General features: G+C 39.8%; 2 protein-coding genes across 5 annotated transcripts; both read right to left on the reverse strand.

Annotated features, from left to right (window-relative positions):
- Window positions 1-1,935: 1,935 nt before the first annotated feature.
- nog3 (noggin 3) lies at window positions 1,936-3,678 on the reverse strand. Its single transcript, XM_077200507.1, has one exon. It carries the CDS (start codon window positions 3,205-3,207, stop codon window positions 2,533-2,535), a length of 675 nt encoding a protein of 224 aa, XP_077056622.1. The 5' UTR covers window positions 3,208-3,678; the 3' UTR covers window positions 1,936-2,532.
- A 7,197-nt stretch (window positions 3,679-10,875) lies between these two features.
- Window positions 10,876-110,746, reverse strand: ankfn1a (ankyrin repeat and fibronectin type III domain containing 1a). Of its 4 annotated transcripts, XM_077200512.1 has the most exons (25): window positions 110,595-110,746; window positions 110,406-110,487; window positions 108,981-109,105; window positions 108,646-108,798; window positions 106,101-106,333; window positions 91,951-92,174; window positions 65,556-65,593; window positions 50,668-50,796; window positions 48,626-48,818; window positions 47,332-47,542; window positions 40,855-41,049; window positions 39,352-39,465; window positions 38,719-38,816; window positions 37,368-37,458; window positions 36,699-36,806; window positions 27,656-27,755; window positions 26,848-26,980; window positions 25,889-26,005; window positions 25,153-25,368; window positions 24,870-25,036; window positions 20,760-20,901; window positions 19,977-20,145; window positions 19,110-19,276; window positions 14,806-15,055; window positions 10,876-11,788 (listed from the first exon to the last, which is right to left on the reverse strand). In XM_077200512.1, the coding sequence occupies exons 1-25, from the start codon at window positions 110,639-110,641 to the stop codon at window positions 11,025-11,027; spliced, it is 4,266 nt and encodes a 1,421-aa protein (XP_077056627.1). In that variant the 5' UTR covers window positions 110,642-110,746; the 3' UTR covers window positions 10,876-11,024. The 4 variants fall into 4 exon arrangements, with proteins under 4 accessions (XP_077056627.1, XP_077056628.1, XP_077056626.1 ...); XM_077200513.1 differs by having other exon boundaries at window positions 14,842-15,055; window positions 110,406-110,668; XM_077200511.1 differs by having other exon boundaries at window positions 110,406-110,667.
- Window positions 110,747-112,979: the final 2,233 nt, after the last annotated feature.

Raw genomic sequence — 112,979 nt, forward strand, 5'->3', positions numbered from 1 at the left:
ACACACACACACACACACACACACACACACACACACACACACACACACACACACACACACACACACACACACACACACACACACATTATATATAAATATATATTTAAATTATATATTTAATAATTATATGAGATTATCTTTCTGTTATTCAAGTCTTTGTATGTATGTATGTATGTAGGAATATCAAACATGTTTCCTGCTATTCTCTCAATCTCTCAAAAAACATTGTATATATATATATATATGTATATATATATATATATATATATATATATATATATATATATATATATATATACACACATAATCATGGCCTTGTGACATATTCTACATTTTCACATTTATCCAAAACACTGCTGTTAAAGAATAGGGATTGTTTGAACTTTAAACTTTGAATCATTATGTAAATATCTGTCAGTCATATATTTGTGAGTGCTATTGGAGCTCTTTCAGTAAGGAGTTTCCAGCCCATTGGTAAAGCCCACAAACCTACTCACGTCCCCATGTTCCTTTGGTTTGGGCTCCATCCATCCTCTGCTCGCCAGTCGCCAGGAAACACGCACAAGCTTTAGACCAATGAGAGGCTTCCCTTTAAGGGAGTGTCTTTGCAAAAAAAACTATCTGAACATTTAATGACTGGTGGTTCTTCCCGCTCTGTCATGGTTAGAGAGAGCGCCTGGGTGGCCAGACTGGCTTTCATCACGGGAAGGGTGCAGCGTGTAAGGGGGCAACTGTTCCTCACACCTGATTGTTAGTGATACTGGATGGACTCCAGAACTTGGGTGGCATGTAACTGTGCGAGATGAAGTTTCCAGGCATATCTCCCGGGGATGTGATGCCTTGAGAGCGATGAAATGGGATAATTCAGAGCATCCATGAGTGTTTAGGTTGAAGGTTGCAGATTGAGGTACAGTGTTGAAAATAAGAGAAGGAAAGAAAGAAACAAAGTCAGAAAGAAAGAAAGAAAGAAAGAAAGAAAGAAAGAAAGAAAGAAAGAAAGAAAGAAAGAAAGAAAGATATCAGCACAGCATTTCTTTTTAAGTAGAGTGGAGTGACGGGTCTATAATCTTACTGAGCTTTTTGGAAAGCTGGAGGAACAGGCACTGTTTTTATTATTGTGTATTAAGCTGAGAGAGACGTCATGTTCCTTCACTGCAAAACCAAGTGATGCTGGACAATGTACTGGTGGATTAAGTCAAAATCTATGTAACAAAAGCAGGATTCACTCTTTTGGCACGAGAGCAACTTTCATTTTGGTTTTAAAGCTGTGTATTTACTGTTACGTGGTAGCTTATCCATGCATTACTTTGATCCCTGCTGTGTTTGCTATTAACTCTTCTAAAATTATGAGTGAAATGTCACTCTTTTATGAAATGCTGCAGTGTAATGTTTAAATGCCATTATATAGTAAAACAGTCAGTGAATATTATCAATGGCATCTATGTGTCACACTTAATCGATACAGAGTGGAACTTCAGTATCTTCATTCCTTTGCGAGGTCAAGTTGTTCTTTTCATGCCAATAGACTTTAGGCAGCAGACAGAGCAGAGAATGTTTTTACATGTGATCATCCATCCAGCATGTGTTTCAGGCGCCACACAGATTAAATGAAAGAATCTGAAAATGAAGGTCTTTAACTTTTAATCCTTTTACAAAGACCCTTCAGACTGTCTGAGGACGGAATGGCGTCTCGGAGAAAGAAAAAAAACAAAGTAACTGATCCACTCCCTCCGAGGAATACGAATCACCAATTGTCCATTACGATCCAGCCTTGACTTTATAAGTCAAATTAAAATAATATCAGTTCAATTAGTGTCACATCAGCGTGGAGGGCTTTATAAATAGCAACTGGTGAGTTTTACTGCGTGCCGTGCATGTTAAGCAGACCATATGTGTACAGTAAGTGAAATAAGCAAAAAAAAAAAACAGTTCATCAACATTTTTAGTGGTTTTATTTTAAATGCATTTTGACTACATGGACATAAAGAATAAATAGTTTCTTTTATTTACACGAGCAGTTATTTTCCATCCCCCTTATATTTACAGCACACCGAGACTGTAATCTATATTCTCCTGTTTGAGGTGTTTAAAGTTTTTTTTTTTTCCGAATAATGGAAAAAGCTTGGAATTCCTTCAATAAACGCACTTTGAATGCGAAATGTTCTTTGACATAAATATGTATAAAGTTACATTACAACCAAAGTTACAGTAGACACTGGATATTATAGGCAAATACTGACCCTTTTTTGTTTTTTGTTTTTTTGTTTGTACAAATGAATCAGGCACCACTTTACATTACAGTGTCCATGTTAGACATATTACTATAATTATTAACTATAATGACTATAATACCAAGCAGCTCCACAAATGAATCACATGTTAAATTTTCATCAGCATCACTCAGTACTTCTGTATGAAATTACACAGTAACATGAACACCAATGTAAAGTGTAACCTAAATGGCACCACATATACATCAAATATACATTCCTACACTGGACAGTGCATGTGAGAAGGAGCACGGAGCTTATTTCAGTTCGGGCAGGAGCATTTGCACTCTGATATAATGGGGTACTGAACTGGTATCCAGGCACATTTGAGCCCACCCTTCCTCTGCAGGCACCTCCATCGCAAAACCGTAAAATGGCTGGATTTGGCAGGCTTGCAAACCATCCCTTCTGGAACCGAACAAGACCTTTTATTGTAGCAGCTGCCCACCTTCACATAGCGGGGCCAGAATCGGTTCCCCAGGTCCTGCCATGTGTGCACAACCGGACAGAAGGCATAAGTCCACAGCCACAGCTGAAGCCTTCTTCTGAGTTTCTTACTGGGCTTGTGTTTTTTCCCATGCTGGATCTCAAACTCCATGGCTTTGATATCTTTAGGCATGGTGCCGGTGGGACGCTGCTTCATGAGCTCCGACTCGTTCAGGTCGTCCTGTCCTGCGTATTTGTCCTCTGGCTGGCTGATGGACATGAAGTTCTGATCGAATTTACTGCCTAGTAAGGCTTTGAGTTCGGTCTCATTCAGATCCTGCTCCTTGGGGTCCAGTATGGGATCCGGGTCCTCCTTGAGTTCCACTATAGGTAGACTGTCACTGGGAATGGGACGGAGGAGGTAGTAATGTTGGCACATCCCTTCTTCTATCCTGAATCCGAGGGAGAACATGAGAAAGTATGTAGCCAGAAAATACGACACGTTATCCATTTTCGGCTGTGGGTGTCGGATGCTCGATTAATCCGCGCGTTTGAGTGTTAGCTTGAGTTTTTGGCGAGCTGTGAGCGCGCAGTCTCCAGCGCGCGCGGTGGCTATCCACGAGCGATCTCCCTAGTAAGTGTTCATTCAGTTCAAACGGCACTATCCTCGATGCCACTTCGTGCGTAAATGTGATCGGAGATCCAAGAGCGCTGTGTCAGTATCTACTTTGAGGTCATGCCGCGCGTCTCGTTTCGCTTTTACGCACAGGTTCACATCAGCAGAAGGGCTCATGACAGCATCAGGCGTTTTCACCGGGAGCCGGTCTCCTCTTTGAGCTCGCGGACTCCTTGCGTCTGAATCCGGAGTCCTGGTGTCTGAGGAGGATCCGCATGGTTTCTTGTGATGTGCGCAGAACTGAAAATCACCTGGCTCGTCTGATTTATTCTCGCGGGTCGCGATAGAACCCAAAGACCCATTCTCAATTGTGGGTCTGTTGCCAGAGCTCCACGACACCTCCTTCTATTTCGGGAGGGGAGGGGGTGGGATGGACCGGGAGTGGGGTATGGGGGTGGGTGGGGTAAAGGGGGTCCGGAGGGCTGTCTATCGTTGGTCGCCCTCTGCCGGTCCGCGCGCACATGCGTGACATGTCAAATGATGAATGACAGCGGCGAGGACTTAGGAAGGAGTCTTTAGGATCTGTGTGGAATTCATTAATAATCATATAGCCTACTTATAAACTGTATAAATCAATAACAAAGTAAAAAAGAGAGACATTTTCACTCTTAACCCTTTGAGGTACGCACCATGAAAAAAGCAAAGGAAAAATTATTTCTTTGCATTTTTTATTCAATTATGATAACAAAAACAACAATCAAAAAAAATTTAATTAGACCCTACAGTATTTTAGATACAATCCTCTACCGAACGGTTGAGACGTCTGTTCATAATAAAAGAACAACATTCAGAACAAGTCATATTAAGTGCATTTTCTTGACCAATAAAAAAATCTGATGGCTGCTTTTGATGGCTCTTACAATGCTAGTCATATAGTAATACACAAACATAGTCAATTTTAAATTATGAAATTAATAGTAACACCAGAATTGGTATTAATTCTTCAAATGTATTCTTGATATTTACCATAATACAGTACAGAAATTGTGAAAAAATGATATTGATCAAATATTTTTCATCAAATATGTAATTGAATAATATTAAAATTAATCATTTTAACAATACTAACCCTTTTGTTCATGGTAAATAGCTAATTTTTACCAACATTAGCTAATTTTATTAGCTAATTTTTACTACCTTAAAAGGACAACTCAACCGTTTGGTAGAGCATGTTTTTTTAAAAAATTGACCCTTATAAGACTTATTTTTGTTTAATTAAGTTACATAATTCTGTTTAACAACTCCTCTGAAACGATAATATGTCAACCAAATAGTCTTACCTTTAAAAGTCCCGCCGATATGCGTCTACAAAGGAGGAGCAAATTTTCGCTGTGTCGTGTGTCATGTGAAGGAACACTGAAATGGCATGCTGCTCACAGACACAGTGCAATCTAGTGGATTTTTTTTAGCATTGCACAACTACACCAAACGGAAGAGATGGCTCATTCAGGTTGAGTTAAGCTTGATGCATTTTTCAATAAAATATAGTGACTTAAAGTGTGGTCTACCAAATGGTTGAGTAGTACCTTAAAGGTTTAATCTAATTTAAAACACAAGCCCTTCTAAATGTTATCTTTGTAGTCATTGTATGCCTACATTTTGGAAAAACTTTTATTCAGCTTTCTACAAATATTTCGATTTTAAATTGTCAAGTAAAACTGTCTTTTCTTGCACCTTGGAGAAGTTGCATTATATATATATATATATATATATATATATATATATATATATATATATATATATATATATATATATATATATATATAAATATAAATATTTTTGAGTCACAAATATTGGGAAGATTATTCCATTTGACTGGAACAAAATGTGCCTTTTCCTAAAGTCTGTCAGTGTGTTTGTATAATTTAAAACAAACTGCTTCAGTGCTTTTTTTAAAAGATTAAAAAGATATTTCTGTCATGACAACTCTCTAATGGATATGACAATGTTGATATTTTTGGTCTTGGCAGAATAGATCTGCTACTCTGCTGCTGTTATTGCTGCTGCTGCAGAGTGAGTATGGCTTGCTACTGATAATACGCACACGACATGCTGCTGTGAGCAAGTAAGACATGCTGCTGCTGTTCAATATAGCGTACATGAATTACCTGTAACAGATACAGGTGGAGCTGGGGAAGTTGGAGCACGAAAACTGCTGACCAGTATTTGAAGGATGAGCAGCGAGCTCATTGGCTACTGATACAGCAGGAACCAATCAGCTTTGCCCTTTAGAGATGATGTGATTGCACACAGATTGAGTTAAGGACCAGCTTTTGCCATCTAGAGTTAAATGGCATAACTTTGTATTTCTCTCGGGTGGAAGAATTTCAGCTTTCAGCTTTTTCAACAACTTCCACACAGTTACAACACCTTGACATTTTTTACTTAAGGTCCAACAAAAATGTCAAAATCACTTTTAACTTAACAATGAAAAATGTCATGACATGCATTCACGTCATTTTTGTAACTAATGCAGACAAAAGGTTATTGAAAGAAGATTTATTGAATGGTTCATCGTGTGTTTTATAAAAAGTGAACGTATATGCATAGCTCTTCTGCTCTCCTTGTCAGTTTATAGACTATCAGCTACTCTGAAATGCTTTCTAAAATGAAATCAATGGGTGCCACTGTCGGCTAGCTCTTTTGGCTTCTCTTCGAATGACAAGGTTGCATTCAGATATCCCAGAAGAGTTCCCCATCTCCTATGATATTCCTGTGCTCCTCTTTAACGTTTAAATTGACCTTAGAGCAATTTTCTGGATTGCTCCTGTGTCAGCGAGTGTCCGGCGCCAGTAGAATGCGAGTTCTTATTTAAAAGAAAGGAAGTAGGCTGAAATTATGTTTTTGAGATAAGCTTGCCAACCAACTGTAGTGACGAAGGAATCCGTGGCCCTTGAAAATGGCCTATCCTCCGGCTAGAATTACAAAACGCAGGACCAGCACAGTCTCTCGCTGAACAAAGACATTTCTCAGAGCCAAATAAAGAGCTATGCTGTTTTCCAGAGTTCTCTATATGAACATAAAACTGATTAATGCATTTGTGACGAACAGACACCATACTGTTTAGTATTAAATGTCACTCATAATAAGTGTCTTAACCTGTGAACTGCAGCTCAGTTGATGTATGCTGTTATACTTTCGTGGATTCCTTCATTCTGTCTTGTAATTTGTACCAATGACTGTTGAACTGTGTTCCAGTGGTTACCATGGAAGTGTGTGTTGGGACAAATAGCACAGTGGATTAGAGGCCATATTCAAACAGACTGTCAATTTTAGCTGTGAATTGAGAACATTGCGTCATTCTAGACTTAATCATCAGATCATCTCCTTGATAGCACTATTAGCACCGATTCAAGCTCGTTTCCAACATACACACACATTCTTCTTTCATTACGTTAACTGACTGCGAGATCCACGTGTTTCGAATCATCTGGAGGCATATTTGTCCTTTGATTTTCGTGTAATATCTGGGCAAAGGCCAGTCGCGCCTCCATGACCATCAATGTCTGGTCCGACTCTGAAGTTCACTTAATCTTAATGACGGATCAGAAGGCCTCCCAGCTCGAGGTCAAAATATTCCTGATTCTTTCATGACCCAGCTAGATAAAAATGTCATTTGTTTTTGTTTAGTTCCCTGTGAAGACCTTTGATGATCTAACAAGAGAGCAATTTGAACGGTCGATTTGAAAGTTACGGTTTCACTGTAGCTAACATGCGGTCAGTTCAGTTTTAAATACAAACATACACACTCTGTCTGTCTCTGTTGGCCTGGTTGTTGAAATTAACATTGTAAACAAAGTGTTATATCAATTTATATAAAATGTTTTGAACATATATAACAAAAAATAATGGAAATATGAATGTTATAAAATTATACGAAATAAAAGTTTTAAAAATATGTATAAAGTATATATATTTTTTGTATTTTTAAATCTGTATTCAACCTCTGTAAGACAATTCCTAATTATATATTGACACAAAACAAAAACGAATGGTCTGCAAATCTGAAATCAACCACAATTTCATTCAAAAATTAATTAAAAAATAATAATAAAGTTACTTGAATTAGCCTAAAATTAAAGGGTAACATATATAATAACTACATAATTACATGCAACTAACCCTAAACCAAACCTTAATCCTAACTCTACAGTAAGTACATGTTGTTAATAAAAATGACTCGGTACTTAAATGTATAATTACACTGTAACACAGACACCTTAAAATAAAGTTTATTAATTTATTAATTAGTTAACTACATTATTTATCATTAAATAGCTATAAAAATTCTTCTAAAGCATTTATCAATCTTAGTTCTGTCATGACAACTCTCGGAGTGTTTGGCATGGTAATGGGTGTGAAAATGTTGATATTTGGTCTTGGCGGATTAGATCTGCTACGCTGCTATTGGTTATTGTACGGGAATTGCTACTGATAATACACACACGACACGCTGCTGTGAGCAAGTAAGACATGCTGCTGCTGTTCAATATAGCGTACATGAATTACCCGTAGCAGATACAGGTGGAGTTGGGGAAGGTGGAGGGTTTCTGAAAGCGTGATGCAACTGCTAGTATTTTAAGGATGAGCAGTGAGCTCACTGGCTACAGATACAGCCAATCGGCTGTGATCTATAAAGATGATGTGATTGCAAGCAGATTGAGTTAAGGACCTATCAGCCTGCACCATTTAGTTTCATGACAGAACTTTGTATTTGACGTTACTTTCAACATTTACTAATACAAAAATCAAAAGTTGTATATTATTTAATAAACCTGAGCTAACAATTAACAGTTGTATGTTTATTAATGTTAGTACATTTTTAAAATTAATTTTATGTTAGTTAACACATTAACTAACTTTATACAAGGGACCTTATTGTAGAGTGTTACCAATTAAAGAAACGGCTTTAAAAAAAAACATCATAAAATATTTACATTGGAATGTTTATTTTTTATGACTTAAATACATCTGTCACAGCGTCATATTCAAGATGCATCACAAAAAGCAAACAAGTTACAACAGAAACTTCTATGACATGGGACCAACCATCAAAAATACAATACTGAAATATATTATTTGGATCAATAAATGCATAATGCAAAAATATACAGATATGATGCTTCTTAATTGTTTTGGCTTGCATTGTGCACAGTATAAAGGTATCAAGACAAATATACTATATAATTTAACAATAATACCCCAACTGGAATGCCAGTTGCAAACAGTTTCAATGATTTAACTGGAATACGTAAGGTGGCATGTGGTATATAATGCCTCGACGCTGCAGGGTTGTGTTGAATGCATACTGAAAGAGCAGGGCTCGAACACACCGGTGTGTCAGAGCAGTGCATTTTACCCACAGGATCTTGAGCACCAGCTGACATCACTGTACATTAACCAGGAAGATAAAACATTTTTACAATCCTTCAGGAGAAAGTCCAGTTTCAACATATTTTTTGGAAATATTTAAAACTTTTTTGTGCAAATACTATTTTTTCTTTCTTTTTGTTTTGTAGAAAAAACAAACACTACAAACATTAACAAATTTTTAGAACATTGCAACAGACACATTCACGATGTTGCTTGCAAAAAGCTGCCCTTTTCATCTGGGAAATTGTTTCACTTCATTTTTAGGGCATACATATGGATATAGTATATTCACAATGGTAAAGTTTTACAGAATTAATGATGCTTTACTAAACAAACTACCTTTTTGGTTATGTCCTTGGACCATAACTTGCATTTCAAATACCTATGGCTTTATTGACAAAATGAATGCAGTGATATTAGTAATTAAGCACTTACAAATCATCCAAATATTCATGATTGTGTATTTATATAAAGTGGCACAAATTTGCAGTTAAAGCAAAGAAGGTTGCAGCTTCCTCCGCAAAAGGTCAAAAGTGGTCCGATTCAAAACAGTCCAGATATTAAAACTCTTATTACAGTAAAAGTGGTGGGATGCAAATATACTGTATATATTAAAAGTGCAGTTTTTCTCATTCCTTCAACCTGTAAAACATAAGTGGTTTTCATTTCCTTTCATAAGAGTGGGTTACCCAGCATAAATAGGAACAAAAACAAACAATTTACATTGAATCTTCAAATGTGAACAATCACACGCCACAAACCACCATTGTATGGTAAACATCGCACAACTCAAGGTATTTTTCAATGAAACACATTCTGTGGAACAAATGTCACGCACTCTTTCCCTGGAACTACATAATAGCTTTTTAATTTGAAAAGGGCTCTCATGTTTAGTAACAGAGTCTGTAGTAAGGGGGTCATTTTTCATTCATCCAGTGTTTCTCAACACCGAAACACAATCGATTTGAAACAGATGTAATGTGAAGGGGATTATGCCACTTCATACATCAATAGTAGGAGCAAATAATTCTAAATGGGCTGTGAATTAGCGGATACATCGATCTTTCATTGCAAGTAAACACATAAACTGAATTTTAACTGACCGTCAAATCACCTAACTCCACTCTTCACCGAAAAACACCACAAAAGAGCAAATGTTTTCAGAAGTGAAAATCCCATTCATTTTCTCCATAGAGAACTTGATTTATATGATATTTAAACCTTTCAAGACAATAACAATAATAATATAGTGGTGTTGGTAAGATTTTTAAATGTTTTTGAAAGAAAGTCTTATAAAATAATTAAATAAAACTCTTATAAAACTAATTTTGAAAGAAAGTTTTAGTAAAATAATTATCGTGTAAAATATTATTTCAATTTAAAATAATTTTTCAATTTTACTATGTAATTTTTCCTGTGAAGGCAACACTGAATTTTTAGCATCATTACTCCAGGCTTCAGTGTCACATGATCCTTCAGAAATAATTTTAATATGCAGATGGATTTGGTGCTCAAGAAACATTTCTTACTGTACATATGTTGAAAACTGTGATACTTTTCCCCCCCAGGATTCTTTAATGAATAAGCATTTAAAGAACAGCATTTATTTGGAATAAAACATCTTTTGTAAAATTAGATACATATTTACTGTCACTTTTGATCAATTTAATGCATCCTTGCTGAATAATTTTTTTTTTACGTAAAGTTTGGAAGTTAATAATCATAATAATATTCATTATATATATATATATATATATATATATATATATATATATATATATTGTACTTTAATTATAAAACTTCTTAAATACACACTTCTTGTAGCTTCTAATAAAAAAAGCGGTAATATTAAAAATATTTAGAGTTGTTTGGTTTTGTTCATAACTTCCAAGTGTTTCAGTCTGAAAGCGTTTTTGAAACCCCTATGGTGAAAATGAATGGGAAAAATACACTCAGAACGAACAAAGGCTGCTGAAACAGTGGCCGCTAACTGTTGGACTCTATTGGCGGAGGCAATTTCAAGTTCTGAGGAAAAGGAGTGCTTTGTTTCACGTTGCATTGATAATCAACATTGTAACAGTCAGAGCCATGATTTATGAGATCCCGCAGAGTTGACCAGCAACTTCATCCTCTACAGAGAGGATGCAAGAATTGATTAGGCTAATTGTTCACTCATTACAATTGAGAGCTGTTGTAAAGTGTGCGGTTGGAGAGGAAAGGGGGAGTTTTGGAGCTTTTTGAGGCGATTGAAGTGTCGAGAAGACCATGCGTATATCGTCCTAAAGAGTGCTGCTGAGGACCTCCGACACTTGTTCATTCGTTAGCTCATCTGAATCCATGTCCTGAGCTTCTGCTGTAGTGCGGTATCCCGACCCGGTCTTTCCGATGGTCACTCCACTCGATCCCTTCTCCTCCTCCTCCCAATGTGGGGCATCTCTGCAGGGTGACGTCTTGCTGCAAGACTCCACAAAGATCCTGTGAACGTTGGGCTTAGACTCCCTGTAGGTCGCCCTGTACTCGTCCAAACTGTAGGAGGTAGTGGGAGAGTGCGGTAGAGAGAGCGGCGTCTCCAGCGGCAGGTCAGTTTCGCTCTGTTTGGTGTAGATCCCTTCGGATAGCGAGGGAGTGTGACTCTCGCTCTGTACGCGCAGCCAACGGTGCGGCCCGCCAAAATAACTCCTCTGAGGATGGCTTTTGGACAGCATCTTACGTTTCGTCGGTGGGTCGGCCAGGAACTTGCAGCGGGATGGCTTGTCTGTGTCTTTCATGGAATAAGAGGACAGCGACAGGTCCTCCATATCCTTGGTGCAGGATTCGGTCTCCAGGATGGACTTTGAGCAAGCGCTGTACTTGAGATCGTGCATCTGAAGCACATCGGGTGCGCTTCCGCTGAGGATGTGAGCGGCCTGATGGGAGAGATCTTGGGCCGAGTAGTAAACTAAGTCCAGGTCACGAGGGCTAAGGGCGTCACTTGAGTCATAGTCACTGTCTGTGGGGAGAAAGACCTCCGAGCAGCCCTCTTCATCTGAACCCGGTTGGGACTCTGCAACAAATGTGGGTTGATAATCAGGGGTGTGAAGTAACGAATTACAAATACTCACGTTACTGTAATTAAGTAGTTTTTTTCAGAAATTGTACTTTTTTGAGTAGTTTAAATTTTTTGTAATTTTACTTTTACTTGAGTACATTTTAAGTGATGTATCGGTACTTTTTCTTCGCTATTTTCCTTCTGTTTGTGGTCGTTACTCGTTACATGCTTGTTTTAAATGTATTTTATTTTTATCCATCAACGTGATTGGATTGAGTAAGCGGTCTCGTGACTGTCATCAAATCAAATTAAGCATAGACAACTTTAACAGCCTATTCCTGCTGTTATTCGTGACTGCTGTGGAAGTGCATTCTTCACGCATCAATCCAGATATCAGCGTCTTCCTCTAATATGCTAAGGTACATTTCACATTTCTGCTTAATATGATATTTATATAGGCTGGCCTGTCTACAGGGCCTAACATTTGGTCTGAGGTTGGGGGTATTGCGTGACGAGTTCATAATGCGGTGATTTCCGCTCCCATTTACTTCAAAATCACATTATAGAGAGATGCGCGTCACGATCTGTGCACTGCCGCGTCTCGCGCTCGCCATGCCGCCAGATTCAGAATCAGTGCGCTCTATGAACCATGGCGTTAACTTGAACTGCATTTCTGTCAGTGCGTGACTACAGCTAGTTAATAAACAACTGTTTTTGATTGATCCATTACAATCCGTCTTCATTTGGCAAGTGCACTTGCGCAAAAACATTTTTCATGTTGAACTTTTTTGTGTGTGTGTGTGTGTGTGGATTGCTGCTGATAAAACACCTTCACCGAGACTACAAAGAGACATGCATTTGTGTGTCTGTGTGTGTGTGTGTGTGTGTGTGTGTGTTTGTTTGTTTCTTTTGTAAAAGTTTCCTGGATATAACTTCCCTATTTAATGCACAATTTTCCTTACAAATTATATTATCAGCATTACAATGTGAGTAAATGTCGCCGTGTAAAATGTAAGGGATGAAGCCACCCTTCTAGAACAATGTGCATTTACTTTTAAATTGTAACATATTTAATAGCATGGAATTAAAGTGTGTAATTAGTGTTAGCTCACTATCTTAGCCTTTTTCAGTGCATTAGGTGAAGTAATCTGATAATATTAGTGATTCTCATGTATCAAAACACTAACATTGATACCGTTTTGGAGAGAAATTGGGTATTTTTTAATCTCTCTATTTGATACATTTTAAAAAGATGGATGATAGATATTCTTCAATATTTCTAACAAAGAACAAAATATAATGTGAATTACAGTATGTACAATTTTTTTAAATTTATAAATTGTAGTGCACAGTGTTTATTGTAAGGGGTAGAATCCGCAGCTCAGTACTCACTACTCATGAGTACTTTTAAATTAGCTACTTTTTACTCTTACTCAAGTAGTTTTTTGGACAAGTACTTTTTACTCTACTCACACTAAATTTTTTGGAATGTAATGCTACTTTTACTTGAGTATGTTTTTTCAGTACTCTTTCCACCACTGTTGATAATAATTATGGAAAGTGTATGGGGAAATCAGACATGCAAAAATAAATTTTAATAATAAATTAAACATTTTAAAAGGATACTTCTGCTGAAAATCTGTCTAAAATTCTGTCTGATTGGATGAACCACTTTCAAAACCATTTTTGAAATAGTTGATGTAGACTACCATTCAAAATTTTAAAGTGGGTGAGATTTTTTAATGTTTTTGAAAGAAGTCTCTTCAAAATATTATATATATATATATATATATATATATATATATATATATATATATACACACACACACACATACATTATTATTATACATATACATTATTTCAATTTAAAATAACTGTTTTCAAATTTAATATATTTTAAAATGTAATTTATTCCTGTGGTTGTAAAGCTCATGAAACTTTTATTATCATCAGTCCTAAAAATAGTTTTGCTCATTAATATTTTTTTGTGGAAACTTTTTTCAGGATTTTTCAAAAGAACAGAATTTATTTTTAAGTTTTTAAAAGCCTTTACTGCCACATTTGATCAATTTAATGAATACTTGCTGAAAACAATTATTAATTAATTTATATTAATTAATAAATTAAATTTCTTTTCAAAAAACTTCTTACTGACTCCAAAAGTTTGAAAGCTACTGTATATGTATTATGTAGATAAAATGTAATGTAATAATGTTTGTTAAATTTCATAAGTTACTATAAAGTGATATATATGGTTTAAAGTAAAGAAATATACATAGGTTATTTCTGAAAAATCAACAAAAACAGTTTTAATTTTATGTAGCAGGTTGTTGAGTTCACATCCCATACACATAATGCAATAATTAAAAATCCTGAGAAATGTGGCATATAAAAGTAAGAAAATAAAAGTAAAAACACCCAGCAGACATGCAATGTGCATATTTATTGCACAAATTTGACCACATACGTAATAATATTTGAATTTACATATTAACATCTGTTTTTAATTGTACAAGTTTAATTGTAAAGCATATTTTATCAGTATTGCATGGTTTCTTTAGTCACACGCTGAGACACCGGAAAGCTGGAATCATTAAATCATCTATATTTGGCCTTAAATTATGTCTGTGAATAATCGTAATTCGCCAATACTTACTTTGTTCTTACACAGACTGAAATCTACATCTAAAGAAATCTAAAGACCCTAAATTTCCAACAATGACATGGTGCCAGTCACTCAAGTGCCTCCGATGATTGCTTGTAAATGCAATTTTATAAATTTGTTTGTCAAATCTTCCTTTTGTGCCAACCTGTAATGTCCTACAAAATAAATGGCATCTCAAAGCTTTCAATATTGAAGAGTTGCGTTAGATTCACCAATTAATTTCCAGGAAAAACGTTCTTTTGTATTCAAAAGACTGTCAACAAATGCCACAATCTCACTACTTACATGTGCAAAATCATTGCAAATGCAATACATACTTGAATGTGACACAAACATGCAGTCAAGCACAACATATTTTTTTTTATACCTGGATGAATGGCAGCTATTGAAAAATAGCATTTACCAATTGTGGGCTTTCGTCTCCTCATTTCTGGAGAGGGTGAGGGAGTGGGCACGTATTCTGTGTTAGAGGACGTGGAGTCATTCTTCTGGACTGGAGGCTCCACGCTGACATCTACAAGCCAGGTGATAGGCACCCAACCGAGAGGCTGTTTATAGCGGGCGTACTGCAGGGCATTGGTGATCCAGCGAACGTCTCGCCACATCTCGTCCAATTGCTTCAAACACACAAAGAAAAAAACAAAGAGAGGTTGAGTGCGCTCTTATTTCATTGACAATGCTGCCTGCAAATAAGGCTAGCTTGAAAACTAAAGGGTGCTTTCAAAAGTTGATTCGATAAAAATCGCAGCTTTCTGTGTGAGAAATGCGGTATTTTCCCCACACAAACGTCGCAAAAGAACTTTCCCCACAAACATCACAAAGCTTTTCAAAGCATTAAAGCGCATCACACAAAAGCTTCAAAAAGAGGCCACAGAAAACTCGCTGTGAAGTCTTGAAGGGGCATGACCGTGACTAATGTCATAATTTATTTTGTGTCATCTTCCTCTGTTCACCAATCACAGCATGTCAGAGCCGAATTGTACATATTGCTCCTATTTAGTGTGCAGAAGCGAAATGAGAGGTAAAATGTGTTTTCAATCAGAGCTGTTAACCTCCATGCAGTGAATCTTCACAACTACCACTTTCATATTTTCCATCCTTGAGACGTACTATAGCAATTGTATTTACAAGGAGCTTATTTCAAATTGGAAGGAAAAAGGCTGAGCAAAAATGCAGCAGAGTAGACGAAAAAAAAAAAAAAAAATGCAATCTGAGCTCTTTCTAGCAAATGCCATGAGAGATCCAGCTTATGGGAATGAGCCTTGACACCACAGGATGACTCCTTTGGAAAATATGCCGGGCTTCTAACGACAAAGAGGGGACTCCAGTATGACAAGGGCAATAATATGAGTTTCTTTAGGTTTCGAAATAGACTACTTCAACTAATAAATGTTTGGCTGATGCTGTTGGCTGGGAAACATTGAAACAAATTAGGGGAAAAATAAGAATAAATAAGCAGTGTGGCTTATATCACACCCATTGCTCTATTATACCGGCTCTCAATCCAAAAATGAATCACTGGTCTGTTCTGATAGGGTCGTCGGCAGCAGGGAAAAATAATGTTACATGGAAATAATAAAAGGCAACTGACCATATAATCATGCATATTTAGGATAGCAAAATGAACAGGCCTGGCCATTAAAAGGAATGAGAAAACGATTCTCGTTTTTATATGAGTCAAAGGCTGTGCAATCAAACCCAACAGTATTTTGATGCAAAATATTTGGCGAAAAATATTACAATATTAGATAGATCCAACACAGACAGGCTGCTTGAAAAGCCCTTCATCCTGGTAAAGTTTAAACAAAACAAAAAAAGTAGAAGAAAACACGACTCAAACCACATAAAATACAGATTTAGTTTCAAGGAGAGATTTCAAGGGCATTTTTTGTTCACTTGATACACAACTTTGGTAGCCTTTTGGTTTAACACTTAGGGCTGGTTTCATAGACAGGGCTTAAATTAAGCCAGGATTAAACCTTAGTTTAACTGGGAAATGTATGTAGCTTTCATAAAGTGCCTTAAAAACCATTACTGGTGTGCATCTTAAGACAAAACAATGGCACTAACATATTTTAAGATCTCACACAGCTCAAACATGCATTTTAATCTGGGACTTGTCTGTGAAACCAGGGGTTTCTGTCCACTGCAAAAGCTGGGTCTTGAACTAAAACCAGTAGAGAACTTCAACAGACAAAAGGTTGCAATCTCTGTGAGTATTAACAGATGAACTAGAGCTTATTTACTTGCATCAAAGCAGCAAATTTGTAAATCTGCCGAGTTAAAGCCAAACACTTGAGCTTACGGAGTAAATTTGAGCGTCATGCAAGCTCCATCTCAATGCCACATCTCGCCGCATGCATCTGAAACGCGTGTTTCGCGGTCTGTCTGTTAGCTCTTTGACAGGACCTCACATCGATATAAACCTGCTCTCTCACACGAAAGCACTTTCCAGAGCCGTGCCACTTTGACAGACGTGGCCCTTTCTCGTTTGCCGCCTTCTGGAACATTAAGGTTTTCACACTAATTGATGCCACATTGCTCAGCCACACACACACAGTCATGCAGTCACACTCATTGATCGGTATTATTTTTTCCCCTCGTCGCTCTTAGGCCCTGTGTAATCTGTGGTCAGTGTGCCGCTTTTTTCCAGTGCCTCTTGGACCTGACATCACACAAACACTTGTGGTTTTGTGGTCAATCTCAATTAATAGTCCAGACCGGGGTGGCGGAGAGGGATTATTTCAGACCGGCACACTTAACACACGCCTCCCTTTCAAGTCGGATTGTGAGAGAGTCTGCTGAGCTGTTATTGAAATTTCGACACAAGAAAAACAACTTGTTTTACAGTTTATACGTCTAGTAGTTATGCTTTATGACATCAATAAACTATCCTAATTGGATTATTAGTTTAAATTGTTTTTGTAGTTTGATGTTTCCAACACTCCCAAGCGGCTGGGAATAAACATGATTCTCAGGACTGAAACATGCATGACGTAATGCTGAAAGTTGTAATTGTACAACACAAATGTGGCTAATAAAAAGGAATGAAGCGTACAGGTTGCGTACAAACACTAAATAGCAAAAAACACCATAGCACTATCTTAAACACCTGTTTGTTACTATATGCTGTAAAATTGTTCTGGCCCGTTAAGTCATTGCGTGCACTGACAAAAGGCGGAATCTGTATCCCTGAAATGACCACATACAACACCATTCAAAAGTTTGTGTTCAGTAAAATCCTTTAAAAAATTAAGCTGTAACTTGGTAGTAATAAGAAATGTTACTTTTGCACCAAATCATCATATTAGAATGATTTCTAAAGGATCGTGTGGCACTAAAGACTGGAGTAGCCTAATGATGCTGAGAATTTTGCTTTGATGCAGGAATAAATTACATTTTAAAATATATTAAAACAGAACACAGTTAAGTTTAAATTAGAACTTAAAACCTAACCGAACAGTTAAGTTTAAATTTTAATCATTTTCCAATTTGACTGTTTTTCTGCATTTCCACAGTTGTACTGTTTTTACTGTAGTGCATTTCATGTTTCTTTCTTCGAGGTGATTAATCAGTTGTTTTTTCCAGTGACTGGTGACAAATGGAGATTCACTTGCAAATTAGTCCTGTACTAACATTATAGCTCCAAGATGTACATCAAACTGTACTAAAGACAAAATAACACAGATCATTTAAAATAGCTTTTATAAAAAGCTTAAAGTGAAGAAGTAAGCAGAAAATGCTACATGGTAGTAGCTTGGATAAGTATATGCTTAAACATCAACCCCAAAAGATTGCTATATCAAAAGAATTTGCATAAGGTGACAAATATCTTTTTAGTTATATTTATGAGCACATGTCTTTATATACTACTACAAAAGCTACTACTATACAGCTACTATAAAAAACGTATATTTTTGTAATAAAAAAAAACCAATACAGTACGTTTGTTTGAAAATTGTGTTGCTCCATCAATATTTAATATGACACTGAATAATGTTATGTAAAAATATATTATAATATATAAAGATGACTCTTTTTTTCATATATACTTTGGGACAAGCAAGAAAAATGAAATGAGCAAGTATATTCTTCAATGTCATCCAAAAAGTTACTGCTATATCAAACAAATTTACTGATGGTGACAATTTAAAAAAAAAATATATTTTTATTTATTATTATGTATTTTATTATGTTATTATATATTATATTATTTATTTTATATCTCATTACTTTATAATTTCTATAAAAAAAACTGTTGTTTCAAAACTGTGCTGTTCCATTAATATTAAATTCAATGCTGAATAATATTGTTTAAAAATATATTTTATACAAATATTCTATAAAACAAAAAAGTACCAGAACAAGTATTTCCTTAAACGTCAATCAAACTATTCTGCTATATCAAAAACATTTGACCAAGGTTTTTTAAAATATATTGTGTGTGCGTCTAGGCCTTTAAACTGGACTTAATAATTTTTGTACAAAAATAAAAATTAAATAAAAGGAAACTTGTTTAAAAAGAATTGCTCCAATATTCAATATAATTCTAAATTATATTATCTAAAAAATATATTATAACTTACAAAGATAAATCTTCATCATATAATTTGGAAGGATTTTTAACAAAATCACATTATCCTTCACAGAGGGGCACCCTCTGCCCCATACCTGAATGTAGTCCAATATGTGCTGTTGTCTCTGTTTGGCTGTGGACACCTCTGAGTCAGTGATGGCCTCTCTAAAAGCCTGCTGGGTAATTAGAGCGTCCAGGTCCAGCACAGAGGACAGCCGGCAATAAAGACTGATAAATTTCTCCTTATATGAGTAGAAGTGAACTGCACAGGGAGACAGAATAAAAACAAGTATACTGTAGTTAGTAATTGACACTGTCTTATAAGGGCAACACTAGTGAGATGTTATTGCATTTCTGAAATTGACTTCCCAGGGTGGTGTGCTGTATGAAATTGAGACCCTAGGAAGGTTATCATTAATGTCCCAAAAACACTGACGAATCTTTTTAAAGACGCTTTTGTAATTGAAATCTGTGGGAGGTTTACAAGTGTATGGTGTTTGGGCTGAAACTACCTCACAGTATAACGTTTAAAAAGTTGTTTGAAACTCTCCCCACAACAGCAGCTGAATAAGCTACTAAGTGTTCTAACTGGCACCACTGCTAAGAATACAAGCACACGATTTGCCTTCTCGTCTGAAAACAAACCCTGCTATTTCAATGAAAATGATCTTCCATTCTTTAAAACACTTTATTGGATTATAATATTGATTACTTGTTTAACCTTTCCTTATTTTACACAGTCTGGGCTCAGCGAGGGGGGTGGGTGGCTGTTTGGCTAGCCGTGGTGCGCACCGCCACCCCGCTGGTGTCTGCGTGCGTGTGTGTGTGTGTGTGTGTGTGTCTGCTTGATTTACTAGAGGTCCTAAGGGAGTGTGACTGGGGGCAGAGGGTGGAGAAATCTGTGGATTTTTATAAGGCCAACTGAGCTAATATTGTAGAGGTTGAAACAGAAGCCAGTGTACCGAGCTCAAACATTTGAAGAGGGAGGTTGAGGAACCCCGAGTGTGGTGTGTAGGGGTTGGTCTGTCCCGGGGCAGAGCAAACGTCGTCTGAGGCGGGCAGCAGCAGAAGAAAGGACACATTGTGACCCAGCTCCAGCACCTCGTGTGTGTAGAGACGGAAGTGCTTGGCCTGTGTGGGACACACAGACACACACACAGACTTTAACCCACGGCAAAGTAACATTGTTGTTGCAATGTAACAAAGGGTAACAATGTAACTAAGTAGAAAAAATCCCCAAACTATATGTATAACTGGTAAATAATACAGACAAAAAATAAAGTTATTCTGACTAATATTGGGAGAGAGTATCTATAGTATGTCTATTAGTCTATCTATCCATCTATCCACACATCCATCCATCCATCTATTTATATTTGATCTATCTATCTATCTATCCATCTATCTATAAATTTATCTAGATTTCTATCAATCAAATTTAACACATTTCTATATAAATTTTTTATAAATCTATATTTGATCCATCCATCCATCCATCCATCCATCCATCAGTCCATAAATGCTGCTACAGATCTCAAAGTATTCAAACTACCAAAGGTTTATATAAGCTTCAAATGTAATGCTCTCTTTTCAAACACCCCATGTTTTCAAATTAAATGCCCCAAAAAATATTTAAGCTATTTTAATCGTTTTAATATGAAAGTATATTAACAAACTTTACTTTTTTTAATTATTGTGGAGCTTAACACCAAGTTACCACAGAGTTGTCCAGTAGACTGCAGTACCTGGTGGAGAGGTAGATTGATATGGTGCAGCAGACTCTTAATGGCCGTCTGGAGCTCAGAGAAGAGGAGGCAGTCTGTAGCCTGATCTGCTCTTTCCACCTCCACAGGGCCAGACAGAGACTGCAGCCATTCCCACTCATCCCTGGGTGGGAAGAGACAGCGTTCAGTCAACATACACAGCTCTATATTACGGTTTCCAGAAGTGCCATCGACAGAGTGGTTTCCCAAGGATAGGGGGATGGCATCTTAGGTCTAATATTGAGAGTAAGTTTTGGAGAGATGTTTTTGACCAACCACTAAAAACCCTTTCTTTTAATCTGAACATTCTACACTAAAAAGAGCTAAGTTGTTAAATGTTAAATAATAATAGGAAAGTGCCAACTCTTATGCATTTTAAGATTACTGTAGAGAGAATTTAAAAATAAATAGAAATATTTTGGCAAATAGATTTTTACAATGAGGTTAAATTCATTTAACTTTCTCTAAATTTCACAAAAACTGTAAGAAGATGAACAGCATCAGCTTATGGTACGTGGGTAAGATGACGGGGCAAAATAGAGCATTTTGGTTTTAATCTCAAGGACACCCTCAAGGCCTAGTGTCTAGGGGGTAGTGGGATGGTGGAAAAAAGGAGAGTTTCTTTGCTCCAGAGGTTTTCCTCGAGCCGTGAGTAGGCATCATCCTGTGTGAACCTCCCACTGACTTCCACAGTCCGGCCCCGTAGTAAATTTAGTTTTACTACCACACAGAGCTGCAGGATAATACTCTCCCTGTCTCTAGCTACCTACCAAGGTCAACACCATGACCCGAGATGAAAATAAATAAATAGCTCCTTTACCGAACAAAAACAAATAGCAGTTTTGTTTTGACTGTAAAAAATGGTGGTGTCAAGAAACTATGTAAGCCTGTGGTGAGGGGGAGCCTGACACGGAGTTCAGGCATATTTCAATCTTCTCAGGTACACTCACTCTGGAGAGCTCGTATTTGCTTCACAAGTGCGAAATATTAGCTTGATTCGGTGATATAAAAGGTTTAAAAAGGCATGTCTATATCAATGAAATTCATTAGATTGCATGAGAGGCTTTCATAATGAGTCAAGATGTACATATATTTACTGGTATTTTAGGTAAAATCGATAGATTTAGGGATGGCCCGATACCATTTTTTTTCAAACCGATACGAGTACGAGTATTTACATTTGTGTACTTGCCGATATCGAGTACCGATACCGATATTTCTACCGCAAAAGTAACTATAGGCTCCCAGAAAAGAAGACAGAAGACTATTTAGGAACACAGGTTAGAAGACTGTTTTTATTTTCTTCTCTGCTTGTTTTAACAAGTCTAAAAATAAATAATAATGAGTAAAATAATAAATGTATTAACACACAAACCACTGTTAATTTAACATAAAAGCAAGCAGTTACTGCGTGCATGGTCTGACATGACTGAATGCGCCCAAAGTGCGCTCCCTTAATAGTCTAATTCCTAAAAAGCTGACAGTTCATCGCGATCTCACACATCTGTTATTATCAATGAAGCCGACTGCACAATGAATCTTTCATAATATCCACACTTTGTTTGTTATAATTAGAGGATTTGCCAGCATACAGAATTCAGCCCTGAACAAAAAAGTTTTGAGCAGTGAGGGGAGTCTATCTTAAATGCTTCTGATTAGCCATTGCGTTCAAGAAATCAACACACATGTCTGTGATTGGCTACATCGCTCAACGCTGCAAACATGTTATGAATAGAAACTCTGGCCTGTAAATCGTTTCTATTTTGTTTTAGTTGTTCTTCTTGCTTTTCTGCAACAGATGAATGAAAATCTATTAGTTTTAATATGTTGTATTCATAGATATTTCTAGTTTGCGGGAGTCCCGCGAATCGTTTTATTCTCCCGGAACCCGCACACACAGAGTGAGTGCATTACCGCCCGCGCCCGCGCTCGGCCATCAGATCTAGTGCCGCGCCGCACTCTTTTGCGTTGGGAGTGCACGTCCCTATGCCTCAGTTCACCTCGACAAAGCACTCGCGGCGGCCAGTTTCGTTTCGCAAAATGTACGTGGTATCGGGGCGTGGTATCGGCGAATTTGTATGAGTACGAGTACGAGTATATGATGACAGTATCGACCCGATCCCCGATGCCAGTATCGGTATCGGGCCATCCCTAGATAGATTAATAAAAAAGAAGAAAATCATTATGCGCTTTTATTACAGGCTTTGAATACATGCTTAAATAATGCCGTCTCTCCTCAATGCTTTCAAGACCTAGGGTCTTTTTTCTTCAATATTTTTGAGATGAAAAATCATAAACATTCATATACATTCACTATATTAGTAGGCTATAATATTCAGAATATAAAATTCTCCCTAAAGCATGACCAATGAACTCCCTCATTTGTTGTGTTGCATATCATGCAGAGTCTTTCTTATCTTTTAAATTGCACAAATTTGCATTTTCAACTAAACAACCCAAATCATTTCCCCAAAACTTCGTGGGAGTAGCTCATGACAATATGCTTTATGTTGAAGGTCACATTAACAAACAAGAAACAGGTCTTGTTAGGGGGGGTTAGGGGCTCACGCCCCTGCCCCTTTTGTCTCAAAATGTTTTGTGCACTTTTCTGATAATTGTAAATAATAATAATTATTATAATATTATAATAAATGAAACACACACACACCCTTGCCACTAACAATAATAAAACAAACAAATATTATATCTAAAAAAAAATTGGCGGAGAAGGGGTAGGCGGAGTTTCCTTTGCAGCGCCTCATACGCATTTAACGGTTCTGGTACGCACTACGCAGCAGCAGCTCGCGCGAGTCTCTTCAAACGAGCAGCAGGTAACGTTTAAGCTAATACGGAAAATTACATTTATCCTACCATCACCATGCTACTCTAAAAGTTGCTGCAGGATGCGAGTTATTCTTCACTACAATAAAAGTATAAATCGATTTCAGACGCATTCTGAGTGACATTGTCATTCGTTATTATCCAAGGAATAAAAGTGCAAGGGGAAATACATCTAACAGTTAGTTTAATGAAATCTTAAGTCCATGTCCAACTCTAAATTGTGAGGAACTTATATCTTTGATTTCATAGTAACGCTTTACAATAAGGTTCATTTGTTCATTACTCATGTATGAACTAACATGAACTAACCATGAGCAACACATTTGTTACTGTAGGCTATATCTTTTATTAATACTGTTAATTGTTTATTCATGTTATGTCACAGTCAGTGCATTAACTAATGATAACAAATACAACTTTTGATTTTAATGTTTTAGTAAATCCTGAAATTAACTAAGATTAATAAATGCTGTAGAAGTGCAGTTCATTAGCTAATGTTAACTAATGAAACCTTATTGTAAAGTGTTACTGATTCATGATAGCTAACACTGTCTTTCATACATATAATACATACATTAAATTTACAACATCAACAAAACTAAAAATTAATTTTCCATAATTACCTTCTTGATTCTCACTGTTTTGTTTGGTAAAGTAAATAATATTTAGTAATATTATCATAATTTCCCTATTTTCATTTGATGTGTTATGTATTCTAATAATTGTATCCACATATTTTCTTAGAATGCCAAGGAAAGAAAGAATAAAAACCAAAAAAAAATCAAGAAGTAATCATTTTTTTTTATTTAGTGCCCTTTTTGGTCCCTCCGCCCCTGCCCCTGAGGAGGTCTGTGCACGCCACTGGTATGAACTGATGGCGACATCTATGGACTTTTAAGGTAATCAGCTAACCTAGCAAGTTATTTTTATTGTTACTCAATTTTAATATCCAATTGTAAGTGTGAACAATTTTTTTTTAAAATAAACAGCTCTTTATTTAACAAAACATATACAAAAGACCTGAACCCGGAAGCGATGGAACCTGTTTTACGGAATAGTTTGTTGTGCATAACACCTATAACAACAACATGAGCAATGTGCATGCACTCTGAATGGGTACACTGAAGTTTAACAAACCAAAAAAGCGACATTGCATTCCGTTTAATCTGGTCCATGACCAAAAATGAGTTTGAAACCTCTGATTTACAGAGAAAAAAGCAAATAATAGGAAATAGTAGGCCAATAACTAACCTTGACACATTCCAGTTGTCTCGTATCTTGGTGTGACAGAGCATGTTGGGCATACGTTGGGGAACCAGAACTTTGATCTGATCCACAGAGCTGCTGAGCTTTAGGTAACCCAGATAAAGTCCAGAGGACAGCCGGTGCTGACTCCGTCTCTGATAGGCCAGAATGTCCTATAGTCAAAATAACAGTTTAAATTAGATTCTTTTTCTGAAGAAAAAAATCAATGGTGCTTGATTTGAGATAGGCTATAATTAATGTCTGTAGGACAAGACAGAGCTGTGTTCACCTGTATGGTTATGAGAAGGATGTCCAGGGCATATGGTTCCTCAGGGGTAGACAGAGACTTCCTCTGACTCTGAAGTTTGGATACCTGCATCCATTTCCCATTGAAAAAGGAATAGAAGCTTTCCATCTCTCTTACGGTCACAAGCAGCACATTCCCATGACGATCTTTAATGGGCTCATAGTGGACTCGGCCCAAGTTGTGAGTGCCCAGAAGATTCTGTTTGTAGAAGAATAGAGGCATGATGTGAAAAGGACCTTTGTTCTCCAGAATTCTTATTTAACCCTCTGATGCTGTACATGGTGTCCACTACAAAACAAATGTTAAAAAATATTTTTCATAATTTAGGGTGTGATGTTACATCAAAACTACCATGTAGAGTTTACTCATAATGATATATGTCTGCCCTCTGTATATGTCATTATGCTTTTGATTTATGTCAATAGAAATTTAAAATGCCTGACAAAAAGGACAAATCACCAAGTGCTTATGAATGTATCACTGGACCAATGTGTAATTCTCTCAAAATTGTGAAGAAAAAAAAAATCACAATTTTGTAATAAATACATCGGTTATGTAGAGCACGTTGGCCAAAATAATTGTTATGCAATATAAAATATGCTTAAACAGAAACACAGACTCTGCTCAGAATCCTTCATAAGGGATTATCCCACTCATTTCAATTTCAAACCCATTACAGTAATAAATTGTTAGCAAGGCTCATCACGGGCTGGCAAACCTGCAGTTGGCCCGCGGCCGTCAGCATCTTCTGTCTGGACTGCAGAGTGGAAGAGGAAGAGGTGGAGACTGCCAGGCTCTGTCTCAGCCACCGGACGTCCTCCCACATACAGGACAGCTGCAAAATAAACACAAGCACACTTGTGAAGTTGGAGGAAGCAATTTACTTAATTCCTCGACATCATTCAAAGTCTGTGCATCAATGCCAGAGTGCTTTGTTTTCAGTGATTAAACAATCCCTACTGGGCTAGTTATAGGTGTCTCAGTTGACTACTTATTTGACCATGTGGAACAGAAAGCGCAACAGACAATATGCACTCCATAATAGGGTGTTTAAACAGAAAAGTCTCTCATAGAAGGAACCATGAGACTCCCTCTATGTGCCTGCCTGTTAATGTGACTGTTTAACCTTCAAACTATTTTAAACTTTGAGACAAGGTTTATCAAGCCAACATCAAAATATTCCTTGACAAACCTTCATTTTCTACTTGCATATTAGGAGACAAGTTGTAAAATAAACATTTGAATGTGGACATGAGCGCTTAAAAAGCTGCGAGGCTCGTTTCATGAGTATAACTTTACCTCCTATCTCACCATAAGATCTAGAAGTATTTGGCCATCAAACAAAGAGCTATATTCTGTTAAGACTGTCTCTGCTTTCTTGCATCACACCAGCTTTAGCCTTGTAATGATGGGCTAATTACAAACGCGCGGTCTAACGTCAAAAATGTGGTGACTGTTCACTTTGACAGAATATATTTAGGACGCTAAGCTGACCGCAGGCTGCATTTGGAAGAAACCAACAAAAATATTGACGCTTGTCAATGAGATGTGTTACGAAAACATTGAAAATGTATGTTTCAGTTCAGCAGTAATAAAACGCACGTTACTTTAGTGCAGTATCTCCGTGCTGACCTCTCCACTGCTTAATGTCGCGGTTGACTGTATGTTTTTGCATACCTTGGTGAACCACAGAAAGTCCTGCATGAGGGAGCTGCTGTATGAGTCGTCCACCTCCACTATGGGGATCTGATCCTCATTAGTCACTAGCAGACTGTCCTTATGGTAAAATACTGATGCTATATAAACTCCCCTGAAAAAGAAAAAAAAGCCAAGAGAGCCTATTCAGAACAAGACGAATTCAGCATATTCAGCTATACTGTGAGTTCTATGATTCCTGGCACTTTCCAAGAATAGAGAACAAAAAATACTTTTTAAAATTTATTTAAGTAAATAATCAGTGACTTTTCATCAGTGAGTTTCTTAACGTTTATGTAATATTGATCGTCCACCTCGTCGGGGACAAACAAAACATTACACTTATATTTTACATTTATTAATTTAGCAGACACTTTTATCCAAAGTCTCATACAAATGAACACTACAATAAAGCAAAAGTAAGTTTGCTTAAGTTACCAATTAAAATGTTTTTTTTTTCCAGTTAAATATCTCAGTTAATTATAAAGAAATTATAATTATAAGTGCATTATAAACAGTTAATTAAACATTCAAAATATCATTTAAAAATTATTCAGTTGAGATGGTCAAGACCTCTGAGGTGGAACAGACCAAATCACAACATTTTAAGGGTGAGGATACAGACATTTGATATGCGCAAAACTCCTTTCATGCACATATCTACAGTAACAACACAATGATACAACAGTAACCATTTATGTCTCTAATGCTGTAATAAAACTAATGAGATATCAATGTGTAACCTATTTGTGGAAAGTGCCACCTATTTTCTGCAATATGCTCATACCACCTTTTGAGAGTCTTGACAAATTTATTAGAGGAGTGAAAAAGGTGTTTCAGGCTCCGGGACACTGACTGCTTTCGACTTGGATTCGGCAACTTTGATGTGTCTGGGGGGGTAAAAAAAAACAAAACAAAAAAAAAACAGTAAACAAATGGAGTCGAGATAAACATACAGGTGAAAACAACAAAATACCCAGACTTGGTAGATTAACATAGGTATCTGAAGATAGTTTTGATAGACAAACAATGGAAAAACTGTGTGAATAATCATCCTGTTTATGTGCAAGTTACCCTATTGAAAGACTGTGGGTTCTTGGATTCATTCTGGCTTCCTTAAGATCAGCTAGTCGTTTAGAAAATCCAATGATTAATCGAGTATGAACTATGTAGTTTTGGTCATCCTTTTGGAGATTTACATTTCAGATTTGCTGGAAAACACTCCAAGCCTCAGGGTTTTCAACAAGACACAAAAATATCAAACATTGAAAAGAGCAAAATGAAAACCATGATGGAATAAACTCAGGGAACTTCGAACACAGACAGCGTGAAAGAGCCTCAGGGATGTAAGATAGGGATTGGGGGAGTCAGGCCACCGACAAACCGGTTATCTGGAACATTTCAGCTGCGTATCTCCCGCTTCAAGCGCAGCCATATCAGCCCACATTTCAGCGATGCCAATCTTCAGACGTCCCTGTTTTCATGAAATTAAGCGTCACGTAATTGGCCCCCGTGTAAACAGCAGGGCAGACGGAACAATCCATTTGGCTGAGAAGCTGTTTACAACGTGAAAGTGGCCGTCAAAGCGAGCGAGTCACCGTGAGAGCAATCACGCTAGCCCTAGTCTCTGTGTCTCCATTGGAGGGGCATGAAAGGGAGGTAGGAAGGCAGATTTTCCGTTTGAAAATCACTATCAAACCCCTAAAGGAACAATGTGTCTTACAAGTCCCATAAGGAGATTAACCCTTGGCCCCTTTGACCCTAGAGTGGCGACTGTTAACAGTACGTGATTAAATGCGCACACTGATTGTTTCCTGCTTGGCAAGATATCTACATAACGTAACCTCACAACCGCAATGCGTCTTACTGGAATCACAGGACAATTACGTTTCAACTGAAAAAGAGTCAAATTTGATTACATTCACTGGAATATCTCCACCAGACTCCAATGTTTGGATGTCAACCACAATTTTTGAATCACAAGAAGTTGGAGTGAGAACAAAATTATCCACTTTTGGAAACACATTCAATCCATTTTTTTTTTAAATTATGAGAAGTTCAGCGGCAGTTTCCAGTCTCCGCAAATAGAGCCAGCCCTGCCATCGCACGTGTTGATAAGCTGAGCGCAGAATTCGTATTTATTTCTCCATCAGAAGGTTAACTGCCTTTGACAAGCAGATTATAAGACATGAGTGGATTGGCCTCCTGTGCCGAAAAACTGTCACACTAAATAAATAAAGAAATGCCTTTACATATATGAAAGCAAAAAAACCACACAAAAAACACGGATCACCTTTGATTAATGACTTGGCAATAAATCTGACTACCGCACAGTGTGTGCAACCATGAAATGAGGTGAGTGAGAGTTGGAGAGACGCGAGCGCTGGTAGCATTCTTCATTTTCTAACTAATTTAGCGGGGGTCAACGGACCCTTTTCAACATGCAAGAGCGAGCGGGATCATCCATAACGTCTGTGGACAGACTTTCCAGGCCCTCGCTGACAGAAAGAGCTTACATAGCCGCGACGGAGTGCGGAGGTTTGCGTGTGAGCGATCGCGTTGTGCGTGTGGGTGTTGCTGTGTCTCATGCAGGAACACTGGGAGCTGTGTGCACGACGCACACACACACACACACACACACCCCTCGGCTTGAGAGCAACCTCTCAGCTCCACATATACACATCATAAATTAAGATAACCTCTGCTTAAACGAGCTGCATTTTTTTTTTGGAGTGGTTTTTATAGTAGTGTCATTGTACCGGTGCTGATTAATTTCACAGATTTATTTTCGAACACCATCGCTCCAAAAATAACCTGGGTAAATACATTGCCCCTACCAGCATGTGTGCTTATCGGGACATATAATTTACACACATACTGCTAAAAAAAAAAAAAATTTAAAAAATGATTTGTCTTGTTTTCCAGTAATTATCTATAAATGTCCTTAAGTGATTCATTCTCTAATTTCTTTGCATTTAATTTCTGCCCCAGCTTGTGCATTCACGTTATCAACTTGGCATTGTGTACTGCAAATATTGTTGGCTCTTAAGATAAATTGTTACATTCCTCATTTAAAGGTAGGGTAGGCAATGTGTTTCATAAACACTTTTTGTTATACTGGTTGAAACTCTCTTCACATCCTGATAGCAATCAATAATAGAAGTGGTCTAAATATTAAAACATGTACATATATCTTCTGTGGAAGTCTCAGGACCAAAAATATTTCATCCAATTATTGCATTCGGTCCGTTCGCGCCATATTGTAATTACCGTCGACAGGGCAATCTGTGACATTCTACGGAGCTGTTCACATCCTCGGAATTATGCGTTTCTATGTCAACACTGCCAATGCCGAAATTAATCTGTGGCAGTCAGGTGGTACAAGTCAGCACACTTTAAGTTGTTTACGTTAATTACTAGCCTCTCCGAAACTGCCAACCCTACCTTTAAATGAGTGGCTTTAAATAAAAGAATTCTTTTAAAAAAGTATAAAAGTAAAAGTATAAAAAAAAGTATAAAAGTATAAAAGTATCTTTCTTATATATTAAAAATATAAAGACATTTATGCTTAAAATGACTTGCCAATTGGAATATTTTAACTGGAGTTTGCAAATACATTCTCTAAAAAAGTCTAATTATCTAATCCCACGTAGAAAACTCATGGGATCAAAATCCCACTCTGCAGGTATTTACATATTAAGCATGGATAATCTAAGAAGGGATTATTTGTAACCCTGGATAACAAAACCAGTCTTATGGGTCATTTTTTTGAAATTGAGATTTATACATCACATGAAAGCTGAATAAATAAGCTTTTCATTGATGTATGGTTTGTTAGGATAGGACAATATTTGGCCGAGATACAACTATTTGAAAATATGGAATCTGAGGGTGCAGAAAAATCGAAACATTGAGAAAATCGCCTTTAAAGTTGTCCATTTATGTTCACGATTGTGCTGAATTCACTCACAAAAATAAATGTTGTATACATTTACGGTGGGAAATTTACAAAATATATTCATGGAACATGATCTTTACTTAATATCTTAATGATTTTTGGCATAAAAGAAAAATTGATAATTTTGACCCATACAATGTATTGTTGGCTATTTCCACAAATATACCCGTGCTACTTAAGACTGTTTTTTTGATCCAGGGTCACATTTGTGGAATTTGTGAAACGTTGGACATTGTATGAACAATCCCAAAATACACTAATAAATAAATAAATATAAAGATATAAATTTGCTTTCATTTAAAATATTTAGGACATTTAAAAAATATTGTGGAATATTTTTAATGGAATGTTCAACATTCAAGATATTTTTTTCTTATTATCTTAAACAATTAAAAAAAGTAAATGTATGTGATTTCTAGGATGTTTGGAGATTTTTACTGAAAAAAGCAAGGCAAACATTACGATTAAGAAAATGTTTTTTTGCAATGCACACACCCACATTCTCTCTCTGAATTAAAACAGACAGAGACCGATGGGTTATTTTTGCACAGTTTGAGAGCAGAAGTTCTTCTTTTTCTCCTGTTTTCCTGCTTTCCACATCAATAAAAACTCTCATACAGTGTTTTTCTAATAGAATCAATTCCCCTGTATAAATTCATTTGCAACGCTGGCAGCCATCGCTCTGACATCATTAGTGTTGACTTCTAAACAGATGAGGGATGCTGTTTTTTTTGCTCACCCCCCTCTTGCTTGTGGCCGACTGCATAGCTGCCTAATGAAGTTGCTGTTTGTGAGCAGCGCAATACTGTCAGCACCAGGAACAGCGTTCTTCTATACCTCAGTAGCCGGCCTCTGGGATAGAGAGTGGGCCTGAGGCCAAAGCAGACTCTCTACTCTTTGCGCTACGTCCAGCCTGCCTCGTTTTAAAGGTGTCTGGGCTCGAGCCCTGTGATTTACAGTGCTGCACTATACGGACGACATGTTTGACACATAGATGTTAAAATCCAAAATGGATAAATGTATTAAAACATTATTTATTTATTTACACATACTCCACGCCTGCCTTGCTTCTCGTGTGAAGAGCGTAGGAGGGCAGGCAGCAGGAATGCTGAGAGAGAGCGTATTCATACTGCTCTGGATGGCCATACTTGAGTCAAAACACTTTGACCATGCTTCATTTCATCACTTTAATACGGAGTTAATCTACTGGAAGAAGTGCGGACTTGGAAGATGATGGGAAGGAGGGATTTCTGGTGAGTGGGCAGATGGGTGGAAGGGAGAGAGAAAATACGATGAGAATAATTGAGAGCGTTATGAGAGACTGACATCGGAAAGACAAAACGCAATAAAGACAGCAAATAAAAGAGCACCGGCAGAGCAAAAAACAGAGATGATGAGAATGAAGTCGTCTGGTTCCATTGGAACATCCTGTTCTGATTCAGGGGACATTCAGGACCCACTTTTAGCTAGGTATATGGATATTTTCAAAATCAAGTAGTCAGTGCAAACTGTCTAAAAGCAAACTAATGAAACCACTTCTGCAAAAAAATAAAACAAAGTTACATAAAAAAGTAAAACATTTAGAAAATACGTACAAAATATAAAACTACATAAAAATTGTATATATTTAATATGTACACAAGCACTTCACAAGCATTCATACACACACGCAGATCCATATATATATATATATAAATATATATATATTAAAGCAGCAGTAGGGAGTTTTGAGACAATGTTGACTTAGCCTGAAAATTTGAACAAGCACAACTTAGGGTCCAACCCCCTTGCTCTCTGCTGCGCTACAGCCCTCCCTCCACAGCTCCTCCCCCACAGCGGAGCCTGCCGTGAACGCGCAGGCTAGTAAGCAGGACCACCGATGACGGCGGATTATAAACAGTTATGGAACATTCACTAATAGGGACGAAACATCATCAATATGCTTTACATTGACTATGGTCTGCCCATACTTTGACTACAAACCTGGTCCTCAAATCATTATGTATTTTGCAATACATGTAGCAGCTAACTTTCTAACATTGCACTCTTTCTATAAGTTATAAATAGCTAGTAAGATTAAAGATTAACGTTAAAGGATTAGTTCACTTTTAAAAAAACTTTTGCTGATAATTTACTCACCCCCATGTCACCCAAGATGTCCATGTCTTTCTTTAGTCGAAAAGAAATTAAGGTTTTTGATAAAAACATTCCTGTTTTTTTCTCCATATAATGGACTTCAATAGGACACAAACGTTTCAAGGACCAAATGACAGTTTCAGTGCAGCTTCAAAGGGCTTTAAACGATACCAGACGATGAATAAGGGTCTTATCTAGCGAAACGATCGGTCATTTCAAAAATAAATAAAAAACTTTAAGTTTTATAAGCACAAATGCTCCCTTGCTCTGTTCTGTGATGCACGTTCGTGATCCTGTTCGAACTCGTTCATCAAAATGAACGAATCTTTTTTCGAGTCATTTCGTTCGTTGAATGAACGAAATGACTCCGAAAAAGACTCGTTCAAAATAAAAAAATCTTTTTTCGAGTCATTTCGTTCGTTGAATTAACGAAATGACTCGAAAAAAGATTCATTCATTTGGATGAACGAGTTCGAACAGAAGAGTCACGAACGACGGTACGCGCTCGCGCTGTGCAAGAGAGGGGTGATCAGCGCGTACAGGAGCGTGATTGACACTGCTAAGACATTCCTCCTGGCTCTGATTCGTTGTTTCTGACCGGGAGCGGTGTATTTCTGCAAATGGCAATAGGACCATAGGGAGGAGCCAGAGGAGCTTGATTTTTTCACAAATTATCTGTCTTATATTCTACTGTCAGGACATAATGACAGTTTTAACAAATATTTGTTTACAAAAGCTACCTACTGGAGCTTTAAGGGTAAGACGAGACACTTAGCTCACGAGACAATTAGAGACATGAGATTGGGTTCACGAGAACGAGACGACTTTTGACAAGTATTTTAAAGAAATTCTCAATGACAAAATTTATGGCTGGAAAAATAGTCTGCAGGTGCATTTTGAAATGTTTTAACTAATCTTGTAATGAATGTCATTGCAGTTCTACTTTTGAGTATGAATTGTTGTGCATTGAAAGACAACAATATACAAGCACTGTAAAAGGTTTTGCCACAAACTCAACTGATTGTCGTGAGTCTCTTCAGACCTTACTGTGCAAGAATTATGAGCTTCCAGAACTTCTGATTGAGGCTGTATGTGGCCTCCTAATTGAACTCCATTCCAGAAATTGAACGTAGAAATAAAAACAGTTTAAATAACAAAAATAAACAGTTTTAAGTGCAAACAATAAGTGCAACCATAATCAAAGTACTCTCTCAATATTCAAAGTGCAAACAGAGACCAGAACAGAGAGCAAAGCTAAGAGGTGGTTACAACTACACAGCCCAAGACAGGTTTGATATTGGGAGACAGGCTACTGTATGCAGCCTAATTTGACCGCATTTTTCCAGCCTTCAGTTTCAGATGCTCCTCTGCTATGGTGTTGATTTGGTGCTCAAGTAAGTCATCAGGGAGCTCGCGTTTTACTTTCGCTTTTGAAATCGATAAGGCGCATACTTTGTGTATAGTAGTGCTGTAGCGGCGAGTCGATGACGTCGACGCTTCGACGTCAAAATACGTCAAACGCACCCAACGCGTCATTTTTGCCGCGCGCACCTTCGCGCTCGTGCGGACGCGTCGAGTTTAAACAAGGCTTTACTCCGTGTCAGCGCGCACTCTGATCGGTAAAGGGACACAGACCTCTCCCGAATCATCTCCAGCAGTAGCAGCCTCCGAAGCACCACTAACTCCGCCTACGATTCCCTAGTAAGCTGATATTAGTATTTAAACATTCTCTATGATAAAAAATGTTTGTAAAAAATATTTTAATAACACGTTTTTGGCGGTTATAAAGTTCTAATGACGGTGTTCAAATACATAACATTAGACTAACGTTAGCCAGCTTATAGTATCATGATTCAGTACACTAGTTAGTATTTATTTACATTATGTTAGATACATTGTTTTTTTATTAATCGAGCAGCAGAAAAATTAGTCGTTAGATTAGTCGACTAATCGATTAAAATAATCGCCCAACTAATCGTTTAGTTAATAATCGTTTACCCCAGCCCTAGTGTATAGGAAGCAATGGTGCTGAGCACGCATTCTACAAGTTAAGACCTTTATCAAACGCTTACAATCTGTTGCGCAACGATCATGGTCCTGTCAGTCAGACGCACTGAGTGCGACTCTGCAGCTCGTGTTGGATGAGCAGAGCAGACTATTACAATAGCTTACAATTGAAGCGACCGCTATCCAACTGAATTCATTTTGGAGATGTTAATTATTAATTAATATTAAATTTGGGGTTGTATGCAAGGACATAAGTCATGTAATCAGGATGTTAATTTATAAAAAGTACCAAGACAAAGGCGACTCACTACAGCATTTATATTGTTCTGAAAGCAGGTAGGCGGACCAGTTTGATATCAGGGATCATAATTATGTCTTATGACTTTAAAACAATGTTGACCATTCTGAGTGTAATTTTTTTAATCAATAATGTAATGCTTTTAAGTTTTAGGATTTTTTTTGTAATACAACTACGTCATAGTTATTCAACCCCTATTCAACGCTGCTTTTTTAAATAACTTAGTTTGTATGGTTTGGTACAAAATTGTGTTAAAACACAATTAAGCCTTTGGAAGCTCTATAACAAAACTGAATTAGCTTGTGCTGTTACACAGTCTGAGCTCTCACCAAAGCTATAGAGAACAAATTGTTTTATGACATTAGGAAGTCTATGGCTACAAGAAAATTTCCAAAACACTAAAAGTTCCCAGAGACACAGCTGGCAGCCTTATTCATAAGTTAAAAATTTGTTGTACCAGAAAACCTTTGAGGGTGTTGAAGAAAAAGCACAAAAGCATTAAGGGGAATAAAATGTTTGATCAGAGCAACTGAGAAAAACCTTCAATTTACTGCCAAGGACTTGCAAGATGACGTGATGAAAAGAGGAAAAAACATTTCAATGCAAAGCATAAGAAGAACACTAGACAAGCATGGCCTTCATGTTGGGACATCTTGCCGAATGCCACTCTTGACCAAGAAGAACAAAAAAGCAAACTTGAATATCCTAAAATTCATTTGGATAGACCTCTGGAGTCCTAGAAGAATGGTGTGATGTGACCAAACTTTTTGTACCCATGGATCAGTGGTATGTCTGGTGCAAAAAAAGGTAAAGCTTATGAGCAGAACACCTTCTTCATGGTCAAACATGGAGGTGATCCATTCTTGTTATGGGGGTGGTTTCATTTGAATAGACCTGTGGAGTTCTGGAAGAATGTTTTATGGAGTGATGTGACCAAACTGGAACTTTTTGGACCCATCGATCAGCGGTACTATGTCTGGAAGCTTTTTCAAGAGAAGAAGGGGCCAATATTGCAGTAGAGAGGTGACAGAAGCTTCTAAGCACTTACAGGCAGCATTTATTGAAAGTTATATAGAATATATAACTGCACAAAATCTGTACAAAATTTGACTTTTGGGGGTTGAATAATTTTGTATCCTTTTTTTTTTGGTCCCCATGAGGAAAACAGCTTATAAATCATTCTAAGCGTTTTTTATTTTTTTTTTGAAAATCTAAAAATGTAGAATTTTTTCTGTGGGTAGGGGTAGTGGATAGGATATACAGTTTGTACAGTATTAAAATCATTATGTCTATGGAATGTCCCCATAAAAACCCAACATGTTGTGTGTGTGTGTGTGTGTGTGTGTGTGTGTGTGTGTGTGTGTGTGTGTGTGTGTGTGTGTGTGTGTGTGTGTGTGTGTGTGTGTGTGTGTGTGTGTGTGTGTGTGTGTGTACCTCCACAGCAGTAGTGCTGGTGTGTGGCTCGAACCTGCTGTAACAGTCTCTCCATAGATTCGATGTGACCTCTCCTCCTGCTCTCTCTCCCATCGCAGTCCTTCCAGTCTACCATTGAGAGATATCACACAAAACTCAGTTTTGGCATTGTGACATGTTCTAGATATTAAACAATGTCATTTAATTTGATTCAGTCAGATTTGCATAAAAAAGAGCAAAAGCTTATCTGATAATGCTAGTCTACAGAAGTCCTGTGTATTTATAACTAAATTTGACTAAAATAATCCACAACTACGGTGAAATGTTGTTGTCAGGGCACTTGTAGAATAGCGACACATTACCGAGGGAGGGTGCATTGTATTAAAGAGGTTATTAAAAAAAGAACCTGTTCTTCCAAGGAATTCAGAGAGCATCAAAGGCGATAGGGTAAGTTGAAATCGTGATGGTTAAATAATAGCGCAGTCCTACCTTCAAGGATGTTGGCTATATGCACTTAATACAATTTTCTCTCCTTTTAATGACATGATATGTGAATTAAAAGCAGTGCTAAAGGGTTCAATGTTGTTTGGTTCTGTGTTATTTTTTGTTTGTTTGTTTGTTTGTTTGCTTTTTGGAAATTATCATTTTGTTTGTGCTAATTGGCAACTGTGGCTGCTTTGCATAACTTACTGGAAGGAACAGCAGAGGGAGGTTGAGAGAGTTGTGCCGGACTCCAGCCCTTCATATTGCAGGCGGACACTTGAACATAGTACTGTCTACCCTGTAACGAACAAGAAAAACATCTTAAAAATCAAGTGTTCCCCAGGACAAGTTTTACTACACATTATCAACAACCTGTACTACCAGTGGAGTACCACTATCTGTGGACATAACTCATAATTCATAGCAGACATGTTCACAAGTCTCGGATGCATAGTCCAATTCAAGTATAAAGTTTAAAGTTGTGTCACAAATGACCTACTATACACCATGCACTATGTACTCTACTGCATAGCGTATGAATTTAAGAAGCAGTTTGCCATCCAGCATCAAAGTCTTATAGCCCCTCGCCTTCCATTACATAAGGAAAGCTCATCGACTGTTTAAAGTGTCCCACATTCTACGTGAAATTTCATTATGAAAACACTATTTACTATTTATACAAAAACACTATTTATACTATAAAATGGCACAGAATAGTACAAATTAAGACACAAAAAGTGATGTCTGGAGCGGATATTTGTTTTTAATGACACTACGTTCGATTAAACCATCAAAATATCAGAATTTGTGAACAAAACGTTAAACTTGGTATTTATCTGACAAAATGACTTGGCAAAAAGGCTAACTAAAGCTAAAGCTTTTATATTAGCATTCAAAAAAAAGTGCAGAGAAATACAAAAAGCTCACAGGAAAAAGCATACGCTGTCTACAACATAAGTTATTTATAGTTCTCTCTTGTTTTTGCTTGTGCATAATTTCTTTGTATGACAGCCTAGTCAAAAATTATGTCCGCACAATTTAGCATCTTAAATTGCTTTAATAAAACTCCAAGCACAACTACGCAATATGCTTACAAAATCTCAAACACATTTTTAATAATAATTGAATAAAGGGTGAAGATGTTAATTTTCCTTGGCTGGATATCTCTTTTGGCCACTACTGTATTTACAATGTATATACTTTATTGTTTTTTTATAATAATTTTTAAATGTATCTAAAAGAAAGTGTAGTGCTTAAATAAAAATATATAAAGAATATTAAAAGATCATTTCAAATGTATCCTTAATACTTTTAAAACATGTATATAGTATATTTATAGTGTATTCATTATTTCTTAAAACAACAAGGTGCTTTTCGATCTAAAAAAAATATTTAGGCAAGTTATTATTCTGTACAGTAAATGAACAGAAAACATTCGTCAAGTGCATGATAGAATGGACAATCTGATTTTCTGAGAAAACATTTTCTCCTTGTAGACTTGAACGTGAATCAAAGTTTCTATATCTGGTTCACAGGCTGCACACTGATTTCAGCTTACCGTGGTGAGACCGGTAATTGTGAATTTTAGGGACTGCAGATTCTCAAGGATCAGCTCTCCAGCTAATAAAGAGAAGTCCTTCAGACAGCTCCATTCAACTGCAATGCACGTCATCACACATTATATAGAATTAAAAAGCAGAGAACATCAATAAATGAGTGGAATCTAAAGAAACCAAACAGGACAGACTGAAATAGGACACGGTGATGTTACAGAAATAGGACATGGTGATGTTACAGAAAAACTAAATACGACTTGACTGTTTTATCATCTGTTGAAAATTACTATGTGTTATTGCTTATAAAAATAAAAACATCCCTACTCAGCCCATTTTATACAGTTTATTAACATAGATACTCATACTGTAATGTTAGATGTTAAATGATGACTGTGAACAAACCCTGATGTGTTTTTAAAACACTGTACTAATTACTGTAACTAATTAATTTAATTTAATTTAACTAATTATTTGGTCTGGGAAAATTGTAATTGTGGTGTATTTGTTTTGTTCCTTTGGATAAATAACAAAATGTAATTAATTAATAAAAAAAACAAAAATCTATGAAATAAAACACCTTTCTCAAGGTGTGTGTGTATGTAATACAGACAAATGCACATTAAGTCTGCACTGACCTTTGTATTTGGTCACCACAGCTGAGTTCATGCTGGCAGGTTCCTGAAAGCTAACAGTGAGAGATGTGCTGCCGGTCACACTCAGACGCACCGTCAACGGAGCCTCCGGTGGCCCTGAAAGAGCCAAGTCAAAGGTCACATAGCATCTCGCTAGCAAATAATAGACCAGTGGTCTCAGACTCAGCTCCTGGAGGGCTACTGTCCAGCTCTCCAGGAGTTTACCTCCAACCAGTTCCAACTCCAGCTTTTAGTAATCCTGAAGACCTTTATTAGCTGGATGGGGTGTGTTTAATTAGGGTTGGAGCAAAACTCTGCAGGGCAGTGGCCCTCTAGGGGCTGAGTTTGAAACCATTGTAATAGACCCTTTGTACTGTACATTTGGGGGGGGGGGGGGGTTGGGTATTCTCTGAAACTATCTGAAAGTGACTTCTGTGTGAGCTGTGCTTCATAAATCGCTGCACTATTGATAATAGACAACAGACCTATTTTTGCATGAAAATTGATATCGAAATGTAATGTGACCTCACATTCACTCAGTATTTTTGTCTTGTTTTCCAGTACAGATATCTAAACATTCATAAATCAAGATGTATTTACTTAAGAAGCAAAATGGCATTAGATACTAAGATTTCTGTAAAATTTGTCATTTAAAAAAAGTCATTTTATGCTTATCTCAAGAAGAATTATCTGCTAATGGGATAAGAAAAACTTGTTTTCAAGAAAATTCATTTTGACGTAATATCGTCATTTTGTTTCTCAATTAAATTAATCTTAATCTTTATTAGAATATCTAGATGTTTGTACTGGATAACAAGACAATCAAGGTCTTGGGTTGTATATATGTTGTATATATTGTATATATTCAAGGTTAACACAAATTTAATAAACCTAAAGACATGAATCTATAGCTGTCACTTGGCAGACCACTGTCCTTTTTACTTCCATTTATATGTACTTGCAGCTTTTATGTGCCTCAATCTCCTTGTTAACACCTTCATTTTGTACTTGTAACTCAAAGCACACATCACAGATAATGTGCCCTTGTGTTTCCTGAAATCCTTTTCATAGATACCTGTGAGAGTTTCTCTGCAATCTTTAAGAGCGTCTACGGCAAAACATATCTGATTCATCACGGCTGCCTTCACTTGAGGTTGTTTACAAAGAGAAGCCAACAAAACTCGCCTGATATAACAAGTAATCAATATGACAGGAGGGTGAGAGGGACACTATTGTATGTGTTTGCAGCTCAAGAGTCATTTCAGGACAATCAACCTGAGATTAATAACTGTGGACCAAATAATCATAGTGCCTTGCTTGCAGAGTCTTATCATTCTAATAAAGTGAACAGGTTGGGCCGATATGGGAATCGATGACCTTTCAGTTGAAATGCTGATAGATTAGACAGGACCGTTTGAAAATAAAGGCCAGTTCAATGAGTATTTCATTGTAGCATAGCATATGAATGACCTTTTTTTGAAATGTTAAGCACTGGAAGAAACTTACGTGCATGCTCAAATCCTGTGCGCATGCGCTTGTAGAGTTTGCATCTCCACTCCCAAGCTTTGAGCTGTTTTTCTTTGTCAGACGTTTCTAGGCTGAGACTCTCTCTCATCACCTGGGTAGACAGTTCGCTGGCTCTCCTTTGGGCTTCCTGCACCAGTGCTGAGAGATGGGCATCTCTGCTTTCCAAACTGACAACTGAAACACAACACAGAGAGGTCTGTTAATGAGACTTTTCATTTAGGCTGTTCCGATCAGTGTGATTTTTTTTTTAGCTAGTGGATAACCTTGCATTTCAGTTTAAAGGTGAGGTGTAAAGTAACAATGTCTTATTTCAAACAGGTTTCATGTATAAAATAAAAAGGCTCTTATGAAATGAAAATGAATGACACATTCAAGATCCACGTTCACATCCAACACTGGTCGCCCCACTTTTACAGCATCCTTAGTTCTGGAAGAAATTTTTCTGTTCATTTCCACTATCATAAGTAAAAATTATTCTTCAAAAAAGAGTCGCCTTTAACCAAAACCCAACAGTTCAGAGATGAATCACAACATTACAAACTACGATTGGAAGCAACATTTTTAAAAATAAGGTACTAGATTATGTACTTTAATTCATTTATAAAGCCTTCATTCAATGAACATGTATTGCTTTTATCAATGCTGAAAGCAGTTGTGCTCCTTAACATTTTTTGTGGAAACTGTGATACATTTTTATCAGGATTCTTAGATGAAAAGAAAGTTCAAAAGAACAGCATTTCTTTGAAAGAGAAATATTTTGTTATATTTTTGAAGGGTAGTGTATCATCATTCAACAACCTCTGAATTTATGGTAGCTTTGTCTTGAAGAGTTTATATTTTATTGCTAAGAATCAATTTAAGACTAAATCTATGGATACATTGAATGGTATTTTTAATTCTGGAAATGTAATACTGCTCTCTATAACTGAAAAAAACCAAGATCAAGCACATATGACTACATCAGTTAATACCATATGAAAAATATCTGTTACAAGTAGTACAACTGCCTAGTTTTGCTGGCCTCAAGCACATTCATCTACAAAACTGTTTACGATCTAAACTGCACTGTGAAAAAAGACAGCAGTAACAGACTGATCAAATGTATCTCAAACTTACATAAACCAAAAATAAAAGTCATGATTGAAATGACAGGAAGCCCATTACACTACCATTAAATCTCCAGGCTCACACTGCTTGTGTCAGCATAGCGGCAGATGAAGTCAGCCGTGTGGGGTGGAGGGGAGAGGTGTGGATGTATGTACTCGACGGTCGTCTGGAACACACAGGACTGTGTTTGGCCGTATAGATTTGTCATGGTAAAATGAATACTGCCTAACCAGTCCTACTCGTAGGCCGTGAATACAGCTGCATTTTCTTTCAGAGCCTTAGTCATAGACCATGACAGCAAAATAAACAAATAAATACATGGCTGAAGAAACCCTCTTTCACTGGCCCAGCCCGAGCCTCTGGAGACGGGAGCTCTCCGGGGGAGATGATAAAGTGTGTGTTGTCAACTCGGAAAAAAGGGGGCCTAACTTAGCCGCTCTTACACGGGGGTCCACGGCGCAGTGGAAAAGGTAGCCATATTAGCAGTCTTGAGGTGCAATTTCCTGCGCTCTGAAGATTGACATCTGGCTACTATGTGTGGTTAATTGAACAGACTATAAATTAATGGGCGACTCGGGCGATATTGCGCTGTCACACACAGTTGGCATTGTCGGGGCTCTGGGACGGCCCTAAATTTAGGCATTACGGGCCACAGCCCTGCCCATAAACATGCTTTAACTTAAGCCTTCGTTCGGACCTCCAAACTGTCAGGCTTCTGGCTGATTGATTTATTTGGCACTTCTGGCCTGACATAAATATAATGCCTAAAGCCCAGGAGGGGAAAATACGGCAATGTTTATTTTCTGTTTGTTTACAAGGATTGGATTGTGCCACGATGAAATGTTTTGAAATTTAACTGCAGCCTGGGTACAATAAATCACTTAGTATAATTGCCCTCCGTTACATGCATCATTGGAAAAGTTAAACTATTAAATGACAAACCTTGTTAAGATTTTTCTGAGGGGATGCCGTGTGCTGTCTACCCCACCCCGGCCCTGCTCCGACTGCAGTATAGTGCTCCCTGTTTGGTCTCAGTGCAATCATGAAAAAGCCGAATGTTGTCTGTGTGCTCTGGACTGGAGGGACTTTTTTTCTCCATGGTGTTCAAGGTAAGAAACACCTGTTCTACTATTGCCAAAGACTCAGGGACTGAATATGCTATTGATTAATCCAAGGGCAATGGGTGCAGATATTGCATTAAAACCTGATAACCAGACTCAGCTTGTCCTCAAAAATAGTTTGGTATGCTTAAAAAAATGAAAATTGCATGAATGACGTCAATGATCATTTCATTTTACATAATGTGACACTCCACAATGTTATTTTCAAAATATTACACAATAAACGTAATATTTTATCTAATTAGTGGTTACGACAGATGTCATTAGATGTTTAAAGCAGAATTATGAGTGCTTATGGCAGCTTTCATGGAAAAGTTTATTCTAGTATTTGTACCTAAAGACGATTATTACTTGAGCCCCTAAAGCAGTGTCAAACACTCACACTGGCTCCATCTGTTTATCGTCAGCTTCATTCTAAACAGCTTGTGCAATTACAGAGCATCTGCTTTTGGTTGCCACAGCTAAACAGAAGTGACGCAAGAAAAACCCTTTGATGGTAAGTAACCACGTAGAATGCACTTTTATTCCTTAGCGATGAAGATGCGATGTTAAAAAAAAAGCACATATAAGTAACCCATGTCAAAATAAGTAGCAAAATGTCAATAGCAAACATAATTTCAGCCAAAATACCACAATTACAGTTACTGCTACAACTGTAAAATCAATATGTGAAATAAATGTTTGTGTAAAATGGTGTTTAAATTTTTTTTAAGTCAATTATTCCGCTTATACTACGGTTATCACAACTCAAGACATTGTTCAGATGTTGTATTTCAAGAAATTTATCTGGCTTTTGTCCTTAAAATGCTTTTGTGTGTGGGACTAATTTCTTACGCATCTTTACCCACACCTCCATTGCTAATTCCAAAACAACATTTTAGAGCTAGTAACAGAGGTGTGAGCCATTGATAGCAGACTAATGCAGACAGAGAGAGAGAGAGAGAGAGAGAGAGAGAGAGAGAGAGAGAGAGAGAGAGAGAGAGAGGAAAAGAGGGATTAAGCATGTGTGAATTACCTGAGTTAGAATGCGTCTCTCAACAGCGTTAGACAGTAGCGTCTCTACTAATAGCGAAACTAAGTTTATCGGCTTCAAGAACAGTGCCATTATTACCAGTGAGAAATATCATGTAGCTATTAAGTTGCTAAACTATTTTACTGATTAAATGGTCAGAGCAGCACTGACAACACATTTATGTGCTTACTGTATGTGTATGCATTTGAGTGAGAGAGAGAGAGCGCGAGAAAGAGTATATGATTTCCGCACATAACAAATTTTTAATTTTGTGGCAAAAAACATGGAAATAGTTTATGGTTTTCATCCAATTGTTGACTATATTTATTTGTTTGGTCAGTGTCTTAGTGGGTTTTGATTATTTTGCAGTTGTAGGCTTTAAGGACCTTTGAAATAACTGAAATCATTTGGCGAAGTGAAATGGACATGTAATGCGGTCAAGACCTGCCTGGAAGTACTTTAGCAGTCCGTTTCCCTGAAAATAATTGTACACCTTAGAAAGTTTGTCAACCAATCGATTCAAACAGCCCCGTAGTATAAAATTATATTAACTGAATTGTACATTATTAATGTTACGTAACGTGGTATATGGAAACCCTCACGATGAGGAATAGTTCCAGTAGACAGACTTTAATCAAAAATTCCCAGGAAACAGGATAAACGCAGGAGAAAACCCACACTACTACAAACGAGAAAGGACAGAGACTAAGGGCTTATGAGCTTAGACCAAAAGAAGTGAACTAATGAGTTTTAACTGGACAACAGGTGAATTGAATAAGGCTAACAAGGAAACAAACTAGAAACTAGGTCAGAGGACAAGACGAAAACAAAGCAAACTCGTTACAGTACGCCCCCTCTTGAAAAGGCGCGTCCTCACAACATGCAACACTGTCCAACTGAGGAGGGAGGGCGGGGGCTCTGGAGGAGGGCGAAGAACTGAAGAAAAACAAAAAGAGTCCAGAATAAAGATGTCCAAGGAGGAGTGGATGGTGTGAGGAGCCATGGGGAAGCCAGGAGCAGGATGAGCCAGATGTTTAGCCAGGGACCAGCCAAGACTAGTCGAAGGCAGGAAGAGCCATGGTGGAGATGACTTGATGGAATGCATCCTGGGTACGACCGACGGAGATGCAGCCACTAATGGAGACCCAGGTGAATACGATAAGCCGAAGAGCCCACACAAAACCGGTTGCACTGGAGGTGGAAACGCGGGGACGAGCGCCTGAGGTAGAACCGGTGAACCAGAGGACAGAGGCAGAGCCAGGGGGAAGGCGCAGCCAGACAGAGCAGAAGGTGCAGACAGGGCAATGTCTGACCAAGTAGTAGCCGGAGGGATGAGGGAGCCCGGTAGAGCCGTATGGCTGATGGTTTCTGGTGGAGCCGAGAGAGGGAGTGGCTTAGGTGGAGCCGATGTGTCGACAGGCCGCGGTGGAGCGATGGACACAGAGGCTGGAGGCGGAGTCTGGGAATCCTCTGGGCCGGGTGGAACTAGCAGCCTGAAGCACTAAAGCAGAACAACACAAGATGTTGTAGGAGATGCAGAGGGCCTGAAGGATACCAGCAGAGGTGGGACAGAGGAACTGGCTGTTTAAGGAGGTTGGAGAGGGAGGTTTGGCAGGCATTCAGAATAAACTGGGGGCACTGGAGATATAGGGCACGTTGCAGATACAGGGGGCGCTGGAGATACAGGGACATTAGGTTTACATAACACTCACATTAAATCCTCCACGAGATTGTCCATTAATTCCTTCAAATAACCACCAGAGATTCTAACCATAGCATCCACTGCAGTGGGGTTGTGGGCAGGGCTTCCCTCCAAGCCATCAATCTCCACTAATACTCCCTCTGCTATGCACGATGTTGCCGGTTCACGCACCTGGTCAGACACTGTTTGTGAGGGGCGATGACCCCTCCCTTCTGACCGCTTCTATGGTTCGGGCTCGTAGATCGCTGCAGGCCAGTCCCCACAGTCTGTGGGGGCACTAACGTCTCCGTGCAGTCGCTCGCTGGTGGTGGATGGCTGGTCTCTGGCCGTGTGTTCGGAAAGGGGCTGGTAACGTTGTCATCCTCAGCGGGGCCAATGGTGTGGGCTTAACCGCAGTTCACCAACACCCACTCGACCAACTTGGCAAAGGATCCTCGAGGACCCACACCGGGCAGGCAAGCCTTTTTGCGCTAGTTCAAACTGGTCAAATAAAAAGCGCACAGGAAGCAGTCTGGATAGTGTGTGAGGCTCGCCAGATAGAGGAATCCAAATGTGTGGGCCTCGAGGCTCCAAGCAAAGCAGCAGCACAGCAGGTGAATCCATGCTGATCAGGTTCAGTCCATTCTTTTGTTACGTAACGTGGTATATAAAACGTCTCATGATGACGAATAATTCCAGGAGACAGATTTTAATCACAAATACTCAGGAAACAGTATAAACGCAGGAGAAAACCACACTACAACAAATGAGAACTAAAGACACTAAAGGAGAATTGAGGTCTTATAAGCATGAACCAAACAAAGGGAACTAATGAGTTAGTTAATTGGACAACAGGTAAACTGAATAAGGCTAACAAGGGATCAAACTAGAAACTAGGTCAGAGGACAAGACAGACAGGCAAAACAAAGCATAATCGTTACTAATATAGCATATATACAGTATACATACACATTATATATACTGTATATATATATATATATATATATGTGTGTGTGTGTGTGTGTGTGTGTGTGTGTGTGTGTGTGTGTGTGTGTGTGTGTGTGTGTGTTCAAAGTTCAAAAAGAGGAGGAGCTTGCACACATAATAGTAAATAGAAGAAGATTTCTTACAAAAAAATACAGTGATTTAGAGACCAAAATGCAAATACAAAACATTTTCGTCATCAGTGTCGTTTTATATTTACATATATAAACATATAATTTTGGGACAGAACCTCAAGAATAATAAGAATAATACATTCTGTATAAATATTACATTAGTGAAATGCTAGCATTTTCAGATGTTTTGTCAAAATGTGTGGTGAGGACAATACCTGTACTAACTTTGGTATTTACCATGTAACATTTTTGTGAAGGACTAGATTAATTAACAGATTTACTCCAATCCAACTTGAAACTTAAATAATCGTTTGAATGCCTCCTTATTAAGGATACACTTCAAACACAAGAAGCTATTTGGACACACCGAGGGAATTGACTGTTTAAAGCTTTTCATTGGTGAATATGCATACTCACAGTGAGGGCTCTCCTTCCCTCCAGCTTTGAGCAACAGCTTGGCTATGGGTACGTTGTTGGTCATGATGGAGATGTCCAGAGGTGTCAGGCCTTCACTGTTAGGGGTGTTGAGGTCCAGTTCATCAGCTGTGTACTGAAACAGCAGGATCTGCACAGCATCCAGGTCCTGCTGTTCAACAGCCTCAAACAGAGCCTCACTGCTCTGAATGTTCTGTGAGGAGAAATTAATCATGTAATTCCACAAGGTCAAGTGACAGCAAATACTATTACATCGTTACAAAAAAATTCCATTTCAAATAAATGCTGTTCTTTTTAACTTTCTATTCATCAAAGAATCCTGAAAAAAATGTATCATGGTTTTGACAAAAGATTAAGCAGCACAGCTGTTTTCAACATCATTAATAATAATATGAAATGTTTCTTGAGCACCAAATCAGCATATTGCTGGTGATCGATAATTTGACACTGAATTTGCTTTTACAAATAGATTTCGAATTCTACCCTGTCTGCCTAAGTCAATTAAACAGACTGAATTAGGATGCTTGAACAAACAATTTTTTGCAATGCACTACATATGCGTGTTTATGGTTTTCAGGAAAATCAAGGTATGTTTCTGCATACTACTGTTAACTGAGATTGGAGAAAACACACAAAAAACAAACAAAAACAGATTTTCGCCTACAATCAGCACAGACAACACAAAACGAGGGCACAGATTGTCTGTGTTTAACTGCTCATGGGTTTGACCTACAACCTTTCCATTACCAGCACAGAACTGTTACCAGGCATCCACCAGAGGGTAGACACAGAAATTTCTAGTTCCTTAAAGAATGCAGTAGAGGTCCAAAATTAAATGGGGATTGTTTAAGCAAGTATTAGGCTAAAACAAAACATTATAATTATAAGAGCTTCTCCTCTTCAGTTGTGAGTTTGATCCATGTGTGAAAACATACAGAGGCAGCAAGGGTGAGGGATGTAATCAGGCACTTGAGTCAGATCTAGCTGTATATAATCAGTGACATTTGTGGAAGTTCTGAGAGCACGGCACGGCGCTGACGGTCTCATGAGCACCCGAAATGTCATTCCAGCTCAAAACATGTCATGTGTAAGGTCAAGTGAATGTTAACATCAATTGATTCTACATTATATAAATGTAAATGCCAGCTTTTTACTAAAAGACAAATTGTAATTATTGACAATACACATTAGGGTTCTTTAAGCTGAATGTTATTTGCAAAAAAATAGCCAGAGATGGTGGTCTCAAATATATATATTTTTTGTCCAAAATACTCACAGATACTTTGCGGATACGGTCAGATCGGCCAAAAAAGTAGGCATCTTCGAAGGAGGAGTGGCTCCCTTTGAACTTCTCCGAGAGGTTGCGGTAGAGACGCTTGGCAGCGCTGGGGGAGGCGGGACCCGCCCCCTTCTTATTCTGCGTCAGCTGCAGGTTCTGCATCTGTTGTGTCATAGTAATGGAGAAGTTCCTGTGGAGTCGAGAAGGGAAAGAGAACAGACAAAACACATTTAGGTGTGATGCCTGTTGCATCAGTGTTGTTAAGAGTCTGCACTCGAAATAAATTCTTAGCATGTGTTTCGGTATGTAATTTATGACTAATATCTGAGTCAGTAGTGCCTCAGGGACAAATGGCCACTGGATAGTCATTAATGCTGAAGCTCAAGCAAAAGCTACCTGCAAAATAACTGCATACTGATGCACAGGTATTTTATTTTTAAAAGAAAAAGGCACATCTAAATACGTAACATCTAAATGAACGTTTTTGATATCTGCACTCGTTCAAAAGTTTGGGGTCAGACTCAGTACGTGTTTTAAAAAATATAAATATTATTTTTCATTCAGAAAGGATCCATTAAATTGATTAAAAGTGGCAGACATTTATAATGTTACAAAATAATTTCAAATGCCGTTCTTTTCCACTTTCTATTAATCAAAGATTTCCAAAAATTGTATCACAGATTCTACAAAAATATTAATCAGCAAGACAATCAATGTTTTTTGAGCAGCAAATCAGCATATTAGAATGATTTCTGAAGGATCGTGTGAAACTTAATTCAGGCTGTTATATTAAAACAGATTATTTAAAATTTTAATAATATTTCACAATATGACCATTTTTACAGTAGTTTTGATTAAATAAATGCAGTTGTTGTGAGCATAAGAGACTTCACAGGCACAAATTGCATTCCTTCAAAAGAATTTATAAAAATTAAAAACAATCTGACACATTAATTTCAAGCCATTAATAGTCAACGTCAAAACTGATATCGCTTAAACCGTAGCAGACAATTTTATTAAAAATGATAGCCAGACTGTCTCTCACTCCACATCAACATAGTCTAGTTGTCAAGGATATCCTCAACGATCTTACAGTACAATGAAATCCTGCAGGAAATCAATTAATTCTGAGCCAAGAATAACAGTAAACCCAGACAATGAATTTATAGTAGCTGTTCAGAGTTTCTTAATTTTTAAAAAACACACCTTAAAATAGCACAGCATAGGTAATAGTTGTTTTGATGCATCAAAAAAGGACACAAATATTTATGAAAGAATATACTTTAGACTGTTCTGAAGAATGTGTGAAAGAATATTCTTTAGATTGTTCTGAAGAAATTTGATCTGAGTTAACTGCAGGTTATGTAATGACAGACGAGTAGCACCTTTATCACTCCTCAATCTCTCCATGACGAGCAAAAACAATTCATATAAATGCCTGAAAAAATATCTGTTCCATTTGTCAAAGCATCTGGCACGAGTACACACTGTCTGAACATGCTAAGGGCATGAGTGCACAAAAATTTTGTTGATTTGTGAAAACAAATATGAGAACTCCCTTTCAACACCTTCATTCTTCCAAAAAAAGCAAACATCAAAATTGTCCCTAATTGACATTCTCCTTAAAAGCTGTGGAACTGTAGGGGATCTATGTGGTATTTCTCATCCCAGTGGTCTATAATCCTGTCAGACATGACATTAAGGCAGTGTCCTGTTTTTTTGAGCGTGCAAACACCCACTCATAGCACTAATAATAATGCACTCTGCAGTGCTAGATTGAAGCCTCTGACACCAGTGAGTAATTGAGCGAGCAAAGTGAGAGGTCGAATCGGAGCGGTGCTCTAAGGTTATGCCTTAAATCCAATTAAGCCATTAAAAAAAGGGAAAGGCAGCTGCCACTATGACTGAGGAACACCTGTGGGAAACAGCAGGTGGGTGATGGACAATTTAAGCAACATTGGAGAGGGGAATCGTCTTGCGAGTACACTTGGAGTGAGTGACTGCAGACGGACGAGAGTACAGAGAGATGCTGAACTCACCTGTCCAGACTCTGGGAGCTCCCCGGAGAGCCTGAGAGGAAAAAGAGGGGTCTGAAATCCTTAATCAACGCAGCATCGCTCTGCCTCTGGTTGAGTCTCTGAGCCAGTCGGGAGATCCTACTCTCAGATCTGATGAGAGAAAGTCCAGTAAGATGAGGGAAAGAGTCGGTTTCAGGGCACGGGAAGAGAGAAGAGATCAAAACAGACACCCCTGCTCTGGAGTTGCCCGGAGTACCAGGTGTTCACCGGAGCTCTCCTCTTCACGCGCATCTCGCCGCGGTGTTGGCAGGCTAATGTGCGGTGAGAGGAAAGAGGAGAGGAGATGGAGGGGGGGAGGGAGAAAGAGAGAAAGGGAGGTGGAGAGAGGGGCATTCTGCAGGCGCTAGGATGAGCGACACAGACAACAAAAGCACACAGGCGTTTAAAGCAAGATTCCACTGAGCATGCTCAATGCACGCTGTGCAAGCGATGGGGATGGGGGGGAGGGTAGAAAGACCTGTCGTTCTTTTCTCATAATCACTCCAGTTGTTTTATTATCCCTCTTATCAGCAGAAACAGGCATCTAATCCCCCAACACAACAATATTCTGCCGTTCTGACTGTCAGGAGTGGACATGAGCTGGATCCACAGGTGATTTGACGCCCATTTGTTATTTCAAGCCCCAGTGAGTTGTCTACCTACACAGTATTTTTTAAAACAGCACAGGAGGGCTGTTCCAAAAGGTAGGTAGCATAATTATTAAGATTATGTTTCTGCCCCTCTGGGTGCATTTGTTATTGAGCTCAACTAGCCATCACTGAGTTTTTCATCATATTCTTGGAAAAAAAGATGGATCCACAGGTCATAGACCCCCACATCCAAACCAAGCCGACTAGCTAGACTGCATATAAATGTATTATAAAATCGTAGAAATAATCCTAGAAATATTAAAAAAACATAAATGAGATACAAATATAAATTATTAATATTATATTTAATATAATTAATTATAATTAAACTATAATTCAGGTCTTTACATTGGCTTTCAGTTACATTTAGGATTGCATTTAAAGTAGTATTACTGGTATATAAATCACTCAATGGCCTAGGACCTTAATACATTGCAGATATGCTCACTAAATATAAACCTAACAGATCACTCATATCATTCAGGATCACATCAGCCAGAAATACAAAGGGTTCACTCTAAGCATGGTGAGTCCGCTTTTAGCTACTATGCCAGCCGCAGCTGGAACCAGCTTCCAGAAGAGATCAGATGTGCTCCTACAGTAGTCACATTCAAATCAAACTCAAAACACATCTGTTTAGCTGTGTATTTACTGAATGAGTACTGTGCCACTGTACATCCGACTGATTACACTGTATTTTATTTTGCATCCTCCTTTAGTTTATTCTAAACTGAACTCAAATGGCACTGAGAATTGGGTAAGAGAGATGAAACCATGCTGATGACCAGGGTCTGTGGTGGAGTAGTGAGTTTGACGTGATTAAACTCGAGGTTCTGCGGGGTGCGGACCGGACTGATTCCATTCCTAGAGCTTCCGAACAAATGTAACCCGAGGTTACCCCTTGAGTCAGTCCTAGAGCTCCTCCTGTCTGATTTTACGGGAAAATCGGATCCATCGGAGATGTCCAATAGATTTCTTAGGCGCGCCGAAAGAACTCCACAGACACAGTGTAATCACCATGGGAAAATCTCAGAGTAAAACTGGGAGTTGTTTAAAATATGATACACCGATGTTTTGCTAAATGAGAAGTTTATCTATGTATCATCTTTTTACTCTTTTAATTCATTTTATAACTGTACCATATATCTATATTAATTTCTTTTATAACTGTTTGAATTTTCCTTGCTTTTCTTTTGTGATTATTTTAATTCCTTTCCGTAAAGCACTTTGAATTATCATAGTGTATGTAATGTGCTCTATTTGCCTTGCCTTGCCTTAATATTACAGTTATTAACAATATAATTATAACAGCCAGTTATATATTACTATTAACAGTTATAAATACACTTTTACTATTCATTTCGGAAAAAGCATGAATAAAAAGGTGATGGAAAAAGGTGAATTGAAAATGGCTGAAACATGACGGTAACGGTATTTAGCTTGGAGATTTAGGGTTGTGTTCTTTCATATTGTTTAATATCAAAATTATACAAATATTAATTTTATTATTAACACTTTACAATAAGGTCTCATTTGTTAACATTAGTTAATGTATTAAGTAACATGAAGTAACAATGAGCAATACATTTGTTACAGTATTTATTAATCTTTGTTAATGTTATAATCCAGCTGTTAATTGTTTGTTCATGTCAGTTGATAGTGCATTACAAAATAGAACATTTGATTTTAATAATGAAATGAACATTAAATATGATTAATAAATGCTGTAGAAGTATTGTTCATTCTTAGGTTATGTTAAGTTAACTAATGAAACCTTATTGTAAAGTGTTGCCATTTTAATTATCTCTTATATAATTATAGCATATATTTACTAAAAATACCAACAGGTAGAATGTTCCAAATCAGCCACTTATGAGGTTCCTTAAGTTCCTATGTAGGCAGCAATGAGGCAGTTCAATGGGTTTTGGAACAGAGCCAATAAACATGAATCACAAATCTGATGAAAACTTAGTTGTGGCTAGTCGAAGTCTTCAATATGAGATGCGCCCAGAGGGAAAAATGCATAATGCTCAACTTAACTGGAGCATTCAAACTAGAAGATGTAATTTCCCCTTGTTGTCGATGATGTTGTTATAATTATGGTCAGAACGGGGAAAAAATTTGTTTGTCTATGTATTTGTGAAGACCCTTAGGTTTTAAAGCAATATTGAGAATGAGTGCTCAATCACTGCATGTAATGCTTTTAATCCATTAATACTGACTTAATAGCTGGAATGCTTGACTGTGTGTTTAGTGCCCTAGTGCACAAAAGCATGTCCTGATTTTTATTGTCCCTATGGCCAATGGAAAATTACAGTTCCATTAACTGGCGGAGGTTTTTTCGAAGTGTTTTAGAAGTAATATTAGCTTTTAAAGATGACCATTTGAAAAAACAAGTTTTACTGTGAGAGGATGTGTAGATTCATTGTAATTCTACTCTACGTCTACAGTCGTGACATGGTGTGAAATAGGCCCCATGGGAAAAAGGAATATTATACTAATATGACTAATTATCTCTCCACCTACTTGCATATTAGTGAATGCTTAAATTTTTCAGAGAATAGCTCAGACCATTTGTTTCTCATGCAAAATAGTCACTGAATACATAAGTGCTAATGGCCATAGTTGTAGAAGTACGCTGGTGACGAATCCCCTTGCTGCGGGGATGTTGTTACCTAACCATTCCAGCTGGAGATAAAGTTAAGTTTGAGGAAAGAAGAGGGGATGATTCATGACCACATGGACCGAAAGCTAAGTGACAGACAAAACAGTGTAACCACATAGATGAAGTCGTGTGTTAATTCTAAGAAGAGAAAGAGAACTCAAAGAGATATTTAGTACAGACAAAGAATAAATAAATAGGTGATAGAAAAAAGGTGAATGGCTGCAACTTGACTTAGATTTAGGGCTGTGTTCTCTAAAGTGATTCTACAACTGGAGATACATTTTCATAAAGTTAAAGAAAACAGAACTAACAGAAATTCTTCACAGTATCTTATTAAAAACATTAAATTTGAATAATTCAGTTGGCAAACTCAAACTTTTAACGAAGAAAAATATATATCCTTATAGTATTGTTCGTCAGCTCTGTTACTGTCCATTCTATTACATACTGTCAAAATTATTATTCTACCTTGGTAACAGAATTGACAATTTTAAACTTTTTAGCCAAAAACTTGCTAGCATAAATGCTAAGAACACAAATGAAATCATGAATAAAACACTGTTAAACAACCCACTGTGTGATCAGTGATACCTTATGTTTTTCTTTTGATATTGTGGTAACAATTTAGACGATTTACAAAATAAATATTTTAATATAAAATATTTTCTCAGAGAGACCACACAAACCTTTCAGTGCTTCGGATCTTATCAGTGAGGGAAAGTGGCATCATTTCCTGCATCTTACATAGTTGTGGGAGATTATTCCACCAATTTAAAGGCAAAGTATAGTATGGTAACAGAATTGACACAAAATTTATGGACACAAATTAGTATAACTATTTAGTGCTTTTAGAAATAAAATAAATGAAATATTACCAAAAGAAAAGTTAAATAAAATATTTTGATTACACAATGATACATGATAAAATAATACACTGACTAATGATTGTCAGACCATGATCCGTGATAATGAGTAACAAATTATTAAAATAATAAAAAAATATATAACCATTTGAAAAAAGCAGAAAAAAATAATGACTAGCCTACATCAAATGTACCGGCAATCATAGAATCAGCCGTATGCCAACATGAAAGTCAGCTTCAATTGATCATTGTCTAACATAAAAAGTGTGACGTGCGGCCACAGATGCTACAATTTACTGGGCTCCTCAACCTGTCTCTCAAAAACAACTGATTCTTTTATTAGGTTGTGCTAATCGGAAACCAAACAAAAAGTTCCCAAGTGCCTAATGAACAATGTTAATATTTCATGCTCATTTTCAGATAATAAATAAATTGAAATATAAATTAAATGCTGTGTCTAAAATTTCTCAATCATTCACTATTACCGATACATCAAATGCCACATGTGTAGTATATGAAGAAATTAACAAATTAATAACCAAATTTTAACACTGACATAAATATATGTACTCTTTTTGTAAATATATGATCTCTCTTTTTTTATGTCAATTTTTCTTTGAAACTATAAATATTTTTGTTTACTTTTTTATTTTATGAATGACTCAATTATACAACAAATCATTTTGGGTATAAAACAGTATTATATACTGCAACTAATTTCCGGAAGCTGTAAATAAAACAAAGATTATTGGAGTATGTTTTACAAGAAAACACTATTTCAGTCTTTCTACTTCAAAATTTCACGTTTAATTCAATGTTTTACTTGCCGTTTTTTGTAAACATTTGACATTTACTAGCAATTTTAGAGTGAAAATTGTTTTGAAGCGAATCCTACACTTCTTTTTTCAGTGTATAATAATATAATATAATATAACATAATCTGCTTTACACACACACACACACACACACACACACACACACACACACACACACACACACATACCACCGCAAATACCTGTAAAGCAAATAGCAATTTCAGACACATGCAGCTAAACTATACCAACCCTCAACACAGGCTTTTAAAAAATAAAACTGTTTCACATGCAATACTCAAGTATACATGCTGAAATTACACCTGATATAGAGCACCATGGATAAGGAGTCAGCCTCTTTAAGAGGGAACTGCGTCAAAACAGTTCAAATATAATGGCAAAAATTTTACAGAACATTTTCCATGAAGGAAGAACAAAGCTACATGTTTCCATAGCTGCAGCCTAAAAGCAAAGCTCTCATCGTTTTGCATGCGGGCAATCAGGGGGCGCAAGCTTAATAAGAACTGACATTAATGGTACAGCGAGACGTCCATGTCAACGGTTCCTATCAGTAAAAATCCTTGAAAGGGTATTAGGAAAAAACAATACAGCATCATTGTTGACCAACTCAGCCCATGGCGATCTCTGATAAGAAATAAATAAATGAATTAATTAGTATTTCTTCAATGTTTACTGCTACAGTACTTTTGTGCAGTGCTATTGCATCCTGTGGCTTCCAGGAATTCCTCCTTGCAACATTATGCTTTATAAACTCAATTTCTCATGTTTGGCAGCATTGGGAAAAAGAAACAAATTTACAAAAGCAAGACAAATAACTCTGTCAACATGTAGTGGCTGCATTAAAAAAAGGCTTAGTTTATTTCTAAAGTCAAGAGGAAGTTAAAAGTAATACAAGAAAGAAACAATGAGGAAACCAGGACAGCTAGTAATAGTATATAAGCACAGGTGTAGGATGACTAAAAATACAAAAGGAGGGTGTGAAAACAGGTAGAACCATTGATATAGATGGAGGATATCAAATGGAGATAAAAAGACACCTTTTTTTCTCTGTTTCTATTGCTTGAAGCAGAAACATCTTGATGAGCAATTATGGTATTTCACGTGAAGTTGTAGTTATCACAAAACCACTTCTAAACTCATGTCATCTCCAACCTGATCTAGTCATCTCGCATTACAGCTGCTTCCAGGTATTTCTTGACTCATGGAAAGACAAGAAGAAACCTACTGAAGGGGGGGCTGTGAGATGGGCGAGCACACAGCCAATCAGAAGACAGTAAACCAAGTCACGACGGCGTGAAAGAGCAAGCATTCTCTTCTCAGCAGGCTTTTGTGTGCAGCTCCTATCCGCAGCTCAAGGCTAAGTGTTCCATTTGCATGGCAGGCAAAACAAAGGCCACGACAACAGCTCTGTGAGACACATCTCACCGGGGGCATGGGCTTGGAGGCTTGGTTTCTATTAGCATTTTGTTCAAAAACTAAAAATAATACTCAGTTTACTGCCAGTCAAATCCATGATAACATTCGCCGATTCCTTAGGCCAAGAGCATACCATATGTAGGATGGTGATTAGTTTTGAAACAGCTACTGCAATGAACAGAAAAGGTGGGAAGTGGATACTAGACAGAGCCAAAATCATGCTCCAGGAACTCCAGGAGTGAAGAATCAGAAATGGTTGTGAGATTTTATAAACAAATGACGCTCAATTGCAATGAATGTAATATGAATCAAATGTTTAGCTTGAATGCTTGAGTACTTTAAACTATCCCTTTAAGTAACTTCAAATCAAAGCCACTCACTAATTAGGCACTAGTTGACAAGCAACACAATTTGCTAAAACTTTATTTTATCAAACTGCAACTGTGATTTTTGTTAAGTGATTTTTTTTTCTTTTTTTTGCAACTGAATTTGTTAAACTAAACTATTGGCACACGATTAAGGACTCAATCCTTTAGCAGAATAAAGTCAAGTGTCATATAAAGCTTATATAAACATTATAGAGATCTTTACATAACCCTCCTTAAACTCGAGTGTTACCTCTGTGTGGGCAACATGGATTTCTGTGTCCCAGACTAGTGTGAGTCAACCTCATTCTGCATATATACCGAAACTATAATCCAGAGCATTTTGTGTTAGTTGAAAGTACAACTTATCCTGAGAAAAATCTGGACTCCTTTTTTTTGTGGCACAAAATTTCAGACATCAAAAGCAATACAGTGTCACTTTAAAGTCTCCTTTGTCACGAGCGGGGTCCATCAATCAGTGAGAACTGAGCCAGAGAGTGTCTCGACTGACCGAGCATAAATCAAGCAGCTGACAACTGGTCCTGATGTTATCATTGTTCATAGGAAACCAATAGACGATAGTGACGTTCAAACTATTTTTGTCTGTGAAGCCATCTGCTGTTCTTTTTTTAAGTTATACCTTTGGCCTTTTATGCCTTTCTTCGATTGGACAGTTCAGATAGGAAAGCAAGGGCAGAGAGAGGGGAAACGGGACCAGCAAAGGACTTCGAGACAGAAATCGAACTCGGCTCATCAGATGCACAGTTGCGCTATATGTTGGAGCGCTGCCCATGACGCTAAGCATTCTAAACATCGAGTTGATTTTTTTCTCATGTTTGGTCAAAATAAAGTTCTAAATAATGACAGACTTTAAGCTCAGTTCGAGATTGGTATTAAAGTTGACATAACGCAGAAGTTGCCATAGTATTTTCTTCCCTGTTGATTTTGTAAGTCGAGAAATTATTTATTCAGTGCGTTGCCATTTGCTATTTGTGCGATCTTGTGAGTGACAGGGTTTCCCACCCTCACGCCGAAGAGAAGAGAAGAGAAGAAAAGATATGTTGTTGCAAGTTGGTTGGAGAATTTTAAGAGTGAATTTTTGAAGAAAAATAATGATGTGCACGGTTAATCATTTATGATAAATGCTGCAATATTCATGGAGACTTTAAATTCTGTCAGTATTTACTCGCTCTGATGTCTTTTTGGAAAAACCAGTATGACTTTCTTTTCTCCATGGAACACAAGGAGAGTTCAAGCTGCTCTTCCTCTTCTCCATGCAATGTAGGTGAATGGTGACCACAGCTGTCAAGCAAGATTTCCAGTGAATAATGACTTTTCAGTCTGTGGCTTCAGAAGTCTAAATATATTGCATAAGTTGCATGGACTACTTTATGAGGCTTTTATGGAGCATTTTGGAGCTTGGCAGGCTGTAGTCCCTATTCACATTCATTTTATGGAAGATAGCAGCTCCAACATTCTGCTAAACTACCACTTTTTACACTACTACAACAGCTGCCATGCACATGATGGAATATTGCAACATCAGATAACAAACTATCTTTATAATAAAGTTTAAATCATTTAAATTATTAAATTTTTGACAAAAAAAACATATCACCACCACCACCACCACCACACTGTTGCAGTGCGTATCTCTGGAATGAAAGCCAAAGCACTCGATTATGTCTTCCTGAGGCTTAAACGCAGCTTCAATTGAGTTGATCTCCATGGCAACACTACTAGTGCCATATTTCTTAATGGATAGCATGGGCTCCACTGATTCAGACTGCAGGCAGCACGGTTTCTCACCAAGAGGGAAGCATTCAGAACAGTTTCCCACTGCACCTATTAGACGTGTGCATGAAAACACACTTTTACCCAAACAAACTGACAGGTTAGTGGCTTAAAAACCTCATAAGAGGCTCTTCTGGTTGTAGAAATTTATTGTTGTGTTGAGCTGAATACAATGCTTGACTGTTAAAAAATAGAACTGCATCAAAGGAATGACAAACACCTTCCAAAGCTATTACACACTGTCCATTAACACAGAGTGCAGTACAATTCAGGGCAATTTCTGGCTATTATATACAGAATTCACTGCAAAAAATGTATTGAAGGTCGAGACCTTGGTATCATAATATGGTACCATTCATTTTGTTAACCTATGAACACTTGTGCGCTGTTTTTGCTCATAAATGAACTGCAACAGATAACTGAATGAATAAATACATTATCAAACATTAAATGTTGCAGATAGTTAAGTCAAGTTGAGATGTCACAAAGCAAACCTTTATAAAAGTCCATCTAAGCATATGACCAAAACAGCAAATTATGTATGTTATCTATTAATAGCGCATATAATCTCAGATATTGGCTGCTTCTGAGTGATGGTGTCGATCTCTTAACAAACCCCCCATGGATTCATATAATGATTGGACAACCTATAGCTTAGGAAACTAGCTGCTCTGTGCATTTTTATTGGATGGAAAATTGCAGTTTGAATCACCAAGGATATCAGATTGATAAGAAGCACAAAGCATAACAGTTATAAACTTTTCCAAGCTGGAGAGATGACAAGACCTTCTGATATCTTAGTTCCCTTTCAGTCGATAACGTCGGACGTAGTCGACGTCGACTGAATGGGGATCGCGTCAGAGAGCCTATCATCTTCGAGTACTATTGAACGAGCCAATGTAATTGGCGTGCGTGATTCGCATCACACACTCCACCCCCCGCGGCACGGGTATAAATATGGAAGTGGATGCACGCACTAGTTGCCTTTCGCTTCAGAGCCGATCGTTTGATGTCTCTGAGAGTGCTGTTGTTTACAACGAGCGAGTGTGTCGGTGTTCTTCAGGAAGACTCTCCCACTGCTGGTGTTCTACAAGCGCGAGTGCAGCGGTGATCGCGAGCTTTGAGCTCTCAACTGCTGTTTTAACAGCAACAAATTTCTAAATGTTTGTGTGTGTTAACGGCTGGTTAGAGGGCGGAAAAGTGCTTCACTGTTTCAGTTCTCTGTTCAGTGTTGCCACGGTCATTCCCCTGTGTGCTCCGGCACTGGTGACGATCCTATTTTCTGAAAGAGCATGCGTTTGCGTCTTTTTAAAGATGTCATTTCACCTGTGCGTTTCTGGATGCGATCGTTCCCTTTTCCTCTCTGACGGTCACAATTGTTGCATCACGTGTTTGGGCTATATGTTTATATGTATATAAATATGTATGCATATGTGCTTATATGTTCAGCATGCTGAGGCAGCTTTTGTGGATGGTTCATGTTCTCATTGCGGGAATATGACTGTCGCGGTGTTGAGATCAAGACTCGCCTTCGTCCGCGAAGTGCGAGTCCCCATTGCCATGCCCCACCCCAAGGTGCCGTGTGGGATGGGTGATCGGAGGATAGTGATGGATGTCTCGCCTGGTACAGTTCCCTGTGGGCTCCTCACTCCTCCATCACACCGAAGCCAATGGAATTCATGGTTGAGCATACTGGTCCCTCTGTAATGGACTGATCAGCTGTTTCAATGGGGGTTCCCCCTGAGGATAAGATGTTGATAGCAGCATCGGAGGGTGAGTTGGACTCTGGAAATGACGACTTGGCTGTGTTATCTCCCTCTGGGAGTGTAACGTTGCCCAAGCCAGATCCAGAAATGTCAGCTATGCTGAAACGGGCCGCCGGGGCTGCCGGGCTCGAGTGGAACCTCCACCGTGTCCCGTTCAGTCTCGGTTGGAATCTGGAGTTTGGTATCTTGGGGCGGGCCGCGCTGGTTCTCAGCTCGCCGCCCCAGTGCCTTTCTTTCCCGAAATGCATGGAGAGCTTATCAGGTGGTGAAGAGCATCTTTCTCTGCCAGAACCTGCCTGAATAGTTTTTCCCCCTCACTACCCTTGATGGAGGAACGGTGAAGGGTTGCGAGGTGTCCCTCCATTGGAGCGGTCTGTCGACACAGGTGCACCTGTGTCCGGCGGCCGCTGCCTTTTGGGGGGATCCTCGTCTCCCCCCTAAGGCCTGTGAGTTTTCGTCCGTTCCAACGGGCAGAGCTTACAAAGCCTGTGGGCAAGCCGCTTCCTCTTGCATGCCATGGCGTTGCTTCAGGTCTGACAGGCTAGGGCACCCATGGCATGCACGAGGGTAATCCAGACCATGCGCTCACAGGTGAGCACCGCACTGCATTCGACCTCGCCCTCCAGGGCACGAGTGTCGTAGCGTGCGTGATTGGTCTGGCGATGTCCAACTTAGTGGTCCAGGAGCGCCATCGTTGGCTCAGTCTGGTTGATATGGCGGATGCGGACAAGGTTCGGTTCCTGGTCTCCCCAATTTCCCAGGTTGGGCTGGTCGGCGACGCGGTGGAGAACTGCATCCAACAGTTCTCTGCCGCTCAAGCGCAGACGGAGGTCATCCGGCACATCCTGCCCCGGAGGCCAGCTGCTGCCTCCACCCGCCGCCGGTGGCAGCTCCTCCGCCTGCTCATCGCCGAGGGCGTTCTCCGGCCACCGCTCCTGCTGGGCCTCCGCAACAGGCTCCACCCAGGCCTCATCATGGAGCCGGCCGCAGTAGAGACACCCAGCCCGCTCGAGGCGCTGCCAAACCAGGTGGCAAGCGACAGCGAAAGCATTCCGGAGCGGGCCGCCCAGGGATGGATGAGATGCTCTTGGAGCTGGCACGATCATTCCCTACCCCCGGGTGAGGGCCGGGTGGAGTCTTTGTTTGTGTGTGTGTGTCTGTTCCGTCGCTGGCTCCCCCCCCCCCCCAAAAAAAAGCGGAGCAAGCGGTACCCACACTTCAAAGACAGAGCAATTTCATCTGTTCCTGGGTCCCAAGAGGGCCAGTCCGGCGGGTGTGACCCGGTATAGCCTTACACCCCTCAACAAACCCTCTTCAACTGAGGGGCCATGTATAAAGGGCGTGTTTTAAAGGGGGCCTGGGCGACCCTCGACTACACAGGCATATGTGCCTTGAGTTGTTGGACATTGCGACCGTTGCTTAAGCTTCCCTCGCATGTCACGACTCACCCCTCACCTCCTCCTTGGAGTTTGAAGCTTCTGAGGACGCTTTGTTCCACTATTTCCGCTCTACTCAGTCGTGCCGCTGACGAGCCTCATGACAGTTAGAGCCAGGGTGAGTGGAGACTCCATCCCCTGGGGTCCAGCTAGGTCATGACCACTCCCGGAGCCGCCCAGTTGCCTCTCCGGTTTCGTCTCTTTGCCAGTGTTGTCCGAGCGGTCTACCCTTGAACAGACACAGGCTCTCAGCTGCCCCAGGGGCCTGCAGAAATGCGTTTACCCAGTGAGCCTCCTAAAAGCGATAGCGACTCAGGTCATCTGGCGCCTGCTCAAGTCAGTGAATTCTTCACACGTCATGTTGAGCAGAAGCGCTCCTGAAACTCAGTGAAGTTTATCGCACTCAGGTGTTGAGCAGCAATGCTCCTTTAGCTCAGTGAATTCATTACACTCAGGTGTTGAGCAGAAATGCTCCTGAAGCTCAGTGAATCCTTTCACACTCAGTGTTCAGCAGAAATGCTCCTGTTGCTCAGTGAAGTTCTTCGCACTCAAGTGTTGAGCAGAGATGCTCCTGTAGCTCAGTGAGTTTATCACACTCAGGTGTTGAGCAGAAATGCTCCTGAAGCTCAGTGAACTTATCACACTCAAGTGCTGAGCAGAAAATGCTCCTGAAGCTCAGTGATCTTCACATGTTATGTTGAGCAATGCTCCTGTCTTTTTGTACCCGTCGTTTGTATTGGCCCAACTAGACCTGGATCCCATCGACAGCCTTCCTGACTTCCCCTGAACACTTTTTCAGGGATGGGGCACGATGGCACCCGCATTCTACCCCTGGAGATTCCGGGCGGTCTTACATCTGAACGCGGAGGTTCAGGTGGCTATCACAGGGACATGTGATAGTTACTATCACTTCTGCGAGCACCCCCTAGAAATGGGTAGCGTGCTTACGCCTTTAGAAGTGGAACCTAGTCGTTGAGTGCGTCTTCTCTCCAGAGGAGATCCTGAAAGCTTTCGATCACTTCAGTGCTCTCTTTCCTGCAAGATGGGTTGGAGTAGGCTGTTTTCCTTCCCTCAAAATGATGTTGCCTCGGTGTTTAAATGACGTGATGCAGAAGTATAGAGAAGCACATCCTGATCGCCAGGTTGCTGAGGAGCAAGGTAATGTAAATCCTTGCGTCCCTCTTTATCCTCTTGGGCCTTATCTCTGGTGCAGAGACCACCCCTGAGCCATTGCAGGCAGTGAGTTAAAAATTCTGTTGTATCAGTTCTCCTGCTCGCGTGGTCTCTACTAGAGGGTAGGGACTTGCTCGCTTTCGGTCAACGTATTATGCCTGGAGTTTGGGCCGGCTAACTCTCACAAGCTGAGACCCCGGCTCGGATTGTGCCCAAGGTTCCGACCTCTCCCGTAATAGGAGCAGGTGGTGAGCCTTGCAAGCGCTGCCCCGGAGGAGGCAGAACCAGCCCTGGCTTTCTCTGTCCGTTCACTTATAGCGGTTAGACGTGTACAGAACGCAAGCCATAGACCTCAGGCCAGCTCTACAAATATCTGTTAGGAATTCAGCAGAGAGGGAAGGCTGTTTCCAAGCAAAGTTGGCCACTAAGTGCTTGCTTTCATTTCGATAAAAATTCCGAGATGCAACATGTCCACTTAGGTGTTGAGCTCCTCTATGATGAGTGTAAAGAGCTCCGCCTGGGCGTTGACGATATGCTTTGCTAAACAGATTCTAGAGTTGGGGGCTGGACGACACCTAGTTGAACCGCTGCTTCCCGTGGGCTCCCTTCTCATGAAGCCAGTTTCACCGTGAGCCCGGTTCAAGTGTCGGCTTGCTGCGCCATTCCCCTCCTATGGACTGGATACGTGCGCCTTTCTACTCCAGTTGAGTGCCCTTAAAATTGAACCCTGTTGAGTTCCTCCACACCCCTCCGACGTCGGACGTGCGGAAAGTCTGGTGTTAGGCCTACCACTTGTAAGCAGTGTGGAACCTGTGTTAGGCTGGGTCCATATGTTGCAGTCCCTACGGCGACCCCATATGTGTATTCTTCTACGATATGGCTCCCTACGGCGAGCCCGTGTCTTCCCTCGGCAGAGTCTCTTTGCCGTCACTGTCCGGTGAGTCTCCCCCCGTCTTAGGCTGGAGCCACCCCAGTGTTATTCCATATGTTATACTGCCCGGTCATCCGCCCAGTTCATATGTGTATTTTCCACATTTACCTCCCTTTGGGTAGAATGTGCTTCTGCAGCGTCCCTTCCTTCCAATGTACGGTAACGCTTTCCCAGTGGTCCTGTAGGAACAGCAGTGACTTCCCTGGCCTAAGCCCTGTCCTTCCCCGCCTTAATTGCGGGGGCATCAGGAGGCTTTTGTCTAGGCACTGGAAGGTGGCAGCTTTAGTGGCGTTTTCAAAGGTTATCCCCATTCAGTCGACATCAACTACGTCCGACGTTATCGACTGAAAGGGAACGTCCTGGTTGCATATGCAACCCACCGTTCGTTGAAGGAGGGAACGGAGGACGTAGTCCCCTTGCCACTACCGCTGGACCACCGCTGACTCCGGGTTACGCTCGGCTCCACAGCGGAAAAGCAACTAGTGCGTGCATCCACTTCCGTATTTATACCCGCGCCGCGGGGGCGGAGTGTGTGATGCGAATCACGCAGGCCAATTACATTGGCTCGTTCAATAGAACTCGAAGATGATAGGCTTTCTGACGCGATCCCCATTCAGTCGACGTCGACTATGTCCTCCGTTCCCTCCTTCAGGGAACGGTGGGTTGCATACGCAACCAGGACGTTCTGAAGTGGGTACCCGCACAAACCAGAAATACAGAGTTTTTATTGCCTTGCAAAAAATAATAATAATAATAATACTATTTAATAATAATAAAGAGTTAATACCAAGCTCATTAGGCATATGTAGTTACACTATACACTGAAAAATCATCATATATCTGGGTTTGTTAACAATATAACATTTGATAGCACCATAATTAGTTCAACATCTGTTCATTGTCTTCATCTTTTTCCTTTTCATTTCTGGCAATTGCATGGAGTTTTAGAAGGTAAAGTATTTAAAATAAACCACTTACTTTTTATGGGTTTCGTATCTGCCAGTGGCTCCAAGACTCTGCAAAATGAAATAAACAAAAAAGTAGAATTTTGAACATTATTTATATTAACATTAATCTGGATAATAAGATTAATTATACACTATTAAGCATACTATTTGAAAAGTCAAACATTTCAAACCTTTTCAAAAAATTGGGAATGTCTTTTTTAGGCTTTTCCTTAGAAAATAAATCAGATGTAACGCAATTACAAACTTTTAGATTGTATAAGTATTGTATTACCCGTAAGTCAAATAAATGCAACACGACAAAAATGCATGAAAATAAAGTGCCTGAGTTACTGCTCTAGAATTCCACAGAAGACAAACCAATGCGTAAAACAGATGTATAAATGTGGCCCTTCGTTGCTTACGTAAGGTGAGTTAATGATATTAACACTCTATACTAACGCAATGCCAAATAGAAATATTAAATTTTCTAATTACAGTGTAATCAATGCAGACACCAAAGCATTTCTGTTACCAGAAACTGTCCTCACGGTTGGGAATGGCAACCTCACTGTTGTCATAGCAACTTTCGAGAATTTGTTTTGAAAATTACCTATTCTGTAAATATGCATATTCTTTCATCTGACATCAAATGCCATGCACTGGCCACATCAGCTACCAATACATGAAACTCAGCCGAAGAAAAGTGTATCTTAAGTATTATTATAGGTAAAGAAAGCAAATTGTATTTGTACAATCGTGCTTGACCTGTTGCAGCGTACAGTACTTTATGTTCTTCATAAGCCTTTGGTATTTTATGTAACAATAAACACAGCAGGGGTGTTTCTTCAGAGGAGACAATGGAGGCAAAAAATTTAGATGTACAAATAATCACCAATACAACAATAAAAACAAACCAAAAATATTATGAAATATGAGAACTAGAATACAGAATAATGGAATAATGTATAAACAGTTTATTTTGCTTTCCAAGTCCAACAGCAGATAAAAGCTGTTTACGAGACAAAATGTGATTCTTTTGTTGTCAGGTTTCTATAAAGAGCTTATAATATAAAGAAAGATTAGAACATTATGAAATTCATGTTGTCTGGTAAAAATCCACAAATCTGCATAAATTCATAAAACAGATGGGAATGAATGGACTAATAACAATGCACGTCTGAATCTCGAAATTGCTGAAATATGCAATGTTTGTGAGAGAGCCGTTTTAGGCTGGATTGAAACTGTAACCATCATGACACCTGTGGATTTGTTGACTATTAGTGTGAAAAATGGTGAAGAGGCTGGCTATTAATAATAGTAGCTGAAAATGGCATATAAAAGTGACAAAAAAAGTCTACTTTTACTGCATTACTGATTTTGTACTGTATTATTTTTGGAGCAATATATAAATGCCCCTGTTAGTGCCCCTAATACAGTATTACCTTTCACAACAAAAAGTTATCTCCTAAAAGAAAGAATAGATTCTGAACTGTCGAAACGAGTAGTCAGTAATTCCAGTCTCACTTCCTGTTACATAACTACATAAAAATGTAACAAGTTTGCACAATGCCTGCGTATTATCTTGATTGGTTGCCCACTAACAATGTCTACTTTGACCCGCCCTCAAACACTAGTTGTAGCTGGAAGTCTGGCTTGCGTTGTCGACATGTTAAGAAAATGCTGATTTCTGCACTGCGAATCCACTTTGCATGCATTTCAAAAGGATGAGGACTCGCGCTGGAATTGATACGGTAAGACCAACGCCATAGTTACTGTTCGCATAACTGTGTATCAAGCGCTGAAGAAGATCCAGAGCTTAAAGTGATCACTCAGATCATTAGGATCACATCGGCTAGAAATACCAAGGGTTCACTCTAAGCATGGCGAGTCTGCTTTTAGCTACTATGCCAGCCGCAGCTGGAACCAGCTTCCAGAAGAGATCAGATGTGCTCCTACAGTAGTCACATTCAAATCCAGACTCAAAACACATCTGTTTAGCTGTGCATTTACTGAATGAGCACTGTGCAACTGTTCGTCCGACTGTTTGTACTGTATTTTATTTTATGTTTTAATTATTCTGATTTCATTTGATTATTTCTGTATTTTATCTTTTATTCTAAACTGTTTTAATTATTCTGATTTCTTTTGATTATTTATGTAAAGCACTTTGAATTACCATTGTGTATGAAATGTGCTATATAAATAAACTTGCCTTGCCTTGCCTTGCCTAAATTCAAATACGGTAATGACATTTCATTTCCGACACTTGTTGTAAGGGGTAGACCAATCACAACAGACTAAGCCATCTGACGAATTAGAGCAGAGTAGGCTCTCAGAAAGGAGGGGTTTAGAGAGAATGAATATTCACACAAACCGCTTTCAGACTCTCTGAGAAATTAGGTTATGTGCTATGTATTTTATAAGAAAATTACAGTGTTTTTTGACCTTGGGTGCATGTTCCTCATTTCAAAAGTCCACCACTGATACTTTGGTAGCACCAGTTTTAAATGCAAAATTTGTTTAAAGAAATCAACTTTCTTAAAAGTTAATTCAAAGTTAATTCTCAAAAAAGGAGTCCTTAATTAGCAGAAACAGGAGTGCAAGGCAATCAGCCTTTAAATAGCCAAACAAAAGAAATTAGCAATAATGAAATAATTATCTGTAGACCTGGAGAGGCTGAGAACAATACCTGAAATGAAGTGCTTTTGCCACTGGATGTTAAAAATACTCCTTAAATCAATAGCTGCACAACAAATAACATGATTATACCATATTGAAAATACACTTGCTACACTGTACAGACAGCTCTTCAGTTTAAAAGCGACAAAATGCTATGCAGCCTTGAACCTCCTTTGCCAGAACAAAGTAAAGAAAAACATATTGCCACATACTGAAAGAACATGTCTTACAGTATATGATGTGACTCACGTAACTGTGATGTTCAAAACAAGCTGAATCAATTTTGAGGATGACACATTTGCCACAGTGTGTGGTACACGATGTTCTATTCCAAACCCAGCAGCGTCTGTGACTGAAGTCATATTTCCTAACAAAGCTCATAGCGCGAAGAGTCGTGAATATACCCAAGAGGGGCTGTGTGTCCCACATGAACGTGGATTTTCTGCTCGCATAGTCTTGATGAGATCTGCTGGAGTTAAATGACTACGATCATTAAGAGTGTTATTGTGTAAAACAAACTGACATCCAATTCCCCAACAATTCCATAACAAACTACCCATTCTGGCAGGTTAGATGTTTAACCTCTTCCTCTTAAACAACACATGAAACTCTAGATGACGCCAGCTGATAGGTACTTAACCCAATCTGCCTGCAATCACATCATCTCTGAAGGGCACAGCCGATTGGTTCCTGCTGTATCAGGTCAGCATTTGCTGTAGCAGTTGCATCAGGCTTTCAGAAACCCTCCACCTTCCCCAGCTCCACCTGTATAAATCTGCAATGGGTATTTCATGTACGCTATATTGAACAGCAGCAGCATGTCCTACTTGCTCACAGCAGCGTGTCGTGTATCTATTCTGCCAAGACCAAAAATATCAACACTGTCATATCCATTACCATGCCAAACACTCTGAGAGTCGTCATGACAGAATTACTAAAACTTTTAAATTAAATTGAAAACTATAATATAAATATAAAAGCGATATTCAAAATGTTAATAAAAATATATTAGTATCTTAAGGATGCTGAAATAACACAGACCTAAAGTCAAATTGTGACATATATAGTTGTAAATAACTACTTTTTTATCACATTTGCGAGAAATACTCAATTACAACTGTGAAATATGAAATTGCAAATTTTAGATCTGAATTCACGATTATTACAGAAGTGCAATATATTAATTTGTTAAAGTTACAGTTACATGAAATACATGTCTTACAAATGTTTTGCGTTCCCCAGAGAACCTTTGTGTTCACTCATCATTTTTTAGAATTTGAAGCATTCCTGGGGAAAAGTTGGTAACACTTTAGTTTAGGATCCAATTCTCACTAATAACTAGTTATTTATTAGCATTACTAGGATATTGGCGGTTTATTAGTACTTATAAAGCACATATTAATGCCTTATTCTGCATGACCATTTTCTACATCCCTTAATCCTTCCCAATACTTAAACTTAAAAGCTACCTTACTAACTATTAATAGCAGTAATTAGGAGTTTTTTTTTGTCAAAAGTCATAGTTAATAGTCAGTTAATAGTGAGACACTAATCTGAAGTGTGACCCAAAAGTTTTTACGAGGGAACGCAAAGGATTTGCGAGTGAATGCAATGTCCCCTCCAAGTTTTTTGGGGGGAACGAAAAACTTTTGCGCAAAATTGCAAAAGCATTGACTTTTTTTTTTATCTCTCATCTCATATTTTTTTCCATGGATTGCCATAAAGGGCCTTTAGTCATACTCAGCAAGGCCATGTTTTTGACTTGAACAACCAGATCAAACAAAATCCAGCAAAAATGACAGAGCAATCTTGAACTGTGTGAAAATGTGAACATGGCAAAATGTCCGAGAGCAGCAAATGCCAGCGGACCGGCGCTTTGAGCTTAGCGGCTTTGAGATTTCTAATCGAGAGAATTGCTATCGACAGCTTGTTGATTTTGGTGAAATGTCACACTCAGGAAGCTCTATCGGGAACGCGACACAGGGCTGCTCCTGTCTGCGCCTGTTTTTTTTAATGTCAGTGGACCTTCTGGGCTAATACAACAGTTCAGGGGCGACAGCTGTCAATCTGTGGGAGTAAAATGCGCCTGGAAAGGCTTTCATTGCTTTAAAACATGAACAGAGACCAAGACAATACACTGCTGCTGTCTTTCTGTCTGATGCAGAACAGACATTGAAGGTGCACTGCTCTAATAAACATTTTTTCATCTTGCACTGTATCCTAACTAGATACAAACGCCTCCACATCACGTGATAAAAGGTATGTTTTCCATGTTAATCAGAGTTTTTGTCCTAACCAGCCGTGACAGTGAAACACGATGATAGACAGGGACCGTATTTTAGAAACGATTTCTATTTCTGCAACGTCAAGGCTGGTACTGATAATGTGCATTATTCAATGTTAAAAGAATTTAGGCCGTGTGTCCACCAAAGCGTTTTTAGTCAGCTGAAAACGCTAGGCGCTCTGCTGTAAACGCCTAGCTGTGGGCGCTTGAGAGTGTTTTGGAAGTGCAGCGTTTTTTCCAGTTGAGACGATTCGTTGCTATGATACAGAATATCCACAGCACAGTTTACTTGTAACTGATTTCGCAGATAATTTGTTTCATACTAAAAATTTATTTTTCATCCATTTTGTTCGGTTAGCTCTGCTGGTTGATGTCGTTGTACAAGAAAAATGTTGTGACAGTTGGTCAGTGTGAGTATTTGTCCCGCCCCTCCTCCACTGTGATTGGACGGCTGTGTAAAAAGTGACAGTGATGAGCGCTGCGTTGTACCCAAAGTTCAACATTCTTCAACTCTCAGCGACCTGTAAAAAGCGGCGAGCACTCACACTTCAGCGTGAAAAAAACGCTCAGCGCCTCGTTACGCTTATGGCGTTTAAAAAAACGCGGCGCTCCCATTGACAACAATTAGAATTTTACGCCAGCTGCTTGAAAAAACGCTTTGGTGGACAGGTGACACTACAGGTGACAAAAACGCTACGCTGTCCGGCGACATATCCTTTTATCTCTGTATTCTGTGTTCTACACTTCTAAAAGAGCAGCGAGACGTCTTTTTCAAGATGTCTCGCACTTCCTATGGCTCGTGTAGAGCCGCTCAGCGTTGGAGACCGCCCATCTGCGCTCTCTGCCTGGGCCAGGAACACGCAGCCTCGCCCTCTCGATGGAGGATGCGAGTACTGCGAGGAACTTCCGATGTCGACCCTGCGGGCTCGAATCGAAGTCTTTAACCACAGCGCTGCGCGGCTAGCTCTCTTTACGTTACAAGAGAGTTTCCCCGCCCTCGCATCCCCGTTTCGTGCGTCATGCAGAGCCCTCTAGGGCTCTCTGCATGACCCGGACGGGCATCATCTGTGTCAAATGTAGGTCCCGTGCCCACTACTAGTGCGCGCGCCCTCATACAAACACTGTTCCCAGTTCTGCTCGACCAACGAGCACGCGGCTAGCTCTCTTTACGTTACAAGAGAGCTACCCCGCCCTCGCGTCGCCTTGCGCGCGTCATGCAGAGCCCTCTCGAGCTCTCTGCATGACCCGGACGGGCATCAACATACGCGACGCGACGTACTGGATGCGTGGTAAGAGCAGAAATTTTTATACAGTTCTGCTCGACCAACGAGCACGGGGCTAGCTCTCTTTACGTTGTAAGAGAGCTACCCCGCCCTCGTGTCCCCGTTCACGCGTCATGCAGAGCCCTCTCGAGCTCTCTGCATGACCCGGACGGGCATCAACATACGCGACGTACTGGATGCTTGGTAAGAGCAGACATTTTTATACAGTTCTGCTCGACCAACGAGCACGCGGCTAGCTCTCTTTACGCTACAAGAGAGCTACCCCGCCCTCGCGTCCCCTTTCGCGCGTCATACAGAGCCCTCTCGAGCTCTCTGCATGGCCCGGACGGGCTTGCGCGCCGCCGTCGAAATGTCTCGCCCTGTCAGACCCCTTAGATAAGGCTACTGCAGCGGTGTATTTGGCAGCCAACGAGCCGGTAATGCAACCCGCTCGCCTGCACACATCCGCCGTTCTCGGGGCGACCCAGATAAATCTCAAGTGAGTATAATGTCTGGTTATCCGGCTCACGCCGTTGGTATCTTGAGTGTAGAAAAGGTGCCCACATCTCGGTGTTCACCCTTACACACAAACACGATACCCCCCGTGTCTCCCGCAGAGCCCACCCTCATAAAGCTGGCAAATGCCGCTCGAGTGCTAGATGTAGGAAATGTGCCCACAACTCTTATTTTCTGCCCGCTCTGTCACACGGCCAGAACAGCCTCATACATGTCAGGTTAAGAATGTAAGTTACGTGCCCGCTCACGAGCGGTCACGCTTACTAACAGACACATCGCCTCCGAAAAGACGCGCGTGTCCCGCTGCGGACAGCCGTCAAAGTTTATTTCCCTGTCAGTCCCCTTCAAACAGGCTACTGCAGTGGTTAATTTAGCAGCCAACGAGCCGGTTTGTTCACCCTCTCGCCTGCACACAAACGCCGTTTTCACGGCGACCCAGAGAAATCTCAAAAAGAGTATAATGTCTGGTCCGGCTCACGCCGTCGGTGTTTTAAGTGTAGTGAAAGTGCCCACGCCCCAGTGTTCACCCCTAAACACAAGCACTTCGAATCTCGTGTCACTCACAGAGCACACTCTCATAAAGCGCAGAAAAGCCGCTCGAGTGTTGAATGTAAGAAATGTGTCCACAGGTCTGTGCCCACTATCTGCCCGCTCTGTTACACGATCAAGAAAGCAGGTTATAAATGTTAGTCTCGTGCCCGCCAGAGAGCGTTCACGCTTGCTTACACAAACCTCCCCCCACGCTAGGTTTGTGCGTTTAAGTGTTATCACAAAACGCAGGGCATTAATAAGACGCTCCCCATCCATTATGATCGGGGTGTCAAACACACTTGTAAGTCTTGTGCACGCGCTCACGCTTACAGGAAGCTTTTCCGCCCGGAGCGCTGCTCGCGCGTCAAAAAGTGAAAAAAGAATGTTCGCCATCCCTTATGATTGGGACATCTCACATAAATCAGCCGGTTTCAGGCATTCAGCGAGCAGCCATTGCCCAGAACCGAGAGCGCGAGTGCTGCACTTTCGGCTCCGGTTCAGTTTCACAAGCCCGCAAATGGCGGCGATCTGAACCCGGAGGCCATTCGCCCCCTAGCGGCTCACATAGCTGTGTGGGAAACTATCCCAGGGATTTCAGAATGGGTGCTGAGCACAATAAAGCAGGGCTATACACTTCAATATACACTTCCCCCGCGCTTTCAAGCCCGGACCGCAACGATAGTGAATGCGTAAGTAGCACACCTACTTCACGCAGAAATAGCAAAGCTGCTGTGCAAAGGGGCTATAGAAAACGTACCGCCTTCTCTGAGCGAGTCAGGTTTTTACAGCCGATATTTTCTCGTACCCAAGAAGGACGGAGCCTTCAGACCTATCCTAGATCTGAGACATTTGAACAAAGTGCTTGCGAAAAGACCGTTCAAAATGCTTACGACCAGGAAAATCCTTGTGCACATTCGCCCGAGGGACTGGTTTATGTCTCTAGATCTGAAGGATGCTTATTTTCAGATTCAGATAATACCCAGTCACAGGCAATTTTTGAGATTCGCCTTCGACGGTCAGGTATATCAATACACCGTCCTGCCGTTCGGCCTGTCCCTAGCACCCCGTACATTTACGAAGTGCATGGACGCGGCGGTGGCCCCCCTGAGAAGTCAGGGGCTGCGAATAATGAACTATCTGGACGATTGGCTGATATTGGCACAGTCAGAGACAGAACTGCTATCTCACAGAACTGTGCTTCTCAGTCACTTGGAAAGCTTGGGTCTCACGGTCAACTGGACCAAGAGCTCATTACTGCCCAGCCAGTCAATTTCCTTTTTAGGAATAGAACTGGACTCGGTGACCATGACGGCTCGTTTATCGACACAGCGCGTGCGCAGTGTTCGCCACCTAGCCGCATCTTTCCAGAAGGGCAGCTTTCTCCCTTTGAAAACATTTCAAAGGATGTTGGGCTGTATGGCATCAGCTGCAGCGGTGCTTCAGCTGGGCCTACTGCGCATGCGCCCGCTCCAGCGCTGGTTGAATGCTCGCGCGTCCCGCCGAGCCTGGGTTTCTGGCGGCCAGAAAATCAGAGTGACTCAGACCTGCATAGCGGTTCTGCAGCCCTGGTTAGTAGCCGACTGGTACCAGCAGGGAGTGATGATGGGAACCATCTCTTATTGGAAAGTCATTTCGACAGACGCGTCCAACTCGGGATGGGGCGCACTGTTCGAGGGCAGACCGGTCTTCGGCCAGTGGTCAGACCAAGAGAAGTGTTTTCACATAAACTGTCTGGAAATGATAGCGGTCGAGAACGCGCTGAAGCGCTTCCTCCCGTGCATACAGGACCAACATGTTCTTGTCCGCTCGGACAACATGTCAGGGGTATCCTATGTAAACCGTCAGGGCGGTGTCAGATCCAGAAATCTCTGCAATCTGACGGAACGCCTCCTTATTTGGTCCAGATGCACCTGCGTTCGCTGAGGGCGGCGCATGTGCCTGGCCATTTGAACGACGGCCCAGACAAACTGTCCAGGGACAATGTTCCCCCAGGGGAATGGTCCCTGCACCCCCAAATGGTCCAGAAGCTGTGGCGCCTATTCGGCAGAGCGGAAGTCGACCTGTTTGCATCAAAAGACAACGCTCAATGCCCGACGTTCTTCTCGAAGGACGAGGACACGCTGGCCCAGGTTTGGGCCAGCCGCCCGCTATATGCTTTCCCTCCGGTCTCTCTGTTACCACAGGTGATCAAGAGAATCAGGGAAACGCGCCACTCGGTGCTCCTCATAGCCCCGCGTTGGGAGAATCAGATTTGGTTCCCGGAACTAGCACGGCTGTCACTTACAGCTCCGTGGCCGATTCCGGTGAGGGCAGATCTCCTCTCTCAGGCTCGCGGCGCGATCTGGCATCCCCATCCAGAGCGCTGGTCTCTGCACGCATGGTTGATCAACGGGTACTCGTTGCCCTGCCAGAAGGAGTGATAAACACGATCACGCAGCCTAGAGCTCCTTCCACGAGAAGGCTCTACGCGTCTAAATGGTCGGTGTTCTCCGGATGGTGCACCGACAGAGGTCTGGACCCACGGACATGCGGGGTGGCACATCTGCTCACCTTCCTACAAGAGCTGTTGGATAAGGGGAGGTCCCCATCCACGCTCAAAGTATACGTGGCGGCCGTGGCAGCGTTCGCAGAATCGACGCACGGCCAGTCACTGGGAAGACATGACTTGGTCATCAGCTTCCTTAGAGGAGCTAGAAGGATGAACCCGCCGCGCCCCCCGTCGGTTCCGATGTGGGATCTTTCATTGGTCCTCGAGGCCCTGAAAGCCTTTCCATTTGAACCACTAGACTCCGTGGGGTTGAAATATCTATCACTGGAAACCGTCTTTCTGACTGCACTGTTGTCAGTAAAACGTGTGGGGACCTGCATGCGCTGTCTGTCAACGCATCGTGTCTTGAGTTCGGGCCGAATGACACTAAAGTCATCCTCAGACCTAGACATGGCCATGTTCCTAAAGTGATGGGCACTCCATTCAGAGCGCAAGTTATTTCACTGTCAGCTCTGCCAGCATCTGACAGCGAAAGTGAGGTGAATCTCCTCTGCCCTGTCAGGGCGCTGAGATTTTACATTACGCGCTCCGCCTCCTTCAGGCGTTCAGAACAGCTTTTTGTTTCGTTTGGTGGGCGCACCAAGAGTCTCGCCTCCTCGAAACAGAGCCTGTCCAGATGGATAGTGGACACTATAGCAGCTGCTTACGCGTCAAAAGGTCTGCAATGCCCTCTGGGCATCAGGGCTCATTCCACGAGAGGCGTGGCCTCGTCGTGGGCGTGGTCCAGTGGGATTTCTATCCATAACATATGTGTAGCGGCGGGCTGGAGCTCTCCGTCTACCTTTGTCAGGTTTTATAACCTAGAAGTTCCTGCCTTGCAGGCTAAACTTTTGTCAGTTTGAAGGAGAGGTGTATTCTGCCCAGATCTTCCTGCTCAGATCACTCTCACGTGACTCAGCTCTCCTGGTTGAGCTGCACTAGTAGGGTATGTGCCATGTGCCTATACAGACCGGCGCGCTGCTCTTTATTCCCTATGTGTGCTTATGTACAAGTGATGGCCCGCGTGGCTGGCCACCTTATTTTTTCCACTTATGGGGTTCCCCTGAAAGTTCGGGGTCTCATGGTGGATGCTTGGTGCGCACGGCGTTGACAAAGTGTTCCCGTAGCGTAAGCTAAACTTACGCAATAAGAGAGAACCTCTCGTAAGAGAACGATTCTCAGTTACTAACGTAGCCTCGGTTCTAGAGAGGGAACGAGTATTGCGTAACCGGCCGTGCTCGCGCCACGAGCGAATTCGCTTCAGTCGACGAAAAACCAGGGAAGTCAGCCTACAGCCCCTACTTTTATACGCTAAGCCACGCCCATTCTGGCGGGCTGTGACGCTATGAAGGCGCGGGCGCCCTTCATTGGGCGTGACGTCACGCGGGGCTCACTGGTAGGCTGCAGCAGTTGCCCGCAGGGCAGCCAATGAGCACGCGAGATGGCCTGCTCTAGGTCTGCTAGCTGCTGCACTGCGTTGACAATGAATACAAAATTAAGGATAATTTTTTGGCTTCAATATCTCGAGAAGATGAATCTTTCCCGTAGCGTAAGTTAAACTTACGCAATATTCGTTCCCTCTCTAGAGAGAACGTTAGTAACGTTAGTCGAGGTTACGTTAGTAACCGAGTATCGTTTTCAGCTGACTAAAAATGCTTTGGTGGACACACGGCCTAACAGCATCAAATCAGCACAAACAGAGTTCATTCATTCATATAATGTGTAAAAGTTCAAATTCCACCTCTACACATTTATTCAGGAGGCATCAGCTATAAACCAGGAGTCTAAAAGCTCGTACTAAAACTGACACCTCCACTATCCTGGCACACAGCAGAAAAACGGGTCGCAGCTGTGCATACGGTAGACAGATAAATGCTGGGAGCAAACACTCTCACATTAGAATCTCACACACTGACAGACAGGAAACGGAAGCATTCACCAGCCCGAAATATCTGCTTGGATGGACATACATCTGGTCTTGTGAGCTTACAAGTGAAGACTCCAAGATAGATGGATTTGTCCATTTCCCTTCATAAACATGTCAAATAAAAAGCACAGAAATTCTTCTTTTCACAATATCAAACAAACATAGTAAATCTCTCCACTGGTGCATCGTAGATGATTTTCACATGAGCAGTGAAAACAAAATGTGATGGAAACTGTTTCTTCTCCAGCTAAAAGATACTAAAGCTACAGTAAAAGCTACTCTTTTGAAATAATTTGCTACGCTACAAGCTAATATTGAATATGTAAATATTTTTTTTTTACATTTTAAACATAATATATATTATATAGATATTTACTATTCTTCAAAAGTTTAGGGTCAGTAAGATTATATTGTTTTGTTTCTACAGAAAAAATCAAATTGAACAAAAGTGAAGACATTTATAATGTTCTATTTCAAAAAAACGCTTTACTTTTTGAACATTCTGTTCACCAAAGAATCCTGAAGAATGCTCGTTTTCCCAAAATATTAAGCAACTGTTTTCAACATTGATAAGACATTTTTCACCAAATCAGCATATTAGAAAGGTTTTTGAAGGATCATGTGTTATGGAAGACTGGAATAATGGCTTTTACTATATATTTTAAAAAGAGACCACTCCCGACTTATAATGATCAGTAAAATTACTTGAACAGTTCTAAAGCACTGATTCATTCAAATAAATCTGACTTTCCATTATATGAGTGAGAAACATTGAGGATTGCACATTTGACTACTACCTCAGTTCACAGTGTGACAAACAACTATCACTATATGTAAGGAAATAATCTTGTTAAAGTAAACTATTAGTAATGCCACTGTACTTTCAGCTATTTGTCCTCAAACAAATCATGAACCAGCCAACAGGAAATGCAATGCTGTTGGATTGTTTAGGATGAATCACTTGTGTAGTACTATTCCTCATTTGCAAGTCGATTAGGGTAAAAGCATCTGCATGAATAAATGTTTTTCGTGACATGTTTAGAAAAAAAGAACTCAATACAGATCAAGGAACCTGCATGGTGTTTGGTAGCACGCTAATTGGACAAATTAGTTAGCGTGAGCATGGTTATAATTGCAGCCCATGAGGAAGCTGAAGGTGTGTGACCTCAAATTACTGTAATCAATAATTCACTTTGACTAATTTATATACGGCTCAGTCAAGATGCATAGTGAATGGGAGGGCATTTAAATGTTAATTGCTTTGCAGCCAGAGCATCATTATGGACGCCTGGTTTATCTGGACATCTGGAGTCTTCTGCTTCTTGACGCTGCTCATGCAGGCTTAAAGGATCGTACTCGTCTGTTTTCACCTCTGGACGTAATGAATGAAGCGAACAGCTTGAACTGAACTCAAATAACCTCACTCTGTAGATTAGGCTAGGCAAGCACGGAGCTGACAGCCAAGACAGTCAAGGGCCTCTAGAACTTCTCACTTCACTGTGCTAATTTGAACAAGGCCTTTATTTTTCTATTTGTCCGTAGAGTAAACTGTAGCATGGTTGTTAAACCTCTCCCAGGCCCAATTAGGGGAGCAATGCTAGCATTCATAGCCCAGATCTCGCTTCTGGTCTGGGAGGAAGAGGGGGCTGTGGTGATGCCCCTGGCAGCCCAGTCCTGGCAGCTTGCAGCCCTTGTGGCAGCAATATTAAGTGACTGCTGAAATGCATGGCCTGCGCAGCCATTTTATATGTCTAGGTGTCAACCGGCTTTCATATGGTGCAGGCATTCAGCAAAACATTAGCAAATTGTGCCGTTTCATTATTCATTAGGGTGCTGTGGTGCAGGAACACACCAGCCTGGTGTGAAAAACATGTGCGTTCCCTTTATGACGATTACTGGCAATTCTTGTGTTATCAGGTTGAAGCTTCAATTACTGAAGCTTGCTTTGCAACAAGCTGTTATGCAGGTGTGAAATCACTTTAAAGTGATGATAAAGGATAGAAAATTATTGGTAACCACTTAATGGCCAACATATTAATTCATCAATTAACTTAATGTACTTTATGTTTCATATGCAAATGGCTAGTTGCCATATCGTGCAGTGTCACATGCTAAATTCTAAACTGTTCTACAAGTAATTATTTAATTATAATTACATGCAGCTTTTTGAGCTTGTATTAATTGAGAGACTGCATGGAATGTTTGTAATTTTAATTCATGTGTCAAAACGCAGAATTATTTAAAATAAAGTGGTATGAATGCAAAATGTAAATGGTGAAATTGAATACATTCGTATACATTTCAACATAAAATAAGTTGTATCAAGCACCCAAATGCAAGCATGAAATCTGGAAAGAGTTTGTATTATTTTACATCAATGTATCTTTAATGTAACCAAATTTAATCCCCAAAATAAAAGTAATTTTTACCATGGTCTATCAGTAGGGTCCGAAACTCTGAGATCACATAGGTTTTTATTTTTTTTGTCACGTAAATCAAATAAAAGTTTTCTCATTTTAATAATCAATTACAAAAAGTAAAAACAATGATAATGATAATTAAGATTTAAAATAAAATGTAAGACTATGCACTATTTCTGACCACTAATGATGTGACCAGGTGTTCTTTCCTACATTGAAGACAGTCTTTGGATTATTCTCAAATTATGCTGGATTACATTCAGCTCAAGTGCAATTTTGAGTGCATAAAATGTATCCGTACAATACAAATTGTAATAAATGTAGTATTAAACTAGAAAATGATGCATAATAAAAGCCTTTTCACAGATAATTTTGGACCCCACTGTACCTTTTACTATGATGGACTATATATAAATAATTTATGGAAAAACAATGAAATTCTGGCCATCAAATGCACAGCTTCTAACTCTCCTCTCCATAAATGGCATTTTCTTTTTCCTCTTAATGTGATTCTAAATTGATTAAACCCACACAAACAAGATATTCATAAACATCAGCAATCAGAGATTCAAACCAGGCTGCTGCACATTATTATGACGGTTGGGTACAACGCTGCTTTGAAATTGTTCTGCAACGTCTTCTGCCCACGCTCATCACCTTGGGCTAGACAGTGGCTCCGGCATGGCAGAGAGAGGGGCAAGCTTGCCCCCTTATGGTTTCTTAATGAATAAACTTTCATATAGGGCACTTTTTAAAACCTGTAGAAAGCAAGTCTGTCGAACTAGACCACTGCACCCCATCCAAATGAAAAGAAAATAGCCCTCCCCCGTTAGACAGGAGGAAAGTTCTCTTTTTGGCGGTGCTTGACTAAGTGGACTCTGTAATGAGTCTGGCCGCCTGATTAGAGTGATAGACATGCAGGAATCCGGCAGGCGCTGCCAGAGACCGCCACAACCAGGAGGAGGGGAGTGGAGGGGAGAGAGGACAGAACGTCTGAGAGAAGTCTGGAGGTAAACATCTCAGAAAAGTCCTAGCAGGAATGTAGACCTTAACTACAGGCACTAGAATGAAGGGTTGGATGGTGATGAGTTAAAGCGTACAATACATTAACCTTGAAGACGGTGAATGTAAAAAAAAAACTCTACAGGAGATGCTCCATACCATCCATGAAATCATAGCAATTGCATGTTCTAAGGAGATGAATGTTTCCCAGGATAGGCTATGGTTTTATCTATCAGCACAGATTGAAATCCATCCAATCAAGTGTAGATGTGGAGATGCTAAATAGCATGAATGAATGTTCAAGTGGTTGTTCAGTAACTACTATAGGAGGTCCATTTATCAAAGATGTTTTTTTGTCTAAAGATTTTGAATATAAATTGCCCAGTGATGCCAAAAGCGTTAACACATGAGATTTATCTCTGAAGAAACCATTCCTGGCAGCCAGTTGTTGGAATGATTGCTTTTATAAGCTTCTGGACCTTCTATCACATTACATTGTACGCTCTGAGCACCTTGAGCTAAAAGACTTTAACCTCAGACCAGCACTTACCAAGCACCATGGTAACATGTTTAACCAAGTGCAATAAATTGCTGCATCGGTCTGTAGCATCCAACGTATCTTTTGTCAGATTTTTCTCTGCAATACGCAGCATTGTTCAAAAGAGTCGGAGAGTACATTGGAAATCTAAGATCCAAATATTATTTAAACCTGCTAAACAGATTTTTTGTGGGGTGGGGTGGGTAAAGAATTTAAAACAAAGAAATAAATAAGAATTATTTGAAATATTTATGATTCTGTATTATTACTAGGTCAATAAGAAAATAAACAAACTAAGACAGCAACGTTGAGTTTTGAAGTGGTTTATAAATTAATTAATTACGACAGACGATAGATAGATAGATAGATCTGTGTGTGTGTGTGTGTGTGTGTGTGTGTGTGTGTGTGTGTGTGTGTGTGTGTGTTTGTGTGTGTGTGTGTGTGTGTGTGTGTGTGTGTGTGTGTGTGTGTGTGTGTGTGTGTGTAAATAGACAGTAGACAGACAAAATGCCAAATACACATATTTTTAATTAATGGTTTACCCACTTAAAATAATTTCCCCACTGAAAAATTCATAGTGAAACATATAAAATAATATGACTATTATAGCAGAAACTTGTGTAAATTGGTTTCAGTTTGCTGGATATCTAATATTCTAATTAACTGAATTGTATAGTTGTTTTTCTTATGGATTCAGTACAGATCACCATCTATCCGTTGATTCATACTTTCTTACGTCAGAATATCAAGCCTTGCACAATAACACGGCATCGACACAAATCTTCTAGCCTAGTGATTGAGAAAACCTGCCAACGTAATTGCACAAAAAGTGCTGCAGACGGCCTTCCAGACTCGCTTTCAGGTACATTTCGATTTTAAAGGGTTTACTATTCACCATAACAAAGGAACTCTCCACTGACATTTTCCATACAGTCATGTCTGAGCTGTGAGCAGGGAAAAATTATGGAATATCTGTGTAACTGTGTTTTCTACTGCCATAGGACTATAAAGTTTGACAACTCATCCAGAGGCATTCTGGGAATGAAAAAACTAAACTTAGGTTGTGGACTGGACACACACAAAAATATGTTTTTTTACATATACATCACTTCTCAGAAATCCTTCTCTTTGGAAATAGCCCAAGATAAAGCACTGCTTTATCATGCAATGCGAGGTGTAAAAAACACCTGGGTGACATAAAAATTCTGCCCATGGTTTGAAAACAGAAAAAGCACAACTATAACTCTCTCATATTTTTGGTCACAGAAAAATTTCGTGGAACAATTGTTAAGAAATTATAGGAGGGCTAGGAATGTATGAAAAATAAAATTTATGCTAAACTAGTAGGAAATGATCTCCAGCTGGATTGTAAATTCCCACTCAATCTTCATAACATATGCAGATTATCAATGGGCCTTGAGCCTTATTATTTTGTTAGCCAGGGAGGAGGGAAGAGTGCACACACAACATTAAATGCTGTCATTATTTACTCAGTCTCATCTCATGTTCCAAACCCACAAAAAAAAAAACTTTACATAACTCTTGGATTCTAGGGGCTTTTGTCTTTCAAAATCAAAAAAGCACCATTATTGTACACCATTATTGTAGTTTCATGAAGAACCTTTAACATCCTTCAAACTTTTCCATTCCACAAAAGGTCCTTTTTAATGGAAAAAGATTCTTTAGATTTTTTTAAAATGTTCTTCACACTAAGAAAATAGTTAAAAATGAACGTTCTGTCATCATTTACTCACCCTCAAGTTGTTTCAAACCTGTATGAATTTCTTTCTTTAGCTGAACACAAGAGAAGATATTTTGAAGAATGTAGGTAACCAAACAGTATATGGACTGTTATTATACATGGACATAGTATTTTTTCCTACTATGGAAGTCAATGGGGTTTACTGCCAAGCCAGCAGGGAAATCACAGGGATAAAGTGCCTCATTTTGATCAAAAGGAAGCAGTATAATAGTCTCATATCTGTGATATTTGTCACTGCATTAATGAGTAATTCTGGAATCTTCTCAACACATATTTGCTACCATAAATACAAAAAGGATCTGGTGCTGGAATTTGAGATTTTGAATGTTTTTTTGTTTTTTTGAGGGGCTTGCGGTGGTTGTCATCAGTGACGAACAGCAACAGCGGCAATGTTCCCTACCGCATAGAGCTCTCACACTGTACTTCTCAATTGCTTTTCCATGGCTATATCTATCCCAATGAAATTACAGAATATTGAAAACACTGATATAAATCCACTGACGTATGATTCATGCAAAAATGCATTTCGTTCATTAAAACAAAATCTTATGTTAGGCCGGATTACAACCCCAAACTCTTCATATCTTATATTGTAATATTGTCCACAGACCTGATCTCCCAAGAAATACATTACATTTATGGAAAATTCAACCAATATACAATACACTATTTATCAAACACAGGTCCCACTGTCGCTAGCACTTATTCCCAAATGCTTTTAATTTTTAATGTGTTCCCTCACAAAAACCATTGTGAATACCAAGCTTAAATATATAAAGGCAATCTTGAAACAAATTATATAAACTGCAGTGCGACAAGATGATATCAGTGGTAGGCCATTATTATTTCTCCTACATTTGTTTAATCACATCTCCTGAGATCTAAATGAACTCGTTAAGGAAATGCAAGCCAAACTAACCATGTTAGAAAACAATTACAATCTATTACAATCAAGTACTGGTCTGTTTTCCACTGAACGACACAAAAAAGCAAGGGAAATACCTGATGTTATGCAAATCAAAGATTTTGGTGTCTACACAAGGTGTCGATGCAATTGTGCCTTACTACACTTTTAAAAGGTTACATAATCTGACTTCATTCATTCATTGCTATGGAAACATTGGTGACTGTAGCAGAATGAAACCTGAACTGATGGGTGTCTGTGTGTGTCACATATCCAACTGAACCATATCAAGTTCCTTCACTGGTCCCTAACAACAGATTCCTGTGGTGTTCTGGCTACCACAGCTAGACATTATTTTCACATTATGAGCTCGCATCTACTCATACCATCTGCTTTGATGCATTCACAGCATTTCCAAACATCATATTGATATTCAACACTGTTGACCTGAAAAGGGATCTGATGCCTCAAATATTGCTACACAGTGTTACTGTTAAATTGCATTATGAAATCTATTTAATTATTTTCCCCTGATATTTCCTTCCTGACATCAGCATACTAATTTCTGGATAATTTGTGTTTATATTTGACTGAACAATGTTGGGGAGTAATCAACTCAAGTGATCAAGTCGCTACGATCGAACCTTATTTACAAGCGCGGCAGTAGATTAGGAGCAGAGCAGCTACTTTTTACAAAAAGTAGTGATGATGTAGCGACAAAGCGCTGCATCGTTGGTTTTTATATTCCGTCACGACGTGTTTTGTGGGCGGAGCCTACCTAGTGGCAGAAAATGACAATTCTGCAGTGAAAATCTATGGAAGCCATGGAAAAAAATAATTAAAATGCTAATTTCATGTTTGTTTCTCACAATTCGGACTTTTTTCTCGCAATTCTAAGTTTATATATCCCAATTTTGAGAAGAGAAAATCAGAATTTCGAGATAAAACTTATTTTCTTTTTTAATTCTTAGAAATTTCTTTTTCTCAGAATTGATATAAACTCACTTTTTTACATTTTTTATATAGGTTTAAATGTTATCTATGTTAAATGTTATGTTTAAATAATAATTAATGCTCAAGAGCACCCCCTATAGAGTGCAACAGATGGGTTCTGGAAGTAAAAATGTCTCGGTTATTTATGTAACCCTCGTTCCCTGAGTAGGGAACGGAGACGTTACGTCGGATGACGACGAATGGGGTTTCGCTTAGAACACCTATCGACTTCGAGTATTACAAAACGAGCCAATGGCAAAGAAATGCCATGGGTCAGCGGAATTTGCATAGCGTAACTCCGCCCCACCTCGTGGGTATAAAAGGAGAAAGCCGGCAACATGCAGATATGTTTCTTCGCTGAGGAGCCAAGACTGAGCTCAGGCGATCCCCGCGGTACAGCGGAAAGTGGCAGGCAGACGTAACGTCTCCGTTCCCTACTCAGGGAACGAGGGTTACATACGTAACCGAGACGTTCCCTTTCGTTGTCACTACGAGTTACGTCGGATGACGACGAATGGGGTTACCAGTCTAATCACACCACCTTCTCGGCTGTCTTCCAGTGCCCTGCGTAAATCTGAGATCCTTGTCGTGAGACTGGCACGGACGAAGGACTCCTATTTAGCACAGGAATACCAAAGTACACTGGGGAGCATATCGCATAGCTTAGAGGAAATATGGAATTATTGCCAACCCAGAGGGTTGAATTAGAGAATACACATATGACATGGAGGGATGCATATGGAGAACACTGGGGTGTCCAGCCGCAGGTGGAATATTTCAACCCCAGGGGTGGCAAGGTGGCTTGCCAAGGGAAAGACACATGCTCAGAGAGGCTTACAGTGGAAATACACATGTGGGGGTCGCTCAGAGGAGGGACCATGCACACGCGAGGCACCTAGCCGACGCGCAGGCAATAGACACTGGCGCCAACGTCAGGAGTCCTGGAGGAACTCAGGGCTTTCGGAGAAGCTCACCTGAGGAGAAATCGCACGTATCCAGTCCGTGGAGTGGAATGGGAGCAAGCGAAGACACCTGAGCGGGTCCAGTACTAGCTGGTTGAAGCGAGTACATGAGAGGACACTGGCTCCACTCGGAGATTTTAGAATCTGGCGTATGTGTTAGGTGTCGCCCAGCCTGCAGCTCTGCAGATGTCTGTTAGCGAGGCGCCATGCGCTAGAGCCCAAGAGGACGCCACACTCCTGGTGGAGTGGGCAGTCACACCAAGGGGGCACGGTCGACCTTGCTGCTGGTATGCCAAAGCAATGGCATCCACTATCCAGTGAGACAACCTTTGCTTGGAGAGAGCCTTTCCCTTCAGCTTCCCACCATAACAGACAAAGAGCTGGTCTGAGGTCCTGAAACACTGCGTTCTGTCTACATAGGCGCGGAGAGCGCGCACTGGACAGAGCAGTGCCAAGGCTGGGTCTGCCTCCTCCAGGGGCAGCGCTTGCAGGTTCACCACCTGATGCCGCAAGGGAGTGGTAGGAACCTTGGGCACATATCCAGGCCGGGGTCTCAGGATCACGTGAGAGTAAGCCGACCCGAATTCCAGGCACGCTTCGTCAACGGAGAATGCGTGCAGGTCCCCTACCCTCTTGATGGAGGCCAGTCCAACCAGGAGCGCTGTCTTCATAGACAGGAATTTAAGCTCGACTGATTGCAGGGGCTTAAATGGAGCACTCTTCAGGGCAGTTAGAACCACTGAGAGGTCACAAGAGGGAACGAGAGGAGGGCGAGGCGGATTTAGTCTCCTCGCTCCTCTCAGGAACCTGATGACCAGGTCGTGCTTCCCCACCGACTTACGTTCGATGAGGTCATGGAGTGCAGCAATGGCGGCAACATAGACCTTCAGGGTGGAGGGAGACAGCCTTCGCTCCAACCCCTGTTCAAGGAAGGAAAGCACAACGCTGATCGAGCATCTCCGGGGGTCTTCTCGGTGAGAAGAGCACCAGCTGACGAAGAGGTTCCACTTCAACGCATAGAGACGTCTCGTGGACGACGCCCTAGCGGAAGTGATGGTAGCCACCACCGCTGGTGGTAGGGTACTCAAACCTGCCTCGTCCCATCCAGGAGCCACACGTGGAGGTTCCAGAGATCGGGACGAGGGTGCCATAGGGTGCCCCGTCCCTGAGAAAGAAGGTTCTTCCTCAGAGGGATCGGCCAGGGAGGTGCTGTCGCAAGGAGTACTAGTTCGGGGAACCAGGTCCGGTTGGGCCAGTAAGGGGCAACCAGAATGACCTGCTCCTCGTCCTCCCTGACCTTGCGCAAGGTCTGCGCAAGAAGGCTCACTGGGGGAAACGCATACTTGCGGCCATGCGGCCAGCTGTGCGCCAGAGCATCCGTGCCGAGCGTGCCCTCGGTCAGGGAATAAAACTGGGCGCAATGGGTCGAGTCGTGAGAGGCAAACAGATCTATCTGTGCGTCCCCGAACTGGTCCCAAATCAGCTGAACCGACTGGGGATGGAGTCGCCATTCTCCAGGGAGGGGCTGAAGCCGTGAGAGCTCGTCGGCTGCACAGTTCAGGACTCCAGGAATGAAAATGGATCGAAGCGACCTCAGATGCTTCTTACTCCATAAGAGGAGGTGGCGGGCGAGTTGCGACATACGGCGCGAGCGTAGACCACCTTGACGGTTGATGTACGCTACTGTGGCGGTATTGTCTGATCGGACTAGTACGTGTTGACCCCTGAGCAACGCCCAGAAGCGGTGCAGGGCAAGGCGTACTGCCAGCAACTCGAGGCAATAGACATGCCATACTGCTCAACACTACATGCGAGAATCACTGAGCTTCAGGAGCAACCTTGCTCAACACCTAAGTGTGAAGAAATTCACTGAACTTCAGGAGCATTTCTGCTCAACACCTGGTGTGATAAATCTCACTGAATTTTTCAGGAGCATTTCTGCTCAACATGAGAGTGTGACAGCATATCCATTGCGCATGGCGCCCCAGCCCGTGGAGGCATCTGTTGAGACAACAACATGCCGGGAAGCTCGTTCCAGGGGCACTCGGACCCGTAGAAAACTGAGGTTTGACCACGGGGTGAGTACTGATGGCAGGTCGGAGTAACTGGTACTCGGAGGGTGCCGTGTTGCCATGCCCACCTCGGGACTCGGTCGCGAAGCCAAAGCTGAAGCGGTCTCATATGAAGCAATCTGAGCGGCGTACCGCGGCTGCAGATGCCATATGCCCCAGGAGCCTCTGAAAAAACTTCAGTGGAACCGCACTCTTGCGCTTGATAGTCTCAGGCAAGTCAGCAATGGCTGAGTGGAGAAGGCGACCAAGTCCATACCGAGAAAAGAGCTCCTCTGCACGGGGCAAAGTTTACTCCTTTCCCAGTTGACCCGAAGGCCCAGACGAGCTACGTGCCGGAGCACTGGGTCCCTGTATTCGCAAACCTGGTCTCAGGAGTGAGCTTAAGACAGCCAGTCACCGAGATAGTTCAGGATGCGAACCCCGTGTTCCCATGGAGGAACAAGGGCTGCCTCAACAACCTTGTGAAGGCGCGAGGAGACAGGGCTAGCCCGAATGGGAGAACAGCGTACTGATATGCGCGCGCCCTGACAGCAAACCGTAGGTATGGTCTGAGTCGAAGGAGAACGGAGATATAAAAGTAGGCGTCCTTCAGGTCGATCGCTGCAAACCAATCCTGTGGCCGCACACATCCAGAAATGCGTTTGGCCAGGAGCATCCTGAACGGCAGCCTGTGAAGGGAGCGGTTCGGATGCGTAGGTCCAGGATTGGCCGTAACCCACTAGACTTCTCCGGGACAATGAGGTAGGGGCTGTAAACCCGGACCTCATTTCGGCTGGAGCGACAGTCTCAATCGCACCCTTCGCCAGTAGGGTAGCAACCTCCGCTCTCATGATAGGGCATAGCAATCGACCAAAGTGGAGCGGACTCCCCTGAAGCGGGGAGGAGACCGTGCGAACTGAATCGCATAGCTGAGCCGATGGTTCGCTCGACCCAGCAGAACAGATAGGGAAGCTCTAGGCAGGCTCCCAACTGTGCCAGCGGCATCAAGTACCACAGACGTCCCCCCGGTGGTGCAGCGAAGCAGAATGACCGGCCCAGACGTAGATGGCATAGCGGCCCAGTGTGGGGGCAAGGTCAAAACCGCACCCTGACAGAGGAGGCCAGGGAAGGACCAGCGTTCCACGGGGGCCTGCTCTGTCAGGGGTCTGGCGACAGAGGGGGACAGGGGCGAAGCGGTCCGTGGACGGTACGCCGTGTCAACCGCCTCTGGGACAGAGGGGGACGAGGAGAGCACGGCTTGTGGGCGGCGCTCTGTGTCGTCCGAGAACTCTGTATGCTCAGAGACGAGAGAGTCAGCTCTTTCTGAATAAGGATTATTCCCCAGCCCTCCACCGGGGAAAGGAGTGGCCCTGCTACAAACTCCTGGAAAGAACTGAGTCTCATCTCTGAGCAGCCCATCTCAAAAGTGCCACTCTACCCGGCGTTTAGCGGGGGGCGGGGCTGGAGAGGGCTGTGGCAGCCCCCCTACGTCTTCCAGAGCCAGGCCCGGGTGAACGGGCGGGGTTGGAACCTTGGGAGGGCGCCTTAGGGAGACTGAGGGATCTGGGTCAGGTAGACCAGCAGAACGGTCATGGGATGCAGTGAGGCGGCTGCCTGTCCTGTGGCACTATAGGATTTCGCCACAGATTAGTGTAGACGAAAAGAACTACAGGCTTTGGACGGGTGCTTAGGATTGCGCCGGGAAGCACTCTGAGGACACAGTAGCATGGCAACAGAGCGTTCAACCGGGGGGACCCCAGTGTACCCATAGGCAGCGGCCCCTGAGGGGAGGAAAGGCGGATGAGACCAACGAGCGGACCCGTGATCTCATCATGCACATCCAGGAGGAAAGATATTGGGGTTTGCCATGGACGCGGGTCGGCGGCCTCACCCAAAAACCAATCGTCCCGGGAAAGCATGGCCGTCATCTCCGGATCAGACTCAGGCACAGCCATATGCACACCAGAGGGTGGCAGCTGTGTCGAGTCGTCATTTCCAGAAGAATCAAGCCCACCTAGTGATGCTGCTACAGACACAGCATCATCCTCTGTAACTTCAAATGAAAACACACGGGCCACCCGAGGGTAGACTCGTGGAATCATCAGTTCGCTAACAGGCACCGTCATTAAAGAGGGGGGCTGGGGTCGCGGACACAGAGTCGGCGCTTAGTTCCAGACCAACACCCTCAGGTCATCCTGGCCACCAGCCGAAGATCGGGGGGTGGATGAGGGGACTCTCACTCTTGCGAGTTCACCGAGTCTCGACCTTTATATGACGCGATGATCACGTTCCCAGCGAGAACATGAGTCACCCATGATCGCTGTTCAAGCATGATCAAAGCCCAAACACACTAGACAGCGCTCGTGCCCATCAGAGTCCGATACCAGTCCGCTGCAACCAGAAATGCACGGGCGAGCCGTCTTTAAAAAGACGTGCCGCGTGCGAGCTCTTTTATGAGAGGAGAAAAAAACTTCGCGATGTTGAAGCACACATGGAGACACACACACACACACTGGCAGATCACTGCACAGATCAGCAGGCACTGTGAGCTCGCTGCAGATCGCCGTCACACCAACACCAGAGAGAGAAGCTCGTCTCGTAGAGCGAAGTCAGAGATGACTGTGGAGTGAAGAAATACTCTTGGCTCTGAAGCGAAAACATATCTGCATGTTGCCGGCTTCCTTCTTTTATACCCACGAGGTGGGGCGGAGTTACGCTATGCAAATTCCGCAGCCCCATGGCATTTCTTTGCCATTGGCTCGTTTTGTAATACTCGAAGTCGATAGGTGTTCTAAGCAAAACCCCATTCGTCGTCATCCGACGTAACTCGGAGTGACAACGAAAGGGAACCATAATTTTCACCATAGAGAAATTGACTTGAACGATAATTTATAAACCTTTAAAGACAGACCTACTGTGTGCTCTCGATCAAACTATTCGGGTATATGAGCCGGTTCCAAAATAAATATTTTTACATTTAAAGTATTACAAATATGGTACATTATGATAAACAGAAAAAAAGATAAAAAAATAAGAAAGTTCAGTTAAATAAAAACATTAAAATGTTTACAAAAAAAATCAGTTAAAAAAATTATTCACTTTTTCATGACACATTTTACGTTTTATTTGTAAAGCAAAATATTGAACGTACTCCTGTGATTTATTGTTGTGTTCACCTTGATTATGATGCATTTCATTTTATTAGATACATTTATCTGTTTGGTGATATCTTGGTGGTTTTTATATTTGAATATGTCACATAGCCCCTGAGGGATCCTACTTTTTATAGATGCATCCTGATCAAAATTACTTTTTTTCCATTTTATAGATGGTATGTTATTGGTAAACGACTCAAACTTGGAATCCTTGATGCTGCATTTTCAACATGTCAATTAGGTTTAAACAAGGTAAGGTTTGGTTTAAACCATTCATTCTGAGAAGTTCGAAATGTACATATCTCATAGTTATTCATGGCCATGATCATTTGAGGCCAGCACATAAAAGCATACGTACATTACGAACGCTTCTTTATCTAGCCCCTCTTAACATATACATTTATGCAGTATACATAAAAGTTTTCACAGAGCTGAACAGAATCAGCTTTTTAACAAAGGCAAATGTATGCAGATCGAATTCATGTTCTGCAAAAGTCCCTAATGTAAGGTTACAAGGTAATGCGTCCTCAAAACACTGACTCACTGGTGTAGGATGACAGATGAGTGTTCGCTGAATAGAAAGCCATGATCAAACTCCAGGATGAATTCTGGGCAAGCATGCCTCTTTTTTGAACGGTTACACAACTGAACGTCTATGAAGAACCTCACAAAAATAACACAGCAGCTGTGAAACTGTCAAAACACTGTATGTGCTACATCAATATCCACCTACAAAGGTGGAGAAAACTAAGAGCTGTCCTTAAACACAAGAATTTGTGCAAGTAAACAAAAAAGACATTGCAATAAACAAGCAACTAAGGGCGCATTTGTAACTTTGACCAATGTGGAATTCCCTACAGAGTCTGTATCTAACCTCTATTTGACAGCGATATGAGACATCTTTACCACTCACATTGATGTTCCTGAGTTTCTTCTTGCCCCTCTCTAGTCGACTGAGGAGTCTGTGATGTTCACTAGGCGTTTGCTGGAGAAGGCGGTCATCGACGGATATGGTCTTCGTAAGAGCCACTCTATCCCTCCAAAGCTCTGGGACACGGCTCTCTGAATTCCGAGGGAAGCGCTTTACTTCTGACAGTGGGGACGTCTCCCCTCGGTCATGGTCACGCAGCACTGACCCTGAAAGAGAGAAACAGACACCTTAGGTGATAACTGACACCCAGAGAGAAAGAAAACACTAGAGAATGAGAACAGGACCAAAACCTCTTCTCACAAAAACACACATCTTGAAGAGATTGTTGTTTTTAAATATAGGATTCATACACTCCAAAAAAAATATTTAGGCCTAAATTTAAGATTTATGTATTTTAATTGCATATAACATTTCAATCAGTTTGGATTACACATATAAACAAACTAATAAATTTAATGTGATGCACATTTGTCAGACATACAGTAGATGAAACATGAAAGAAACAGGATTTCTGTAATAATAAACTGAATGTGTTTTACAATAACCAGGTTTATATGTTTATCATCAATAAATCCAATTTCATTCAATCTAATACATTTTAACTAATTGAATATTGCTTGTTCCACAGCTAGCCATATGCTTATACTTTTTAACTGAATAAATGTTGTGAAGATAAATATTGACATTTATGATGATTCCGAGCTATTTTTAATAAATTTATTTTGAAAATGTAATTTTTTAAATAAAATCAAATAGAGTCCAGAAATCTTGCCTGCATCATTCACAGTATGTATGGCAAATATGCATGGCATATGTTTATTAGTTATGTTAAAACTCTGTAATCCAAAAGGATGGAAAATTTACGTATATGTAGTTCCCTTTCAGTCGCTCACGTTCGACGTAGTCGACGTGTCGACTGATTGGGATCACGCTTAGGGAGCCTGTCATCTTCGAGTACTGTTAAAACAAGCCAATGCGCATTGGTGTGCGAGATCTGCATCTCTGCATCCCCGTGGCGCGGGTATAAATACGGAAGTGGATGCACGCACCAGTTTTCTTTCGCTTCGGAGCCAATCGGTGTCGATGTCTCTGAAGAGTGTTGTTTTCAACACTTAGTTTTCAATTCTTAAGTTTTCAACGAGCGAGTGTGTCGGTGTTCTTCTGGAAGACTCTCCCAGTGCTGGTGGTTCTACAGCGCGAGCGCAGCGGTGATCGTGAGCTTCTGAGCTCTCAACTGCTGTTTTAACAGCATCATTTCTGTGTGTTTGTTGACGGTTGGTTAGAGGGCAAAGAAGTGAATGCTTCACTGCTTCACTGTTTCAGTTCACGGTTCAATGTTGCCGCAGTCATTCCCCTGTGTGCTCCGGCACTGGTGACGGGTCCCATTTCCTGCAAAAACAACACGGGTGCTTTTGCGTCTTTTTCAAGATGTCTTTCCATCCGTGCGTTTCTGGATGCGTTCTTCCCTGTCCCCCTCTGAGGGTCACAATGGTTGCATCACGTGTTTTAAATAAAATTTAAAAAAAAGAATAATAATAATTATTATATATATATATATATATATATATATATATATATATATTATATGGATATATATATATAAAAAATATTTTTTAACACGTGATGCAACCATTGTGGTCACCATATATATTCAGCACGCTGAAGCAGCTTTTGTGGATAGTTCATGTTCTCATTGCGAGAACAAGACTATCGAGGTGTTGAGATCGAGACTCGCCTTCCTGCGTCAAGGTGGAATCACCATTACCACGCCCTGCTACAGCACCGTGTGGGATGGGTGATCAAAGGATCATAGTGAGGCTTCCCCGCCCGGTAACCAATCCCTGTGGGCCCCTCACTCCTCTATCACACCGCAGCCGGGGGAGTCTCCGTTGAGCGCACTCGTCCCTCTGTAATGGACCGACCAGCCGTTTCATTCGGGGCCCCTCCAGAGAACAGGATGCCGATTGTAGCATCGGAGGGTGAGTTGACCTCTGGAAATTATGACTCGGCTGCGTTATCTCCCTCTGGGAGTGTAACGTTGCCCGAACCAGATCCAGAGATGTCAGTTGAAGCGGGCTGCCGAGGCTGTCGGGCTCGAGTAGAATCCTCCACCGTCTCCTGAACAGTCTCGGTTGGATGATTGGTATCTCGGGGGAGGCCGCGCTGGATCTCAGCTCGCTGCCCCAGTGCCTTTCTTTTCCAAAATGCATGGAGAGCTAAACGGGTTGTGGACGGCATCTTTCTCTGTCAGAAACTGCCTGAGTAGCTCCTCCCCCCTCACTATCCTTGACGGAGGAGCGGGTGTGGGCTACGAAGCTATCCCTCCAGTGAAGCAGTCTGTCGCGACACAGGTGCACCTGTGTCTGGCAGCCGCTGCCTTTTGGACTGAGAATCCTCGTCTCCCCCCGAAGGCCTGTGAGTTCTCATCCATTCCGACAGGCAGAGCTTACAAAGCCTGTGGGTAAGACACCTCCTTGCATGCCATGGCGTTGCTACAGGTCTATCAGGCCAGGGCACTCATGGACATGCACGAGGGTAGCCCAGACCCTGGGCCCTGTACAAGCCTCCATTCAAGTTGTTAACGCAGAGATGCATTTTCTAATGCTCCGTTCCCGAGATTGGTATGCAGCATTCGACCTGGAGGACGCGTACTTCAGATATCTATCCTACGCAACGCAGGCCATCTTGTGTTTTTGCGTTTGAGGGTTCGAAGTCAAATCCTACCCTTCGAGTGCTACATAGCCAGTGGGGTCTTCAGGTCAACTGGAAAAAAAGTAAACTCACCCACGTGGCAGAGCGGCATGCTCCGTGTGACAATCACCTGGCCTGCCTCCAAACCCTCGATCAGACCTTTGTTTCTCCGGGCCAACCACCCCTAGAACAAGTGTCCTCCTATGGGGTCAGGAGCTTATGAGGTCGCTTCATTCCACTTATTTTTCCGGCCTGCTCAATCGTGCCGCCGACAAGGCCTCATGACAGCTTATGTCCAAGAGAGAGTGGAGACTCCATCCCCAGGGGTTCAGCTGTTCTGGGACCACTTCGGGGCCGCACAGTTACATCTGTTTGCCTCTCCAGACTCGTCCCATTGCCAGTTGTTTTACTCCCTGTCCGAGCGGACAACCCTCGGTACAGAGACACTGACTTACAGGTGGCCCCGGGGTCTCCGCAGAAATGCGGTCCCCCAGTGAGCCTTCTTGCACAGCACTGTGCTAAGTCAGGTAGGAGAAGGAGCAGGTCTTGCTAGTTGCCCCTTATTGGCCCAAACGGACCTAGTTCCCCCGAACCTTTGCTCCTCTCGACAGCTCCTTTCTGACTCATTCCTCTGAGTGCATTCTCAGGGACGGGGCATGATGGCACCCCCGTCCAGACCTCTGGAAACTCCATGTCTGGTCCCGAAAGGACGAGACGACGTGGTGACAGGCTCCCTAAGCGTGACCCAATCAGTCGACACATCGACTACGTCTCCATTCCCTCCTTCAGGGAACGAGGGTTACATACGTAACCAAGACGTTCACATACATGGAGCATAAATGTAAAAAATTATTTTAAATTTAATTTTAAAAAAATTAGTGTAGAAAACAAGGGAAGTACAAATTTGTTACAGTATAAATTAGACATCACTTAAAGAAGGAATACATATTATGACTAGGCAATTGTAACCATTTTGCAATACCATATTTTAAATAGCCCGTCCTCTCACTTCCTCTCAATTCTCATTAGAACTGCTCTAATTAAACTTCCCACTGCTTCTCTGTTGAGTCATGTTTGTAACAATTTCACTGTAATGAACAAAGCATAAAAAAGACCAACTATTGTACCACATGGAAGAATAAAAATTGTCAGTTAAATGGGTGAAAATTCACCTCAAGTAACATTAAACTGTAAAGTATAAAAGTATCTTGAAGATCTAATAGAGCTGCTCTTGTAAACTGCAGGTTTATAATGTAAACACACACACATGCACCGTATGCCACTAGGATTTTAAGCGGGGTGTTCGGTTTCTCTGTACCATCAGATGGTGGGCAGCAGTTCTAGCTCTTTATCCACTGAGCTACTGCATGTTTCTGCCTACTCCACTTACAATTAAAACTGCATGAAGACGTCACTATTATTTTCTTCGCCTCAGAGACTGTTGTGAAGAGAACCTCATCTGAAGCAGAGGTCAAATAAACATTTATGGATTTGGTGTTATAGCTAATCCACTACATTTTGCATAAAATTGTAATGGTGTCCTGACAAAACCCTAACCATTTTGATAACCAAGCTCAGATATATGCTAATTTGTGAAAACAATCCACACTAATGGTATCAGACAGTAACACTTTGATATAAGAGTGTTTTTTCAATGACAGGCACTTTTATGCCCCAGGGGTGCCATCATCATTTATTTTTTCATAATTTTTACACATCAAAATTCATTTGATGTGTATGTTTTAATATTTTTTATTATTACTATTATTATTCATTTTAAAGGAACACAATGTATCAAAATTATCAAAATATCGCACATTTATATATTTACAATGCTTTGCGATATCTGAACGATTTAAGGCTACTTCAAAGCAAAGTTTTAGGTCAACACATTTGGCAGAGAAACGACTCAAAACATTCAAAACGATTTGAATGGTAAAATACATACAGTTATGTCAAAATGCCTGTGTTGGCAAGTATTCATGTAAACACAGTCGGCAAGTATTCATGTAAACACAGTCGGTTATGTCTTAAGTGAACGTAAACAGTTGAGAAAGAAATCAGATTCGAAGCATTAGGTCTTAAAGTGACAGCAGCCTAATACATTGTACTTATCTGCACCCCCCACTGCCAGCCATTGTAAGTTTGTGAAATTGCATGTAATTACTTGTACTTTAGATATATAAAATGCTAGCAAGACAAATGAGTCCATAATGTTTAAAATGTAATTTTCTCTACAGAATGGTATTAAATTCAACATACTGTAATGTGAGATTTGGTCAAAATATCCATGTGTAGATACAATTTTTTATTTTTTTTTAAAGATCACAGAGCAACGACGTGCCGGTATTTGAAGGGAAATAAAACGTTCAATAATGGTATTCTATATTCAATAATAATAATGGTATTACTGAATAAGGAATATGATTACCATATTCATGTACAGCTGTTTTTATATGGCACTCCAAGGTTCTACAAACAATACCATGGTATTACCATGTTCTATAAAAGCATGCTAACTTTGTTAGCTCATCGCTATGGAAACGATGCATGGTGACTGTAGCAGAATGAAACCTGAACTGATGGATGTCTGTGGGTGTCACGTATCCAACTGAACCATATCAAGTCCCTTCAACTGGTCCCTAATGACAGAATCCATGTGGTGTTCTGGATACTACAACTACACATTATTTTCACATCATGAGCTTGCATCTACTCATACCATCTGCTTTGATGCATTCACGGCATTTCCACACACCATATTGATAACTGACATGCAAACTTCATTGTTAAAACAATATATTATATTGCCAAATGATCCTGTTTGTTGCACTTAGATATTCATACCTCTCTTAGTAGTTGTATCTTTATATGTTTACTCAATATTCAGCTTTCTAGGTCGCACTGATGAGTCACCAACACAGTAAAGAGGTTTGAGATTTAATCCCAACAGTCTGATGTCAGCATAGATTCATAACCGAGCATCTCTGTGTTGTGTGAAGCTGTTATATCACATCACCTGCAGAGACACTATTCGTATACCCTCCTACAGCTTGAGTGAAACTCCAGGGCTGAGCACACTTAAAAATCGAATGAGCCTGAGAAAAATGGTTTTACAAATGACCCCACTTTAAAGTCAAATAAGGATTAAAACACAAATTATAGGAGTGTTCCAATTTGTCCAATTACCCTTTTTGTTTGAAAATCATCTACGGATGGACACAAGGACGTCGGCGTTGATGAAGCGCTGCGGCTGTCTATCAAGCGAGGTCGAGAGTAAAGCATTCGATAAGTGTAATTTAACACCAAGTCCAACTAAATTAAAGACGTGAGAAGAATCTTAAGGCCTTAAAACAAACACAGCTGGTGCTAATGATCCTAGTTTCCATGACAACGCTTTGGGATCCATCTTCGTCATCCTCAAAAGCAAAGGGTAAAGAGGTGCTGGCTCTAGGGTCACTGGTCTGTTCATTCATTGGGAAGGCCATACTTCTTGCCAAAAGACACACAGCATGTCATCGGGTGTCATTAGAGGAGGACGACCCATCTATATTAAATATTCAAAGAAAGCTTAGCAACATATTTGCTGATAATGTACAGGCTAGTAGGGAGATTTTATTACATTGCTACTGTACAGAATTAAAGACCCCTGTGGTGAAAATCAAGTTTTTAATGTTGTCTATATGTCTATGTGGTGTTTTTAATATGTTTTAAGAACCATATCCATGTGCAAATGTATAAGTCAACAGTGCTGAGTATTTTCTCCTTAAAACTGCAGTGAAAAAAACACATTTTGAAATCACCCGTGTTTCTTACGTCACAAACTACCTTGTAACCAATCAAGTCGACGGTGGCAAGCTTTTAGCATATCATTAACTGCAGCGGAGCAGGGTAGTCTCAAGAGAAGCCAGGCATATTTTTCTGCTGATATGAAAAATCAGGTATATTTAGCAATATAGCGGGTGAATTATGTATTTGGTGTATTTTACGAGGTTATGATGAACTACATGACTTTCTCCACTGAGTTTATATGATGTTTGAAGCGTTTCTAAGGATGCTGATTTTTAGAAGGCAGCTGACTGATTCTGAGATGACGAACAAGAACAGGTTTGTGTAACATTAGCAACACATGATTAGCTGTTTGATAACGTAATCAAGCCAAATGCTAATCATATTATTTACCGTTATGTGTCCGGGTTGTAGAGAGCGATAGCCTACATACCATTGTATGAGTGAGTGGAGACGGGACTCATTTGCACATTCATGAATCCGCGTATACTAAATGCAGCAAGGGTGTAGAGTTACATTCAAGCTATTTTAAGGCATGAATAAAATAAAATAAATCACAGGAAAAAACTTTTAAATATGCCATTTTGGTGATCAAAGATGAGTACTAAGGGATACAATTATTGACTACAGTGGGACGTTAAGTAGTAATCATGAAAAAATAAATAACACTGAATAATAATTTTTTTTACTTAAAAAAAATATATAATAATAATTTTATTATATAATATTATAATAATTTTTAGATAATTTATTCATTTTTTAAACAATTATTCAAATGAATAATGTATCAAATATTAATCAATTAATCAGTTTCAATTAATTGTTTAATAAATAGCATTTGCAGGTTGAAGGGTAAGTTCACTCTAAAATGAAAATTCTGTCATCATTTACTTACCCTCATGCCATTCCAAACCTATAAGACGTTCATCTTCGAAACACAAATGAAGATCTTTTTTAAATGAAATCTGAGATCTTTCTGTCCCTCCATTGGCCGTCTATGCAACTACCACTTTTAAGGCCCAGAAAGGTAGTAAAGGCATCATAAAAGAAAATCTATGAGACCTCAATAACAAAATATTTACAAAATAATTATTTTAAAAAATATATATTATTTACAAAATATTAATCTCCAACACGCGCTCATGAGAGCACCACAACGTATGCATTTTGTGATTACGCAAGAGCACATGTTTTTACGTGAACACACGTTGGAGATAAATATTTTGAAAGTTGTAGTTGCGTAGGCTGTTAATGGAGGGACAGAAATCTCTCAGATTTCATTCAAAAGATCTTAATTTGTGTTTCTAAGATAAACAAAAATCTTAAGGGTTTGGAACGACATGAGGGTGAGTAAATGATGACAGAATTTTCATTATTGGGTGAACTAACCTTTAAAATGAAAATTATGCAAAGAAGTAATATCTGTTAAAAAAATGTAAAAGACCAATGACAGATGGGGGAGTGTTTGGTCATTATTTTTGTAATTCTGTATGGTGATATTAATTGCTCACGAATTACACACTGCAGCTTTAAAATCTGTGGTATAGATAAATCCATTTGCAAAAATAACCACACATCAGGAACAAAGTGAACAGCCTGATCTTCTGTAATAGTGATGTTCATCCGCAGCACCAGTGCAAATCATCAGACATTAAATACAAAGTGGCTCCTATTTCGTTTAATGCTGAAACACGGTTGTGTGGTTAATCACCAGCTACTGTTTGAATGACAAATGACATTTTACCTAAAAGGAACAAAGGCTTTGGAACAGAATGACCAAGCTTCTACTGCCCTACAGCACATCCTGTTCAGAATTTACTGAATTAAATTCAATAGGGTTGACAAACAGAAATAAGTAAAACCTTTGCACCTCAATCCTCTCTTCTGTTCATTTCTGTGTACAAGCTCAAATGCAATAGTGACCTCTACTGGACGACTAGGGTAGTTGATGAATTAGAAAATGCACTGCTCACAAAAATATTATCAAAGTGGATCAATTAATCTAAAAATGTATATCAGACACAAAATTCATTATGTCTCGCTATCTAAAAACAACATTAAGATAACGATTAAAAATGCAAAGAATACATTAAAATGATTCTAAATGACTTATTTATTAGTAAGACGAATAAATTGTTTTAATGAATTTTCACAAGTTTAAATTAAATTACAGATAACTCATTTGTAAGAAAATTACATAATATAAATCTGTATTATATGTAATTTGATTTAAAGTGTAAAATGTACCATTAATGTAATTTGATTTCAATTAAAAATTAAAAGATGCAAGATTTTGTCGTGAAGTCTTTTCTGCTCACCAAGGCTGAATTTATTTAATAAAAAATAGACTAAAAACGGTAACATTGTGAAATGTTGTAATAATAATTGTTAAAACAACTATTAAATAACTGCTTAATTTATTTCTGTGATGAAGCAAAATTTTCAGCATCATTACTTTAGTGTCACGTGATCCTTCAGAAATCAGACTAATAGTAACATTACTTATTATTATCAATGCTGGAAACAGTGCTGATTAATGTTTTTGTGGAAACTGTTATCTTTATTTTTTTCAGGATACTTTGATGAATAGAAAATAAAGCATCCCGGAATAAAAGCACTAATATATATAAATTAATATAAATAAAAACATTTAAAAAGTAGTGTACATAATTTGATTTAACTTAGAGAATGAGTGTTTTTGTGTAATTTCATTTACATCAACAAATTTTTTTTGTTGCATCAGCAACAAATTTAAATTGCAGAATGTAAATTTTACAGAAATGTAAATTTTTATTACATAATCAGAGATTTTTCAAAATAAAGTAATGCCAATAAAACAGTGAATAAAAAGACAAATAAGTGAACTTAAATCAATAGTTTGAAATTAGTGATTTACTCAACCTCAAGTTGTTTCAAACCTGTATGAATTTCTTTCTTCTGTTGAACACAAAGGAAGATATTTTGAAGAATGTCGGTAACCAGACAGTTGATGGACCCCATTGTCTTCCATGGTAGAAAAAAAAATATTATGGAAGTCAATGGGGTCCATCATCTGTTTGCTTACCGACATTCTTCAAAATATCATCCTTTGTGTTCAACAGAAGAAAGAAATTCATACAGGTTTGAAACAACTTGAGGGTGAGTAAATCATGACAGAATTTTCATTTTGAAGTGAACTAATCCTTTAACTGTTTTTACCCAGACAACCATTTTAGCCTGTAATTTCCGGCTTGTGCCATTTAGCAGTTCCCTGTACAGAGGGGTTATCTAACACTGATTGTATCATTTAATACATTAAGACTCACGTCCCCAGGTAAAAAACAGAGAACTCGGAGGCTGAAAACAATCCTCCAACAGCACTCATTCTATTACACAGGATGGTGTCATTAAACGGAAGATAACACCCAGCACCCATTGGAGCTCTTTGGATAAAATATTGATTCTGAAGCCACAGCTGACATCAATATGTGCACTGAACACTTTTGTAGAAACAATCCCAGAATCCCTAGAGGGGCATCACATCAACACCACTTTCCTTTCATTCCTTTCACTTTTAGCCCAAAGGTGAATCTAGGTGGAAAACATAACGTCACTAACAAAAACTAACAAACACTATCGTTGTTTACCATCATGCTTACAATGCAATGGCTAGGCTGATGTTTTGCAAATCTTTGAATCTGATAGAGATTCAACTAAAAAAAACCTTTCATTAAAGCAGGGTTCCTGTGCTAAAGTACACTGCGTCAAACTGACATTTGATCACATATATGTTCAGAATGAATAGTACGTAAAAGAGTACACTACTCTTTAAAAGTTTAGGTTCAGTAAGATTTTTTTAACATTAATATCTTTGAAGTAAATCTCTATTGCTCACCAAAGCTCAAAATACAGTAAAAATAGTAATATTTGGGAATATTAATACAATTTAAAATAACTACTTTCTATTTTTTAATAGATTTTAAAATGTAATTTATTCCTGCGATGCAAAGCTAAATTTTCGGCATCATTACTCCAGTCTTCAGTGTCACATGATCCTTCAGAAATCATTCCAATATGCTGATTTGCTGCTAAAGAAACAATTTTTTACTGTTATTAATGTTGAAAACAGTTGTGCTATTTAATCAAAACAGCATTTATTTGAAATAGAAAACTTTTGTAACAGTACAAATGTCTTTACTGTAACTTTTGATCAATTTACTGCGTCCTTGTCAAATTAAAATATTAATTTTTTTAACTAAAATAATCTTAAGGCGAGTTAATTCCAAGGACAATAACTATAAAGGTAATGATAAAGATATAGTTTCTCTATATTAAATAATAGCAGAGTTCACACCACAGTTATAACGATAACGGCACAGAGAAACAATATCGTTGAAATCACTTTCAGAATGATTTATCCAGCTGATGAACGATAAAAATATTGACAGCCAATCAGAATCCATCCTGCTGTAATGAGCTTGAGCGGCCGGCAGACAAGCACGCGCTTAGAATAAACAGAGCGATATCATCTGCTGGTGTGGACGCAAATATAGTTATCGTCATAGTTATCTTTATTGTTATCGTTCTTGGTTTGAACGGACCTTAACTGACACCAAACTTTTAGTAGTGTACACAGTATGCAATGATAAATGTTGTAAACAGTATACACTACGCTGTTGCCATAATGTCACACTATGTAGTATAACATGTTGCATGTTTCCATTTACCACCTCTGAAAAACTCTAATTTATAAACAATAAATACCTTATACTGTATACAAAGCGAAACTTTTCATACTAGAAACAGAGTGAGTGCATTGTATCGTGGGATACAGTGTTCCCCACAGTGTTCTTAAATGATTGTACAGTAGATTATGAAGATTGTCTGGGTATTCCAATTCCATACATACATAACATTAGTATATGTGTATACATACATACTATTTACTGCAACAATAGTAAGAGTAGTATGCTAGCATTCTGAACACAGCCTCATACACCCTTAAAGGGATAGTTTAATTTTGTCATTATTAACTCATCTCATTGCAACCTTGAAGACTTTATTCAGAAGTCTTGGAATATAGCACATGAGTTGTGTGGACTTTTTATGATACTTTTATGGTGCTATATCCATACAGAAATAAAATCAGGATTGGAACAACATGATGGTGAGTAAATGATGACAGAATTAACATGGTGAACAAACTCTAACAATTTTCCAAGTGCCCAGTACTGTAGCACCCTCCACTGTTTACATACCAGTCATACGTTCTTCCAGAGATAGGCAGAGCTGTTTATGGCATCAAAAAAGTCGTTTCCTGCCATTCTGTGCCACCCCTAAAGATAGTGATAATACTCTTTTGAAGGGTAGGTGGGGTTGGAGGGTGACTTATTCATCTCCAGGTACCAGAAAATGTTGGTTTCCCTGGCAAGTCGTTGTAAAATAAATTGCTCATTATGCCATCCGTAAGGTTCACCACTACTATTGCGATAGCATTAATGAACATCGCCTGCAGGGCAGTGCCGCAAATAAACATGCAATTAGGAGTCATTTCCACATACAACAAAAACGCTAATGACAGAGTCACCTCTGACGATCGGCAGCATAACAGCATGAACTCCAAGATTAGGTTGGTTAAAACACTAATATTAAAACACACAGTGATCTGTAGGAATTCTATGGTGTTCATTTTGTGCCATAATTATTAATTTGGACAGAAAAATGAAACCCTCCTTTCAATTAAATGAAATGTTCTCATTTATTTATGTAGAACAAAAGAAATAGAATCTTTCAGCTCATAGATTCCCCTAACCTAGAGAGAGTGAAGTGCTACTAAGTGCTAATCTGGATTTCTGTCTAGATATGTAATAAACATTTTGCAAAAGAAAACCTCAAAAAGGTTAATTATAGATACAGTAAAACAGAAACATTTTTCTCAGCTGTAGCCAAAGGCAAGCATGCGTTTCAAATCAGTGCTTCTCCCAGGAGACTGGCGCTAAATGAATCCCCTAGCTTAGCGTCATCTAGCCTACTGTTTTAGAAGAGGAAGTTGCTCTAATGCATTTGTGAGAAAATTGAGCCGAAATCTCATAAAAAGCCAAGTGTCTCACAATCATAACAGACAGATAAGCATTTGTATGCAATAGATTTGGTATTTGTTCAAAGGTTACATGCAATTTGTAGGATGGTTTGTATTTATTTGAGAAAAATTATCTAGGCTCATTCATTTATTTTTGTAAAACTCAATACATATTTGTTACTCCACTGCATTTTCGCTCAAATTGACCTTCGTACTTGCACATTGCTTTCTGTTTGTTTGTGAGTCGAGTTTTCCTTTGCAAAGCAGATCGAGTTTGTTTGCAAAATGCTGTATTTGTTTGTTTAATTATGGCACAAAATTAACTCCATAGATATCCTCGTTATTTAAAAATGTGCAACAGTTTGATTTAATTGCGGTCTCATCTCTTTTTGTTTCAATATGGATGTTTTTTGTAGTAAGTATTGTAACATTTATGCTGTTATATAAAATAGCATGACATGTTTAAAGATTTGCATTAACCCAGCTAACAAGGAACATTCTCAGGACTTTGGCAATGTTCTCTTAAAGTTATAAACAAACGTTCTTCCAGTAACGTTAATACAATGCTCATTCAAAGTTATCTGGCCTTTAATAATGTTCTCAAAATATTAGCACAAAAAAGTTGTACATCGTTCATGGAACGTTTTTTCTGAAATATTTTAGTCTAACCCTCTGGCAAGGTTTTCTCAAAGTTATGAAGAAATGGGAAACACTTTATTTTAAGGTGACATAGTTACACATTACTACATGTACTAGTAATAACAGTAAATTATGCATAATTACAAGTAACTAACCCGGCCTAAACCAAACCCTAACCGTAACTCTATAGTAAGTACATGAAGTTAATTAATATTAGTACTTATTTGAGTAAAAATGTAAATTGTAAAAATGTTCGTTCAAAGTTATCTGGTATTTAATAACGTTCTTAAAACATTAGATCGCGAAACGTGTCCATGGAAAGTTGAGGAAATTTTGCAAACATATCATTCCATTAGTCATGTTTGCAAAATTATAAAATGGAATGTTCCCTTAGCGTTCGTATTACCAAGAAAAACTGGATGTGCAGGCAACATTCAGAAATAACGTTTTCATATATCTGTTAGTTAGGAATACATTTGCATTTTATTTACCTAGTTTTCACAGCATCATCTTTTACTATTGGTAATTGCAACAAAACACAGTGAGAGTATCATTCCCGGCAGAAGCAATTAACTAGATTACTCGAGTCATTAATTTTGCACAGAACCTTTGCCCTCAAATTTCACAAATATGTGTGTCAAACTGTGAAAATTGCTTGATAAAATTGGATGTAACAGGCAATCAAGCAAATAAAAACAAACAGCACTGCAAGCAAGGCTTGGCGAAACGTACCGAACGGCACGAGAAATCGATCCATTCAAGACCCACAAGACCTCCAAATGTGGTTCCTCAAACTCAAATATAGAAGTTCAAACACATATATATATTTTGACTCGCTCAAAGAAGTTTCGAACCACAGCACTGGCACAATCATACATATAGAGAGCCAAAAGAGTTTTGGAGAGGAGGTGTATCTGATACTATGATGAATGGATGCAGTTTGTGATTGGCATACCTGATGCGTCCCAGTGCAGTCCTCCGGGGCTGGCTGCCAGGCGCCGCCGTTTCCTCACGCTCACGCCGCCATGACATGAGTCTCTGGTGGGCTTGGGCAGAGGAGTTGAGGTGGTCCGTAGAGGCGATGAGGAGTGAGGGGAGGCTGAAACTGGCAGGAGCGGAGAGGGTGGCAATAGATGGGTTTTCCTCTCCTGGCACTGGCTCAGATGACTAGACTCGTTCTCCGGGGGCCTGTGGAACAAAAGAGATTTCATTTCTGCTGTCACTCCACTATAATTAGCTGTCATAGCGTGATGTTTTCATGATCACAATTGAGCTCCCCCGTACCGCACAGCGTGTCGTTCCGGCAGTGAAAAACGCAGGTTTTTCCATACCAATCAACATTGAGAAAATTAGAGCTTTAGCTGGATGTCAGAAAAAGCAGGGAATTAAACATGATGTTGGAATATTTTAAAGAATTATATTATAGATATCAAGCGGTATAGGCAATATTATGTGCGCCATTAAATCTTAGTTTGAGAACATTCTATTCTCAAGACGGATTAAAAAAATAGAACTAAATTAGGAAGATAAAATATCAATGCAATAATACATTTAGTAGATAAAATAATAAATAGTTATAAAAATAAACAAACACCAATTTGATTAAAAACATCAAAACCCTTTTTCTGTTTAGGAATGTACAGTACCTGGAATCTGGAAGGGTATAACTTTGGCTTTTTCTTGATCCTCTCATGTGAGATCCTGATTTTTTTCTTCTAAACAAAAACTCAACAATCCGTTCCATTGCAAGCATGATGCCCTTATGGACGACTTCTCTTCATGTACAACAAGTTATTAAAGATTTTCCACTTGATTCCGTATAAGCCACGAGCAGCATATTAAATTTGAATGCACCTGCAAGATCTAACGCCACCGTTTTTGCCCAGGACTTCCCGTTGCTAAAGCCTTTTTATAGTCAAATCAACAACTTAATCGCTCTAGGGTAAAAAGAAGGCCCCTGGTAAAAAAAACTAAAAAAGAAGCAGCCCACTGAGCGTTCAGCGTCCCGCATAAATATTAAATTGCACCTTCAGCTAAAGTGTGCCAGCCACACACACAAAAGCCATATCAGTCTGTCAAGAGTCAAGTGTAGCGCATATCTGATGGTAGAGTTGGCTATGTTGCTTTTGTGAGGCTTGATTAACTGTAGCAAGTTAAGAGAGGTTTCCAGTGAATGCTTTGTTTCCACTGAGAGATGTAATAACACCATCGCAGTATGGAACCCGGCTTTTTGTTTTTAATAAATGGCTCTGCTTAGGCTTATGAATGTAGCCTGATTACATAAAGGTGGATGTCAGTGTGTTTCTCTACCGCAGGCAGGATAAAAGCAATATCAACTGGTCTTGGTCACTGTATGCATTGCATTTTTGTGTCTAGTTTGTAGCGTATGCTATTGGGTGTTCTGATGATTCCGTTTTGTTGAGACTAGTGCTGCATAAAAGGTAGCTGAGAAGGCATGATTGGCTATTGAAACCACAAGAGCCACAGTGATTCAACATGTAGTAGGTTGGCTGGTACTGTCAGTGTAATTCTTTCTTCTCTGCACAGCTCTTAGTTTCGATATGCATTCAAAAGTGTGTATAAAGAAAACAAGCATGTTTAATAGGACTCTCAAAAGTAATCAGATGTTGTTAAATATGGAGTGAAATGTTTATTGGGAACTAAGAGAACCAAGAGTCATTTAAATGTCAATCACAATCTGTACAAATTAGTACATGCTCACATATTTTTTTTTAAATAAACGATTGGCAGATGTCTGGCTATGTCGGACTGTTCTGCTAACAAAAAGGTCCAAACACTGACTTGTGTAAACAATGAATAAACAATGACATCATGTGGTCAATACACAAATTGCAGTCTACCAACTGCACTCAGTCAAACATAAAGACATTTTTTTCTTGAACAGTTGAAAAATGTTTTACTAATATATATATATATATATATATATATATATATATATATATATTATTGAATGATATTGATTTCACATTAATTTGGTAATCCAAAATATAAATATATTTATGACTTTAATGTTCAGTAAGGCTTTTTTGCCTTGATAATTTCCAGCTGACTGTACATTATCTCAGTTATTGCAAGCTACTTAACAAATAAATGAGCAAAATGGATATTTGAGCTGGACTTATTTGAATATGTAAGAAGAAAGATTCCACAGAATGATCCGAGAGGCTTGGAATGTGCAAAATGTGTAGGTAACTGGCTGTCAGTACTCAATTATACAGTTTAGTGGTCATTACACACACACACAAAATAGAATTGGGTATTCCAAAGAGCTGTGTAATTAAATAGGCGATTATGAATTTGCATGTCCATAAAACAAGACACGGCTGCAAACCAAGCTAACAGTCTAAGCAAACAGACGTAAGATTTCTGATATGAAAATTGTCTTTAACTGAAACGCCTACTCTAAAATGCCATCAAACTGGTCTGTAACAAAGAAACAGGAACTAGCATGTCTTAAAATTCTCTCAAAAACACTTTACCTGGATTCCTTGTATGTGTCTCCATTGTCGTTCTCATGGGAGGGTGTCAGCATGGAGCAAACTGAATCCCGGCTCCTCGGTAACAAAGTGGAGGGCATACACAGCCATGTCTCCAGATCAGAGAATTTTGAGTAGCTTAGCATCTCTAAAACACTGAAATACAGAAATACAATAATCATTCAGTTTTGCTTAATTAAACCTATAAAACAGAACTAATAAAATCTTTTTAGTTCTTTATTATATATACATATATATTTTCATAAGATATATATATATATATATGTATATACACATACATATATAATAATTTAAAAAAATGATAGCGCTTACAGTACCTGTCCTCTCCCATTCCAGGGATTTCATATTTCTCATTAGCTGTGAGGCAACCATATGGTGTTTGTGATTCCTGTGGAGCCAGCAGGCAACTTTTCTCGGTCTCATAAGACATCTTGAGCCATTTCTGAGCACACAAAGAAAATAGTACAACCTGTTAGTGTACTATATGCTTATCATGGCAGGTTTTCTTCTGCAACCACTTATGTAGCCAAATTACACATAAGCCAAAATCCACATAGCTAATGTTTTGGACCTGAGGTCACTTCTCAGCACAGGTACCTGCTGGTGGTGCCAAACAGAGGCTGTATAAATAATCGAGCCTGCACACATTACTAATGCTCATTCAGCAGTATCTGGCTGACATGTTTTAGTAGCCTAAGTGAGAGCAGGTCTAGTTGTCACAGGGTTGAGCTGTCAAACAGGTTTTATACCAGTAACTATGGTAAAGACTAAATGTGAATTCTGTCCTGTCCTAATATGAAATTATTATTTTAAATATGAAATTATGAACATATAAATATGTAAATATGAATTCAAATATTACATTATAAAAAAACAAAAGAATATGAATCTATGATATGAACGAAGTTCAATGCAGAGCTGATGCTGCATTTCATTTACACAAACAAAAGCAGCATCAGGGGCCGGTTGCATAAACCGCTAAGACTAGTCTTACAAGTTAGACACCAATTTTTTTTTCTTTAATACTGTTCATAGCTTTTTTTAAATCAGTTACATAGAAACGTAGAGTAGCCTAAATTAATACCGAGAAGTAAAATGCTTATACAACCGGACCCAGAGCCGACTATGATACTGTTTACATTTTCTACCAAAACCAAATGATAAAAGATATTTTAATGTTACCTTTTACATTTAGCTGTTTCCTGTTTTACTGTTTACATTAAAAGGAAACCTTTGTGGGTTATTTAATGGCAGGTACCATTGTGGCAACTAGTGTGACAGGATTTCCTGCTATTGGGGCATGTTGTCACAGGAAAATATTAATAAATGATGAGAAACTTTTTATCCATGGCAGTAACGGTGGAAATGTTCAATGGATTTTTGTAACCTAGACTTTAATGAGTGACTAAACATAAAGTCGACTTTCATAAATAATCATTATAAACATTCACTCCCTAATCACTACAGAAATTACTAAGCTTTTAGCTTTAATAAATTAACAAATTAGCTTTAGCATAGGTGTGGCTCCGAAACAGCTTTAAGATCTTTTCACAGTTTTACCATCACAACACAGTTCATATCCACATGCATCCATCTTTAATTACTCCTCTTCCCAACACTCCACCTACTGCAAACACTTCAGTTGCGATGTACACTGTAAAGTTTTCACACATTTTCACGTCCAGGGCAGACGGCTTCATTGAAAACGAATACTCGTTTGGAAAAGGAGGGAATGAATGTACCTCTTTGTTCTCCGGTTCTGGACTCAAGGAACCGCGGCGGATCCTCAGAACATCTGCATCCTCTTCCCGTAAAAACCTGAAACTAGACTCAAAACTTCCCGTTACGTGTCTTCCACTCAGGCGTAGTGAAAAGTCGAACTTCTGCGACTGCATGTAGAAAGAAAAGCAAAATATTTTTGCAAAACTCACCAAATATGATCTCTGTTCGCCATCAGGAAGTTAAGAAACCCAGTCATCTGCTTAGAAGATACTCTTTCATCTCTGTTCAATAAACTCTTCCACGGAGTAATGTTTTGATAGGTTATGTTTTGCTAACAAGTGTAGCCTATGTATGGACGTAAAAATGTCGATTTTCTTTGAAACACGTTCTGTTCAGATTTCTTGTACTTGTCTGTGTAAGATAAGACAGGAAATATTTATGTAGTTATCCAGGAAAATGAGGGACTGCAATTATCTCACATAAACAGTTCTTCATCTTCATGTTGATGTAACCAAAGAACATCTCAGCTATTTTCACCAGAGAACATGATGACTATAGCCTCAATTATATAAACCTTGCCGTTGCTGTTGCCTATTTATGAAGAATATGTAACACTGTTGATCCATCTGTAGGCTAAATCACTGTTAAAAAAAAGCAAAACATAAAGTAAACTAAAACATGCTTTTGGTAACTTAAATTGAATGGTTTTGTTAAAGTAAATTTAAGTCAAAATTAGGCTATTATATTAAAACTATAGGCTAATTGTATTGTAAATTATATTATTAACTATTATTATTATTATTAAATATTATAGAAATATTATGATTCACTGAATCACTGTAAAAAATGATTTTCTAAGTTGTATAAACCATGATTATTGGAAATAATCAAATAAATATTAAAATATGTTTTAAAGGTGCAGTAAGAGATTTCTGAGAAACGCTGTTGAAAATGGATTGGGAGCAGCACGACACCCTAGTGGCCAATCAGCAGTTGGGGGCGTGTCCAATCATGATGGGGGAGGAGAGAGAGTGAACAAGTGGACTTTCTACTCCTTACATTTTATAGATAGCCTCGTTACTCCTATTTCATTTCGGGTTGTCATCGTTCAAAAAATGGCCAATTACACAAACGTTTAATAGATCTGAGTCCCGCCTCCTGAACACACATCGCTAAACTGATTGGCTTTGTGTTTTCTTTCTAACTTGTGAGAGGCTGTTACATTTGGTTGTGTGAAGCGGCAAAACTCATCCGAAGGAATTAAGAAACCTAGATGCGGTAAGTGACGGAGAAATCAACAGTTTTCTGCTCAAGAATACAGGGCAAATCGCGTCAAATATTGATTTGGGGACAGCCGTTTTTACAATAGTACTGTAAGACAATCGCGGGATAAGTGGCAAACATAATCGAGTGTGTTTGTGTGTGTGTGTGTGTGTGTGTGAGAGAGAGAGAGAGAGAGAGAGAGAGAGAGAGAGAGAGAGAGAGAGAGAGAGTGTTTGTGTGTAACCCTACATTATAGGATCAAAATATCCCCATAAAGATACCAATATCCGAAATCCTTGTCGGGATTTTTTTTTAAATTTTATTTGAAAACGGCTTATAAATCAGACTAAGTGATGTTTTTTGAAAATGCAGAAAGTTATCTGTGACAGGGTTAGTGTAGGGGGGTAGAATACACAGTTTGTACAGTATAAAAATCATTGTCTATGGAAAGTCCCTATAAAACATGAAAAAATAACATTGCTTGGTCTGTTGGTCAGAGGCCTGTTTGATCAAGTTGAACCCTTGTCATCCCAGTCTCATCAGTTGGACTGAAAGAAGTTTCAGTGCACTTAGGACGCTGAAAACATGTCTCAGAGCAATGGTCACAATGACACTTGACAGTATTGCTGTGTGTCGTGTCCAACAGGACAAACTTGACAGTACTGATGCAAAACATATATGCCAACAGTAAATTTCTGTTAAAGGGATAAGTTCACTTATTTAAAAATGAAAATTCTGTCATCATTTACTCACTCTCAAGTTGTTTCAAACCAGATTCTTTCTTCTGCTGAACACAAACGAAGATATTTTGAAGAATGTCGATAACCAAACAGTTGATGATAGCCATTGACTTCCATAATATTTTTTTTTTCCTACAATGGAAGTCAATGGCTACAATCAACTGTTTGGTTATCGACATTCTTCAAAATATCTTCTTTTGTGTTCAGCAGAAGAAAGAAACTGGTTTGAAACAACTTGAGAGTGAGTAGCCTAAATGATTTTCATTTTTGGGTGAACTATATCCTTTTAATGAAAGATGCCGACGTGTTTGGCTTCTTTAAAAAGCAAGGAACAAGACAGTATTGCACTATTGCATTGCACTATAAACGGAGTAAAGTTAAGTCTCTGTTAAACTGCCTCCTTGTCTTTATTAGTTACCTGTAACATTACAGAATTAATTAATTAACGTATTTGTTAAGGTCAATATAGACTAAAAACCTTAATACATTATCCTATTAATTTCCTGATTCCTCCACTTTTGTGGATGTCCCCACCAATCTCAAAATCAAACCTACGCCCTTAAAGAGAAGTATAAACATATACCATTTCGA

This window comes from Siphateles boraxobius, unplaced genomic scaffold, assembly GCF_051911475.1.
Source record: "Siphateles boraxobius isolate OS27281-9 unplaced genomic scaffold, OSU_SipBor_1 46, whole genome shotgun sequence".
Classification (NCBI taxonomy): domain Eukaryota; kingdom Metazoa; phylum Chordata; class Actinopteri; order Cypriniformes; family Leuciscidae; genus Siphateles; species Siphateles boraxobius.

Bases quoted from the DNA above. Each gene is read 5' to 3' on its own strand.
- nog3 (XM_077200507.1), bottom strand. From the start codon at position 3,207: ATGGATAACGTGTCGTATTTTCTGGCTACATACTTTCTCATGTTCTCC.
- ankfn1a (XM_077200511.1), bottom strand. From the start codon at position 110,558: ATGCAGTCGCAGAAGTTCGACTTTTCACTACGCCTGAGTGGAAGACAC. The intron at 26,981-27,655 runs GTGGTATGAGCA...TTTCTTTTTCAG, and splicing joins TTTGTCAAGACTCTCAAAAG to GGGAGTTTATATAGCATCAG. The intron at 25,369-25,888 runs GTTTGCCAGCCC...TTCTACAAACAG, and splicing joins CGGCCGCGGGCCAACTGCAG to AATCTTCTGGGCACTCACAA.